This window comes from Podarcis tiliguerta (genome assembly GCF_965153285.1).
Source record: "Podarcis tiliguerta genome assembly, chromosome: 2".
Classification (NCBI taxonomy): Eukaryota; Metazoa; Chordata; class Lepidosauria; order Squamata; family Lacertidae; genus Podarcis; species Podarcis tiliguerta.
Genome location: NC_139535.1, coordinates 68,518,932 through 68,663,110, shown reverse-complemented (window position 1 = coordinate 68,663,110; position 144,179 = coordinate 68,518,932). Strand labels below are relative to the sequence as shown.

General features: G+C 42.6%; 5 protein-coding genes and 2 long non-coding RNA genes across 12 annotated transcripts in view; 4 read left to right on the top strand and 3 right to left on the bottom strand.

The window, feature by feature from the left end:
- SPRY4 (sprouty RTK signaling antagonist 4) overlaps window positions 1-3,363 on the top strand; it is a 19,695-nt gene extending 16,332 nt beyond the window's left edge. Inside the window, exon 2 of the mRNA XM_083427101.1 lies at window positions 1-3,363. This exon is cut by the window's left edge and continues 1,542 nt beyond it. The gene's annotated coding sequence lies outside the window, so the exon portion shown is untranslated.
- The window catches only part of LOC310671339, a 316,331-nt gene extending 311,454 nt beyond the window's left edge, over window positions 1-4,877 (top strand). Inside the window, exon 5 of the long non-coding RNA XR_014507961.1 lies at window positions 4,865-4,877. This is a non-coding gene — a long non-coding RNA (uncharacterized lncRNA). The remainder of the gene's footprint in view (window positions 1-4,864) is intronic.
- A 55,993-nt stretch (window positions 4,878-60,870) lies between these two features.
- On the bottom strand, window positions 60,871-83,418 carry NDFIP1 (Nedd4 family interacting protein 1). 2 transcript variants are annotated; one of them, XR_014507959.1, is made up of 8 exons: window positions 82,909-83,327; window positions 71,665-71,752; window positions 70,494-70,624; window positions 70,232-70,319; window positions 69,629-69,753; window positions 66,415-67,963; window positions 65,767-66,364; window positions 60,871-61,829 (listed from the first exon to the last, which is right to left on the bottom strand). XR_014507959.1 is itself a non-coding variant. In XM_083427108.1 (8 exons), the coding sequence occupies exons 1-7, from the start codon at window positions 82,972-82,974 to the stop codon at window positions 65,769-65,771; spliced, it is 669 nt and encodes a 222-aa protein (XP_083283234.1). In that variant the 5' UTR covers window positions 82,975-83,418; the 3' UTR covers window positions 60,871-61,829; window positions 65,767-65,768. The 2 variants fall into 2 exon arrangements, 1 of the variants encoding a protein (XP_083283234.1); XM_083427108.1 differs by having other exon boundaries at window positions 65,767-65,872; window positions 67,897-67,963; window positions 82,909-83,418.
- Window positions 83,419-89,552: 6,134 nt separating this feature from the next.
- Window positions 89,553-96,993, top strand: GNPDA1 (glucosamine-6-phosphate deaminase 1). 2 transcript variants are annotated; one of them, XM_083427100.1, is made up of 7 exons: window positions 89,553-89,704; window positions 91,830-91,959; window positions 92,774-92,875; window positions 94,460-94,642; window positions 95,179-95,363; window positions 95,787-95,961; window positions 96,483-96,993. In XM_083427100.1, exons 2-7 carry the CDS (start codon window positions 91,836-91,838, stop codon window positions 96,578-96,580), a joined length of 867 nt encoding a protein of 288 aa, XP_083283226.1. In that variant the 5' UTR covers window positions 89,553-89,704; window positions 91,830-91,835; the 3' UTR covers window positions 96,581-96,993. The 2 variants fall into 2 exon arrangements, with proteins under 2 accessions (XP_083283226.1, XP_083283225.1); XM_083427099.1 differs by lacking the exon at window positions 89,553-89,704 and adding an exon at window positions 90,339-90,482.
- On the bottom strand, window positions 96,980-111,326 carry RNF14 (ring finger protein 14). Of its 4 annotated transcripts, none has more exons than XM_083427096.1 (9): window positions 111,190-111,326; window positions 109,208-109,359; window positions 107,338-107,500; window positions 104,323-104,474; window positions 102,490-102,996; window positions 101,564-101,792; window positions 100,526-100,698; window positions 99,500-99,630; window positions 96,980-98,757 (listed from the first exon to the last, which is right to left on the bottom strand). In XM_083427096.1, exons 3-9 carry the CDS (start codon window positions 107,489-107,491, stop codon window positions 98,706-98,708), a joined length of 1,398 nt encoding a protein of 465 aa, XP_083283222.1. In that variant the 5' UTR covers window positions 107,492-107,500; window positions 109,208-109,359; window positions 111,190-111,326; the 3' UTR covers window positions 96,980-98,705. The 4 variants fall into 4 exon arrangements, with proteins under 4 accessions (XP_083283222.1, XP_083283219.1, XP_083283221.1 ...); XM_083427093.1 differs by having other exon boundaries at window positions 111,166-111,301; XM_083427095.1 differs by having other exon boundaries at window positions 110,741-111,207.
- Window positions 111,327-111,910: 584 nt separating this feature from the next.
- Window positions 111,911-114,019, top strand: LOC310671342. Its single transcript, XR_014507967.1, has 2 exons — window positions 111,911-112,036; window positions 113,057-114,019. It is a non-coding gene; the product is annotated as an uncharacterized lncRNA (long non-coding RNA).
- On the bottom strand, window positions 113,694-138,398 carry HSPA4 (heat shock protein family A (Hsp70) member 4). Its single transcript, XM_083427073.1, has 19 exons — window positions 137,729-138,398; window positions 130,780-130,837; window positions 129,700-129,840; window positions 129,333-129,455; window positions 128,131-128,230; window positions 127,127-127,260; window positions 124,485-124,729; window positions 122,995-123,071; window positions 122,255-122,406; window positions 121,648-121,754; window positions 121,209-121,342; window positions 120,632-120,813; window positions 119,484-119,588; window positions 119,035-119,187; window positions 118,769-118,894; window positions 118,343-118,450; window positions 117,281-117,400; window positions 116,727-116,888; window positions 113,694-115,684 (listed from the first exon to the last, which is right to left on the bottom strand). The coding sequence occupies exons 1-19, from the start codon at window positions 137,833-137,835 to the stop codon at window positions 115,478-115,480; spliced, it is 2,541 nt and encodes an 846-aa protein (XP_083283199.1). The 5' UTR covers window positions 137,836-138,398; the 3' UTR covers window positions 113,694-115,477.
- Window positions 138,399-144,179: the final 5,781 nt, after the last annotated feature.

Here is a 144,179-nt window from a genome sequence, read left to right as displayed (position 1 = left end):
CCTCCATGGGCCAAAATAATAGAACTTGATAGGCAGAAATCAGCAAATGCTACTTTTTTACAGCATGGAGAGGCTGTTGCCCTTAGCTGATTGATGCATATCAAGCTACAGTTGAGGCACAGATGGAAAAGTGGGCAACCCCACCAGTTTCCTCCTCTTAAGGCCATTTTTTTCTTCGTTGCTCTCTCTCTTTTTCTTCGGCTTCATTGAGTGTATACAAAGAATGCATCTTGCCTAGGGACATGATCTGTTGGATGCTATTGGTGTGTGTGCCCCCCCCCACCTGAACGATTTTGCCAGTGACAGGAAGATCTCTGACCTGCAGTCACTGATATGGAGATAATCCACTGCCTTCAGTAAGGCTACTCTTTGAGATTTTGATTCTTAAAGTGCACTGGCAGCTAAAATGCTGTTCTCTGAGCAGAGCTTCCAGTAACTGGAGTGCTTGAGAGACGAGGCCCCTTTTCAGCCATGTGTTTCAGATGCATTTGCTTCTGAGCACACATTTAACACCAATAAATTACTTTGCCTAATCAAATGGCACATTTAGGGTATCACACAACGAGATCTTGCTAAGGCGAAGAAAAGAAGGGAAAAAAGCTTTGAAGGCACCAATATCATAAACCCTTCAATGTCCAACTGTGGCAGCCCTCCTCTCCTTGAAATAAACTATGTTCAGCTTAATTGAGCTACACATTAGTACTTACAGCATATGAGCCTAAACCAGCCTTTGGCAACCTACTGCCCTCCAGATGTTGGCTGGGATTGATGGGTGTTGTGGTCCAACAACATGTGGAGGGCACCAGGTTGGTGAAAGCTAAGCTAAGAAATCACCTTATCCCTACATTACCCTTCTTCCACCTTGCACTCACAGGGCCAATGCAAACTGAGCACAATGCATTTGCGGGATATGTGGGATGGGTTCACACGCACACACACACACACACACACACACACACACAGTGTATCAGTGCAACCCCAAGCTCACATGAAAGGTGGATTTGGTTTTGGCCAAATGACATTTGCTCAGTATTTAAATTCTCACTTTTATCTCCTGTAAAATAACATTATCTTAGTAAATGCAGAGGAATTTCTTTTTAAAAGGAAAAGAATAAGTCTATTTTAGCATTAAGTACCTTTAGAGGAGCACGTGGAAGCTTAGAGGTGAACATTTGTTACAAACTGCCCATGATTTTCAGTAGCCAGGTTTTCCGCCTCATCTATACACTCAAGGTTAGGGTTATTGCACGAGGGACTGTTAGATTCCTGTTGGGAAGAGAACAGAAGCACCTCTATTCAAGACCAATGTTCCATTCCCTTAAAGTGGATTGATCCCATTCTATCGACAACCACAAGGTGCTAAACAGAAAACAGTTCACCAATATAATAAATCAAACTGAGTGGGTATTTGTTGCATGCAAAAAGCTGAACTTATGTCTCTGCTGGTTTTGTTTTTCAACTTGGAATTCCTGTACTGGAGTGATTGTGTGAAAACTGCCTTGTTTTAATTAGGCAAGCAGTAAGCAAAAGCACACTGTCATTCTCCAAGCAAATCAGATTTCTCATTTGAAATGAAACACACACTATACTGACAGTAGCAAACCATCGTTCCCCACCCCCATTTTGCTTTTACTCATTGGGGGTTGACTTCATTTTTTGAGAACTGTATATATTTATTGATTGGGAAATATTTTTAATCTTCCTTTTTATATTTATAATATGCTGGCTATGTATATAGTGTTTCACAGAAAAAGGGATGCTACACATACGTTGTCAAGATACTGATTTGTATAGTTTAGCCTTGCCAAGAACACACTGGGCACATCCACTGGGAGCATCTGCCCATAGAAGTGAATGGGAGAGGCATCAAGAATGGCTTTGCTGCCACTCCCATCCATTTCAATGCAGAGTGTTTCATAAGTTCCTGTTGGGTTGCGCACAGTATGTTGTACATATATATTCTTGCACAAACTTGAGGGAACCATGCAATGGGGGAGTGGGGGAAAAGAAAGAGAAACTTAGCCAAAATACTGTTGAATGTATAAATCGCCGTAGCTTTTCAAGGGATGGTAAACCAGGCTCACAGAGTATAAGCAAGCTGGGCATCCAGCCTCATACACAACACTCTCGGTTAATTATATGCTTTATTGTATCTTATGCTCCTGTTAATGTGGGACAGCCCTGACCAGGCAACTACAGCTTCTAGCTGGCTTGGCTGTCCATAGCAAGTAAGCAAACTGGTGGATCAGCACTTTGCCAATTTATATATGTACATACCCACCCGGAACATTTCTATATTTCTTATACGATGTTGTTGTGTTGTTGTTGTTTTTTAAAAAATGAAACCAGGCCTTTAATTTTTACTGTACATAGCTCTAAACCACTGAAATTTCTACATGGGCTAACTCCCCCCCCCCCCATTTTAAACCTGTCAAGGCCAATCTGATGTAAGTGGATCAATGTGCTCTAAAAGGCTGTGAAAGGAAAGCCTACACAAATGTAGCAGAATGAAGCTCCTTGTATAGTCCAGGCCCCCCTCTGGTGTAGCAGTCAGTCAGCATGTTTCTCCGGCTCTTTCCTCGAGGCCTAGCAACAAAGTTGACAAGTTTCATACTGAGCATTGAAAGGTTTCCGGATTAGACCAGCCCAAAAGCCTGGACAACATTACACTGTTCCTTTTAGATGGACTTGGCTGCTGTGGTAGCAAAGGATCCCTCCCGCTTAAGCCAACACACTTTTCCTTTTACGTTTTTTGAAGGCCATCTTCCACTTTTAAGGTACACACACACCCCTTTTGACATTGCCTCCAGATTCAAAACACTAAGTATTCAAAAGGTTGGATAATATGGCTGCATACATTTGAAACTGAGTGAATGCTGCACCGGCTGCAACCCCCCCCCCCCCAAGGGTCAAAACGTATCAGAAAATGAACCATCTTTATTTTTAATTGTCCCAGCAGGTCAGGCTGGATCCTGGGGATGACCCCATCACTCAAGCGTTGTTGATCTTGTTGTTGTTTTGCCTTCCTGAAAACTCTTTCTCATTGCTTTAGCAAAGTAAAATATCTATTTCCTCTTCTGACCCTAGTAAATGTCTGTCTTGCAGCACTGTGCATGTTTAGGTTTATTTTTGTTCAGTTTTGCAGAAAACAGTCAAGGTTCTTCTTTACTTCTTCCATCAACTGAAAAAAAATATTGCCACAAACGTTTTCCTTTGTATAGAATATTTATTTTGAAGCTCTATTTTAATAGTATTTATTTTAGAAGTCTACTATTGTAAGAGTTCTTCTGTTTGTGAAGAAAAAACAAGTTAAACTGAATGTACTGATCTAGAAATTATATATAAAATATATATTGTTAAATATACAAAGGTCCTGTGACTTCTTTCTTGAAATACAGTTTTTGACTCTCGGTGGTGAAATGGCACATACTGGGCCATGGGTGGCAAGAGATATTCCCTGGAGACTTAGGACCAGAATTCCTAATGTCATAGAACACTTCTTTGTTTATAAACTAACTTGGTTTTGAAGCTAAGAAGCAGCATCTCTGCAGAAGGATACTCGATGATTTGAATTCCCAACAAGGCATAGCCCAAAGGGTGCGCTCTGACATCACCCACCTATTTGCACAATCTCAGCTGGAGTACAACCGCTGTCTAGCTGGTTATCTGAGGCTAACAATAAAATAGCATAAGAAATGAGCAAGAAGAGAAATCTTACAGGAGAACAGGCTGAGTTAAATGGCTGAGGTTTGGGGTGAGGAGAGCACAACACTCAATAAAGACTCATAGTGGCTCGTCTTGAGCCAGGTGTATGGCATAGGTCAGGAGTAGGCAACCTAAGGCCCGGGGGCCAGATGCGGCCCAATTGCCTTCTCAATCCGGCCCATGGATGGTCTGGGAATCAGCGTGTTTTTACATGAGTAGAGTGTGTGCTTTTATTTAAAATGCATCTCTGGGTTATTTGTGAGGCATAGGAATTCATTTATTTATTTTATTCAAAATATAGTCCAGCCCACCACATGGTCTGAGGGACAGTGGACTGGCCCATGGCTGAAAAAGGTTGCTGACCCCTGGCATAGGTCAAGAAAGGCCCCTATTAATGTCCCATTAAACTACATGGTAGTCTTGAACATTTCAGTTCAGTATTCCCTACCAGACAAGCCATACTATCTTTGTATATGTTCACATATATAAATGATGATGCAGTTTTAGTACTACTGTTGCAATTTTAGTACTGTGGCCAGTGCTCTTCAACAAAATCAGCCACCTCACAAGTTTATTAGCAATGGTAATAAACACTATGGTGTCTGTATTATTCCCCTGTAAGAGGTAGGACTTGGCCTGCCATCACGTCTGTGCTTTTTTACCCAAAGTACATGTGCCCATATATGTAATCTAAATAATGTTTCCAAAACTCTTTTGTTATGCCCTCTAATACATGTCAAAAAAAAATTTAAGGTAATAATTGAGAATGTGGGGAGAGAGGAAAGGAAACCCTTCTGAAATATCTCTCATTTTCTGAATCAATTAAATGAATGGCCGTGTTCTCTGTTATGGTTGTGTTGAGACACCAGTTTACAAACTGCACCTTTTTTATTTTAAAAATGGCCACCACCATTTCCACCTGGTAAACAAAAGTGGTAAATAGTCCCATGAGGCCTTGTTTTAATAGACAAGACACATTACTCTTGCATGCTGCCCCTACTACACCCCCCCAAAAAAATACTAAAGAATATGGAAGATTTAAACTGAATCTAGTGCAACCTTCCCATTTGAGAGCATTAAATATTTGTGAACAGCTTCCTCAGAGACTGATGTAACTGCTCAGCTGCCACATCCACTGATCCCTGAAGATAGTGGTCAGGATGTTTTGTGAGTAAAACATTTCCAATCGGGTTTTTTAATGGGTCTCAGCATCTCTCCAATCAACTGAGTAGCAGGACATCTTCTTCCATTTAAAGCTGCCCAAGTTTCTTCTCCTTACTGGATGTTGAGAGAAACTTCTGGGAAATCACTTTGGGAGCCATTTGCATCCCTCTAAAGTGAACAAAAGAGTTCCAACATCTTTAAAAAGGAACGTTTCAAGCAAGCACAACAGGGTTACATCAAATTGGGTGGAGGAGAAAATAACTAGTATGCACATGGGGCAGGTACCCTTTGACCCGAATCTAATTCTCATCATCCTTTCTGGATAAAATAGTAAGACAGAAAATGCCAGAAGCTAAAGAACAGGAGGAAAGGAGTCATAAGGACAAATCATTAGAAACATTACAGAAGCCAGCAGGAAAAATACCTTTTGGAAAATACTCTTATGAGTTTATCTTTGCTGTTTGAAAACAAAAATACCTCAAACTCTGGAAGAACAAGATGCTTTACTTTTTAATTCTTTTTTATTATTACATTTATAGTCCACTATTCATCCAAGAGGCTCATGGTGGTATACATGTTTCTCCCTCTTCCCATTTTAGCCTCACAATGACACTGTGAGGTAGGTTTGGCTGAGAGATGGTGACTGGACCGAGGTCACCCAGTGAGCTTCATAGCCAAGTGGGGATTTCAACCCTGGTCTCCCAGGTCCTAGTCCAACAATCTATCCATTACACTTATGATACAGTATTTTAAAAATCACTTCTTTTAAAATAAGCCCCTAAATGGCTGTTCCTCTACATCTGTATGTAATGTTCCAGAGAGCAAAATAACAAACAAGAATCACAGAAGAATTCCATTTCTTGTCAACAAGAGAGAGCAAGTCCACACATTTCGTCCTCCACAAATGGACTGTACTGTTATTTATATGTTGCAAAGGTGTCCTTCTGTTTCTCAGGGAGCTCTGAACTGCATTTTAGCCTCACACAGCAAGCAAACCAGTCAGGCCAGTTAAGCAGAAAGGCGAACCACCAAGCCTCGCAGCTGAATGCTGCGTGGAACCAAAGCATTCCACACCACTGCATCCAGCACTACGCTATAACTGACCATCTTAAACGAGAAATGTTAATAACGCTAGAGGCATCCATTAAATTCAGTCTTATTTGCAGGAACAACTGATGCTCTCTTGTAGTGAAGGAACCAAGCAGGGCACCCAAAAATCTCAAACATCTGGACTGTCTGGGTATATTCTGAGGTGATTCCCACCCACCTCTGCAGCCTTCCCAGCTTCCCAACTTTCTCCCTAACACCCCCACATTACCATATCGAAACCGTAGGCCGTGCCCTCACACCAAACTCATCTAGAAAGAAGAAGTTTGAAATGTACAGTCATGACAAATGGGATTAATATAAGCCAACAACTTTGTGACAGGGGCCAGAGGAGAAGCCCTAGGCCACTTTGCCCCCTCTTTCCCACTTTCTCCCCCCCCCCAGCAGTTTCTTATTCTCCCACTTTAATAAAACAATATCTACGTGGCCCGAGGCAGGTGCGATTTTCATAATTTATGGGTTTCGGAGACAGGAAGAGAGCTCCAGAGTTTTATTGTGCTTTGCTCACTAAATGGCATTCCGATTGTCTACATATCATTCTTTTAGGCTCTGGTATCTGGCAGGCGTACAAGCCCTTTTGGAACCCACCTGTGCCTGCTGCCCTCAGGCAAGGGATAATTATGAATACATCTGTATGTGCTAAGCAGGAGATGAATAAAAATTCTCCTCATTTCCCCATGTCATTAGAAAAAAAAACTTCCTGCATTGACACCTCTATTAGCATTCAGCAACTACAGGCTTGAAATAAACCTCCCTCCGATTCTTCCATTTATAAAAATAAGGAAATCTGCCTTCCCATCTCTAGCTTCTCTCCTCGCGTTGCTCCATGTGGACATGTGCAAATCCATCCCAGCAATTCCCAGCCTATCCATTGAAAGTCTTGAGATGCCATTTATATATTAGGAGAGTGACTCAGTTCTGTTACAAAACCTGGGGTGAGGCTGCAATCCTTTGCACACTAAATTGGAAGATGGCATGTAGTGAACAGCACAATCGTGTGTGTATGTAAGTCCCATCGCATCCAGCGGGGATTACTCCTAAGTATGTGTGTATAGGATTTCAGCCTTACATTGCAATCCAACCTATGTCTACCAGTGTGTGTCACTGGATCTTAATCCCAGTTAAGTGCAGGACAGCAGCCTCAACCACACATTCACTTCAAACAAACAGAAGTTACATTGTGAATGAACAATTTAGGAAATAAAAAATATATTTTTTGAAATTCATCAACAGCTGAACAGAGCTCCTGCTTGCACAGTATGAAAATAACATTGCCAGCTAAAATATGTAAACCTGAATCCCACTGAAGGTTTCTCATGTTAAAGTTTCAGAAACCTTTGAAATATGTGAACTTTCTTCTTTCTACTGTTGGACTACTGCCAATTGAATCTTGTTGCTGCTTTCCTGAGATAGCTATTAAGCTAAGAATGTCTCAACCAAGTTTAAACAATTTGTTTGTTTGTTTGTTTGTTTGTTTGTTTGTTTGAGTGAAGAAATAAATACACATGCTAATACTCTCTCCCCTCAGCCTCAATCATATTTTTAAAAGCTGATGGTGGAGAGGTTTGTTCCCTGAAAAACAGAGGGAAACATATCGCCTTACAAAAATGAACCAGAATGTTTTTTAAAATGTAAGATTCATTCATGACAAAATGCCAGCCACATGCACCAGTGGCCCATATTCACAACAGAAGATAGATTTTATGGGGCCAGGTAGGTGTAGGTCATAATCTCATTTTAGAAATACTCCTGCAAAATGCCAAGAACTGTGGCATAAGTTGTGACTGGTATCAATAGGAGCAGAAAATCTCTTTCAAGGTTAGCCTCATAAAGTTTTATTCAGTAAAGCTTTATTAGCTCTCAGCTTTAGAAAGTTACCACATCTGGTCACATCTGCATCTAATTTAAGTTAGTTTTAATCAAAGCGGCCCTTTCATTTAGCAACTTTCAGGATGAACAATCAATATATGCCAATGCCGTAACTGAATCTGCAAGAGTTGTCATTGCCTTGTAACAAAAATATAAAGCAGGCATAGCAGCACAGTTTTTTTGGACCCATTCAAAGATTGTTAAGTACTAGGATGAGATCTTGACAGAAATTAAAACAAACAAACATTATTGGATGCCAATGACCAAAAGACCCTTGGCTTGTATTATTTGCATACTGTAAAGAACTGATACCTCAAGAAGAACTAGAAATAATTATTCCTCCATTAACTGACTAGCCATCTGTCAAGAATGGGAGAGGCCAGACCCCGCGCCCAATACAGAAGAATGGTTAATAATAAGAATCTGTATGGTTAAGTTGATGAATTTTTTTAGGGTTGGAGAAGGAAAACAGCAGGAGAAAAACTATGTTGAGAAATGCAACCTGCTTATATTATATTGGAATAACAAGGCACAGGGTACAATTAATCCATACCCATTATTAGGGGAAATATAGACAAAATGAATGCAAAGAAGCATAATGTCATTGTACAGTATAGGACAATTATGAAAGGTAAAGGATCAATGGATGATTTATCAGTGGTGAGCAATGATGCATTTTCAATCAACAGCCTGCTTACTACTACTACTTCTACTACTTCTTGCATTATCTATTAAAGGTAGGCAAATGTTGAAATAAGCTAAGCTACAGGCTATGTAGTATGGTTATTTTTAATATATCAAATGTTAAATGCAAATATGTTAATAATGACAACAGCAGCAAAATAAAATCAGTTTCCCTTTGCAGCTGGGAGCATTTCGTACTCCAGTGTTTTATACTAGGTGAGGCATTCAACTCCTGCCTTGCCCTGGAACAAGCTTCCCCGGATAAGGTCGCTGTGAGTGATGACTTTTGCTCACTTTCGTACCCCCATCCCAAGTGTGTCAGGTTCTGAATGACAAGCCAAACCCATGAATGAAAAGAGTGGGCAAAACTGCAGCACAGGAAGCTTTCAATTAGCTTGGATTGAGTTTCATAGCTCGACTAACGTTTTTCTACAACATCAGCTTCCTGACTCAGCATTTCCTCTGTAAATAATTTATAGCCGAAAGAGCAAATGCCAGAATCCTGGCAGGGAGTGGAAGGAGGGGGACACAGTTAATGCTAGAAGGTAAGGAAGAGAGTCATTCTTCATGCTGGGCGCTTATGATGGCCTCCCCTCAGACAATGCAAGAGGGCCAATATATGTCACACAGAAAAAGAACCCAACCTTCTAGGAGCATCACCCAAATGGCTTGCCTAGAGATAAATTGCCCTTGCATTTTGCTTTACTTCCTAATGACAATAACCTCCTGCATGACACAGGGAACTGCCAAGCCTCTCCTGCCCCAAAGGGACCATAAAACTTTACAGATTTCAGTCAAATAATCTGGAGTAACAGCTACTGCTGAAGGCAAGCACCAATTGCTGCATTAAAAAGCAAATGTTTCTTCTTGTAAAACAAGTAAATCGTAAGTGGTGTGTGTGTGTGTGCGTTTTAAAGGTCAAGGCAGAATGTTCTAAAAAGGAATGCCAGTTGAAAAGTTTAGTTTACAGTTGCTTCTTTTACAAATTCAGATTAATGTAAGCAGAATCACTGGCTTCCGTTGATCAAGTCATCCTATACTATTTTTACACATCACTTGGGAAGACAGGCAAACTAATATCAGTGTACTGGAAGAAGCAATGATCACCAGTGTCGAAGCAATGATTCTTCAACATCAACTTCGTTGGACTGGTCATGTTGTGTGGATGCCTGATGATCGTCTTCCAAAGCAACTACTCTATTCCGAACTGAAAAATGGAAAGCGTAATGCTGGTGGTCAACAAAAGAGGTTTAAAGACTCTCTCAAGGCAAATCTTTAAAAGTATAGCATAAACACCGACAATTGGGAAACACTGGCCTGCGAGCTCTCCAATTGGAGAACAGCCTTTACCAAAGGTGTCATGGACTTTGAAGATACTCAAACTCAGGATGAAAGGGAGAAATGTGCTAAGAGGAAGGCACGCCTGACAAACCCTCACCGTGATCAACTCCTGCCCTGAAACCTATGTCCCCACTGTGGAAGGATGTGTGGATCCAGAATTGGCCTCCACAGTCACTTACAGACTCACTGTTTAGACCGTGTTCATGGAAGACAATCTTACTTGGCTACAAGTGGTTGCCAAAGAATACTATTTCCTTGATAGACTGCAGTAGATACTATAAACTTCCCAATAGTATTAGAAGAAAAGGACACTACCAATGTACACTCCTGCTAACACTCCTGTTTCTGAACACATTTCTAAACACATCCAGTGTACATCTTTAAGACAGGCCAGTTCTTTGAGGTGCTTTCCTTTTGTTGTTGTTGAACTTCTGACCCTTGCCATACCCACCCATTCAGCTCCTCAGTGTTTTGATATCTCAGGATAATGCATCGTTAGCATATAAAGCCTGGTACTCAGAAACAGATATGCTCAGAATTAGTAGAATATTGGAAAGGTTTTGTCACTGTGCAGTACCAGTCTGACAGTTCACTAGCCTCCTTTTTAAAAAAATACATAAATTAGTACATGTTTTCGATTATATTTTCAATGGTGGCAAGTGTTAGAGCCCTTGCACTGATTTTTTTTTTTTTGCATCGTTGGTGTCGGGCTACTGCCAGGAAAGAGGTCCACCTCCTACCATACTTTGTCCCTCCTCTGTTGTGACATGCTGCACATCATTAGCACATGAAAGTTGGGTTCCCCCAAAGCAGCAGGTATACTTTGACAAAGCCTGGGCCACTTCCACTTCAGATCAGATTTTGGCTGTGAGTCATAAACTGCCAACGGAAACCCACGGACAGAAACAATTGCAGGAACCTGACAGCACCAAGATCCTGTGCATTCCATGGGAAGTGCAACTTTTAACTCTTCCAAACCGTCTGGCTGAGAGGAAGTGGGCAATAAATAACAGCGTAGCTGCGATGGAAAGGAAATAAGCTATTTATGTATATGTATTTTTTTTAAAAAAAATGGATAAAATTGCTTCTTAATGATGTAAAATTCCCTGGTAAGTGAGCAGTGAGATGTTTGAACACATACAAACCTCTTCAGTAAGTACCTCAGGGAAGTTGTGTACCACACACCCTGTTGTGGCAGGAAGCTGAAGGGGGAGTCTTGTGAACTAGGGGACCGTACTTAACACTCCTCTTGCAGACATGTAGGCCTGGGGATGCAACCAAATCCAGCTGTTGTTCAGATCTTCTGACCCAGAACCGCAGCAATAGTACTGATTCCAAGGAACTACTGTGCATCAACATGAGGCCAGCACATGACAACAAAAGCATCAGCATGGGGGGGCCTATAAATAACAAAGGGAGCAGACTTTATTTGCACAGCAAATTAGCATCATATAAATGGCAGCAGGAGTTCTTCCTAATGCCACATGATACTTCCTTCCTTCCTTCCTTCCTTCCTTCCTTCCTTCCTTCCTTCCTTCCTTCCTTTCCAGTGAACAAAATACAAAGTTTTTGACAATATGGAGAGCATTCCTGAGCATGAAAGTGAGAGGGTCAAACAGCCAGAGGATAAGACCCGACAGGAGTGCCAACTTGAATAAAATATTGGGGGCACAGGAAAGCTCCGCCCTGCATAATAGATCACATTATGTGGCACACACACACACCATTTGAATAGCAATGCCCATCAACTTTTGGGGGGCAGCCCCCTCAATTATTATTTTTTGGGGGGAAAGGCGCCTCAGCCCCCAAGGGGTCGGGTCCTACTGGGAACAGAATTTCAAAGCAACCGCCTTTTAAAGCTTGTGGTCTTTGGGCAATGCATTAACATCATCACATGGTCAGAGAAAAATCACAGGTATAGTCATCTTCGTAGACAATCATCATGAGATTCTTCTTAGCTACAAGAATTAGCAGTTGCTTTCTTAATAGTGGTTGTCTCCACTTAGCTCTCTGTGAAGCTGCTCAATGCTCAACAGGTTTGAGGTTGGGGTTTTTTTGTTTGTTTTTACAATCAAGCAGTGTATAAATGTTAGGAAATTAATTAATTAATTTCCATTGGGTGAGATATGTCTGAAGCAGTAGTGTAAGGGTAGATTTTTGAAATGCATAAGCTGTGGGGAGATAGTTGTTGTTTAATTTGACCTAAAAATGTTGGCACCTTGTTTTAAACATTTTAACTGTTAGTGGTATTTTATCTGATCCTACTGCAAACTGCCCTGAGTTCCTATGGGAAGAAGGGTGGTTTTTGAAATATAATAAGCAAACAATGCCGTACTTCTGTCCTTCTGTCCCTGAGTCAAGATACTTGGCTCCTTTTATTACATACCCCAGTGCGATCCTAGTGTTATGATACAGCTTTTACATTCTGAGATGGGGGAGGAGGATAGCACTCCCACTGGTTTTCTTTTGACATGCCTTGTTTTAAAGGGGAGGTGTGCATTCCATCTTCCATGCTGGAGAAGGGCTTCCTTGTGTAAGAGTCCAAATCCACATTCACTGCACAGCCTGAATTTACCAGTGCATGAATGGATCCCAACCTCCAAAATAGCAACCGTCTAGAAGAAACCTGGCAACACAGGGAGGGCAACAGGGAGGGCCACCCCGATATAGACTATGCAAGGGCACTGGCCAATAAGAAAACTGTATACTGTATATATTTAGTATCTATTTCAGGTTTGCTGTGATCACAAATACATATGGGAGGGTTAACATTTGCAAAAGGTCACAAATGAATAATGTAGGCATGTGGGTGAGGGGTGGAGATGGAGTTATGCTGCTCATCACTAGCCATGTATAGGACACTTTCCACTAGGACAAGGTGACCTTGACACTCACCCAGCCAAAATCACTATAACAAGCAGGGAGGGCAGGCCAACTGCAGGCAAGGGTGCAGAAGCTGCATTTTCTCATGATGAAATGCTGCTTTTTGTTTTGTTTTTTAATATTTTAATTGATTTTTACAAATAATTTCCAAAAATCATATAACATACTTTCTTATCTTATACAATGTTTTGAACTTCCATCAACCACATTTATCACTTAATCTACATTTCTTAATTTCTCTATTACTTTTAATTGTCCTTAACTAATAACTCTCTTCATAATCTTCTCTGCAATGTTTCGCATAATCCTCCTTACAAAACTTCTTGCAGCCCTACTAGCGTTATCTGTTTATTACAACTGCTTTTCAAATAGTTCAGATATTGACTCCAGTCCTCTGAGAATCTCTGGTCCCACAGGTTTCAGATCCTGTGAAATGCGGCTTTTTGAGGTTTGAGAAAATGCAGTGTCCCCTCACAAGAAGAACTGGCGGGGGGGGGCGGAGATCAAGCGAGCAACAGATGAGTGTTTATTGTCAGAGGTGCCATTTAGGAAGCACAGGGGGAGTCTGTCATATGATATAATGCTCCCGTAGCAAGTAAATCTCTCGCCAGTTCATAGGTTTAAAACACAGGGTAACTGTTTTTGTAAATCACATGAACAGCTGCATATGATGGCAGCAGACCCATGTCTGAATTTGGGTCACACCTAAATACCAACAAAGTGGTGGCATGAGAGAAGGTTAAGCAGTGGATGAGAGGGGGTTCTGAATTCTTTGCCTGCTCAGTGTTTTTACCTTCACAATAATTCTCCACAGGCTGCCTTTCCTCCAGCAGAACTGAATCCTGGTATTGAAACCCACTCTTAAACCACTTTAACAGCCTTTACTCCCCCCAAAGAAACCTGGCCACAGACTTAGAGCCTTCAAAAAAGCATGTTAGCAAAGCCAGACTCCGTTACACCAGCCATGGGCCCAGCTCTGGAGGAGCAGGGTAATTTAGATGCTGTCATGCATGTGATGGAAAAGTGACCCACAGTCAGTGTGTCAGGATGTGGTGTAGTTAGAAACCTCCCTCGTTTCCACCCAGAGCTTTATTTTATTTTATTTTCATTGCGAGTGAATAGAGAACAGCCTTGACGCAGTCAACAACATTTCCCATGTGTGGGAACCACACACAACGTTGTCCTGACAAAATGAAGACATGGTCTAAAGTACACAAACATGCTCAAAAGAAGGAAAACCATGGCATTAAGGATAATAAACAACAAAGAGAGACCAGTGCTTATGAGTCATCAAGATCTTCCTGCCTCATCTTATAAACTGTGGGAATCCACAGTGGTACATCCTCTCCTTAAACCACCGAGGTGCTATTTTCCGCACATACCAAGTAATAGAAACCTGAAGGATGGGACTTGAGTGCTTTTGCAGAGGAGGAGAAGGGAAAAATAACCGTATCTTGGTTCTTTCCTCCCTCCCCTTTCCTTAAATGGGAAACCAAGTCAGGAGGCCAAAAGACTGCATGGCACATAAATAGCATCAACTTCCCCAGCCAGATGGGTAAGATCACAGTGTTCTTCCATCCCAGCGCAGTTTTCCAGCAGCAAAGGGCTGAACAATAGGAAGGACATGAAATGCGAGGAAAGATTAAAGAGCTTGGGACATGTAGCCTTTGTCATAGCTTAGCATTCAACCATTGTTTATTGCGGAAAAACAGTTTCATCATCCATTACATCACTGAAGATAAGCACAAATGCTTAACCCTTTACAGTGAGGTCCCACCACCCAACTCTTGTGCTTTATTTCGTTTCAAGATAGTGAGGAAATGAATTCAAGTGGACTCTTGACACTTCCAACAATGCCACTGCTTGGCAGTGCTGCCACTGCCAAGATTTCGTGGCATTTTTGATGGAAAAGCAAACCTAGATGAGAGCTGTATGCAGCTATTGGATCAGGGATGGGGAATCTGTGGCCCTCAAAATGCCATTGGGCTATACATTGCTCTTCCGCTGTCTTTATTTCTGCTGGCTGCTTTTATACTGCTCTTTGATATTGTGGTGTTTTCAAATTTCTGCTTTAATGTTTTTGTTTAAGTTCATTTGATCGTACAATCAACTTTGTGCAAGCTGCTCCAAGGAAGCTGTTGAAGGATTGGGTATAAATCCCTTACGTAAACACAATATAAATAAATATTTCCCTCTGTCCATTCAGAAAGAATTTTGCACATTGTTAAGTCCTGGTAGTCAAAATAATACGATGGCAACAATGTCCCCTCAAACAACTTCTGAATATTACATATTTTGAAGGAAATAAAAGAGTTGAAACCCCTGAAATGTCAACCGTAAGTGATATAATTTCATGTTTTCACTAACCATGCTTGAGCAGCTCCTTTCAACACCAATAACACCTCCCTTGTTCTTTAGGCCTGAAGCAGCCATGAAGCCAAGAGGCAATGCCTAGAACTTCTAAACGCACAGTTAAATGAGAGATGACAGGCTGTGATAATGGCAGAGACCTTGTTAGTGACTGGGATTCAACCATCAGTTAAACATTCCAACGTCTAATGCAGGTTGTCCCCTCACCACACACACACACACACACACACACACACCCTCCAACTATGCAGTATCAGATCCTTAGAAAGGTGTGGAAGTCTGTGTATGAGGGAGAGGACAAAGAGGTTCTTTTGCTGTCCTACTGTTATTTCACTAATTGCTTCAACAAATATTTTTCTACACATTCCAAACCAACTCAAATTTAGCCCTACATACATGCTCTAAGAACAAAAGCTCTGGCCCACTCCCCTTATTATTTTTCAAAGATATTGACATGCCTGTCCACGTTTTAGATTTGTACAAGTGTTAATGTTGGAATGATGTAATTGGATTTCCTGACCTACTTAAGCAGTGCAAAGCACTATATGTATGGCTAACAATGTGATTTTATGAGCATTTCATAGCACATGGAAATCTTAGGGTTAATTTTAAAGCAATCTTTCAAAGCTATCCAAAAATATTTCAGGATTGATATCATATTAGGATCAATTGTTCAATAATGTCTCTAGAACCAGCAGTTCTGGTCAGCTGGATCCAGCTGCCCGTTTAATTTCACACAGTGGTTAAGTCCAGCAAACATGCTTCTTAGAACTGGCTCTACGGAGTAATCAATGTCAATGGAAGAGTCAATGCCAATTATTGCAATCATTTCTGCTCTACCCAAGACCTTTTTGGACAATCGTGCCATAAACTCTAAATACACTTTGGCAACTGCCTAGGTATTGGAAAGCATGCAGTAACTAGAATTTGGCCTAGATATTGCTCCATTATCCCATCACCCAGTGATGTGATGGGCACCCCCAATATGTGCCCTTGTGATCCTCCTGTTTGTATCACTGTCTTGTTGTTCAATAAAGACACAGGGATGGAAGACAAGAGAAGGGAAATGGCATTTTCCCAGCATTTGTAAATTTATTTGCAATATTTATAGGATGAAGCCCAATACCTTAATTCTCTGTGCAAGTCACCACATAAAATAAAAATTAAATACAGGTCACCAAAGCTGTTTTATGACTGTATTTGTAACATTGTTCCAGTGTTAATAGCAATTGCCACATAAAAGAGTTTGGCAGAAAGAGAGAGAAAACCAGTCGATGGAATAAGTAAAAATAAGCACAATAAAAACAGTGGATAAACACTCAAGATTTTAAGATTGCAAATTTGAAAGGTCAAGGAGAATAAAAATGTCTTCACCTGGTGCCAAATGACCATAAAGAAGGTGCCAGGTGAGCTTCCCTGAGGAAGGCAGTCCACAGCTGGGGTGCCACCACTGAGAAGTCTCTGTCCCTGGTAGTCACCCACTTCATTTCACTTGGAAGGGACATCTGGAGCAGAACCTCTGAAGAGAACCCTTAAGGTTTGGGCAGGTATATCCAGAAGGTGGAGATCTTCCAGGTCTTTAAGAGTTTTCAAGGTCAAAACCAGCATTTTTAACTGGGTCTGGAACAGGCTAGGACCATTATGTACTTTGCTGCAGCAGTACTGGAAAAGTGCACTTTTTCTGCAACTGATGTGGCAGATAGATAGCGGGAAGACTTCCTGCAGTAAGTGCTTATTTCTTGCATAATAAAACCAGGAAGGGTTCAAAGGCACCAAGATCCACTCAGTTGTGGGAACGCTCAGGAGAGCCCATAGCTCAGTGGTAGAACATCTGCTTTAAATGCAGAAAATCCAGGTTCAATGCCCAGAATCTCCAGGTAGGGCTGGGAAAGATCCCCTCCCTGAAACCCTGGATTTAGACAACATGGTCCAGCAGTCTAACCCCATATAAGGCAGCTCCCCTTGTTCCACTTAATAGCTATGCATTTTGTATTTATGTCTTCTTCTTTCCATTTGTAGGGGAAGTAGGTGGTTTGGGTATATCAAGAGGATGTTTTCCAAATGTCTGCCAACATAATTTACTGCTAAGTAGAAGGCCAGCTGGAATGTGCAGGAGAGAACAGAAAGGAGGTGGTTGACAAACACAAGAAAGAATGTTAACTAAGCCCAACCTGACCACTGAGTACACAGACAGCATTGCCCGAGGCAGGAAGCTATTGTCAGCCAATGAAGAACCACACCCACCCAAGTTACATGGACAGCCTGTGTCTGAGCACAGGAAACTCTCCTTAAGATCTGAAATGAAGAGGATGTCATTATCTCACAACGGAATGTCTGCTTCATTCTTCAGTGGTTAGTACATGAGTCGAAAGCCAATGTGCCTGTAAATCTTATTGTTGGATAGACTAGGGGCCGCCTGCTATTTGTCCTTAAGTATTTTGGTTGGCTGAATGGTATCAGTTTCTGGCTTCCCCATTGCTCTTCAGATCCGATCTCATCCTGATATTTTTGGGTATCTCAGGCAGGGGTGGCAAACCCCTGACATGCTCTTCCGAAAGCATTTTTTTCCTTGCCTCCCCCGCAAGACCCCACCACTTTAGGAACCAGTGGCAAAAAGAAGAAAGATAAAACAGCAGAATCACGGCACAAGGTTTCATGGGCTCAAACCCCCTTTCTCACTGCAAGACGTGGCACCTATGTCTCTGATTAAGTGGGTTTGACAAAAATGTATGCATAACGAATTTGTTAAGTCTTTATGGTGCCACACAGGACTCTTTGTTAGCTTTGCTGCAAACCTCTCTGCCCAACCCTGATGGGGATGCAAATTGCCTCCTCCCTGTTTATCAGATCGGTCAATGGATGAGTGGAAAGGGGGCAATATATGGGAATATATATGAAGTAGATATGGGAAACCTTTTTGGCCTGGTGGGCCAGATCTTTATCTCACCCAGCCACAGGACAAGCATCTGGCAGCATAAGGATTCTTTAGATTCTAAAGAACTGGCTTTATGAGGAATTGAAACAACAAAGAGTTGTTGTTAAATATGATTATTTGAGTGGACCCAAGAGCAGGAAAGATTGTGCTACTAGATACCCCAAGCGCAGGGGAAGCAGAAGGAACTGGTCACAAGAAACAACACCTTGAAGATGCACATGAATACTAGGCCTGGTCTGCTTATTCTTTTGTCCTCCTGCAGCCTGAGTGACATGCTTGCCCAGATGCAAAGTAGATGTAAAACACCCCTGTTGTGATATGGCTGGTTTTTACTAGGGTTGGGCTGTGGGGGTTTCCGCAGTATGAGTGCCTGAACAAGGTGGAGCAGAATGAGTCACAGGAAGCCGCTCACCTAACCGGCAGAAGCTGTAGCTGTTAAGTGACATAGTTGCCATATATCATCCTACCTGCATTACCAGAAAACAAATCTGTCCCAGTCTAGGAGATCTGATGAACATAAACAAATTATCACTGAGTGATTTAAGTAGCTCATTCAGTTGAGAAACACAGAGTGATGACTAAGCAGTCAGTTTGGTCACTACTCCCCATTTCCAACCTGGTGTCCTCCAAACATTTTGTACTACAGCTTCCAGCCACACCAGTCAGGGATGATGGGAGCTGTGATAGAATGATGTCTGGAAAGCATCAGTCAGAGAATGAGATACTAGGCTATAGTACCACATCAGTTAAACATACCCACCAAAATCAATGTTCTAGATTATGGATTATTTCAGAAGATGTGCACTACATTTTGCAAGCTGTGTACTTGGCGACTGGTGCAGTTCCCCCCACTGTTGTGTTTGTTGAAAGTCTTCCTGCCTGAACAAAACCCATTTCAATAACGTGGAAGATTTAAATGGGAATTGTCAGAGGGATCCAGGACCAGAAACTCAGTTTGAAGAGCATCTAATAAGATTGGGCCCTGCAATTGCCAGTAGGTGATAATAAGTAAACATAAGAAACAGGCAACTTCCATCACTGATGTCTCCTGTGGAAACCCTGTAAAAATAAAAGGGAGCTCCACAAATCCATAATTGTACACTGGCACAGCTTCCTATAGTTTGAATTGAGCTAGCTAGGGAAGAAGGAATTCCCAGTGGGCTGTGTGCCAAATAGGGATAACCAACACAATCCTCAGGTGAAAAGGAACCAGAATAACAATAAATTCTGCTCTCCACCTTGAGGCAGGAGAGCTATATGCACATCATGTCTTCACAAATTGTGCAGTGGCTACTCAGAAGAAAGGCCCATTGAGTTTCTCATTTTGCTCATGTAAGCATTTTATAGGATTGCAACCTGACATATTCTGTGGGCCAATCTTTTCCACACAGTGTGCGCAAGAGAAGCTGTGTGTGTGTGTGTGTGTGTGTGTGTGTGCGTGTGTGTGATGCAAGACATTTGCGGATGTTTCCACCACTACCCCAAAATCACCCCCATTACAGTGACAGCTGGAAATGCATTGCCACAAAAATCGCCACTGAGAAGCTGCAGCTGGAAACTCAACTCACATGCTCTATTGTCCATGCAAATGCATTCCCAGGGACAACTGGGGTTATGAATATCTGAATGCCCTAAATATTCCAAATCACTAGAAACACTGCTAAGTCTATTCTAAATTATGCAAGTTCCCTGGTTATGTGAGTTTTATTAAGTGTAATCTGCTTTTAAGTAGCAGACAGTGCAGTAGTTAGCTGAGTCCAATGTTTCAAAGTCTTCCTATGTATTCATATTGCCCTAAAGGCAAGTGCATGGCACCGTCAAATCCAGCCTCTGCTTATTCAGTTAGACTGCTACTTTCCTAAAGCATCTGAGGCTTAACTGGAAGGTCTTTCATCTTGGCCTATACTGACAAGTGCAATCCCACTTAAGTATATGAAATAGATAAGATTCCAGCCTCAGGTGTAATGGCTACACCGTGACCACATCCACAACTATGTGTTGCACGTGCAATGAACTCCAATAAGCTATTTTTGAACAAACGCCCTGGGTGCCATAGAAAGGGGTCGAAAAATCACAAGTAACAATTTGGCTGTATTGGCGCATAGCGCTAAGTCATAGTTTGTTCAGCAAACCATGAGTCATTTCACAGATGAGCAAACAAGTCCTAGGTTTCTCCTCCAAAACTTCATCTGTTTTCCAGCTGCTCTTGTCTTGCACATTTGTAGCTTGATAAGTGTCTGGTTAAGCAAGACTGTTGCGTCACATATAACTCTAAACCATAGTTAAAACAAGCTGTGGTTTATAATCCAAACCAACTATGGCCTCACATCATGGGTTTTGTTTTTTGCAGAAAACAAACCAAGGTTCAAATAAACCATAGTTAATAATAATAATAATAAATTTTATTTATATCCCGCTCTCCCCAGCCGAAGCCGGGCTCAGAACGGCTAACAACAGTAAAATGATAAAACATTCTAAAATCATTTCATTCTAAAATTAATTCCAGTCAGATTAATGGCAACCATTGGGCTAGAGTTCTGTGAGGATTGCCAAAGGAGGGAGTCAGGCTGTGCCTTGGCCAAAGGCCTGGTGGAACAGCTCTGTCTTGCAGGCTCTGCGGAAAGATGTCAAGTCCCGCAGGGCCCTAGTCTCTTGTGACAGAGCGTTCCACCAGATCAGAGCCACAGCCGAAAAAGCCCTGGCTCTAGTTGAGGCCAGCCTAACCTCTCTGTGGCCTGGGACCTTCAGGATGTTTTTGTTTGAAGACCATAAGTTCCTCTGTGGGACATACTAGGAGAGATGGTCCCGTAGTTAAACTATTGGATCAGCATTAAGTGCAAACAAGGTCGTTAAACCACTTATGCATACTTGAAGGTTCATTGATGAATGTTAACATTTCTCACTAATTTTATTTATAAGGGCCAAAGCTCATCTGCACAGTACATGCTTTGCTTGCATTAAGCCCCGGTTCAAACCCCAGCATCCCTAGGTGGGGCAAGGAAAAACTCGTCTCTGAAATGCTGGAGAGCCATTGCCAGTCCGTGTTGGCAATACTGAGCTAGCCAAACCAGTCGTCTGGGCTCAGTGCAAGGTAGCTTCCTATGTCCTCGTATTGGGAATGCCAATTGCCCACTGAAGAACAGGATGCACATCTTAGGGAACAAATCAATAATCACAGAGAACAGTTCCTTACGACTGTTCTCCACATAAGCGCTCCATTCTCAGCCCTTTGTAAACCTTCTGAAAGGAAAACTGACTGAACACTCAGAGCAGTCAGAACAGCACAGACTATGGGCCCAACCAGCATAGAGCTCTATAGCAACGGATTCAAGGAAAAGCAGAACCGCCTACTCTCGCCGTCACCACAATGGCAAAGGAGAAACCACTTTAAACATGCATTAGACCATTTTACCAATGTAATCAAACTTGAACTTGTGACCCTCAAGGCATGTCATAGTGTTTTCAAGTAGGCGGGCACTGTGTGCATATGAGGATTTTGTTTTGTTTTTGAAAACAGAGAAATGGGGAGCGACAGTGTGGTGTGGTGGTTAGAGTGTTGGACCGGGACCTGGGAAACCAGGGTTCAAATCTCCACTCAGCCATGAAGCTCACTGGGTGACCTTGGGCCAGTCACCAGCTCTCAGCCTAACCTACCTCAAAGTGCTGCTGTGGGAATTACTAAAAAAAAACCCAGAAAAACAGGCTAAAACCTAATGTCCTGCTGAAGTCCGTGGGGGGTACTATTGAACAAACATATCTATGATTACACTGAAAAAGTGCAAAAGAGATAATCAAGGAGAAGGCGGCAAAAAAAATCAAAATGTTTGGACCAGTCAAGAGTAGCTCATCACTAGCCCTTTCCAAAGGGCTACCCAGGAACAATTACTAAATTGGGCCACTGACTCCCAGAGCATGAGACTGGTCCTGACTCATCTGTCCATATGTTTCACTTGTGGTACAACTCGGGTACCTCCAGGATCCTAGCCTAAGATCTGACAGTAGAAGGGAGCATGGGTAGAAGAAACAGTTCAGAGCAAAAGAAGAATTTATTATGGCTGTGTACATACCATGCATACTTCTCCCAAAAGATTTTGGGGACTGTAGTATACCCCTCACAGAGTTACAATTCCTAGCATGCTTTACAAACTACAAAATATATGTGTTGTCCACAGCCATAGGATCATAGGTACCGTATTTTTTGCTCTATAAGACTCACTTTTTCCCTCCTAAAAAATAAGGGGAAATGTGTGTGCGTCTTATGGAGCAAATGCAGGCTGCGCAGCTATCCCAGAAGCCAGAACAGCAAGAGGGATTGCTGCTTTCACTGCGCAGCGATCCCTCTTGCTGTTCTGGCTTCTGAGATTCAGAATATTTTTTTTTCTTGTTTTCCTCCTCCAAAAACTAGGTGCGTCTTGTGGTCTGGTGCGTCTTATAGAGCGAAAAATATGGTAAGTATCTCAGTTCAGGCATGGGCATTAAAAAAAATACAAATATGCATTTCTTTTAATGGTGCTTTTAAGGGGCAGAGTGCAAGCTCTCGTTACCAGGTTCTAAAAAAACCAAGCAGACACATTCTAAAACAGGACTAGTTAATCCAAAACGAGAGCGGAGCAATCCTCTGACCTTTGTGGTTAGATGCACTGCATGGCTTCTCCAGCCCACAGAGAATCTCCAGTCGTCTATGCAGGAAATAAAAGCCAGGAGCGAGAGGAAGTCTCCAAAGAGCCATAGAAGTTGAGGCGAAGGCTTTTTGAATAGCAAAAAGCAACCACATGCCTGGACAAGGATTCTCTCATATTTGGTGCAGTAGCATTATGTAAGTAGGTCAGGTGGGCAACTCACATGATTACCTGTTTACAGAGGTTGAACAAAAGGTGAAAGGAAATATATAGACCCACCCTGCTGGTTCTGTCTTCCTATCTCCCTTTAGTTTCATCCACATTCATTCCCCCATGTAGACAACGTTCCCTTTTGCAGTGACATTGGATGGGGTTCTCTTTAAAGTCAAGTCAAGAAGCATATGAAACTTAAGAGTGGATTTTCCAGCAGAGAATATTGGTTGATGAGATCAATATTGTTACCCATACCCGAACTTCTGAGAGATTTCGGGGGTGGTTCCCTTCCGCCAATTCCATGGGTTGGTTTCCTTGACATGAAGGTCACATAAAACTGATGTCATTTTTGTTCTACATGGTTCTATTAACTCAAACACAGAGTAAGGTGGAAGGCTCACACCAATTCAGTCCATCTGGTTTTACTGTTCCACCTTCCAAAGAGGTCTAGACTCCCCATACCATGTAAAAACAGCAACAACAAACAGTAAAACAACAGGTCCTGTAAGACAGACAGACAGACAGACACACACACACACACACACACACACGGAGTACAGTAATACAAGATGGAAACATACATGACCGAAAGCACAGTTAAGTTTCGGGAAGTGTGCATCCTCTTTCGTTCCTTGCCCCAGGTGTAAGAAGGAGCCTGCAATGTGTGCTCAGAGACACATGATTAGAAGTAGCGATCATGAAAAAAAAAGCAATGACAGGGATGTTCCCTGGTGTTGCTCATTACCATCGTTCCAAGCAGAGGCTCAGAGGTACTTGGTTCTAACGGAGCTTTAAAATAAGAGTTGAAAAAGCAAGCAGCACCGTCCATCTCATGTCACTGTATCTGCATAAGCCTTCATGTAAAGAGGTGATGGTTGATGGCAGCCTAGCAGTGCTCCTTATAAAAATTCCAACTGTGCAGAGCAGCAGCCAAAACCAAACGCTATTTAGAATGAGAAAAATGTTTGCTTTGTTTTACTAGGATTCAGGCTACTTTCCCCAAACCTTCAGCTGGAAAGGAAAGGAGAGGGTCGTGTTTTTCATGCATACAGAATCTCCCTATCTATCCAGAATCATAGACTTGGAGAGTTGGAAGGGACCCAGAGGGTCATCTAGTCCAACCCGCTGCAATGCAGGAAAATAACCAGAGACACATTTGAAAACTTGTTTTATTGTTAGGTTGTTTTTTTTTAAAAAAAAAAATAGTATTGTTATTCCTTATGAAAGTGTCTATAGAGCATCCCCACCAAACTAACTCCAGGCAGCACAAAGAAGTGAGAGCTAGTTACAGGAAGTAAAAATTGGCTTCTGTTCTGTAACACAGAAGAAGCCAGTAGCTCAGCTTTAAACCACTTCCTTTACCTAGTCACAATGCTCCAAAGAATTTCCACACTCTGGCAAGACTTCCATTTCTAATCTTGGGGGGAAAGAAATATTATCAGAACATTCTGCTGTCGTCTCAGCCTCACGGACTGTTTGGTCTGGCGTTCTTCAACTAAGCTAAAGGATCTTGATTTCCCCAGGGCAGGGATGGGGGAAACCCTCAACCTACCCACCACCAAAAAAAACTAAACAAAACAGAAGAACAGAGGAAAGGTTAATGGCATTTTACAAGTGGCCTGAGCTGCAGTTGTAAATTTATACCAACTCCTTAGGGCTGCCACTTTTATCCTCTCTCTGTGCCATTAATCTCAGCGTTTTGGCCCCACACGTATCTGCATTTTGTAGAGCTGCTGGAAAGGGCATCCAAAGTGATCCGAGGGCTGGAGCCACTCTCCAATGAGAAAAGGTTGCAGTGTTTGGGGATACCAAAAGAAGAAAAAATGTGAGTAAGGGGGGACATGGTAGAGGTTTATAGAAATATGTGTTACGTGAATAAAGTTGGATAGAGATCTATTTGTCTCCCTCTCTCAAGAATCCAGTGAAGCTGACTGGCAGCCGATTCAAGACAGACAAACGTTAATATTTATTTTACGGAAGGCAGTTTATCAATACTACAGGATAGTGCAATGGCCACTAGCTGTGATGTTTTTGTCTCATGGAGGACAAGACTACCAGTATGACAGCTATATGCAAGCTCCAAGATTAGAGGCTTTTTGACTCTGAATACCAGATGTTGGGGGAACAATGGTGGGAGAGGGCTATTGTCCTCACGTCTAGCTTGTGGATTTCCCAGGTGTATCTGGCTGAGAGCTGTGTGAGCAGGAAGGTGGACTGAATAGGCATTCTTATGTACTTATCCCTGACAATCACCATCTCCTAAATTTCTTTGTGTCAAGAGCAGAGACTTATATAATGTGGCAAGCCTATGGCCAGAAGATTGTCTCCTGTTTGCTCTCTAGCATCTCCAGGGAGTAAAGACACCAATCTGTCACTCTGGAGAGCCACTGCTGCCAGTCAAAGGAGACAGGACTGAGCAGGATGGACCAACGGTTTCATTTGGCCCAATGTATCCTATGCTTCCCTCTGGTTTCAGGTGCACATATACTAGCATTCCACCTTGGCCACTAGTACCCTTCTCTCATCAAGGGCACCAACTGCTGCTTGCCTGCACAGGCTACTGACACACCTTTAGGAGGTTGTCAACACCTTGTCTCATAGTCTGTTTCTCTGGTGCCTTGTTCATTTTTTCCATGGTAAGGAAATATTTTGCAGGTGGGACTTCTCCTAACAATGATGGGATCACTGGGATGAGCAAAGGCACACCTGCCCAAACCTTCTTTGGTAAGAAGTTGGCAACCACTGCCCTACGCCCCTGTTTTCCAGGTGTAAGGCTAAGAAAGAGGACGTGTTTTCAAGCAACAGTCATCTCCTGCTGCGCACAGATGCTAAAACATTCCTCATTCACCGAAATGATCCTTATGCATGGCCAACTACCTCAGTGAGATCATGGGTGAAATCGGAGGATGCTGCTTCTAAGGACATGACTGATACATAAATGGAAAACAGGTAAAGGGGGTAAAATCTAATGCAAATATTTACATCCTTCTGTATTAATAATCAGCCAAATGAAGCAAATGGCATATGAATTGATTGCCCAGCATGCCTGCTGAACTATTCAGCATGCACATTCCTGTTTAAGTCTGAGTTCAGTCTTGAGTGATATATAGGATCACAGAATCATAGAATTGGAAGGGACCGTGAGTGTCATCTAGTCCAATCACCTGCAATGCAGGTATCTTTTGCCCTACATGGGACTCAAACCCATGACCCTGAAATTAAGAGTTTCATGGTTTATCTCATGCTTCTAGAGGGGATACTGATTTTGTAGTCCGTCTGCCCCTTGCATTAGGTAAGATTGCACAACATAATTTGCTTTCCTGGCTATGACCTCCTTTGGCCAGGAACACACACACATTTCTCCTCGAGCACATTATTGAAACTGGGCCTACATTCGAGTAGTGTCACTCAGATGGGGAAACTGGGACATCCATCCTGGGCAAAGAATGAGGGATCATGTAATCCACTGACAATTATTAAAGAAGCATTAAATCATGCAATGTTTGCTTTCAGCTTCTAATCATTTGGCATGTTGTCCAGGGGACTGGTGGAAAGCCATCTATGATGAGCAGATCAGACACATTGCTGCCCAACTGCACATTATGCACAGAACCTATAATGCATAGGTTGGAAATGGGACACGTCATGGGCATAGCCAGGGGGGCAGGAAGGGGCAACTGCCCCCCTAAATCAATAAAAATACATAGCAAACTGAGGTTTTGCCCCCCCCAACCAAAGGCTACGCCCATGGGACACGTGATTCTGACTTGCTAGTGCTGATTCAACATTGCATATGAATGGATTGGAGATTATTCCACTTTGTCTGGGTTCACTGATATTTTTCTCCACCAACAGAGTGTTGTGACAGTGACCTGTTCCCCACTGCCAGTAATTATGCTGCCATGACTGGATACCATGATTATATTGAGATCATAATGCACTCTTTCCACTAACTTTGTCCACTATGGTAAATGGCATAGGTCTCCTCCAGAATGGTGCTTTTTTGCAGGTGCATTCTGCAATGTGAATGTATACTAGACTGCACATCATTTTGCTTTACTAGTTGTTCTGCTATGTTCTCCAGCACCATCTCCTTATTGCCATCCAGAGGAGCCCTCTTGCGCTCTAGTGCAACTAAAGCAGGCTAAAAACAAACAAACCAGGACATTTGTGGTATAAAAAGTTATAGGATTTCAGCAGTAAGTTGTGGGACACACACTGATGAGAAATGAAGCAGCATACTTGCCCTGAAACCTTTGTAGATGCAAATGGTATTGAATCGGAGAGTGTAGAACCACCCCAATACCACCAGGAGCACAAATCATCATGAATGTAACATGTGTCTGGAGAAGCCCACAGACAAGGTTTCCTGGATTCTCACTTCCTGCCACTAGCTTGATGACCTGCTTATTCCTTCCCTTTCCCCACTCCATCTCCTACCTGTTTTATTTTTTATATTTTTACAAGTCATAACATACATTCCAAGACCCTCCCTGTGATGGGCCACTATCATGGAGAATGAACATACTCTTCCTTTTGACAATTCCTTTTGAGTTGAGAAAAGGCGGGGAAACACAGCTCCGTGGCAACTTTCCCAGTCCCGCTGATGGCTCCCCAGTGTATTGGATCTCCTGGTTTTTTGGTAACAATACGCAGTTCTATTAGCCAGGGATTCTTTGGGCTGTTTATTTTCCATCTGCCCTTATGTTCCCCCACAAAATCCAGGCCGGCCTCTGTTTTAAGTTTAGGCTTCGAAGATGTAAGCGCAGCAGATGAGCAAGCGCATGAAGCCAAGCGGAAACAACACAAGTGAAAACAAACACCATATGTTTGGGGGGGGGTTGCCTTCTTTCCTCCCAAGAAGTGGAAGGCTAGGACTGGTTCAGACAAACGCCTGGGGACGCCACGGGATGATTGCACGAAGTAACAAAAGCAGCATGTCTGAATGGACCGCTGGGTGATGGGAGAGTTCCAGCTGCAAAGGCGCAAGATGGCACATGATGCTGCCTTTACTGAGCAATGAGCAACCCTCACATGAACCAGCCATGTGAAACAGTCTGATGTTTTGATTGTGTTGACAAGGCTTCACAGAAATCTCGCAGAAGCTGGCAAGAAAGATGCCTGTTTCTAACAGTTCAGAAATAATGGATTGGCTCTGCTGTTGGGCAGAGTGAGGCTCAGATGCTTGGGTAGGGGTAGGGGTGGCATCCATTAGTCATTCCACCTGAGCCCTCTCCCCATATCATTGTATGGCCTGTCCTAAGCCGCCCACCCACCTCATAACTAGTCTGATGCCCTCAGATGCAACAGGAGACATCTCCCCATTGCTAGTATTGAAGTAAGAGTCTGCAGATGAAGGGGTGAGAGAGCCTTCACCTCAGGCAATATAATGTCTTGGACCAGCCCTGATGTCTCTTAGTCACATATTGTCAGAAGCAGGTGCCAGGAGTAGGTCTGCAATAACTCACACGGCTTCAGTGAAGTTAACTCTTTGGTCAAAGAAACAAGATAGCTCAGGAAGCCAGGCCTAGAGAACACGGCAACTTTTCCTGGTAGAACCTGCCCCTATGAGACAGTTGCAAGGACTGAAGGTCCCCACATTCCCACAGCTCCCTATGTCTCCCCCTCCCCTGGTCCTTTCCCCAGCAATCTGAGGCTCCTTGTCTGTCTTAGCTCCTCCCTCTTCATACCTCTTTGGGTTCTGGGAGACCAGGGGGAAGGGTAGCTGGTAGGAGCAGAAGCAGGAGACAGCCTGGCTTTCTCTCTAGTCTGATGTATCTCTGCCTCTTGCCCACCTCACTTCTCTCCATCCTCCTCTTTTGCCTCTGCTTCTGTCACAGACTCTTCCTGCTCACCAAACTTTGTTACCGTTTCAGCTCCAACCCCTCCTCCTCCTCCCGGTCTGCTCCCTCTTCTCCCTCTGACTACTACCAATCCCCTGGCATGAGCCTTCTTCCCTTGAGGGTTCCCCAGCTGATGCCTCCTACCAGCCAGTCCATGGCAGCTATGGTGCTAACACATAGCAATCCCAGGCTGCTCCTAGGACCCCATCATATGCATTTCCCACAATCCCCTAAAGTGAGATTCCATCAGAGACATGGTAGGATATTAGAACAGTGCCTGGTTCTAATCAGAGCACTGCAGCCGGGTGAACCACAGTGGACCCACCAGTGCAGGAAGGGCCTCACTGGAGGGCAATTGGCCAGTGGCTCATTCAGACCTGAAGCCAGGTGGCTGGTTGGTTGCTCAAAGGCAGCCAGAGAGGTTGTGGCCAATGTGGGGTTTCAGAATCAGGCCTTTGCTATCTGTGATGGGTGACATTTCATTCACCAGACCCAACTGCAACTGTGTGCAGAAATGCAGACAATCACTTTTGGGGGGAGGACAGTGATGCACAAGAAACACAAAACAGCCCCGAGGTTGAGAGAATTTCTGTGTCAAACTAGTGTAGGAAAAATATTGCTATAAAATTAGTGAACACTTCTGGACGCATGCTGTTCTTCCCATCTGGTGGTTATTCACGCCAAAATGGAAAGAAAGACGGAAATAATGCTTTCCCCCCCATTTAAAAATCCTAATTTAATTCCAGCGATAGCTTGCATAAATGCACCATAACAGCTGCATGTGGTCTATGTTGCTAAATAATGCTTAATGGCTTCCATATTTGCTTACAGTTTCCATGTTCCCCACGGTCAGCAGTTTGTATCCATTATTCACATGCGGAGAGGAAAGGGGGAAATAGAGAACTCTAATGCTTCCGCAAACGCTTTTGTCTCTCAGGGTATATTGCAGTTACAATGTACAGGTAGAGCTTCTTGTAGCCAAGTGCTGGTCTGGGTAATAGCTCTAGGCAAGAGAACAGAAAGGAAATGCAATTTTTCTTTTGCTTGGAGCAGTACTGTAACCTGGAAATGCAGACAACCTTCCAATTTTAGGACTGTGTGCCATAAAGCCAACTCGGTCCTGTGCTGCCTGCTCACGGGGGAAAACATAACACATGGCCCATCATGTTGGATGAGATCATCCGCAGAAGCTCTGCTTCAGGTCCCCAAGTACCAGGGAAGTCTGCTGAAGGGGGATTGGAGTCAAACTTTTCTTGGAAGTTGTGCTGCAGCTGTGGAATGCCCTCCCTGGAGGAGCCCAGTTTATGACATCATAAACCACTGTAGAGAAATGGGAAATGGCGCATTATTTCTATATTTACAAGTTGAGCCTAGGGCATTGTGGTAGGTATCAATCCAAACTGATATGCCTCTCAGTTCAAGGTTCCTCAAAGGTTATCCACAGCCACTGAAAGCCTATCAGCACTTCCTGGTCATAGCCAGCTTGGACTCTGGTGAGTTTCCAAGAAGGAAGGGAAAAATAAGGCCACTCTTGGAGCAGTGTGAACTCTGGCATACAGGTGAGATACCTGAGAAAGTCAATCTGGGAGACTGTTCAGAGAATACTCATAGTACCAGTTTGGGACAACCAGCCAGTCTCTGCCACTCTAAGGTGCTACAGATCTTCACATAGTTTTAATTTGCACAGAATTGGGACTGAATGGATCAGCACTAAAATATGTTGAACACTGTGAGTGCCATACTGTATGTTAGACTTCTGGGAGCAAGACAGGAGCAGTGGCATACAGATATTAAATCAAGCCAACACCGCTGAAAAGGTATTGGGCATGAAAATTCTGTCTGTGATAGAAGGTGTCTTTCCAACATGCAAATCACCATCACTTGATTTTACGGTCATCAGGTGATAGCAACAGAGACAAAATGGCTTGTGTGCAATGAAGTCTTCTCATTAGCACAAGGACTTCTGCCTGCACAATGGGAATTCCTTTCCCTCGCCTTGCACCCCTCTCCCAATTTGTTCTGGAGGAGATTTGGAGGGATGCAGGAGGCACACAAGGACAGGAGAGGGAGAGGGAGACCCATTGAGCAGGCGGAAGTCCTTGTGCTAACAGGGCAGCTTCACTGGCTCCGACCCAATGTAAATACATGGATGCTTTTTATCTATCCACTTTCACACACAGGCAAAAGGTAAGAAATGTTGCAGACTCAGTGACCTGATTCTGTTTTCACTGCTTGCTCGTTTCACACAGAGATTTGTACCTCTCAGTTTCCAGCACATGCATAACAATATTTTAATGAGATTGTTCTGTTGCAAGGGTTCCCAAACTCTGATCCGTAGATCACCAGTGGTCTGCAAGCTCCATTCAGGGATCCACAGTGTGTTTGTGGATTTGTAGCTGAAGATGGGAGATGGCACATCCACCCCATTAAATGTTGATATTGATTTTTACTTGCATTTTTATTACCTCTTTTATTTCTTATATTGCATTTAACTATATTACAATTTGAATTTCATTGAATTCAAGTTACTGTACAATAAAATAAAATATAGAAGAAATACAAGAAGAAATAAAAATACAAGTAAAAGTCATATGGCATCTAACATAGCACATTACTATCGCTATAACAGGCAGAAAAATCACCATGATCCACCAAGGCCCTCATTTTCAGGGGGTTGGGAGGGGGAAAGTTTGAGAACCACTGTTCTAGTGTGCAGTTTATTTGTGGGTGTTCATATTTTAAGGCATATAAATTGGTTTTTATACTTGTACACCACTTAGAAACCTAGTTTGGCATTAAGTGATATAGAGAGAGAGAAATGGCTGAGGAACATTCTGTTGGTTAGGAGGAGAATATGCATTTGTTTTATGGTTTTATTCTTTTGTTCAGTTTGCTGTAAAAGAGATAATGCCTAGATGAATGAGGAGTGAATCTGGCCACCACAAGAATGACTCATGCTGGACTGTTTTTAAATTTAAACCTGGAACAGCAATTTTCTGTTGGGACAGATTTCAACTGTCATATTGTTGAGACGCTTTCTAAATGCTACATTTGCTAAGTTATTATTCTGAAGAATAATGGTTGGCATGTTGCCATGTGTAAATGTAGTCGGTCACATGCCATATGATGTGTAATATGGTAGCTATTTTTTTCCAGGACGTTTTAAAGAAAGAACAGCCTATGGCGATCTTGCAATGTCCTTTCTTTCACCAAGAACTCAGGTTTTAACATTCTAGATGAAATCTCTGAAGCTGTTTCATCCTTAACCGAAGGTTACCAGATTTTTTCCAATGGATCCGGAGACACTTTTCAAATTCAATGGATTTTGTATGGGGACTGATGTGTAAATCCGGAGACTATCCCTTGGAAACAGGGATGCCTGGTAACCTTACCTTAACCAATATGCCACCATTACAAGTTTAAAATCCAATCTTCGGTTCCTTATTATGTGACACATGGTTTGCTGTTTGGGGATTTGTTTTGCTTCAAATGCATTAAGGTGATCAGTGTTCTCCTATGGTTACAATGCAATATTTTAAATATATCCTTACATTGGTGGCTTTCAACCAGGGTGCTGTGGCCTTGAATGATGGTCAGGGGTGTGACACTGCCTCTGTCCCTCTTTCCTTCCCTCCCTCCTCTGACGCCCTCTTGTCTCTCTGCCTCCCAAAGGCTTGCACAGCTGTTTATTGCAGCAGCCCTGGCTACAAGCTCCCCAGGAAAATGGTCCTCTTGGGCTGTGTTTCCCAGGTCCTGTGGGGCAGTGTGAGGAGGCACCTCTCTTTGGGGCAGAGGGGCAGCTCAGAGACCAGGGGCGGCAGCTGTGGCTGCCCAGAGGACTCCCAAGGAGAGGGGAGAGGAGGCTGAGAGAACACTCCACAAGGGAAAGTGTTTGAAAAAGGATGAGAGGCTGCCAGCTTCAGGCAAGGGGTGACATAACTGGGCTCCTAAGCTCCACAAGAGTGCCGCAGAAAGAATGTAATTGGTCAAGGGAGCCATGGACTCAAAAAGGCTGAAAATCTCTGCCTTACATTATTTCATGGGGGGGGGGGGGAATAAGACAACAAATCAGGCCCAGGCAAAAAAATTCAAATGCCCAGATCAGCTGTGAAATTCCATGTTAGGGATAATTAGGAAAGGGGTTGAAAACAGAACTTGCAATGGCATAATTTATGGTGCGACTCTGTATTGTTCTGACTCCCTCACCTAAAGAAAGGCTATTGCGCTTTTGGAAAAGGTTTCACAGAGAGCAACCAAAATGAACAAGGTTCACGGGATGCAGCAACTCCCATAATAACATATTCCAACATGTTGATATTTTTTGTTTAGGAAAATAAAGCATGGGACATGAGAAAGGGGGCATGACAGTAATGTATATGTTTTTTGCATGGTATGGAAGGAGTGGATTGCTCTCCCATAATCCTAGAACCTGGAACCATCCAATGAAACAGAATATTGGAAGATTCAGAACAGACAAATGAAAGTACTTCTTCACAGTTCATAGTTAAGCTCTGGAACCCACTCCCGGAATATGTAATGATGGGCACCAACTTGGAGGGTTTTGAAAGAGGAACCTCGGCAATCTGCCTTGCAAGAATCTATGATGATTTTATATGGTATTTGGAAATATTTGGTATTTGGAAAATGCTTGAAAGGTGTTTGTGTGGGATGCGGCTTCAAGTCACGTTAGGTGTGCACCTGAGCAGTTGCTATGGGTGCCAGAGTGGTGTTCAGTTTCAGAATTTGTGGCTGACAGTACTGACAAGAAGTATTATCATGCTTTTCATGAAGAGGAGGCTCCAACTATATTGCAAATGGCTGTTTAAAGTCCCTTCAGCTTAACATACAAACATAAGAAGAGACTGGCTGACTCAGGCCAAAAGCCCACCTAGACCAGCATCCTGTTCTCACAGTGATGCCTTTGGGAAGCTGGCAAACAGGATGTGAGTGCAACAGCTGTCTCTTCAGCTGTGATCCCCAGGAAATGGTATTAAGAGGCATACTGCTAATAATGAAGGCAGAACATAGCCATTATGACTGTTAGCCAGTGATAGATTGGTCCTCCATGAACTTGTCCAATTCTCTTTTAAAGCCACCCAACTTGGTTTCTCTCACTGCCTCGTGTGGGAGTTTATTCCATAGTTTAACTAAGCAGTATGTGGCATATATCTGTATTCTGATTTTCCAACCAGGAGCTCAAGCTCGTATACATTTTCTCCCCTTTATATTTGAAACAGACCTGTGAGGTAGGCTGTGTTAAGTTAATATATGTACATAAGAGCAGCGGTTTCTGTCAATAAATTGCCTGAGGAGAGGAGACAGGGGGCCCAAGCCACACAAAGTGTGCCATGCCCAGGAAACCCTCTTGACATCCCTGCCACAGGCAGCCTCTCACAGGTGTTTTCATTTGGCCCTGCTTCGGTTCTCCTTCTGCATAAAACCAACTACTGAAGATACCTTATTCTGGCATTAGAATTGCCAAGCGCTCCTTTGGGTAGTGGCACAAATTGCTTCAAACACAAAGGAACACAAATCTTAAAAAGAGGGAAGGAGGCATCTTGCAGGAAGTTCATTTTCCTCTCCTGGAACATCCTAATGCACCCAGCCAAATATTCTTGGCTGTACATGCTTATTGTTTCAAATCTGCATGAGGTAATTCATAGTAAATTCAGGAAGTTTGTGGCCATAAAGCACTCCTTCCTCTAGATCTCCGGCAGCTGGATAGGGATTGGGTAATGAATTGTTCTTGTCTGATAAATATCTCTGCTACACAACAAGCAAGGACAATGCGGGCTGCCAAAACAAGAAGACGAGCAAAACCCAGTTGTGAATGACATGTCCGTGTGGGCTTCGTGTCACCTTACTTTGCCAGAATCTCAGCTATGAGTCAACAGCAAGCGAGTTTTGAAAACCAAATAAATCCAAAATGGGCACTACTTGCTCATTCCTGCTCCGTGGGAGCAATTATTTAGATACTTCTTCCTCAGCAGACCGTACTCAGGAAAAAGGAGGCACATGGAAATGAACGCAGATGGATCCAGGCATGTGTGCACTGGAGGAAAACGACGACAACAGAATGAGAACAAAAACAATGAAGGGGGGGACATCCGTAACTCTAAGTGGAATTTCTTTTTCCAGTTCTGAAGAGAAATTCTTTAGCAGTGACATCACATTCACACCAATGGTCCCTAGTTACCACCCCCATTTTTTAAGTAGATGCCCCTGTTGAACTGAGTTTCTTTTCTTTGTTGTTTTTTCCCCTTTTGGGAAGAGTTTGGGGCTGCCTTTCCACTATTTTGTTCGTTGCTAAAGTTGTCTTTCTTCAGGTTTCAGCTCATTCCCTTCAGGTTTCTAAAAAACCCAAAACCAAATGCCATGAGATGCCTTTCACACAACAAGCGATTTATTTTTTAATTTAATTGAAACAAATTAAATTATGTAATTTTGCTGGCTCAGTTCTGTGTTATTTTTGTGCTGCTGGAATTTGTTAAACAGATTGGATATTGTTAACTTATGTTACAGGCTCTGCTTTTATTACTGTCAGCTGCCTTGGGTCTCCTCAGAGAAATAGATGACGCAGAAATGTTCAGAGTGAAATAAATAATAAATAGAATTAAAGCAAATAGAATTAAAAGGCTTTAAAAATGTTAATAGCAGGTGTATGTGTGTGATCAAAATCTGGATCCTGGAGGAAGGGAGGTGGGCTTTAACCGTCCATCCCCTGCTGTGGGGTGGTACTATTGAAAGAAAAACTGTCAGTGGCACAAATGGACACTTAACTTCTGCAAATAGCAGCTGGTGTGGGTCCCCAGTCTGGATCAAATCCACTGCGAGAGGCAAAGAAGGATCACAAAATCCTGATCAGGACTGGTGGGGCCATGTCTGTTATTTACTTTTGGAAAACCACCGATGCAATCAGTGGCGTAGCGTGGGGGGTGCAGGGGGGCCGGCCACACCGGGCGCAACATCTGGGAGGGGCGCTCGCACTCGCAGCTCTCTGCCCCTACCTGGCTCACTCACTCTCTCTCACTACAGTGCTGGCTGTGTGAATCCGATCCGAGCCGCCGGGTCGCCGCCCACTGTGGAGGGGAGGGTGCCAGGCATGCGGTGTGGTGCGGAGAGAGAGCGAGGGACTATCTGGGGGAGGGACAGTGCAGCGGGGGGGGGGGCAAATTACTTGCCTTGCCCTGGGTTAGGGGGCGCAAATTACTTGCCTTGCCCCGGGTGCTGACAACCCACGCTACGCCACTGCATGCAATTGCTAATTGTGCCAATGGCATCTCATTTAGTTTAAGCCTGCATGTCGGAGTGGGAGTGGGATACTTTCTGACTGCACTACACCAAGGGTGTAATTCTGCACATGGCTGGCCTCCATGGGATTCAAGCAGGCTACGTACAGCTTGCCATTTCACATACTACACTTAGAAAATATGTGCAGCTTGCCATTTCACATACTACACTTAGGCAACGTTCATGCTGAACTTTTATTTAGGGCAGCTGAGGACGACTCAGAAACTTCAATTGATCCAAAATATAACAGACAGGTTACTGCCTGGGGTTCCTTTTAGATCGCTTATAATCCCTGTGTTAAAACAGCTTCCCCAGTCACCAGTTCATTTCTGGGCCCAATTCAAGGTGCTCACATTAATGGTTAACTAGCTCCAGCCCCCCATGACCCACAAAACCTCCTCCTTCCCTACAGAGCCTCTTGGGTGTTAAGATTGGTAACATTGGAGGGTATGGCACAATATCCCAGGCTTTACATTCCTATGGCTGTACTTCTTGAATGATTTATTAACAGAGTTGGCCCATCTTTGAAATGAGAGGCAGTAAACTGGAGCACAGGAGCCAGTGTGAATGTACCTGTTAGATCTAAAGCCATTTTTGTTATGAATGCAGTCCTTTGAAATTTGTTTTGGTAGGACATTTGAGTTCACAAAGGCTTGCACAACATTGCACAATCTTTCTCTCCCCCCCCCCCGCCCCATTGAAAGCTGTCACGAATCCAACCTCCCACTTAAAAGCAGAACTCTTGAGCAACCACATGAGAAAAGAATGTTCTACGGGTCCCATTCACAAATTTCCTCCTTGTGTTATTTGAAAATATCGCTGCCAGTTCAAACAGCTAGATATAGAGCATGTAGTCATCTGTGTGCTGTGGCGGGTACATATCTAATGTGCAAGACCACAGGGATGATCAAGATTGCAGGACAAAACAAACAGGCCCATGAGATCATTATTCCAATCGTTAGCTTCCAATTCATAAAGTTTACAGTCTCAACTGTAACTGTCATATCAGTATTTCAGAAGGGTAAATAAATCTCCTCACAATGTGACACACACAAAAAAGAACGTGATTTTCTTTCTTTCGTCTTTGGTTTTGACAGGGATGTAATCATTCATCCCTGCTTTTACAGTAATTATATTGCTTGCACTCAGCAATGCTATAGTGCTCTGTCAGGGAAGACATTTAACCATCTCTCTATAGAAAAAAGTGTTAATGAATAACTCACAATGCAATCCTATCCTCAACTTACATCCATTGGGCAAGGATAGGATTGGTGGTGGTACCCAAAGATATGACAGCTGATCCACATCAGAGCAGCACTGGGGGTACCTAAGCCTTACACCAGTTAACCTTACACTGGTTATGGGGGTGCAGGATAGCCGATGTGATACAACCAGTTCTGTCCTCCAACAGAAGGGCACAGGGAAAGGGCTCTAAAGTAGTGGACCTCAGCATCTACCAGAAACCATTGTCCAACTTTGCCTAATGGAAGGGGACACACACATACTTCAGGCATTATGCCCTACCAGCAATGGGGAAGGTAAGGACAAGTGCACTTGTTTCATACACCCACACTGTCCCATCACAGTGTATAAAACAGAGGCCTATCAAATTATGCACAGTGTGGGGAAAGTTCACCCCCTGCCGCCTCCCATGATATTAGAGCCCAGGGTCATCCAACACAGTTGAATATTGGAGGTTTCAGGATGGATAAAAGACGCTCTTGCACACTGTGCATAGATACGGGCACCAATTTGGGTGGTTTTAAAAGAACATTAGATGAACTCATTGAGGATGAGGCCATCAATGGCTACTATATATTGTAGTATATAGTGTATATATATACTATATAATGATGGCTATATATTGATTGAGCAATGAATCTGTGCACATATCCTGCTTGTGGACTTCTCATGAGCATCCTTTGCCACTGTTGGAGTAGAATGCTGGACTAGATGGGCCTTTGGTCTGATCCTGCAGGACTTATGTTCTTATCTCTTTACAGTGGTACCTCGGGTTACAGACGCTTCAGGTTACAAACGCTTCAGGTTACACACTCCACTAACCCAGAAATAATGCTTCAGGTTAAGAACTTTGCTTCAGGATGAGAACAGAATTTGTGCAGCAGCGGCGCGGCAGCAGCAGGAGGCCCCATTAGCTAAAGTGGTGCTTCAGGTTAAGAACAGTTTCAGGTTAAGAACAGACCTCCAGAACGAATTAAGTTCTTAACCCAAGGTACCACTGTATTACACCAATTATCTCTGCCAGCAGTGAAACCTCATAGCTGGGTTGCAATGCCCTTCCATAGTAAGTGATAGGATTATCAACGTATGCAATGCCTTGGTTACAATGAAATTTAGTCATGACAAACTTTAGCTAGCTTGGCCCAAATACTAGCATAGTTTGAGCCATTTCAGATGTATTCCTTGCATACCAGTTTTGATTTTTGAGAAATGATGACACAGTGACAACTCACCTTTTACTAGGAACCCAGCCATTCCCTGCTAAGACTGTTCCTCCATTGCAGGAATACAAATATACTGGATTCCATTCAACTCAAAGGACGTAAATTAATTCTACCGCAATAGGAATTCTAGTTTCCAAGTGTCTCTCAGCATTGAAAAGTGCATCCCACTGCTATTCTCAGATGTTGGTACTTTCTTTATCTGTGGTTACCATGAAACCTTCCATGCATCTGTCTCTGAGAGGTTTTAGAAACTTCTGAAACACATTAATGATAACAACCTAGTTGGCAAATATGCCCAGTCACTTTGCATGGTCAATGTGAAAGTACATCACTCACCTTTCGAGGGATCATTTGACGTGGTTTCTGCCTTCCATGCTGTGTCCAAGCAACCACAGAATGCCTATGTCGTTGCCACAAAAATGGACTTTCTATACAAATGGATAATGCTTGAATGCTCCCTGTGGTTGTAAGGTTGTGTAGACTCATTTCTCGTCATCTGAAAGCAGAGGACCCTCAACTCAGTGATGATTTTCACACAAAGGTCTTTTTTGCATGCTATTTTGTAAGAAAATAGTGTGTGACAACCATTACAGGTTGCCTCAAGTTGACTTAACACATAAAGAAATATTACTGGATCATCACAGAACTGTGATGGTGCACAGTAATGCACCAAACAAATGAGAGCACTCTCTTTTCTCCTCCCAGCTGACATTATGAGCAATTAATTGAAGGCATGGAAGGACTTGACTTGTGGTTCTCACCCTTGAATGGTCAAAGAGAATATGGTCTCCATAGGTGCCTAATGAAGATGGCATAAAGTGTTTTGCAAGAGATTCCCTTTATGTTATGTTTGACCCAGGAAGACTGGGGAATGCAGGCTGTGTGCTAATTGTTATCGGATAAAAAGGAAGCTGTAAGAAAATATTCTCATTTTTTTAACAGCAGGATGGACTTGCCAAGCTGCAAAGAGCTAGTATGCTTTCTAGAAATGTACGATGCAGGGCCAATTTTTCTAACCTTCTAGTATTCCATGGTACCTGGAGAAAGAGAACAGGAGCATTTGGTCTAGAAGCTAAATTGCTGGGTGTAACCTAAAGCAGTTCTCAGATCATTCTGAAACAAACAGAAGATAAGATAACATTTTTATTCTGTAGCGTGCCACCTTTTTACAGTGGGTTATGAAAGCAAGTCTAGGCTATATGTCATCCCCTTTGTACGCTTTCTTTCAATGCATACAAAGCTTACCAAACAGACTCTGCAAGGCAATAATCAAAATAATGGTTTCTCAGTCTATGGGAGCTGAGCTACCTTTGTCGTCAACACCCTTCAGTAACACAGAATCTAAGGCAACTGGTATTCATATAATGATATCTGATGGATGGCTGAGCAGTTAAGAGAAATAGATTGCATATAGGGCTATCACATCTGGTGTGTTTCTGCAATAGTGTTACAGAAGTACAGGATTCAATACACAGAACAGAATTCAACATCCTGAGAATTTCAACTTCATTTTTAGAAATGCAAGTTTCTAGTGCTTCAATCCAATGAAAGGACTGTAAACATACAAGAAGAATCTGATGATATCTCAGAAACAGAGGAAAGACAAGCAGGACTTTCAGAAACCAGTAAGAGAGAGATTTCAGCACCCCACACAGCTCCTTGAGCCCTTCACCATACACACAGAAGAAACAACTATATGCACATTTGCTTAATGTGCATAATTTTTCATGCTGCTTCCAAGGAATCCATGGTACCGGTATTCTGTGCCATAATGCCTCTGAATATGGAGCCTCCGTATAGCCTTCATAAATGATATCGATTCCCATACTGTACATACTTAATTGATGGGATTTGCTGCCACAAGATGTGATGAGGATTAGTAGGTAGACCACTCCATGAAGCAGAAACTCAGGGTTGACCAACCTGTGACTTGCCCCAGCAGGACTCCTCTTATGTGAGGGTGGTGTTGCTTTAAATTGTTTTTAAATGTTAGGTTTTAATTTGGATTTTTGTATTTGTTATGTGTTAATTTAGATTTTTGCATTTGTATTTGTGGGCTGGGGGGTTGTTTAGGGACTTAGTTCATATAAATTAGTACAGTATTGTTAAATGTTTTAATTGTTTTTATTATTTGTTTTGTTTTTTAATAATGTAACTTTGTGTTGTGAGAGCTACGGTTAATATTTATTTATTTATACATACATACATACATACATACACACATACATACATACATACCTGGCCCATCTCCTTCACTAAATATGAATTACAATAAAATGTAATAGGAAAACAACAACAACAACAAAAACCAGTTAATTAAAATACGGCTTAAAATACAGCTTAAAATGCAGTCTCGTTTTAGTAGTAGCCCATAAATCAAGACCATAAAGGGAGGAAACATCAGATATTCACCCAAGCCAGCTATCCATGCTGGTCCTACATGGGCCAGCAAAAAAGCCAAGGAAATTTTTTTTTACCAAATCCCATATAAGGGGTCAGAGTGAGTCTAAGCCGAAGGCCAGGCGGAACAGCTCCATCTTGCAGGCCCTGCAGAAAGATGTCAAATCCCTCAGGGCCCTAGTCTCTTGGGACAGAGCGTTCCACCACATTGGGGCCAGTGCTGAAAAGGCCCTGGCCCTAGTTGAAACCAATCTAACCTCCTTGAGACTTGGGACCTCCCAAGTGTTGTTATTTATGGACCTTAAGGTCCTCTGTAGGGAATACCAGGAGAGGCGATCCCATAGGTACGAGGGTCCTAGGCCGCATAGGGCTTTAAAGGTCAAAACCAGCACCTTAAGCCTGACCCTGTACTCCACCAGGAGCCAGTGCAACTAGTAAAGCACTGGATGAATGTGATCCCGCGGCAAGGACCCCGTAAGGAGCCTCACCGCAGCATTCTGCACCCACTGGAGTTTCTGGGTCAGCTTCAAGGACAGCCCCACTTAGAGCAAAGTTATAGGGCAGTATGCAAATTTTAACAACAACACCAACACCTTTATATCTCAATATATATATTTTAAAATAATTTTTATTAAGTTTCGCATTTTTATCATAATAACATCATATCAACTAACAACAAATTAAATTCCCGGATTCCACACACACCCCCACGCGACTTCTTTCAACTTCCCCTTCTGGTTTTTTGCATAGTAACTTCTCCTGCTTGCTTTATTATATCTTAATATTATATTCTTTAAATTAAATATTGTTCTTATCATTTTATCATCATTTCTGTAATTTCTATATTTGTTTTTGTTAATTGTAAGTGTTTACTCAAATCCAGCTAGTGAGTCCATTTCTTTACATTGTTTCTGTAAGTACAACATAAATGGTTCCCAGTCCTTTTTAAAGTCTCTATTATCTATATCTCTAGGTCTTTAAGTTACCTTCGCCATTTCAGCGTATTCCATCAATTTTTCTTGCCATTCTTCATTGGCTGGTATTTCATCGCTTTTCCAACTTTGGATGGATTTCATCGCTTTTCCATCCTAGCCGCAGTCATAAAGGTAAAGGTAAAGGGACCCCTGACCATTAGGTCCAGTCATGTCCGAATCTGGACTTGCGGTGCTCATCTCGCTTTATTGGCTGAGGGAGCCAGCGTACCACTTCCGGGTCATGTGGCCAGCATGACTAAGCCGCTTCTGGAGAACCAGAGCAGCGCACGGAAACGCCGTTTACCTTCCCGCCGAAGTGGTACCTATTTATCTACTTGCAATTTGACGTGCTTTCGAACTGCTAGGTTGGCAGGATCAGGGACCGAGCAACGGGAGCTCACCCCGTCGCAGGGATTCGAACCGCCGACCTTCCGATCGGCAAGTCCTAGGCTCTGTGGTTTAACCCACGGCGCCACCCGCGTACCTTAGCCACAGTCATAGCATACATAAAAAGTTTCTTTTTCTGTTTTGGCAAATCTTGACCTGAAATGCCTAGTAAAAAAGCTTCTGGTCTTTTAACAAAGGTTATCTTTAACATTTTTTTCATTTCATTATAAATCATTTCCCAGTATTTTTTAATTATTTTACAATTCCACCACATATGAAAAAAACATGCCTTCTTTTTCTTTACACTTCCAACACTTATTGGAGCCTGTTTTATACATTTCTGCAGGTGTCATGTACCACCAATACATCATTTTCATATACCGGTAATTCTCTTTTAACAATATAAAACTGGTGAATTTTAAATTCACTTTCCATAGTTTTCCCCAGTCTTCCATTTGTATATTATGTCCTAGATCTTGTGCCCGCTTAATCATTACGCATTTAACCTCTTCATCTTTAGTCTCCCATTCAATATAACTATGTGAGAAAGGCATCACTAGCAGAAGCCACATTGCATTGGAGATTAAGAGAAAGGCCTGGTTTTTAAGTTTTTTCGGGTTTTTTAACCTTTTATGATGAGATGACTAAACTGTGGTCTTCCAGATGTCGTTGGACTCCAAAAGGACAACATCAGCCCCAGTCACCCTGGTCAACAGTCAGGGATGATGAGAGTTGTAGTCCATCAACATCTGGAGAGCAACACTTGTTTTATACACTCAGAAAGAACATGTGCCTCAGTCAAGCTCATCTCCAAGTGTCAATCCATGCAAGAAGAGAGGATGTGGTTTTATCCTCCTGGCACCATCTGAGGAACCCATGATCAGGCAACCCTTTTTGCAGATGCAACACAACCCCCTGCCCACCGCCTGTTCACTTTAGTGAACGCTCTCCGTGCTTGCAGAAGATGGCAAATTTTTCATTTTTAAATAAGGTTTGGTCCATTTCCACGTAATGCAAACAATACTCGCATGTAAAGGCCTGTAACATTTGGTAAACCTAAACAGCAGATCTGAGCAAAGTACAGTGTGTTTTGTAGCACAAGACTGTACATGATCCCCCCCCCCCTTTACTGCTCTTTACAATGCTAACATCAGGAAATCATTAACTTTATCACAGGCACAGCGAGTCTTTCTTTTGGCCCTTTAACAGACACAACAAGGCCTGACTGCCAGAAGACACTGTACCTGTAAATACCACCATTTGTTCAATTCTGTTAGAGAGTGTGTGTGTGTATGTGTGTGTGTGTGTGTGTGTGTGTGTAAACTTTCCATGGGACATTTCCTCTATCTGCCCCTCAGCTTCTGCAACAAACATGGCAATTTTAAAACACAATGCAATGCCAAGCTGTGGGCTTCAATAGGACCTGTTCTGCCCCATGTTACACTATTGTGAGCTGCTCAAGATCGCAGCATCCCCCACCAAAAGAGCTTCTCGGGGGGGGGGGGGGAGGAAGGAAGGAAGGAAGGAAGGAAGGAAGGAAGGAAGGAAGGAAGGAAGGAAGGAATAGGGATAAGGAAGGTAATGTTTTAAAGCTCCCTTGAGGATACTTGTGAAGGTTGACAATTGGGCAGGATTGGGCAAAAAACACCATGTCCTGCTTGTGAACATCACCAAACACTTGTGTTACTTGCTCTTGGGAATAGCCATAGCATGCCATACCATAGAACTGGAAAACCCAGTCTGAAATAATATATGATTAGCATCACCAATCTGCACCTGGAGGATGCAACACTGGCAAAAGCTGATCTACTCTGACTATCTAGGGCTCTCTAAGGCGAGAGGCAGAGTTTGCTTCCACCCCTAAAAGGCACTCTCTTCATGGCAATCAAAGACACTATGTGCCATCCAGTCCAATAAAGTCTACTCCTGAGGCAGCGGCTCTCAGGCAAAGAGAGCCCCATTTCTCTGAGATCCTTTACATTGAGATTGAAACTGTGATCTTTTTCTGGATGGAAAGCCTGCCCTTTGCTTTCTGGACCCACCAATGAGCAATTAGTATCAACTCTTTTTTTCTGGTAGAGCTCCTGAACATTTAACTGTTGCTTAGCAGGCAGAAATTCAAAAGGTGAGGCTTTTTTCAGCTGCTGACTGTCTGCTTCCCATGCAGCTGTGAAGGGCGCAGAGCTCATATTTAAAAAGGAAAACTGACATCCTTGCACCAATAATGCCTTTTGTATCTGCAGATGTTTGATATTTATCCAATAGTGCTAAAATGCAGCCGAACTGAAATCAGACACATTTTCTACAGAGGTTTACTATGTTTCCATCTTCCATTTGGTTATTTACACTTATTTATTTTATATGTTACATTTATATCCCATCTTTCCTCCACGTATATCAAGGTCATGTACTGTGCAGGCAGTAAAACTTAGTTTCAGGAGTGAAGGTTCCTAAAGTATTGGTATAGAAGCTCAAGAAAGGCTTGTTAGAGCCATGTGGTCTCTAACCATGTGGTTAGAGCTTGGAGCAACTACCTCAGACCTCTTTACATGCTGAGCTTCTCAGGTAGACTGGGGTACAACAATAGGCTTGATTACCTTCCTCCAGTGTGGTAGAGCCAGTGTGGTGTAGTGGTTAAGAGCGGTAGTCTCGTAATCTGGGGAACTGGGTTCGCGTCTCCACTCCTCCACATGCAGCTGCTGGGTGACCTTGGGCCAGTCACACTTCTCTGAAGTCTCTCAGCCCCACTCACCTCACAGAGTGTTTGTTGTGGGGGAGGAAGGGAAAGGAGAATGTTAGCCGCTTTGAGACTCCTTAAAGGGAGTGAAAGGCAGGATATCAAATCCAAACTCTTCTTCTTCTTCCTCCAGGGTGAGGGGAAGTGATCTAGCTATGGCTGGAAAGACAGCTTACTCTATGGCATTAACCCCTTTATACTTTAATTAGACTTAAGCAAGTTGGTTATGGGAAGCTGGTTATCCTACCTTGTCAGAGGGTTCTATGTAAACCTGCATAGCATCTCATGCCAAAATGATGAGACCCCCTTCTCCCCCGTTTAGTGTACACCTTCCTGATTCAGGGAGGCGTGTGCACCAGAATCTCGGGTTAAAATGGAGGTGCGATTGCCCTCATTTTACCAGGTACTCCATGCAAACCTGCATATGTATTCTATATTGCCTAAGATTTCTGACAACATATTTATGAAAGAAAGGCAGGTACACCTAGAGAGGTTTCAGCTTGCAATGGAAATGAGCTTTCCATATACAGGAACTTCCTTGTAGAAGTGAGCAACCATGGCCTCCAAGCTGAAACACAGATATGTTTCTTTTCAGAGAGATGCTCTGCAAATAGCCCAAAGGCTTTCAACATAGCTATTCCAACTGCATGTGTTTTGTTTTGTTTTTCCACAGACATCTTTCCAGCTATGAGAAGGACTGGGGTCAAATAACAGCACTCTCTGTTGCTGCCTGTTACCACTGCAAGATTAGATCCAGCTGAGGTTCCTTACTCAACATATTCTAAGCCGTAAAGCAGCCTTCACCAACTTGGCGCCCTTGAGATATTATGGGATATAATCAGTGCTATATTTCTAGAAAAAAGAGGCGCCAGAACTCACAATGAACACCTCCCTCGTTCTCTTAGAATGGCAATGACGTCCATCTGAGAGGTGCCAGGACTGAGTTCCAGCAAGTTCCGGCTGAAAGAAAGCCCTGACTATAATCCCCATGAGCCCCGGCCAACAGGGACTGGTGAGAATTGTAGTACAAAATATCTGGAAGTCACCAGGTTGGGAAAAGGCACCCTAGAGAATGTTTAGGTATAGATGATCTGGTCTCAGTGTGGCTGGTTAGAATAGATCGCTTTCATGTTCCCTGGGGGTCTGATTCCAAATGCTTTGCTGTAAAGTCTGATAACAGCACAATTATTATGTTTCTAAGCCTGCTTAGCCCAGTAGCTCCGTATGTGACCTATAGGTCTCAAAACTACAGCTTGGAAGCTTTGCTCATCTGGCTGCAGCTTCACAAATGTACAGACTTGTCCCCTTTAATTTCAATGTATGCAAGTCCAGAAACAACACAAATGAGCTGAGGAATTGTCAGAGGGCCAAACTACACATTATATTGATGTCACGTGCTTTTGTAACATGCAGGTGTTTTTGTTTTTTAATTTTAAAAATGCCAGTTGTATCCGTTGTGTAGGTGGGTGAGAAGTAACAAGTCTAGGACAGACAGAAAGAGGAGATTTGACTCTTTTCCCTCCCTTGCTACAGTAAGGGAGAGAAAAGAGTCAAATCCTGAGGGAAATGCTGCTTCTGTAGATGGTATTTGCCTTTTGGGTGGGAGCAGGGGGATAGCAGCAAACAGCAGCTTCAGAAAAGACATTTTCCTCAGGATCACAGTAATGAGGAAGCACAGGGTTATATCCCATCTCTATGCTTGTCCTGGTCCTGTTCTTTTCTCTTTTTTGTACTCATCTGCCAACTAATGCTATTGGGATTTTTTTAAAGGGCATATAGAATGTTGTGTAGTTTGGCCCTCAGTTTCCCAGACCTGTTGACTAAAGCCAGCGCTCTGCTAATCTTGTTGACTGTAGCAATGTTTGTTTGATGCCAGTGCCCAGGCCCAACCAAGCTGCCACTGCTTCTCTGCTAGCACCAGAACATTCTAGAATCGTATCTCCTCAGGGATAGGTGTTGTCTTCGCAACTATTCCAAGATCCCATACATTAATCTGGTGCAGATTTTATCAAGTGGTTAGAGAACACATAGCTGATCCTACTAGGATCAGAGGATTCTGGTCAGCCTTTCAAGACCTATCTTCCTTGAGGGGACTATTAGATCTATTACCAAACAGGTGGCAAAATATTTGAACGTTATCCTATCTCGGACCTGCTATGAATGTTAGTTCCTAACTTGCCAGAGTTAATAATTAATATTTAGCTCCCCTGAGGCTGTGGTTTTTATATTTTGTACCGTGTTAACTGGTCGATCAGCCATAATAAACACTTGACTGATTATAGTTGTCATCTTCTGATCAGCAAACAGTGGCAGATTAGCACAAAAAGATTAGTGACGTTAAATGTTATGACTGTGGAACCAATACTAAGGCGCCCTGAGTCCACTATGTGTACCAACCCTAATAAAGAGGAAGGGGGGGGATCCATTGTTCTCTTGGTTGTGTGGTCATCTCAGGTAGCAGTGATCAGGGGGAGAGCTTTCTCTGCGGCAGCCCCCTTTCTATGGAATCACCTCTGACAAGCATCAACACCAATGACATTTTGGCACTGTTTAAAACAAGGTGGAATGCGTACCACCTAATATAATCCGTCTCAAGGCTGTGTACAAGCTGAAATTATAAAACAATATTTTTAAAAAATTAAATTTCCATGCTGCCCTTCATCTCTTGATCTCAGGGCAGTTCCCAAGATAAAGGTACAACATTGATAACAAAGACAAAAGAAACCAATAGCCACCCCTCTCTCTCCTACACCAAAACAATAAAACAGCAAAGAGCTCAAATGGCAGTGTTTCTTGTCCACACTATAAGACAGAGTGAGGCTTGAAGAATCTCAGACAGTAGACTCTGGATGTCATTAAAGAGTAGCAAGCTGGAACTTGATTTTTAACCAATGGAATAGCAATTGAATTAGCCAGCAAGAGGGGGGCAGATGAGCAATGGTGAGGAAAAGCAGGTCCACAAGGCTCTACATCAGGGGTCAGCAGCCTTTTTCAGCCGTGGGCCGGTCCACCGTCCCTCAGACCATGTGGTGGGCCAGACTATATTTCGGGGGGAAATATGAACAAATTCTTATGCCCCACAAGTAACCCAGAGATGCATTTTAAATAAAAGCACACATTCTACTCATGTAAAAACACGCTGATTCCTGGACCGTCCGTGGGCCGGATTGAGAAGCCGATTGGGCCGGATCCAGCCCACGGGCCTTAGGTTGCCTACCCCTGCTCTACATGGAAGACCCCATCCTGCTGGGGTGTGAGCCCACATGGCCAGCTGTGCTGACTGACCCCCTGATCCAACTCCCTTGGTCTACAATGGCTTTCTGTTCCCCAGCCAGAGGAAGAGGATAGGCAATCCTTTTGCCACAAGGAGAGCTGGCAGGCCCAGGTGAAGGGAGAGACATCCTGAAGACGAGTCCTTTTGGCCCCTGACCATTTTGGCCTGGTTTTTAACCGTTTGGGCCAGCGCTTAACATCTTAAAATGAAAAGTGCTAAGACTCGGGCCAGGAAACTGTAGCTTCTGAACTGTAACAGCTGTCCCCAAATGGGCGAGAGGTTCAGATTTTGGCTGTCGTTAGTCAGCTGAGGGAGTGAAGATCACTGCAAATGACATTTGCCAAATGCTCAGAGGAACTCTCTTTCCTGTAATTGCTTCATGTGTTCTGAGGTTGAACCGAAATGGGTTCTGAAATGGAGCCCTGAGGAACTGCAGCTCGTTTTAACCCCCTAAAGATAGCTCAAAAGTATGATGTTCTAACCAGACATTAGAAGGGTTTTAAAGTCAGCTCCAGTGCTATACTCATTGCTGAAGGGCCAGCAATGCAGCCTGAGATAGAAAAGTGAACGGAACCCCTTCCCACCAAGGCAACAGCCATAGTATCTGTGGCAGTCAAATTATTGCCTTCTATTAGATTCTGGCAGTGGTTACGTTAGCCTGACTTCTGTCGTCTATGCTCTGCTAACCTCTGGGTTAGATTACTGCAATGTGTTATCCATGGAGCTCCCTCTGAAGACGGTTCAGAAACTTCAGCTGGTGCAGAATTCAGCAGCCAGGTTGCTCACTGGGGCAAGACAATTTGAGCATATTACACCGATCCTGGCCCAACTGCACGGATGGCCAATTAGTTTCTGGGCCCAATTCAAAGTGCTGGTTTTGACCTATAAAGCTTTAAACAGCCCAGGACCACAATGTCTCAAGGACTGCCGCTCCCCATATGAACCGACTCAGATCCCATGATCTTCATCTGAGGCTCTTCCTCATGTGCCTCGTGCGCCAGAGGTCTGGAGGGGGGCAACATGAGAACCAGCCTTTTCTGTGGTGGCTCCGTTTCTGGAATGCTAGCCTCAGGGCAGCTCACCTGGTACCTTTGTTGCATATCTTTAGGTGCCAGGCAAAAACATTGCTCTTCTCCTAGGCCTTTGGCTAATTAATCTATGGTCATTTAAACTGTGTGGGGGAGCATTGTTTCTGTTTGCTACTATGGTATTTATTTTTGTGTTTTTATTTTGTAAAGCACCCTGCGATCCTCGAATGAAAGGTGATATAGAATTATTATTATTATTATTATTATTATTATTATTACAATACTAAACTAAATAACTACCAATTTGCTTCCATTTCAAGACACCCCATTTCAACTGCCTGAGGCTGCCCTGTCACTCTGCCTAATGGTAGGGCTTTGGCCTCGTCATAGTCACAGTACTTACACAGGGCCAGCTGAGGCAAGGTTCCTAATCACTGCCCCTGGCCAATGAGCTGTTTTCCAGCTTTTGACACACATTCAACCGTGTGTGTGTGTGTGTGTGTGTGTGTAGTGATGTTGCTTGGGTTTGCTTTCCTTCCTTCCCTCTGCTGCAATCTTTTGCTAGTTATAGATTTAGCAGCTGGAGCCAATTGGATTTGTTTGATTTTTCTGTTGATGGTTATTAGGCACAGGAAGTGCCAGAAGGGATTTGCCTTGAGTTCAGAAATCCATTCCCATTACAGCCGCCGAGTCTTTAATTATAGATTGTGTGCTGCTTCTGGTTTTTTGTGCTTTGTTGTTGTTGGGTTTCAAACGGTCAGTTGTGTGCACTTTTGGTGCACAGAGCTTCAGCAACAACAGGGGGGGCTGTGCTTATGGCCCATTTTAAGAGGAGGCTCTGCAGATTCCACAGCTTGCCGAAAGGGGTTGCACCCTTGGGAAAGAGTTGTAAGGCTCAAAATTAGGTGTTTACGAAAAACCAAACTGCATGGGAGGCCAGCAGATGATACAGATGATATTTCCAGAAACAGCCTGGTCCTTGGGGTGCACTTGGCTGAGTAACAGGAGTCATCTGAACACTGTCCTTTTGGTGAAGTTTTGTTCCCCCACCAACACATGCATACCTTCTGCGCCCTCACAATGGTTTCCTGGTTTTCTCACAGCAGAAACACTGATGGGACAGCAGGGCAAGAAACTCCATAATTCTCAGTGTTTTGTGGGAGGGAATGGACAAATGATTGACAACAACACCTATCACCACTCCACCTGAGGTGAAATACAAAATGGCACTTCCCTCCCCACCATGAGTGAGTGAAGATCTGCACCAGGAAGAATGGGGGAACCAAGATATACATTGGGGTGTATGACAGCAGAGGATCCTGTCCCCTGAGGCAGCCGCCTCACCTTGTCTCCCTGCCACTGCACAAGCAGATCAGGATCGATGTCATATAACCTCTTCAGAAGGAAGGTTCAATAAAAACCAGACACAGTCTAAGCTTCCCGTGAGTTTTATGCAAGCACATCAAGATGAATGCTCAGCCCTGAAGCCACCAAGAGGAACTTTTTGTTATAGAAGGACTCAGGTAGGGCGCTAACTGTAACCCAACTGCCTGCATGTCTTGAGTGCCTGATGCAACCACCACCACCTATGCAATTGACCTTTCATGATTTGGTGCTGGGTGCAAAACAGGCAGCTCCTTTTTCTTTCCCTTATTCACATCAAATTCTTGGAAGCCCATTTCAACACTAATAGTTCAGAGGAGCTGATTCAAGTTGCCTCGCCACCTCCTTTATCTGACTCTATCCCTCTCCTAGTTTCTCCTTCCTTCTGGCCCCGTCCTACCCTAGCCAAGGTTTTCACTCTGCCTGATCCCATCCACCAGCACCCCAGTCTTCAGCCAGCCTTTCTCCCAATATTCCTGATTCTCACCAGACAGTTCCCTGTCTCTTTGCCCATTTCTTTATTTCTTTGCATCAGGATATATATCTATTGGGACATGGGTGGCGCTGTGGGTTAAACCACAGAGCCTAGGACTTGCCGATCAGAAAGTCGGCGGTTCGAATCCCCGTGACGGGGTGAGCTCCCGTTGCTCAGTCCCTGCTCCTGCCCACCTAGCAGTTCAAAAGCACGTCAAAGTGCAAGTAGATAAATAGGTACCGCTTCGGCAGGAAGGTAAACGGCGTTTCCGTGCGCTGCTCTGGTCCGCCAGAAGTGGCTTAGTCATGCTGGCCACATGACCTGGAAGCTGTACGCTGGCTCCCTTGGCCAATAAAGCGAGATGAGTGCTGCAACCCCAGAGTCAGCCACGACTGGACTTAATGGTCAGGGGTCCCTTTACCCTTATATATCTATAAATATTTCCTCCCCGCTGCATTAATTTGCTGCTTCAGTTTGCTGTTCTCTTCTTGCTCCCCTGTGCCTCTTTCAGGGGACCCTGCCCCACACGGTGAGAAGCGCAGCTCTGGATTCATGCTAGCCCTCTTGCAAAGGGGAATATACAAGGCACAGCACTCCGCTCTCCTGAGCGGAACTGCTGTTTCCAAAACACATTCTCATTAGTTCGTTTCCGAAGAGAGGGAACACATGCAGGCTTCAGGCACATACATCTGGAGAGCAGAGGCCCTTTCCCTCGCCTCAGACCCCTCCTTCCTGACCTCAGCAGTGAAACCAGAGGTTCTTCCGCTTCTCCGACCCCAGCTTGAACAATATCCACACACAGGCATAAATAACATGACAACGATATGGCCAGCTGTCTCGGCCAGCTGTCACTGATGTTGGAGGAGCCTCTCAACTTATTTTCACAGCTAAATAACGTGCAAAGTATACAGAGTTGATATACACAAGTAGAGCTCTTGTGTTGGATCAGGCTCAAGGCCTACCTGGTCCAGCATCCTGCCTCCAGGGTGACCAACCAGATGCTGGAGGGAAGCCCACAGGCAAGGCAGCTGTTGTTCCCCAGCAGCTGGCGTGTAGGGGTATGGTGAGTCCAGTCCTGGAGGTATACCAAGCTGGTATATCCAGCTGTAATTGTGGTCAAACTACTAACACAGAACAGTTGACAGCCCAGAATGAGGCTTCCTATGTGCATCAAAATGCACGTCCACCCAGTTCATTAGGCATCAAAATTCTGAAAATAAAGGACTGCTGATGTGGGTGATTCTCTTTTGCCGGATGATGATGATGATGATTTATTTATACCCTACCCATCTGATTGAGTTGCCCCAGCCACTCTGGGTGACTTCCAACAAATTATAAAACAACAGTAAAACATCAAACATTAAAAACTTCCTTGTACAGGGCTGCCTTCAGATAATAATGATATAATAATAATAATTTATTACTTATACCCCACCCATCCGGCTGGATTTCCCCAGCCACTCTGGGCGGCTTCCAACAGGAGATTAAAAATACATTAAAACATCAGTCATTTAAAAAAAACAAAACTTCGCTAAACAGGGCTACCTTCAGATGTCTTCTAAACGTCAGGTAGTTGTTTATTCCTTTGACATCTGATGGGAGAGCGTTCCACTGGGCAGGCGCCACTACCGAAAAGGCCCTCTGCCTGGTTCCCTGTAACTTGGCTTCTTTCAGTGAGGGAACTGCCAGAAGGCCCTCATTGCTGGACCCTCAGTGTCTGGGCTGAATGATGTGGGTGGAGACGCTCCTTCAGGTATACTGGACTGAAGCCATTTAGGGCTTTAAAGGTCTGCACCAACACTTTGAATTGTGCTCAGAAACGTACTGAGAGCCAATGTAGGTATTTCAAGATGTCTTCTAAAAGTCAGTTGTTTATTTCCTTGAGATCGGATGGGAGGGCATTCCACGGGGCAGATGCCACTACTGAGAAGGGCGTCTGCCTGGTTCCCTGTAACCTCACTTCTTGCAGTGAGGGAACTGCCAGAAGGCCCTTGGAGCTGGACCTCAGTGTTCTGGTTGAACGATGGGGGTAGAGACACTCCTTCAGGCATACAGGGATCAGGCTGATTTGCAGGTCTGGGTCATTGGAATCTAAAAAAATCATGTTATTTAGTCATTATCAAATTTATATCCCACACACCCCTCCAAAAGAGTCCAGGACAGCAGACATGTCAGTACCAAAAAAGCACAATTAAAAACTTCTAAAATAGTTTTTAAAAAAAATTCCTAAAAGCAATGAAAACTCCTAAAAGCAACCAGCTGTTGCCAAACTAATAATTTCAGGGTTGCCAGGGACAGAATTTCCAACCCTAAAATGCACTGGCAAACAGGAATGGTTTTTAATTTCTCCTAAGAGTTAATAGTGAGGGAGACTGGTACACCTCACCAGGGAGGGCATTTCACAAAGGGGCATGGTGTGGGGAGGAGTACCGCCAGAATAGTCATAGCAAAAAACAGGCTTTTAGTCGGTGATAGAAAAAAGAAGACAAACAAAGCTAGAAATCCCAAGGTTATCAAACACCAGCAGAAGCAGCATGGAATGGCATGTTGACAGCTCAGCAGCGTCAGAACAGGAAGTTATGTCCACAGCAAGAGATAATCTAGAGTTGGTCAATATCTATCCACAGCTGAGCCAAGTTATTTTGTCAAGCCAAGGTCAATGATATGGGAGAAAGTTAAGGTCAGAATTCATTACAAAGCAACAGTTAAGGAAAAAAAAACACAAAAAGAAACAACCCCAGGACTCTGGGATACTGAGAACCATCCAAGCATAAACATGTGGTGCAACCTTATACATGCCTACTCATAAGTAAGCTATCTGGTGCTGCAGGTATCAGGTTATGCCTAGGATTCAGACGTAAAGAAGCAGTGGCTGAAACATAAAACACAGCTGTTACCCAAATCTGTCTCTTCTGAAAATAGTGAGATTAACTGTCTTCCAACCTGATCTTGGTAAGAGGAAAAGGAAGGAAGGAAGGAAGGAAGGAAGGAAGGAAGGAAGGAAGGAAGGAAGGAAGGAAGGAAAAACAGGATTTTCCAGATGGCATAAGTTTAAAGATAGTGGTTGCTGCCTGGGCCCATTTTCAAGTAACATCCACATGCAGACACAGTTGAGACTGGTCCATTAGGCCGATGAGGCAGTTCCCCAGTAACCTCAGCCAGACAATCAGGGGTGGGGGTGGCTCTGCCTGCCATTGCTTCTGACTCCACCTGCTGTTGGTCTCCCTACCTGCCACTTTACCAGTCCTAGTGCAGAGCTTTTGGTACGGTGGAGCTAGTCAGATTTTTGGCCCCGGGTGAAGCTTCCAGAGGAGCGCCACTGAAGCTCCCAGCCTGTGTGTGTATGTACGCAAATACATGGGGGTGGGTTTGCCAATCTGAGTCTTTGACCCTGGTGAAATAAAGCCTAGTTTCATCCCTGCCTAGCTGCCACTGCACAGAAAAAAAACTTTTGTTTGCTCCCAATCGAAAGTTAGAATGCTCAGTCAGGATCTCAGGATAGTTATTAGGTTTAGGTACCTTTCCTCCTATGTCACTACTGACTACAGAAAGGAAGTGATGGGACCAGCAGTGAAGCCTAAATTGGCTGATCAACCCACTTCCACGGATTTTGAAATCGAGGGTGTTCCCACCCACCCCCACAAAAACCCAGTGATTTGACTTAGAGGGGGAGAGAAACAGAAAATGAGATGCTCAAAGGAAGGGAGATTTTTTTAAAAACTTACTGACAAATCCCAAGCTCCTCTGTACATTTAAAATAGCTCTTTGGGTTCCATTGGTAACGAGATGGAGACAGAGGCACTAGCCATGAAGACCATACATTCGTACCTTGGTTTTCAAACAGCTCTGTTCCGAAATGTTTTGGCTTCCGAACGTCACAAACCCAGAAGTGACTGTTCCGGTTTGCGAACTATTTTTGGAAGCCGAACATCCAACGGTGCTTCTGTGGCTTCCGATTGGCTGCAGGAGCTTCCTGCAGCCAATCGGAAGCCACGCTTTGGTTTTCGAATGTTTTGGAAGTCGAAAGGACTTCCGGAATGGATTCATTCAACTTCCAAGGTACAACTGTACTCTATTTCCACAGTCAGAAGTAGCAATGCTTCTGAATACCAGTTGCTGGAAACCACAGAGAGGAGAGTACTCTTCTGCTCAGGTCCCACTTGTGGGTTTCCCACAGGCATCTGGTTGCAGTGGCGTAGTGTGGGTTGCCAGAGCCCAGGGGTGCGTGGAGGGGGGGAATGGGTGGAATACGCACATGCATTCAACTGCCTAATGGTGTCTGCATCACCCAGGAGATTGCAGCCGCAGAGATAATAAAAGAAGAGTGGTTATGTTGTCTGGAAAGGTCACTTCCTGGTTCGCATGGAGAAGCCATTTTCAACAGAGCCCAGTGATGAATACAGTGGTGCCTCGCAAGACGAAAAGAATCCGTTCCGGGAGTCTTTTCGTCTTGCGGTTTTTTCGTCTTGCGAAGCAAGCCCATTGACGGAGTAGCGCTATTAGCGCTATTGGCTAAAAAAGGGCTAAAAACGGCTTTTTAAGGGGGGGGATTAGCGGTTTTGCTGCTAAAATGCTTTTAGCAGCTCAGCGATTCAGAATAAGGGGTTTTGGAGCAAAAAAAAAATTCGATTTTTTTCGTCATTTTTCGTCTTGCGAAGCAAGCCCATAGGGAAATTCATCCTGCGAAGCGCCTCTGCAGACGGAAAACCCTTTCGTCTTGCGGGTTTTCCGTCTTGCGAGGCATTCGTCTTGCGGGGCACCACTGTACATGCAGCTATATAATGCAGCACCGGGTGTTGAAATTTTGTGCCCCTAATAATTTTGCACCTGGCGCAACCACCATTATGCCTCCCACCACCACCACACTACACCACTGTCTGGTTGGCCACTATGAGAACAGGATACTGAATTAGAAGGGCCTTTGGCCTGATCCAGAAGAGCCCTTCTTATGTTCTGGTGCCAACATGGCAAAGAAGCACAGCAGGCCTTGCCCAGCAAATGCAGGTAGCTTGCATTTTGTTCTAGGTGCCGTGCATAGCACTGTCAATCGTAGTGTCTTTCTGCACTTTCCTACATAAACCATTCAAACCAAGCAGATCCAGGGAAATGGTAAACAAAAAGTTCATGAGACAGCCACGCCTCTCCAGTTACACAAAAACATCCTTCCCTCCCTCCCCCCAACCTACCCCGCCTCACCTCACGTGGAAGTCCTAGAGGACAAGCCAAGTTGCCCCACCGTGACCCAAATGAAATTCTAAACTTTGCACCATCAAGGCAAGGTAAACATGTGGCTGATTGCTAGGTGCAAATAAACACAGTGGGAGATAAGGTGCTGATACTCTGTTCCTGGTGCTTCCGGCAGGTCTATTTGAACACTTTCAGAGTAACACACAAAACGTTCCTTTGTCTGCTCTGCATCCATGGCTATTCCCTCTGCCCCGTTTCTGCTGTCAATATTGCCTGAGCGGCACATAGGTTCTTATGACAGCATGCACTTTTGTGTTCTTCATGTTGTTAAGACTTGGCGCTTCTTTTCATTTGGCACAGCCAAGCAGACTCCACGCCAGTGTTCGTTGAGGTAAACACCTGGAGTCTGAAGGAGAGGCATGTATTCTCCAAAAGCCCAAAGAGTTGCAGTTGCTTTTCATTGCCAGAAAAGCAGCAGAAAATCAGTTCTCCCAGATGCTAGATTTATTCTAGTCTCCTGTTAAAGGCAGGTAAAGGTACCCCTGACCGTTAGGTCCAGTCGCGGACAACTCTGAGGTTGCACGCTCATCTCGCTCTATAGGCCAAGGGAGCCGGCCTTTGTCTGCAGACAGCTTCCAGGTCATGTGGCCAGCATGACTAAGCAGCTTCTGGCAAAAAGCAGGTAGGGATGGACTAAATCTGTCAATTTGTGTTTATTTTCTCATTTTTCCAATCTTGAGTTCAGCTCCCCACATTCCCACACTAGTTTGCAGCTGTTGTTGGGTTGGCTTTTTTAAAAAGTTAGCATGAAAAACCTTTTCATGTGCATGTCACATAGTATACGCTGGTTCAGGAAATGCATATTAAGCAGGCTCACATTAAAATGCAAACCAAACTAATTTTTCCCTCTGTCCCTAAAAATATCATAGTACCACTCTGTTCTGCTTTGGTCAGACCCCCACCTGGAATACTGTGTCCAGTTCTGGGCACCACAATTTAAGAAGAGCTGTCACATGGAAGATGGAGTATGCTTGTTTTCTGCTGCCCCAGAAGGTAGGACTCAAACCCGCAATAAAGGAGATTCTGACTAAACATTAGGGAGAACTTTCTGATGGTAAGAGCTGTTTAACAGTGGAATGGGCTACCCTGGGAGGTTGTGGACACTCCCTCCTTGGATTTTTTAAAGAGGTTGGGTGGCCATCTGTCAGGGATTCTTTAGCTGTGATTCCTCCATTGCAAGGGGTTGAACTAGATGACCCTTTGGATCCCTTGAAACTCTACAATTCTGTGGTTCTATGACTATTCATGAATTGGCCAACCACAGCATCTGGCTGCTCGCCCACAGGAGCAAATGTAACTAAGGCTACATACCTGCCACAGGTTGAACTCAGTTCTGATTAAGTTATATAGGATTGCATTATAAGCTCCCTGCTTCCTTGGAATTGTGAATAATTGGAAGAAGAGTATCCATAGGACTCTGTTAACCCCACAGCTGGATGATACAAGCCATTGTCTCTCCATAAGGGAAATGTTTTGAAATAGCCAAGCCTGTTTATGAAACACTTTGCTAAGGCATGGGGAATATTTGGCCCTCCAGACATTGCTCAACTCCCATCATTCTGGGCCATTGACCATGTTTACTGGGACTAATGGGAGAAACACCTGGAAGGCCCAAGGGTTTACCTCTTCCGGCCTATATGAATGGAAGCCTCTGAGACTCACGCAGCACCAACCCTACTATCTAAAACCAGCAAGCTTAGATACTTTCAGTTACTGCATGACTACTATATCCTTTCTTTTTGATTGATAATCTGCTCTCGGAAGGCATTTTCCAAGTCTTCTACCTGGCTTGGAGATCTGTGGCAGACCCACAGTAAGGTCACTGCTGCTTCCCTCTCCTACAAGAAATAATGCATATTTTTAAAGATGTCAATTGAGATATTTGGGTATCACCCCATTTTGCAAACTTTTATGGAGCAAAAGCTGAATTATGTTGCTGTGTTTTGTTTCTGGACCAAAGAATGGCAGCATTTAAAAATGCATTTCACTAAAGATCACTCAGGATGAACTTAATGACATTTCCTCGTTTCTTAATATGCTCTGTGTTGTTGTAAGAGGAGTAATAAGTGTTATTCATAAAGCGCACCCTGTGAAGCCACCCCCAGCACACTCCACCTCAACATGTTTTTCACATCCAGGCAGTCTGACTGCTAAGAGTGAATATACGGAGAACAGATTTGCCAAGTCAGCAGTCTCTCTCTTCATCCACAAAAGCAGCACAATAAAAACAAGGGCACCTTCTATTAAAAGATAGTTAATGATGTAATTGCATGGCAGGTTTGTCTCTGGATAGGATTGTAACATGTAACTTTGAGCTGGTCACCATGAAAGTAGCACAACCAGGCAATTCTCAGATATGGGCTCTGGTGCCTTGTACTCATTGAGCGGGATTAGGCAGTCATGGGATAGGGCTAATCTAAGGTGAAAACTATGGGACACGGGTGGCTCTGTGGTCTAAACCACCGAGCCTAGGGCTTGCCAATCAAAAGGTTGGTGGTTCAAATCTCCACGATGGGGTGAGCTCCCGTTGCTGTCCCTGCTCCTGCCCACCTAGCAGTTCAAAAGCACATCAAAGTGCAAGTAGATAAATGGGTACCGCTCTGGCGGGAAGGTAAACGGTGTTTCCATGCACTGCTCTGGTTCACCAGAAAGAAGCAGCTTAGTCATCCTGGCCACATGACCCGGAAAAACTGTCTGTGCACAAACGTCGGCTCCCTCGGCCAGTAAAGCAAGATAAGCACCGCAACTCCATTCGTTCGCGACTGGACTTAACTGTCAGGGGTCCCTTTACTAAGGTGAAAACTGCCACGCACCGAATAAATGTGAGAGGCAGTTCTCCTTTAAGTAGTGACTACATTTAAAATTAGTCTGCTTCTCCGGAGCTAAGTAAGGATGAGTAAGTTTAACTGATACAAACTGCACACTAGCTCAGTTGCAGTAAGGTGTGCCTAAATTGTCAGGGCACTTAGTGGCACCACTGTAGGGTTTATTTTAAAAATTCCAAATGCATGCACGTTTCTCTAAGCTGAAGTTGTAAATGACTGGCTTCTCTTTGCAAATGAAAGGATTTGTGTTGCCAAAGTGCCCTGCCAGGACAGTCAAATTACCCATTACCATGTATGCTTCCTTAAACCTCTTAGGAAATGACCAGAGGAAGAGGGAATGTGACACCTCTTTAGCAAAAACAATGAATATCTATTGAAGGTGACAACAGTGAATACTCAAGATCATTTTACAATTAAGAATGCTGGAAGTTATACATTGCAAAGGATTATTTTTTAATTAAAAAATAAATAAATATAATAAATTTAAAGTTCTTACAAGGGTCAGAATATTTTAATGGTGTTTTGGTGGGAAGGAAATAATCCTGATCTAAATAGGCCACTATGAAAGGATGAAACTCATTAAGCTCCTTGTTCCAATAGTAAGCAAAAGGTTTAGAGCACTGCAGAACGAGGGATAACAATACTGAGTGAGCCATGAAGCTATGCCACCCCAGTTATAAAACTTTCATCAACAAGTCTCCTGTACATATTGCATCATCCAGAATGTACAATCTACCACTGTGCTGCAAGTTTAACACTTTGTCACAGGTCAATAGGGAGAACAGATTTTCCATGTCAGCAGATACGGAGGCAGAGTTTAGGTGACATTGCCATATCATAGACTGATATGCCTTAGAACAAAATGGAAAAAAAGCTTCCAAATTGTGGTGTTCACAAGCATTTATATGTAAAAAAGGAAGGTTGGGGAAGAAGCACAGTGGGTGTCCCATAATCCTGTTGAAATGCTCCTCTTGTGTGTGGGTGGTACAGTTTTGGCTACATAACAGCACTCTTGTGCTGAACTGTGGAAGTAAGATTGAAACAAGGGGGACCTGAACAAAAAGTTGCAGTGTGGAATGCTCCTGTTCATAATTCCAGATGCTCATATTTTATACCCCCACCCTGGTTGGATGGTGCCATTTTGGCTACATAAGGACTGACATTTTGAGGACTGAGAAAACTACCAACATGCTTTCAAGTTTCCGAATTAATGGCAATGGAAGCAACAGGTTTATGGAAAATAAACTCTATGCATCCACCAATATTGTAATATTAAGAGCTGGCACCTGGTTTTGCTCCAGATTTGATTCAGCAACACACACACAAACTTGCCTGGGGTTAGTCAGGAAAAGTTTGTGTCTTTTTTGGCAACTTCTCCCTAGAAAGGCCCAATGTTCCCAAATAGAGGGATCCACAAAGGAAGTCAAAGTGTTTAGGGCAATGAAACACAAATAACTAAGAATGGAGTGGCTTCAAAGACAGTAGAGTGGAATGCCCCACTTAGTAAGAAAATCATAGCAAAATAGTTATTATTTGGCTGCTACCATCGTGTCTATGTAACTCAGTTGCCATGAATTTACGGGGAATTTACACTGAAGGGAAAAAATAGGCACCCATGTAAACACTGATGTACAGCAAAAAGAAAGCCCTAGTAATATAAGTGACATTTATTAACATTCTGCTATATTTACAGTTTTAACATAATAAAACTCTGAATTACTGCTTTGCAGAAATCACACAAGTGCACATTAATCTATATTTGAATGCACCAGAAATTAGAAAAGCAAGGAGTACAGCTATGTTAGGAACCATTTCAAGTTCTAAAGTCAACAAAAATGGCGATGTGCTTTCTGATTTTATGCACTGCATTATCAAATTATTTTAGGTGCTTTCTGATTTTATACACCACATTATCAAATTCTTTGAATTTGATACCACCAACATATACGATGAGAGTTCCTACCCAAAAAGTGTGCAGTACAACAGTAAGAAATACTGAATACATACTACCAAGAGTTAATACTTGTACCAGCTTCTTAATGCTCTTTCACTACTATGCCTTAAAAACATCCACATGGTACATGTAGATTTTATTTCCAGGTTGTTTTCATTTTATTTTAACAACAGATACATACTATGTGCAGAAATACAGTCAAAACAAATTTCTAAAGTTCCAAGAACACCCCTTCACAATGGCCAGCATTATTACTTATCTTACACTAAGAAAACATATTCAAAGTTCAATTTTAAGGAGAACAAAAAGCAAGACTGACCCCTTCTGGCTGCAGGGCAATAGCTCATGCTATTTAAAGAACTACAAATACTATATAAGGCATTATTAGTAACATCACAGACTTGATTGCAAGAGCCGTTTCAAACATTAGCCACTAATGATTCAATGATTACAGGAGTTCTGCATTAAACTATTAAAATTTTACATCTAGAAACAAATAGAAAGAAATGCTTCTTTTTTTCCAACAGTACTTTATTCATTTTAAAGCGGGTGATTATTTTTTTTCCTTCTGTGTTGAGAGTCTTGATTTATTTCCTGCAGGTGTCCACTTAAGGGAGAACTCATCAATGCAGGAAAATGTTGCCAGAAAACATCAGTCTGAAAAGAGCAAAAGCACAGTTACTATTTTAGCTAAGAGAAGGATGTTTACAATCTTGGAATACGTTTTTCATACGCAAATGCACAACTGTTCACTAGTTTTTGAATCCTTTGTTTCTAGTTCCCACCTTGCCCATTACATTTAATTCTGACCTCATTCCTGTGCCTCTGCGACTGATGAACAAAATGTACACGGTCAAACTTTTTTTTCTGGTATGGCACAGGAACAGAGGCACAATGAATTCCACCCCTATTCCTCCCACCCACAAAAAAAAAAACCCCTAAATGGGGATGGAGGGTGGGGGAGAGAAATCTTCTTGATTACATGAGTTTACGTTTAGATTTAAAATACTTTAAACTAGCAGAATCACCCAGAATCTGGACCACATCAAAAGCATACACCTGTGTGTGTGTGTGTGTGTGTTTCTGTCAGAGTTTGTGTCTCCAAGAGCTACATAATTAGGGCTGAAGAGCAAAAAAGAGGACAGGCCAAGCTGCTGCCAGTCCGAGCTAGGGAAAGAGGTTGGTGGGTCAGGTGGGCTTGGTCACTGCCCACATGCCTCTTTCCCGGCTTGGGCTGGCAGCAGCCGCAGCCTGCAGAGCAGCCCAAGCTGCTCCCCAACTCCAAGTCCAAACACCCCCCCCCCAACATTTCCTTTGAAATGTAAAAGTCCACTTGGATGGGCATGTTGCCCCCCCTCCCAAAAAAAGAGGACATGTCCAGGTTTTCCCAGACATACGGTATCCCTAGCATAACGGGAGGGAGAATCAGTAAATTTTCATTATCAAGCAATTTTTATACTTTTTCAAAAGATTAAGATTGCTAACGATATGCTGGATTTTACCATCCAGTTTAAGCAGCTCCAAAAGGAACCGTTCGCAGGCAAACTATTGTTCATACGTGGCTGCTCACGTGGCTCCTGCACTAGGCTAGGTAACTTTTATACAAATTAAAGCTAAACACACCTCTTAGCAGTGTTCTTGCTTAGGTTGTAGGGGGATGTGGGGAGAGTAACCAACTATTACAAGAAACAACATTTTCTTGTCATCAGGGCCACAGGCCTTTTAAAGTTCTCAGGGAATTTCCGAAGATTAAAGAAGAAGAAGAAGAACCTCCAAGAGTGTAAATGGTAAAAACAAGGACACGTGCTGATCTGGTGTTTTGTTCACAAATTACAGTAGCAGTACATTTATTTCCGATAGACAGGAATCCGAAAGCCCTGCTGATCTTATGGATATGAAACAAAAAAATAAGGAAATTGGCTTTTCCCAACAGGCTTTTGGGAACGGACTGCTCCTAATGAGAGGGCTGGCACAGTGCTGTTTTTATTATAATTATTTGTATGGTTTTAATAGGTTTTATATATGTGTGTGTGTGTGTGTACAGAGAGAGAATGAAAGAGAGTTTTAATTCTATCAATGTTCAATTGTTTTTTAATTATTATTATTATTTCTACGTTTTCAGTTTTCTATTTATCTTTAAGCCACCTTGAGTCCCTTTGGTGGGGAGGGGTATAAATAATATATGGGGAGGAGTTATAAGAATACATTGCTTAGTGCTGTTAAGCAAGAGTTAAGAGAGGCAGGGTGATTTTGTTTATGAACAAGGACAGACTGGACATAGGAAGCATGCAATCCTGTGGCTGGCTCCTAAGCCCTTAACTATGGTTACATATGCACCAGCCAATGGCCTCCTACATGAGCGCAAGGTCAAGTCTCCCATTCTACTTAAGATTACTTTCAAGTAAGCTCCATGGAACTGAGTCAGGGTAAACATACCCGGAATTATACTACACTTCAAATAACTAGTCATCTTTCTAGTCCTGTGAAATTTGTTATAAAGAGCCAAGCAGCTTTAACGTATTACAGTGGTACCTCGGGTTACATACGCTTCAGGTTACGGACTCCGCTAACCCAGAAATAGTGCTTCAGCTTAAGAACTTTGCTTCAGGATGAGAACAGAAATCATGCAGCGGCGGCACAGCGGCAGCAGGAGGCCCCATTAGCTAAAGTGGTGTTTCAGGTTAAGAACAGTTTCAGGTTAAATACGGACCTCCGGAACGAATTAAGTACTTAACCCGAGGTACCACTGTATTTCTTATTACCTTTTTATTCTACCTTTCCTTGAAGGAGCTCAAAGTTCTGTACATGGCCCTCCCCATTTTATTCTGTACTTAAAACAGCCTCGTGAGGGTAGGTTAGGCTAAGAAGATAACAATTCCCCCTCTCCCCCCCCCCAAAAAAAAGTAGCTTGAAAAAGCTACATTCAGATAAAAATTGTATTTAATGGTTCCAGCAAGAGCAAAGGAACAAGAGTGGCCTACTAGTTAATGGTGTTTCTAACATTGGAACTGAGAAAAAAAACAACATAGGAGCAGGGAAGTTTGTAATTCAGTGTGAATTTCAGATCCAAAAGGACTACAGAGGACACCACAAACCTTACTAAGGAAGTAAAGAAACCCTAACCACAGAGCATTTCTCTTTTTTTAAATAGCTTTTTCCAGCTCAAATGTTCTAATGTGGTGGGTGCCAACTGCATTTCTTACACGGCCCATGTCATGATGGTGGTTGGGTTTGGTTTTTTTTAAGTGTCCCACCACTGCTAAAGAAATCTTCTTTCTGTGTGTGGTCTAGCCATGTATCTCATTAACTACTGGAAGGAAAGGCAAACCTTTTACAGCTTGTGCGGTTGCTGGCCAGCTAAAAAGAAAAGTGGAAAGGGAAAACTAGGGTTCCGTTTTATAGGATGCATGCTTAATAACATCCAGTTGAAACTTTCATTTTTCCACTACTGTCCTGGACAGAATATCTCCAGGTTTCTCTGCGGTAACAGTTTCTATGGAATAGCAAGGGCATGTCTTTCAAATATTTTGAACTAAGTACTCTTTTCTCAGCTTCTAGGCCCTTCTAACCCAGCACTTAACATCTGCTTGGCAGGTGCATATAGAGATTCCCACGTCAAATTTTGTGGTGTCTAGGGCAGGGCAATGACTGGTTTTCAATATCGCGATATATCACCAGTTAAACATTGCACTATATCACAATATCTGAAATAAGGAAGGAACTACGCAGAGGCAAATAGGACAATGTCCTGGCAACTGCTACTACTTAAGGGTCTAAAACTAATAAATGATGATATCATCAATCACCTCATGGTCACTTTCAGCAGCAGGCAAGCCATAATGCATCCAAATGAGACTTTTGGTTTTGGGCTTGGCTACCGAATGGTGGTATCCAGGACAATCCAAAGTACAGTGATGAGTCATAGTGAATACAAATAATCTGGAATCTATTGTGGCATAAGCTTTCATGGACTAGAATCCACTGTACCCCATGCCTTCCTTGGGTTCTGCTCCACCATTTAAGATCCTAGACTCTAAAAAGGCTACCTCTCTAGCAATTCTTGATCTGGGAGACCAGGGTTCGAATCCCCATGCACCCATGATGCCCACTGGGCGACTTTGGGCCAGTTCATATCTCTCAGCCTAACATACCTCACAGGTTTGTTGTGTGGTTGAAATGGGGAGGAGAACCATGTAAAGCAACTTGAGCAACTTGGAAGAAAAGGTGATATATAAATGTAATAAAATAAATAAACTGCAGGTTTCTCTGTAAGACACAACCCAGATTCCAGCAAAAAGGAAATGAAAGCAATGTTATCATATTTGTCCTTTCAAACTAGTATAATTTAGTGTAAATACCAATTTACCAATTAGTGCACATTAGAAGTTGGAGGAAGTGACTTATACTGAAATCAATGAGACTTTCAAAATGTGTCTAGGATCATAACAGCAAATGGTGCTCTACAAATAAAATAAATCAGCCACTCTTATTTGGTGTACAACACTGAAGATGGTATATAGGGTGTGGGATGTCCTGCTTTTTAAGTCAAGCAAAGAAACACAAAGAATTAAAAGCAGATTCCCCAGAGCATTACCTTTAGTAAATAAAGAGAACTCTAGTCCTGGGAAGAGTGGAAAATGTATCTGGCATCTTCCGAACCTTTGCATAATTGATAAATCCTCTGAGGAACAGGAGAAACCCTAACAAAAAATAACAGAGTTATATTTCACATACACACCTTCCATTCTTCTGAAAGGCAAGGTTCATTCCTACAATTGGTTCCCTCTCGTTTAACCAGTTATTGATCTACAGGATTACCCATTCTCTTATCCAATCACTGCTACACTTACCCAGGAACCTGCAGTGAGGGACTTTCTCAAAATGTTTTCAGATGTCCAACCATATATCTTCTGAACCACATATGTTTGTTGATACTCTCAAAAAATTGAAAAAGTTGGTGAGCTGGACTTCCCTTTATAGAAGCCATGCTGGCTGAAAAACTTGTTCTTTTATTTGCTTAATAATTCCAGCTTCAAAATGACTTTTAACCAACTTTAGAAAAAAGGTTTGCCTGACAGGGTCTGTTATTTCTTCAGTTCCCCTTCCCTCTGAGCCCCTTTTTTTGGGGGGGGGGAGGGGAAAGATCTCATATTGGTTACCTTCCAATCCTCTGATAAGGATCAGGTTTGGGTCTGGGAGTGTCATAGGATTCGTTTCTACTCCTGAAGGGGCAGGTTGTAGCCATGATCAGAAGCACATTTGTACATCTTTGGCTAATGTACCTTTCAATCCTCTCATCAGAAGGTTGAGTTTAATGATGTGGTGTACTGTCATTGAAAATTCAGCAGTTTCAATTTTGAGCAAAAGCTCTTGGGTTCACACTATCTGGACCTACTATGGCTTATGGTTATGAACCTTGCACGCTCCACACACTGTTTTGAGTGAGAGAATATATTTAAAGTTTCCATGCCCTGTTTAGAAGAAAGTGCATCCAAACCTGGCAAAGGGTGGTTTGTTCAAACTATGCTTTGTTAATGAGTTACAAGCAACTCAGGTTTTAATGCAATGACAAACAGCAGTTTCTTACAAATCGAAAAAGGAAGTTTTAAATCTCACCACTTCATGCATAGTGGGGAAGTGAAACTGAGGCTCATGTTTGTACCCATGGGAGCATCTCTGCATCCCCCTTTAATTTTCCTTTCACAACTCTCTTGTCCAAAGTTCCTATTGCTTCCCCGGCTAGTTCCTTGTTCCTGATGTAGTTGAAGAAATATTTGTTTTCATGCCTTTACCAAATTTCTCCTCATTTTTTTCCTTTCCTTGCTTGACACATTTATTTGCTGGAATTAGGAATCATTTTTGTTCTCATTTTGGCAAGACTTCTTCTTTTTAAGGGAAGCTTTCTTGCCTTTTATGGTTTTCTTCACACTATTATTTAACCACACAGCTATCATCATGAACTTGTTTCTAAATCTGTGGTGTTCATTTTTCTGAGCCTGTTATAAATACATCCTCCCAGCTTCCCGAGAGGATCTGATCCACCACTGACTGACAGATTTACTCCGTTTTGAAAAAGACTCTCTTCCTAAATAGTTAACATCACTAATGTTTTTTCCAAGTCAATGAGGGCTAAACTGTGACCCAACAGACCTGTGGAACAAATTTCCCACTTTTTCTTCTTCTTTATTTCAAAAAGTCAGGTGTGGATGCCAATTTGATCGCAGAGGGTATTTAATTCTTTCCTCCTGTGTTGTTTTAACAACTTCAGAAAAGCCCTGCTGGATCAAACAAAAGGCCCATCTGTTCTCATAGTGGCCAGATGCCTATGGGAAGTTTGCAAGCAGGACCTGAGCACTACATTATCCCTCCCTGATCACCACGACTCCCAGAGTTGCTATTATGCCTCAGGGGTGAGGAGAGACAGCTACAGAACTGTACCTGTCATGTTCCACAGTCAAACAAGGTTGTGGGTTTCTTACTGCAAAGAATGAAATGTCCACTAGATGGCAGGATTCCTTGAAAGGAACATCTCAAAAATCTGCCAAAGTTCTCTCCAGTGGCCAGCATAGGAACTAACCTAAAAGACTGGCAGAAAAGCCCCTTTCTGAAATCAACATTAAAAATACACTACAATCATTATTACAAGAAAGGAATAACAACTAGATATGAGCAGGTTCATGCACGATTCCTAAAGTAAAAACTGAAATGAACGTTTAACACTTACCTAACACAAGGAACACCCACCACAACCAGTACTGACCATCAAAGTAACCAGGGAAATAGGTGGAGAACTAAAAAAAAAAAAAAGTGGGGGGAGAATAAGGTCAATCAGTTTGTAGCTGCAGGATTTTTGCACTGGCATTTTGTTACTAGCAGCAGTTATTGCTGGATGAATTACTGCTATCGCACACATTTCTTCTGTAAACTGTTTAGTACAATAATTAAGCAGTATATAAATTTTGTAAAATTGTACACACACTCCACCAGTAACTCAGGGTTAAGTTCCTAAATCTCTGCAAAAATTAATACTTCATGGTGACAGGACATGATCCGAAAAATCTCTATGTGAAGAGGTAACTCTCCAGATACACACAAGCACTTCTTGTTGCAATGGTCTGGGGATGTATGCTAACATGGTCAGACTTAATCCAGACAAGACAGAGTCCTTTTGGCCAGTAGGAAAGCTAATCTCAGAACCTGTTCTGGATGAGGAATTCTAAGGTGGCAGGTGATGTGAAAGAGCTTCTCTGCCTGAGATCCATAAGAGCGGCTGTAAATCAAGAATCCACAATACTGTGCTTAATGGCCAAAAACAGAAAGGTCCTGCATGTGCAAAATGCAACTACTGAAATACAAAAGACTGTACGATTAAGGACCAAACGTGAGTTCTCTGGCTTCTAAAATCTAAAATCAATTCAATCACATTTTTTTCTTGCACATCCTCAAACTATCGCCACCCTGACACAAACCAGTCCATGAACTGCATACAGAATGTGTTGGGTGACTTCAATGCAACACCAATAACTTCCAGTGGGGGATATAAGCTTTGCAGGCAGTAAATCCTTTCAGCCACTCATTGCTTCTACATAGGCATTTTCTCTTCTATCTCCACTTCAGAAATTAAAAGGTACAAGGCCAGGGAAATTCTAAATAAGCACCACTTAACAAACAGCTACATTATACACATGTAGTTTTATCTATCCAATAACAGGCAAGTCTGGCTTTATTAAGCCATGCTGTGATGCAAGAAACCTATACACACACACACACACACACACACACACACTTTTAACTGGTTCTCAAACCGTGCCAGTAACTTTTATTGCAGTTTTGAATAAAATCTAATCAATTAAATGGGCAGGTCATTTTGGCATACCGTAGCCAGTACTCCGAAGGGCATCTAGTCTCTGCTTGCAGTTTTACACACATAAAAAATGGAAAGTTTACATCACAGCATTTGTTTGCTCCTCTACATCAACCTATCTAACCAATCTGTTCCCGCTATTTGTGGGAATACATTACACCAAACAAGAGTTTTTTTAGTATCCATCCCCTTCGAGACAACATTCACCTCTCATAATTACGCAGCAAAGTATTTCAGATATCTTTTTTTCCCAATTACTCTTCGATGGAGCTGCCTTTTGGTAGTCTGAAGCTATGCAAATTAGCTGAAACAAGCACACTGCGCAAATCTGCATAATTTCCATTTCAAAAATCATGTTTGGTGGTTGCAAAGATCATGGTGTTCAGAATTTCAGAATGCTTACACAGGGTTAGTTACTCAATCAAGCTGCATTTTCTTAATATAATAAAGACCTATTCATATGCTTTGTACATGTTTTGTCTTTAGGACTTTCACAAAGGGAGGACTCACTAGGGAATTATTTGTTGCAATGCCTATCATACACAGAGCACTCGCCTTTTATTCAGCCTTCTTTTTCCACTCCTCAACTTACCCTGACAATCAAGATCCACTTAATGAGAGACAGACCAAATCCAGAAATGGCCCCATATCTTCCTGCTGCTGAGGTAGTCAGGCAGAAAGAGAGAAAGAATCCAATCCAGTTGAAAAGGAATGCCACTAAGAAAAAAAAAGAGAGAGAATACAGCAATCACAATTGATTTCAATTTGTGCCAGTTGTGGGCGTCATGGAGGCATCTCACTGGAAAACAAGGTGCTGGACTAGAGGGATCTTTGATCTGAACCAGCAATGCACTTCATATTGTTTTTAAGCAGAAATGGTCACTCCACCCTTCCATTTTTCTGAAAGTTTCATTCCTAACTTTCCAATATAAAATGCATCCCAAGTAACGGCAAATCCCTTCTCTGCCCAGAAACAGCTGGCTTGTCATAAAAGTTGCCCATCTGCACTAGCAAGGACAGCAACCACACCCCAAGCAGGCATGTAGCACACACTCAATGGGGAGAATCAATATTCAGGTGAGACAGTCTACTATATGGATGAACCACCTCTTTGAAAAAAGAAAGTAAAGTGCTAGTTCAATCATGTTAACAGTTCCGTCACAAAGATTCAGGTTGGTTTTTTCAGTGTACTTACTGAAGAAAGTCAGCATGAAAATGCCGTCATTTCCTATCCTCAGCTGGTCAGTATCGTCAAAGTCATCCCGTGCCACAAAGTCCTCCTCCTAAGACAGAAATCATTCAAGGTGGCTAGCAAATGTCAGACAAACTAATTTACCGGCATTAGGCTTACAATACTTTCCCCCAAAAGAAAGCTGAAGTGCAGCTACCATTAATGCTTACTCGCATGGTTGAGATACCGTAACTAAAGGCACATGACACAAAATCATCACACTTACCCTCCCAGGAACTAAAGGTATGGTAGCTTCCGCCTTGGTTCTCTCTGCTTCATCGTAAGTAGGCAGGGTTGTGGCTACATTGTAAGACGGGGGATTAGGAAACCCAGCCTCATCTTTATAATCAAAATACACTGCGGGGGAAATAGATGGGAGAGAGATAGGTTAATTATCAGAATACCTACATACTAAAAATTACAACCTAATATTTCTTCCTGATAATAAAAAAATAAGGATAGGTGAAATGATTATAGTGAAAGTATTGTGTATATGGCAGCAACCCAGCTTTATGGCACATAATGTGGCTAATTTGTGACCTTTCAGATGCCACTGGACTACAGCTGCCATCATTCCTGACCCCTCGCTAGGTTGGCTGGGGCAGATGGGAGTTGTAGTCCAACAGCATCTGGAAAGTTACTGATCAGCCACCCCTGCTCTATGGTCTTTTGTTCAGGTATAGAAATGGATAAAGAAGGATTCCTTGTGCACAACCTCGTCAAACAAATCAGTGTTAATTTGCTTTCCAAAATGCAAGGTTGTCAAGGCTAGGCTGATGTAAATGACGAACATAATCATATAATGAGTGTCACTTAGAAGTAGATTATGGTGTTTTGATTCATCTTATTAATTCTACACTGCATGCAAATATATTCCCAGGTGCCAATTTGAAACCCAGATGGCTTGGAACTTTGCAGGATGATCATAGCCTGTCATAACAGCTGAGCACATATCTACAGAATCCTCACAGATATAATGAAGAGTTGGAGAAAGATGCACTCTGCAAGCAGCAAGGAATAATTATCCATGGTTTCAAAGTATGTTCAGAGGTGGCAACAGAATTTTTGGGTCCACAACACTACGTAGAGCAGACCAGTCACCCAACTGCAAAAAAACTCTCCCTCTCCCTTTCCTGATACACACACCATTAGCATCAGGTTTTACAGCCACAACTGAAGTATAATATAAATTGGCAACAGAATGAAATGCTACCTTCCTCTCTATGCTAAGACAGACCACTCAGGAACGTAAGATGAGCCAAGAAAGGTGGTTTATGAAATCACATTATTTCCCCATGAATTTATGTTGCCTGCACGTAACTTTGCTATCCTTCCAACCATTAGCAATGATAACCGACTAATGAAAATCAGTGAGCATTTAAAAAATAAATAAATACCTGCGTTCTCCCCAGAAATGCTGCTGTAAGGTGGTGGGAAATCATTTACAATTTGCAGGTTCTCACAAGGCTCTTCCTCATTCTGCAACTAAACAGAGACATTTTTGGTTTTAACATGGCAAGGACAAGATGAAGAGTGCACTTTTTTTATCTTAAAGGCATAGATAAAAAGAAGTCAGATTAATTTCAACTGTGGCTGCAGAAATTAGATGCCAACAGAGTATTCTTCCTATTAATAAACATACTTTAAAATGTTTTAAATGGTGTATAGATGTTTCATAAATTAAGAACATTTAATCAATGATTTAAATCATGATTTAACTCCCCAGTTCCCCTCCCAGAAAATTTAAATAACTGAGTCAAGTTTCCAATTTTAAAATTATACTTTTCCTAAACAAGAATGCATACTTTCTGGCTACTGTAGCAATTCAATGTGCTGATTTGCAACTCAACTGAGTCTTTATATAACATGGGAGCATAATCCAGAACATTTGACCAAACAGATCATGCATCTTTGTGCAACAGAATTGTGACTACTTAGAAAAAGGAGTATGGTTAGTTCTCTTTGTACATTTGCAAGGATACTGAGCAAGATCATATACTTGAAGGCTAAGTTTACAATCCTATGCATATTTATTTGAAAGTTAAGTTCCACTGAATAAACTGGGACTTCGTAACATGCATAGAATGGAGCTGGAGGTACCCAGAATTGTTAAAAAGCAATGGCAAAACAATGTTTCTCCATGAGATAGAAAGCAAATGCCTATACTGTTTGGTTGGTAACGGTCACAAATATTCTGCAACACTGCCGAACTCAGATAGCTGGAGTCAAAGGTCACCCACAGATTTGTTTAAACAAATAAATATTGCCTCTATGGACCTGGGGAGTTACAATACTGTATCTCCTGGATTATATGCCCAGAACCATAGAAGGCAACGGATAGTGTGTAATTTCTCCCCATGGTTCTCTATTTTACATTCAGGAGGGAATGTTCTCTTTTTTTACACTGAAGGGGCCCTTAGAGGCAAAGCTGTAGCTCAGTGGCTGAGCACATGCTTTGCGTGAAAAACATCCCATGTTCTATGCCTGGCGTCTCCAGGTAGGTGTGGGAAAGAAGACTCCTGGCCTGAAACACTGGATAACCACTAACAGTCAGTGCTGACAATACTGAGCTGTGCTGACTAGCTCTGACTCAGTAGAAGGCAACTTCCTGAGTGCCCAAGTGCAGGTTTTAACTGCTGATTCAGATATAATTTCTGTTATGATGAAGAGCCTGTGTGAACTTTAATCCTGGGCACTCTCTCCCCTCTTCCTCCAGAAATGGAAGGAGAACAAAAGCTTCCACTTTCATTTTAGAACTTTCCACAGCTCCCTGTTACATTCTAACTCAAGGAAGTGCTGTCTGTTCTAACTACAGCCTATATTGACTGCAGTATTTAACAAAGGATCCAACATTTAGCGAGTAAGCAATTAAGGAGAAATAGAAATATAACTGGGACTCAATTCTCCTTGTGACTTGTTTAAAAGGTTAGGAGGGGACAGTAAATTATGTATATAAGTAAAACTAGAGAATAGTAAGGGAGAGAGCTGAAGAGCTATGGTTGAAGAATTGAAGAGAAAGAGCTAAGAGACCTAGATAGCTTTAAAGGATGCCAAGAGACCTAGAAACTCAACTATAGAGTATAAATTGTTAAGTATTGGCTTGGTTAGAAAAACAGTGTCTAGAATAGTTGGATGTGTTTCTTTTTATTTGCTCTTATAGGTAACTAAGCAAAATGCAAAACCAATTTTCTTTTCTCTAAAATAGTTTTCCCAAAAAATTATTTGTCTGATGCTTTACAAAAACTCTGAGGTAAAAGAACAGTTTGTTTCGGTTGAGAACTTGTTATTCACCTCACACTTAAGTGCCATATGACTCTTCTCAATAAAGGAAGTATACTGGCCCAATTAAAGAAAAATAGGATCTGCTTGGTGACAGTGGTGAAGGAGGGATTGGTTTGGTTGCCTCCCTTCCTTCTCGAGGTGCACACCAAAGCCTGTGACACCACAGGAGCAGAGAGCAGTCTGAGTCAACTATTCCTGGCATAAAGCAATTGTTTGCAGCAAGAATTGTGGAATGACTAGGCTGAAGTGGAAGGCCATGCCTCTCAAACTGCAAGCCTAGGGATGGTGTTTCCTTCCCCCTCTCAGCTTCCAGTTAACCCAGAAGAACATGGAAGACTGCTGCTAAGCTGGAAATCATCTCTACTTCCTGCACCACCCAAAAAGAACAATGATGCCGCGGCAGAAAAGTAAGGGAGGGGTGAGAGGGAAAGGTGGTTGCAGATGGGAAATGGCAGACCAGGACTTGGCTTGCAGACCACCAGTTGCAATCATTAACTTTAGTCCATGGATCTGATAGATAGCTATGAGGGAAAGAAGTTATGGTACTGGAGCAGCTACATGTTGTATACATTTGCAAAAAAATTGGCAGCCATTAGATAAATAAGAAGTGATTACTTTGGATATATTTCTGTGAACAGAAAGAAACAGTCAGAAGAACCTGTGAAAGAAGTGAGAACGAAATCTGAGGCCGTGCACACAATGAAAGCAGAAATGCCACAGACATGGTTAAGGTAATTCCCCTAGAGAATTCCCCTAGAGAACTGCTGCTTTTGCATTCTAGATGCAAGGAGGAAAGGCATGCTGGAGGCGAGCGGGGTGAGGGTGGGGGGAGACCATTTGAGATTTAAGTGTCAACCCTGGGAAACCACTGAAAAGGTGACATAATAATATCAGATAGAATGACAGAATGAAGGAGGAGGAAAGGTGGAGATTAACAACCAAGAAAACATGCTGACAATTCTGTTACGCAGAGTAAAAGAATTTTTTTTACTTTTTTATTCAAGCAAATTCCAGTGATGCTAATAGTTATATGTGTATGTGTGCATACGCGTGCACACACACAAGGAGAAAATGAGAGTAAAATAATAGTGGTGTTGAATTACTCCGTTAATATGCTGCAATTTTGTTATTGTGCCATATTTATAATGCACCAAAGTCTAGGCAATTTAGATGCAATACATTTTTCAAAGTCCAGAAAGTTACATGGGATCTCTTTACAGGCTTCTTCCTTCCTTCCTATTCAGTTGTTCTATTAAGAGGCAAGCTATAAATTCCAAGACTCAGCATTACATCTTGCCAGCAACATGAAAATGATCCTCCTCTTAATGGACAAAGCACACAGCCTCTTTTTCAACAATGCCAGCCATCTAAAATCAGCTAAGTGCTTATTAGCACAGTAAAGATTCACATAGTAGGAAGATCGTATCGTACACTTTTACCTGAACAAATGCTGCTCTAATAGCATAAAACTGGCCAGTTATCACTTGCAATACAGTTTTATTTTTTGAGAATTAGCAACTGGGTGGTGAGGAACACAGAAAGGTAGAAAATAAGGCCTGCTCAAAGTTTGGGGTAACCAGGATAATGACTGTTTTGTGTTTTTGCAACTGGTGAAGTGGGTTTACTTTAAAATGGAAGCGGCTAACCTTTTCTGCCCAAGGGTCAAGGCAACCCTTTCCAGAATCACATGCCAGCGGAGATTGTGGCAAAATATCAACACAGCACTCTCCTCCAACAGCATAATTTGTATGTAAAATGCCCAATTACAAGAGATTCAAAAACAAAACTGGCTCTTTGTTCTTGTTATTTCTGTCAGTTAATAATGGCATGACTAGAATTCACTTCTGATCTATACTACTGCAATATATTCTACTATCAGGTCTTCCCTTTCCATCTTTCTCCTCTAACTTCTGATCAAAATCTGACCACCTGGTTAATGTAATGCCCATGTCACTATGATCACATTTCCTCATTGTAATATTTTATTCATTGGCTCCAGGCAGCATTCAGTTTGACTTGCTACTCTTAAATGCTCCTCCTTACCTTTCTTTTCTTATCTCACATTAGTCCTGCTTTTTTCATTTGTTGCACTCTCTTCTTTTTTCCAACTGCTTTATCTTTGCATGGGTTCTTTCTCAAACCCTGCTCATCCTCTCTTCTTCGCCATCACTGAGAGCAGCTCAGAGTGCTCCAGAAAAAGGAAGAACTCCAATTTGCTATAATGTTTCCCAAGTGCAGGTGATGACAAAAGGGCCAGGAAACATTGGGACAGCCGCGCAGTGTTTCTCAACCTTGGGTCCCCAGATGCTGTTGGACTACAACTCCCATCATCCCTGAGCTCTGGCCTTGCTATCTAGGGATGATGGGAGTTGTAGTTCAACAACATCTGGGGACCCAAGGCTGAGAAAGGCTGGGAGAGTTCCTTCCTGTTTCTGGAGTGCTCTTATCTGTTCCCAATGGTAGTTAAAATAACATCATAAAAGGGAAGGGTGCTTTGCTGTTGAGCACCCACAGAAAATTGTATTCAGCGCAGGAAGGCTGTCAAAAACATTATGATGGGTCAGATCAGGCACATGGGCCAGTAGTTAATTACTCTTTCTTTAAAACATGGAGATAGGGCAAAACAGACCATTCCTAACCCCCATGTCTGCTGAATCTAAGGGGTTAGGATTGGTTCAAAGTGCCCCATCGGCCAGTGGAGAGGAGCACCACCAAAGGGAGGCACCTCCATTCATAGAAGCTCTGCAGGCATAAATTTACCACTGGCAGTACTTCTGCCAGAAGCAGGCCCTGAAACAAGGCATTCCAGCAGTAGAGGACGTCAGGAGTCAAATGAATCTGAAGGCCCTCTGCTTCTCCAAGAGGCTGCAAGATCCAGGCCCATCAACTATACCAATCTGGACTTGGAATAGTACCCCCACAAGCAAACAAACAACCAATAAAAAAATCTCAATATAAAATAAACCAATGCAGGGAATTAAAAACAAGAAGAAGAAAAACTACCAGAATGAAGAGAACACCCACCCAATCTCATTCCTTGGCCAGGACAAGTCACCAGGGCCTGGGAGGCGCTGGAATATCTGCAACTTCACTTTCCACTCACCTTGTTCTTAGGACTGCTCAATAATCCTTCTAGCTCAATATGAAAATGCGTAAATTTCTGAGTACATTTTTTTGCTAGGTACTCCTTAATTCTGATACTATTCATGACATTTTAAAATGATGTGGCCTTTTCATTAGGTATTTGCGCCTCTTACTCTTATTCAAATTACTCAGATTAGAATGTGTAAACAAACCTGTGATTGGTTTATTCTATTTTAATGGAAAATGGGTACTTGGTTCACTAGCCATTAGGATGCTTCTTTATTTGAAAAGAAAAAGGTCAGGCCATTACAATTTTCAAATTCACATTCACAAAGCAATGTAGAAAGGGAAAACAAAACAAAACACAAACAACTGGCATTTAAACTCCAATTAAATTAGAAGAATGGTCAATATTTCCTAACCTATGTTTTTCTTTCATTCCTTCTAGTAAAAGCTAATCCATTATTCCTCAAGAGTTTTAACACAACAAACCTCTCATGCGCATGCAGAATCAATACAGGCATTACCTTACAACTGCTCATGTACATATCTAGAACAATGCAAGCCTTCATACCAAAACTATCAAAGAAAGCTGGAATATTAAACACAGGCTTCTATTTCTGAATTCTATTGCCTTAACTTGTGTACAAAAATTAATTATTGGTCCCAGAATGACAAATCATGAGAGCCTCTAGATTGCAGAGATACCACTCCTCAAATCTCATCCTGTTGCTATGGCAACATAGGGGAGTTCTCAAAGATCTCTACTAGGCATGTTTAAAAGACACCATTAGCACTTCACAACAAAGCATGTAAAATACAACCCATGTATCTCAATCCATATGAAGGTAATATATTATTACATCTGAGGATCACTGCCAGTCATTTCTTTGTAGGCTCTAGCTTTCTGAACCATATATCCTCATCAATGTGCCTCTTTACTTTATGTCATACCTGTATATGACTACGTTTAGAAACATACCTGCTGAAGAGCAAGGTGATTTGCTCCAGTTTATGGACGCTACCTCCTGTAGGTGAGGCCGTATACATGATGCTGCCAATTAAGGATTATTAAATGACACAACAGGAAGACACACACATCAAACAGAGGCAGAAGTCACCTAGATTGTCATTTGTTCAATGCTGAAAGAAATGGAGGGTCACACCCACACGGTAAAAGCCTCATTTCACCAGTCCTACTCGCATCTTTTGTCATTTTCTAGCCGATGCCTTTCATTTTTCAACATACATTTATTCAGCCATTTTGAAACATCTAGGTACCTCATCCCCAGATGTTGCCTCTACACTATTTTAAATCATTCCACATTATTACCTTCCGAATGATCTGTAAAGATCAGTTGCTTGTATATGTACTAAAACTGTTATGAAGTTTAAATGTGTACTATGCCAGTCACTGACAATAAGGAATTACATCCAAGCATGTGAGTGGCAGAAGAGTGATGGCTTCCAATGGGCAGCCCACAGCCATGTTCAGGATCCCAGTGCTGCCTGAGGAGACCTCAGATTCAGACACCTCATGAGTCAGTTTACCCTGTGAGGATACCTCAGCACACCCTTCTATGCTGCCTCAGCCTGAGGATGTGGGCCTCACATCAGTCCTGCACTCATTCTAGTTCTTTACACTTGCTCCAACTTGAACTTATCATTGACGAATCAAATTGGATAGAATATTTCAATTATATTATTACTGTTTCCATTGTTATTGTTGTTATTTTAATTTCTACACCACCTTTCATCGGAGGATCACAGGGCAGTTTATAAAAACACAAATATATGTAACATAGTAACAAACAAAACAATACTCTCAAACCCCCCCAGTTTAAAAGGTCATTCCTGCTAGGATATTAACATATTAAATATCTACTACATTTTGAACGACAATCCTATGCGTACTTACTTCAGAGTAAGTCACATGGGCCACAAGCATTCATAGGATTGTGGTGTAAGAACAGCATGTGTCTTCTTTGCAAGTACATCATTTTGGCAGGACGTGGTCATCTTGCAATCAAATGAGATCTAATTGCTCTACTCTGCTTGTAGTACACTATATTCTGGAATCACAAAATTCTGTAGAACTGGTTGATACTGAAATCTGAATTGTGAACATTGATGTTTAATTCCAGGGATGGGGGAAACCTGCGGCTCTCCAGGAGTTGTTGGACTACAGTTCCCATCATTCCTGACTATTGGTCAGGCTAGATGGTGCTGATGGGAGTTGGAATCCAACAACCTCTGGAGGGCCACACATTTACAAAATCGCATTTGTGTTTTGTCCTCTCTTTCCTTTTCCTTCATTTCTCGCTCTCTCTTTTCAATACAAGCTTTTATCAAGGCTCTGGTGGTTGGTAATTTTGATTGTATGATCTTTTAAAACACCATGGAAATTTGACTGTGCGACATTAAAAGGTTAAAATGGAAACTTACCATCATCACACTGCAAGTTTTTATAAAATAACTGAATTCAGTGTGGCTAACTCTATAATATGTTTAAGTTTTCAGAATAATCCTACCTGGTCTGGGGAGGGGCAATCAAGGCTGGGTGAACTGCCAAATCCCAAACCTTGCCAGGCTGATGCTGTGAAGGGCACATGACATTTTACCCCCCACACCTACTGTAAGCAGCTTTCTTTATTCAAGTTTTTTCGTCCCATTGCATGCAACAAGAGAAAAAATAAAGATCCAAAACCTCCTCTAATCCTTCCCCAACATGTCTCCTTTTTGTCCTTTCTGTCACTGGAGAGAGACAGCTGCAGTTTTCTACAGTTGCAATGAATAGGCCTTCTACTCTTCTCACAGAGGAGATTTCCAAAATCCCATTGCCCACTCCCAGGACACCCTGTGAGGGACCATAGGACTGTACCCTATACCACATTTACTTGGGCTTTTCATGTACCAGCAGCAAGTCCTTTTTACATTCACATTAATTTCTCCAGCAATTTTAGTAGGGTACATTTTAAAGTAAAGGTAAAGGTACCCCTGCCCGTACGGGCCAGTCGTGTCTAACTCTAGGGTTGTGCGCTCATCTCACTTAAGAGGCCGGGAACCAGCGCTGTCTGAAGACACTTCCGGGTCACATGGCCAGCGTGATGAAGCTGCTCTGGCGAGCCAGCACCAGCGCAGCACACGGAAACGCCGTTTACCTTCCCGCTATAAAGCGGTACCTATTTATCTACTTGCACTTAGGAGTGCTTTCGAACTGCTAGGTGGGCAGGAGCTGGAACCGATAGACAGGAGCTCACCCCGCCGCGGGGATTTGAACCGCCGACCATACGATCGGCAAGTCCTAGGCACTGAGGTTTTACCCACAGCGCCACCCAGGTACATTTTACAACTGTTTTAAAAACTGTAATAAATTTGGCAGGTAGGAATGGCAAGAAAACAACTACTGGATAAGCAGTCCTATTTTTTCAAGCTTTGCTAAGTACCATTACTGAAAGAAGATAACACCCAATCAATTTTACTGTTATTGATTGTATAAATCGTAGAGCTTTGTTAACAGCCACAGAATATGAAATGTATAACCTGTTGGATCCTTTTTAACAATAAAACTATATGTAATGATAACCTCTTGGATCTTTTTTAACAACCATACAGTATGAAATGTATACGCTGCAGATAAGTCAAACATCTTATTTCCACTTGAGAGGCCCAAATCTGAGGTACAACAGGGAAGTTGAAGAAACAGCTATACAAAATCAAAATCTGAAATATATACTATGTGGTGCTGCATGATTTGGTAGAAGATTTAGTGTAATGTAGTAGACATTGCTGGGAATTGGACCTAGGTTCAAATTCCCATACAACCATAACACTCACTTGGTTACCTTAGATCAGTAACTAGCTCTCAGCATAACCTACATCACAGAGTTATTGTAAGAAAAAATTAAGAGGAAACTCCATGTATATTGCCAAGTTCCTTGAACAGAATATGCAAGTAACTAAGAAACAAAGTAGTCCAGAGTGTTCAGGTTCACTGATACTTATTATTGTTAGTAACTAATATTGTGTCCTGAAAATTTTAATGTTTCCCTCACAAAGTGTAATGTTAGGACCATCATTTATGCTGGTAGTGGGCAATATGTAGTCTGGAGTCTGTTCTCAGAATTCTGACAAATTAAATTTATAAATTCAAACTCAAAACCTTATCTGGTGAAGCATGGATGAAAATATGGGGTGTGGGGACCTGTTTACAGAATTTGCAGAAATGAAATAAAAAGTAGCATACATTAATTAAAGCTGAAAAATTCCATACTTTTGAGCATAGGGTGCTAACACAGCTAGAGCTCATATTAGGAGGGAAGAGCGCTTATCTCTCTTTCCAACAATGTCATCTAGTGCCAACAATCATGTGCTCAAACAAAATACCACACAACTAACAGTGTTAAAAGGCCATGTGCTATCACAGAAATGTATGTCTTCTAATCATCAATCACTCATCAGACACATCTAAATTTTATGTTGCTGCAAGGAAGACAGAGTCATTTTCAGGCCTAGCATACTGTATGCTAAACCACATACACAAGCATTAATTCCAAATAAAATAAATTTTCTCCCTCTAACCTGAGAAATCTAGCTTTGCTTGCAAGACTCCCTTCAATAGGGATCTGAAACTGCTGAGTAAGCAAATTGTGAGTAATTATTTGTTCAGCCCCAAAAAAATGTCCTCAAAAAGGCACTGATAGACGACCATTTGTTGCCTTGAAATTTTCAGTCCAGGAAAAAAAAGGGACAGGGCCAACTCAAAACATAAAACCAACCGATTAAAACAAGAGTAAAGTAAAATCAAAAAGCTGCATTGTTATTTTTATATGTGGTTGTTAGTGGGAAGACACCCACTTATAGAAATCTCCCTGCTTCCATATATTTAGGTTGCAAACAAAGACTAACAACTATCATTTCTCCTTGGCTCCCACCCACTGCACTCAGGAAAGCATAAACAAAGGCATCCCAGTGACAGTTTGGGCCTTTTCAGAGCACTAAATTTACTGAAGCACTGGAAATTCTGTAATTCCCATGAAGAGGAAATATGCTGCAAACGTATAACTATCCACAGAATGCCACCCCACCACCAATTCTTTTCTGCAAATGTCAACTTTTGCTTTTGCAAATTTAATCAAAATAGGAAGCTACTGTGTACTGATTCCACTGGTCAAACTAGCTCAGTATTGTCTTCCGAGTTTTGGACAGAAGAGACCTTGGAATTACAAAACACAATCCCAAATGCTGGAATTCAAGAGTGTTTTGGGGTTTCCCAAACCTGGGCCTCCAGCTGTATTTGGACTACGACTCCCATGATCCCTTGCTAGCAAGACCAGTGGTCAGAGATGACGGGAACTGTAGTCCAAAACCAGCTGGAGGCCCAAGTTTAAAAAACCCTGTTACAAGGTGGGCTGGGAGGCTGTGTTTACATCTCAACATTGTGAACATTTAAGGATCATAGGAATGTATAACGTCCCTTAACTTAAAAACAACAACCGCACGCAAATTGGTGCTGCTGGATTTTTACTGCTTACATTGGAAAACTCGGGGTTGGCGAGTGGGGGGGGGGGGAGGTGACAAACACCAGGATCGAATTGCTTTCGGGATCTTTTCATTGTACTCGATGTCAATTAATCCGGGATAACTACCAAGCCATCTCCACATCATTGGCAATCGAGGCTGGTTAAAAATCCCCGTATAATAAGCAAGTACGCACTGAAAGGCCGGGGGGGGGGCATTTATACCCCCCCTGCAACTTTAATGACCCGACTCTCGAGGGTGGGAATGCGAAGGCAGCCGGGCAACTCGTTGATCTTAAAAGCACCGTCCCTCCGCAGCAAAGCGAAGGGAGGCTTAACTTAGGGCCTCGTATCCCCGCCGTCTTCTCATCGGGGCGGCTTCCGCTTCTTGGCCTTCAGAAGCAAGGGGAGGGGGAACTGGGGTGGGCGATCCGAAGCAAGGGGGCGGGAAAACAGATGAAACGGCCCCACAAATAAAGGGCCAAAGCAGAAGCAGCAGCAGCTGGAGAGGAGGGGGGGACCCTGTTATGGAGTAGATAGGGAAAAAAGCAATATTAGGCCCATGACGGGGGGGAGGGCAGAGAGCGATTCCCCCGCTCCTTCCGGGCTCGGCTTCCACGTCTTCAATGTGGGTCGTAGACAAGCAGCCTCCCCCCCCCCCCCCCAGATCCCCACAAGCTCCTTCTTCGTTTCGCTTCCCGCGGCCTAAGAAGCCTCGGCGCTGCCGTGCTCCGTCTTGCCCAGCGCATTCCTCACCTGCTGGTATCGGCCGCCGCCGCTGCTAGGCTCGCCTGCTGCTGCTGTTGCCGCCGCCGCCGCCATGGCGCTGGGCAAGAAGCGAGCGTGCTGAGTGAGGCGGGAGAGAATTAGCCTGGAGTGCCGGGCGCAGAGAGAGAGGGAGAGAGACCGGGCGGGGGCCCCGCTGGGGACGGTTCACGCGAACTCCCGTCCCCGAATGGGCGCTGCCGGGGCTGGTCTTGGCCGAGGAGGAGGAGGAGGAGGAGGGCGGCAGCCAGCCAGCTAGGTCACTTGCTGCTGCTGCCGCTGCCTGCTGAAGCGCCAACCCCTTCTGGTCGCCGTCCTCCTCCCCTTCCTCCGTCACACTCCTCCTCCTCCTCCTCCAGGCAGCCGCTCTCGTGCTGCTGCCCCCTCGCCATCCCCGGCGCAGCAGCGCCTCTGACGGCCCTCATGCCCGCTCTTTTCCCAGGCCGCGGCGCGAACTTTCCACACAAGAATCCCTCGCGGCTTCGTTTCTCCTCCTGGTTTCATTTGGACCGCAAGGACCGCGCAAAATCTCTCGCGGCTTTTCGCATCCCGTGAGCTGATCTGATGCCAGTGTTCCTCCCTTGAGCTCGTTTTATCATCGCCATGAGGCGTGAGGAGAGTGTTTCGCCGCTGATCTTGAAATGCGGACAGTAATAACGACGACACCCTTCCTTGGGTCCAAGCAGTGCCGGATTTACCTATAAGCTAAACAAGCTATCGCTTAGGGCCCCACTCTCTTGGGGGCCCAAAAAAAAATTAAAGGGGGAAAAACTGGATGTACATTTCCAAAATATAAGATAAAAAACAAATAAAATAAAACCTACATACAGCAACAGTACCTATTAGGTACATAAATTACCATATAGCATATATTCAACACAAAAAAGCAACAATTTGTTGTTGACAAAGGACAGCTGGACATATAAAGGGTCCCACTACCTTCAGTAGCTTAGGGCCTCATCAAACCTAAATCCGGCCCTGGGTTCAAGTGATGGTCCCAGTGATGGGGCTTGCAGGAAACAGGCCCTTTAACTGAGGTGCATGGCAGCCACATTTGCTTGCCAGCGCCCTGCCATCATCTGAACAGACACCCCCACCTCACCCAGTGATTATAATTTATAACCACATCATTCGGGCTGTGCCAGAATCCAAAAACCAGTTAACTCGCCCGAAGAGCAGATAAGAGAGTAAGACAAGCCACGCCAGCCTGCTTGTTCAAGTTCCACATTGTATGGCCAAGGCATTAAGCATCTAGAAAACGGTTGCCCATTTTACGGATGGAGAACGGGAGCTAAGGTTATCCTAAGGACAATCAGCATCAACAGTCATTAGGCAGCTCAGACTGACGATTACACAATACAGTACATTGTAAGTACGGTGCACATAGCCAGTTCAGAGCCTGGCTTGACTTCGTTTGATCCTGTGAATCCCTCCAGGTTTCCTGTTTATATAAAGTCAGGCCGTGGGAGCTCATGGCACAATTTAAAAAGTTATAGGTGGGAGTGAGGTACCATTCTGAACCTCTGATATCACATCCGCTCCTCCTTTAGATCACAGGAGCTGCTGCAATCCAGGTTGGTGTGCTCCCAGCTCACAATTTGCCATCCCTTCTGCAAGAGCATACAGTGGTACCTCGGTTTAAGTACTTAATTCGTTCTGGAGGTCCGTTCTTAACCTGAAACTTCTTAACCTGAAGCACCACTTTAGCTAATGGGGCCTTCTGCTGCCGCCGTGCCGCCGGAGCCCGATTTCTGTTCTTATCCTGAAGCAAAGTTCTTAACCTGAAGCATTATTTCTGGCTTAGTGGAGTGTGTAACCTGAAGCGTATGTAACCTGAAGCGTATGTAACCCAAGGTACCACTGTACTCAGAAGGTAACATAAAAGCGAAGCCTTCAGTGTGGGTCATTCCAGCTTTCTTCACCCATATCAACAATTTTGTTCTGGGGTTTGTACAAGTGGAAATTTGTTAAGAAATTTAAGTCATTGTTTTCTGTGAAAGTAAAACTCTCCCCCCCCCCCAAACTGAAACATCATAAAATGCCATAGGTACTGAAATACAAACCAAATTGAAAAGGTTATTAAAAGCATTTACTTTACAAATCAGATTCAAGTATTCTAGTATAAAATATTTCTGATATTTTCAGATTCCTCTTCACCTGCTAATTGTTGGCTTTTTTATAAATTGCTGTTGTTTTATTAAAAAGAACTATGAAAAGAATAAATGATATTTTCGTTGATCCTAATAAAACAGCCTTTGCCAATCCAATGCACTCTAAATATTCACCTGCTAGCTGTTGATTCTACCTTGCCAAGTGGTTAGCTAAACTAGCTGATAGATGAGGAATTATACCTTTGATTTGTCACTTTTCATACCAAGAAAACTGGAAAAAGGAGAGCTTGAGAGAGAGAACAAATGAAAACACTAATGCAGTCAAAGACATTGGAACCTGTTGTTCAAATGGCTATCTAATAAATTAGTGACACTGACATACAGCATACACCTCTGTGGTTATTTTTAGCCATGCCTTTTCCATTGTGTTCTAGGGAACTCGGGGGTTCCTCCCAAACATATCATGGGTTCTTCAATGGAAGGATGACAAGCGTTGCAGAAAGTAAGGGGTCCACTTCTGATCTTCCTCTGCAATGCACAGCTCTAGGGGAATATTGGTTATACAGCGGTGCCTTGGTTTATGAACTTAATCGTTTTAGAAGTCCGTTCTTAAACTGAAACCATTCTTAAACCGAGGCACGCTTTCCCTAATGAGACCTCACGCCGCCAGTGCACTTCCACCATTCGGTTTCCGTTTGTAGACCGAGGTAAAGTTCGCAAACCGGAACACCACTTCCGGTTTTGCAGAGTTCGTAAACCAAATCATTCGTAAACAGGACTGTTCTTAAACAGAGATACCAGTGTACTAGGATGCCCACTCAGTACCTGCTCCAATTGTTGCATCTTCTGAAGGAATTCTTCATCTTCTTTATTCACAATTCATTGTATAAAGAGATCAATGACAATAAATAGAAATCAACAGGACCTAAAAATGGTTAACTTTGGCTAGGTTCCTCTTCAGCTATTTAGTAATCAGATATGGCAGATTCAATACAGCCAAAGTCATGTGTTTTTTAGTCCTGTTGATACTAATAGAAGATTTACGGCCCCTTCCTATGCATGTTAACTGCAAAGTCTAGTGAATTCAATGATAAAAAAAGGTAAAGGTACCCCTGCCCGTACGGGCCAGTCTTGACAGACTCTAGGGTTGTGTGCCCATCTCACTCAAAGAGGCCGGGGGCCAGCACTGTCCGAAGACACTTCCGGGTCACGTGGCCAGCGTGACATCGCTGCTCTGGCGAGCCAGAGCCGCACACAGAAACGCTGTTTACCTTCCCGCTAGTAAGCGGTCCCTATTTATCTACTTGCAACCAGGGGTGCTTTCGAACTGCTAGGTTGGCAGGCGCTGGGACCGAACAACGGGAGCGCACCCCACCGCGGGGATTCGAACTGCCGACCTTTCGATCGGCAAGCCCTAGGCGCTGAGGCTTTAACCCACAGCGCCACCCGCGTCCCAATGAATTCAATGATACTTACTCCCAAATAAATGTGTACAGGATTGCAACCATATGCAACTTTTCAGCTCCCTCAGTGTAACCAATAGAATGTAGCTGCACTTAGCTTGTCTGGATCATAGGATTTAAAATTAGTTTTGAAAAATCTGACCCCATTGGAGCTCTTTTTCTTGAAGCTTTGGTAATTTGAAAGAAAGTTGGTAAAAGGCTGCCTTGTTGGAACATCAGGGATGAAAGAAACTATGAAGTTGGAAACATCTCTTGAATAAAGGCTGTCTCTAGTCATTTGCTTTCCAAATATGGTATGAATTATCCAGGAGCTGTATAACCAAACCTGATGATAAAGGCAGCAGTGATGTATGGTGAACCTATAAACATGATTTTATACCTGCTAATTTTCAGCAATTAGTAACAAATGGGTTTCTGACTTGATAAGAGCAAAATGCCTGGATGTTGTCATCTGAAACTGCTATGCAAGAGAATTATATTGTGTCTGTTATTTCCTGCAGTTAGGAACATCACATGTAAAACAGCTTCCAAAGTACCGTTAGTCTGTACCTTCCTATTTCTATGTTTTATTTAACTGAATTTTATCTTTATTGTTTGCTTAGCAAGTATATGATAGCTTGCAGAGCAAAGGAAGGCTGGCGTACAGTTATAACATTAATCATAAAATACCATAAAAGCAAAAGAGAAACCATCACAAAACCAAAACATAAACCATCATAAAATAAGGATCAAAATACAATAGCTAAAAACAAAATGTAGCCCCTTTAAAATGACTTGGCAAACAAGAAAGACTTGACCTGCTTTCAAAAATATTGTAATGTCAATGCCAGTCAAGTCTATCTAAGTAGGGTTTTCCAAAATTAGAGTGCCACCAGGAAATGGCTGTCTCCTTCATGCAAGTATAACACAATACACAAAGAGACAGCACTTGGAGAAGGGCCTTAGTTGAAGATCTTAAATGCATGAGCAGGACAGTACAGTACAGTGGTACCTCGGGTTAAATACTTAATTCATTCCGGAGGTCCGTTCTTAACCTGAAGCACCACTTTAGCTAATGAGGCTTCCCACTGCTGCTGCGCCTCTGGAGCACAATTTCTGTTCTTATCCTGAAGCACTATTTCTGGGTTAGCGGAGTCTGTAACCTGAAGCGTATGTAACCTGAGGTACCACTGTATAGGAAGAAGCACTCCTTCAGGATATTAACGGTAAGGACAAAAAAGCTCCTTGATTAATAAGCCCAAACCCAAGAAGGGCACCCTATTATTGTAATGTTGACTTGATAAGATCACAGTCCCTATGTGTATGTGACTTGCAGCTTTTTCTTCATTGAGGTAATCAGTATAACCTATCAAATGCCTTTTTCATCCTCCCTAATATTCCTGCAGAGGTGAACAAACTGAAGGTGTATTAAAGTATCATACTAGGGTTGAATGTATTTACAGTAGGGCCTTGAAGTAGCCTGCCAACACCCAGACATCTTCCTCATCATTTAAAGTCTCCTTGCATATATTCCTACATTTCAGGTGGTGCTGGTCATTCCAGAATGACATGTGACTCCTTTATAAAACATCACCAGAATAGAACTTATTTGCATATTTATCCATATAAAACTGTATAAGAAGTTTTCTTTCATAAGGAAATGTGATGGCAGCATCTTACTTTATTTTCCTCAGAAGCCTATTAAATTTCAATGAATGGCACAAGAATTACAGTAGGAAGTGCCCACCCGAGAGGTGCCAGAACTAAGTTTGAGTTCCGGATGAAAAAAATCCCTGCCTCTGGTGATGTTTTTCTGGGCGCTGTCTCCCTCCATGCCCCCTACTTCCATTTTGTTTCTATCAGCCCAAAGGAAAGGCTGCAATCTGCCTTTCCCCACAACCAACTGCTGAAGGCACATTTATGGTATTTCTATTTTTACAATTAAAACGGTTCTTTTGCACAGAAATGCGTTCGCACAAAAGAGCAGTGTTAAAAATCAAGAGTTTCCCTTGCAGGTGGTAGCTTTTATATGAGAGCGAGTCCATTATATAGTGTCAGAACATCTGCTTGGGATGTCTAAGACTCAGATTCTGTCCCTAGCATCTCCAGGTAGGGCTGGGAAAGCTTCCTGTCTAAAACTCCACACTGTCAATCAGTTTAGTACAAAGCTGAGCTTCATGGCCCAATGGTTTGACACGGATAAAGTAGCTTCCTCTGCTCCTGTGACCGATCTGCTTTCTCCAAGAGCTATTGCTGGAAGAAGCCACTGCTGTCTGCCTGGTAACCCATTCCTATGCTGAATGGTCCTGCCACTGAAGTTTCTCTACTTTGTATCAACTGCTTACCAAGGCAAAGTCCAGACTGGTTGTAGATACTGTCAAGAGCTTTGCCTGTTTGCACCCCATTAAGACTGTTTAACAATCTTGACTGTGCCAAATTACAGAAACTGCTGCACTAAGTGTGTCTGTTTCATATTGATGATGAGGATGGACAGACTCAGCAGGTTTTCAGAATTCATATACCGTAAGCTTGTAAAACTGCTTTGGGCCAAAGATTTAATTATGAACAAACAGCCTGAGCTTGAATCAGATACAGCAATAGTAATCAGTGGTTAAAGGGCTAGACTAGGGCCTTGGGAGACCAGGGTTCAAATCCCCACCCAGTCATGAAATGCACTGGGTGGCCTTGGGCAAGTTACTGCCTCTCAACCTAGCCTACTACCTCACTGGGTTCTTGAGAGGGGAAAAAAATGGGGGAGGGAATTTGTTTCATTAGTATTATCTGACAAGATTTACAAACCAGCCTCAACTGATGAAAACCTCTAAGCAGTTTCCACCACCTTCGAGGAAATAAACAACGAAAACTTAGAAAAGTGGGATGGGAGGGCAAACAGAATGGAGTATCCTGGGAAAGGTCGTGGCTGGCTGGCACCTTGGAGCAGAGCGCTCGACACACTACACCGCCAGCCTGGCCCCGCTTGCAAAGCAGAAGTGCCTTCGGGTTTTTCTCCCCAAGGAGAGCTGAGCTAAGCGGAAGGGAGGAAGAAGTGCGAAGCTCAGCAGTTCCTGTTTGCACGGCGGCCGGGCGATCGCAGCGGAGGGGGCCTGGGGCGGAGCTCCTGCTCTCGGCTCGGCTCTTCTCTCCACGTGACCAACCGCCGTTCACATGACCGCCTAGGCTCAACGAGGAGGCGGGTCGGGAGTAAACTGGAGAAGTCGGGGCTGTAGCAGAACGGTAAGTAGGAGGAAATATGCCCGGCGTTCGGTGTGGGCAGCGATCCAGGATGCGGATCCGGGGTGTTGCCTGTTCCTGCATGTGTGGACGCGCTGAATGACGTGTCGAGGCGTGTTCTGCACCGGAGGATCGGGACCTGTTGCAGGACCTGGGTCTCTTGCCGGACGCGGCTGGTACAGAGGGGTCCTTTTGCGTGTGTTTGTCTGTCTGTCTGTCTGTCTGTCTGTCTATCTCTCTCCCTCGTCGTCGTCTCTTCTCCATCTAGTGCTCTAAAATAAAGTTCCCTTTCCCGCGGTTTGGTCTCTGATCTCTGAGCCCTTGGCATGCAGGTAGGAGTTAAATGTTACTTTCCTCTTGCAGTGGCTTCCGCTATGTCTCCTAGCAACATTCCTTTTAAACAGCTCACCCGCCTCGCGATGGGGGGGGGGGGCGTTGAAGAGAGAAAGGGGAAAGAGGGCTTTCTAAGTTTTACACGCTTACACGTAACCTGGGTTGATGCCTATGAATCAGCAACTAAGACTTGGCCGTGTTTCTGATCAATCGATATAATGTGGGGGACAGATATGCACTCTTCCCTAGGTGTTGTTAGCTGATTTTGTTGCTTAGTTGATCTAAAAGTGCCCGTGCAACCTGTTGCTTACTGCCTTCTGCTCAGTGCACTGGAGGGTATATGAATGTGTGTGTGTTATATAAACACACTCACAACATCAGGTGGGAATTGTACTGGGAAAATATCCAGGTCCAGGTCCTTGCTCATGGTGCCTACTGTTCACGCTGGGTATGTTCTATCTCCACGGTTGGAGGTCTATGCCTCTGAATACCAGTTGCTGAGAATCACAAGTAGGGAGGGTGCTTTTGTGCTTGGGTTTGGCTTTCAGGCTTCCCACTGGCATCCAGTTAGCCACTGTGAAAACAGGATGGCCTGATTCAGCAGGCTCTTTTTAGGCTGATATATCAATGCTCTTGATAAAAGTTTGGAACACCTTTGTTTCACTTGCCTTTCTCATTGGGTTATTTGGAGATCCTTTCATCATCTAGCAAACCACTTTTCCTTTCAGATCACCCCTCTGGTGCTATTTATTATGTTTTTATATATGCTGGACGCTGCCCAGAGTGAGTGGGGCAACCCAGTCAAATGAGCGAGTTACAAACAAATAATAATTGCTATTGTTGTTGTTGTTTCAAAACCTACTTCTTCTGCAAAGCTTTTCTTGGACCATCACAGTCTATGCCCTATGGGATTATTTTTTTTACTAGTGAACTTTGCATGTACATTGTTTCTTTCATGCCCTCTTCTGCCTCCACTTCTCTTCTGTTGATCTAATCTACTCAACACTCGACATAGTACACAAATGAATCTGAAAAGAGCAAACCCTGTGCGCTGGCTTACAACCCACCCAACTTGTGCCAAATTGTATGTTACAGTAGCAGGGGAGAAACACAGGAGGAGAGGCAGAAATCGGAGCTAAAAGATGAGTGTAGATGTTGTATAAACACTTGGCAACAAGGAAGAAGTGCAGATGTCTGAGGCATCACAGGACTAGAGTCTAGACTTCAGAGGAAAAGGGGAGGAAGTGAGTGGAGTGAGGCATGAAATGGAATAACCCAAAGCTTTGACGAAAGAAGAGCATCAGCTGAGTAGATTAATCCACTGCTGCTCTTGCAGTATATGCTATGCTGTCATGTGCACTGGCAATGGCAGCTCTGCAGGATCTGGAGCAGAGGTTTCTCCAGCCCTGTTACTTGAGTGCCGTTACTGGAGATGCCGGGGTTGAACCAGGGATCTTTTGCATATATGTCCTCAGCCAGTGAGCTGCAGCCCCTCACAGTGTACTGTTGTTGACCTGCAGGAGAGAAACCACTTTTGTGTCTGATCCTTCAGGATCACTGCTCCAAGCTGATCTCGTTTGCCCTCCTTTGAGAGACTCTGTATAAGCTGCATTTTCTTTCCTAAAAATACCCTTATTACTCTTTTTACCAGGGAGCAGTTTTAAGCTTGCAGGCCAAATGCATCCAAGCAGAAGAAGTGCTGTTGGCTTTAGGAGGGAATGGTAGGTGGTCATGTTGCTGATCGCTTGCCACCTATTAGCAATCGGTTAATCAAACCTTTCTTTCACATTTGCAGGTTAGCATGAAACTCATCATTCTAGAAAACTATGCTCAAGCCAGTGAATGGGCAGCAAAGTACATTAGGAATCGGATCATCCAGTTTAGTCCTGGTCCAAGCAAATATTTCACCCTTGGACTTCCCACTGGTAAGTGACAAGCCTGGCTTTGTGATGGAAGGGCTCTTACCTCAGTTTTCCACCCCTAATTTACTTTGCTCTTAGTCAGCTGGAGGTCTCAGCCTATATAATAGACATTCTTCTTTATATAGGGTATTTGCCGTTCTTTATGAGAAGTGACTAACTATTCTGAGGGCATCTCTATTTTGGGAAACTACTTTTAAAACAAGATCCATGTGAAGTTCTTTTTAAAACACTTTTCTGTTGTGTGACTGCTCCACTACCCTCACATGCTACACATATTATTCCCAGTTTTACATAACCCCAAATCAGCCTCAAAATCCTATGGGCTATGTAGAACTGGAAGATGGGGTGCAATGATGGTGGGGGATAGCATCTTCCTTGGAATGTACAGACTATGGACTCTTGTTAGGTCATGTGATGAGGATTCTGTCACTTAATTGGCTTATTTGTGTTGCGTCATACACCGTCCCCAAATTACTGATTCATGTACTACCCCACTGTATACACAGATTGAAATCATTTTCTCTGCATGCCAGCACTTAAGAGACTCTTCCAGTACTATTGACAGAAAACACTTTCAAGAAAATGTGTTTTGGAGCTGGAGTGCCAATATGGTCTTGGAGACCTTGATGGAAGTACTGATTAGAATGAATGTAAACAGGTGGAGCTAGAACTGAGCAGCCCCACAGGCATCTGAGCTGTTCTTCTGTAGTGGCACACACAGTGATTTCTAGTCAAATGCATGCTGCTTACCATTTCTGTGGTCCAGATTTAGATCTCCCTGACTGTGCAAGGCTTTTTTTTTTTTTTTAATCTCCAGGAAGTACTCCGTTAGGATGCTACAAAAAACTGATAGAATATTGCAAGAATGGAGATCTTTCTTTCAAGTATGTGAAAACTTTCAATATGGATGAGTATGTGGGTGAGTCACTTTTTTGTTGAGAACTGCAGGGGGGAGAAATAATTGCTATTCTTTGCCCACAGCATTTATTTACTGTGATCAACTCAATAAGGGTTTATTTCTATACAGTATTGCAGTGATTCAGGAACCGAGCTTATGAACCAGGAAATGGCTGGTTCGCAGCTCGCTACTTAGCAGCAAGTCACTCTCTCCCAGCCCTTTTCCCCCTACCTGCAATACGAGGACAATAATAATGGCCCACCTTGCAAGGATGGTTGTGAGGATTACTGAGATAATGTATGAATGCTGAAAACCTAAGAACTGTCTTTTAGAAACAAAGAGTGGACTATCAAATAGCATACTCTAGTAGCAAGGAATGAAGCACAGCAAAACAGGGGAGGGCAGACTTTGGGCTTGCAGGATCTGTTTTGTTGTTGTTGTTGTTTTACTTTAAAACACCCTCCCATCAGATGTCAAAGCGATAAACAACTACCTGACATTCAGAAGACATCTGAAGGCAGCCCTGTTCAGGGAAGTTTTTAATATGTGACATTTTAGTGTATTTTTCATCTTTGTTGGAAGCCGCCCAGAGTGGCTGGGGAAACCCAGCCAGATGGGCAGGGTACAAATAATAAATTATTATTATTATTATTATTATTATTATTATTATTATTATTAAACCTCAAGATCCACCAATCTGAGCTACTGTAGGTGTAAAAGACATACAGTGGTACCTCTGGTTACGAACGCTTCAGGTTATGAGCTCTGCTAACCCAGAAGTAGCTGCTCCTGGTTGCAAACGTTGCCCCAGGAAGCGAACGGAAATCCCGCGCCAGAGGCACACGTGCAGTAGGAGGCCCTATTAGCGAAAGCATGCCTTAGGATAAGAACAGTTTCAGCTTAAGAACAGACCTCCGGAACAAATTGTTCGTAACCAGAGGTACCACTGTAAAGTTCCATACATACACGTCCAATTAAAGATCCAGGTGCCTCTGAGAAGCTACTGAGCAAAGGGCTTTGTTTTTAGTACCAGGGCTCATGGTCCTTTCATTCAAAAATCCATTCCTGCTTATCTCCAAACATTGTTAGTTCAGCAGTCTGTTTTTTTGTGGGCAGGGGGTCTGTTTGTTTCACATTGGTGTTGCTTTCAGTCAAGCTGACAAAGCACCCAAAATATATATAAAAGGAATATTCATTAAATTGCTTCTCCATGTTTTTAAACTTAGCCTTTGGGGGAGGAAGCAAGAATTTAGTGTGTGTAATGTAGACGAACACTTCCCCACGATCCCTGCTTGCTGTGAATTAGAAAACAAGCTCCAAAGATTTGTTCTGTTCTGTTTGGCCACTCTTATCATGGGTCCATAGAGAGTGAACTTTAGACTGCTGTGTAACAGGCGAGGAGGAGCGTGGGTCGTCAAGTAGTGACATAATATCTGTGGAGTGTGAAACTCATCTGGAGAGAAACTCATCTGCAAAACCAACAATAAAATATGCAACTTTCCCCCCTGCTGGATACTACAGGAGAACATTGGGCTGTTGCTGCTGCATTCATTTCACAGAAATGCAGGAATATATAGCCCTGAGCTAACCTTGTGTTCTTGTCAGGTCTTCCAAGGGATCACCCAGAAAGCTACCACTCCTTCATGTGGAACAACTTCTTCAAGCACATTGACATCTCCTCTGAAAACACACACATTCTGGATGGAAATGCAGCTAACCTAGAAGCAGAGTGTGAGGCTTTTGAAAGAAAAATCAAAGAGGCTGGAGGAATCGAACTCTTTGTTGGAGGTGAACATTGAGAGGGGGCAAGGTCTGAACATGCGTGGCCATCCCTCAGTGACTTGCAGGTGGTGAAAGGACCTTCGTAGATCAGCAAATTGCCACAACGGCTTTTTGTGTCTACCTCAGAGCATGTGCTTTGTAGCGAAAGCAGTTCATTTTATGCTGCAAACTAGAGTGATGAGCCATCAAGGGATAAGATACCAAGTGGTGTACACACATGTACGGAAGAGGCAGATAGTGTCAGTTTACTGAAGACTGCTGTAGCAGTCTAGTTTCATTATTTCTGCTTACCCTGTAGATAAAGCCATTCCTTTTTTTAGTGACTTTGTCAGGTCCTGGGATATTGGAGAAGATGCTTTTCCTAAATGTTTATCGGGGGCAAGTAAATTTTCACAGGATGGTTTATGAGCTAAAGCCGACTTGCAACTTCCATGTTAAGTTTTCTTGAGCCCAATAAGCACCTAATCCTGAATCACTTTCTTGTATTCTTGATGTTTCCTTTCTTTTTGCTAGATTCTAAACGTGAACTGTCTCCATTACAGGTATTGGCCCAGATGGTCATATTGCCTTCAATGAGCCAGGCTCAAGCCTGGTGTCCAGAACCAGAGTCAAGACCTTAGCTATGGACACAATATTGGCCAATGCCAGATTCTTTGATGGAGACCTCTCCAAAGTGCCCACAATGGCACTTACAGTTGGAGTGGGTACAGTCATGGATGCCAGAGAGGTTAGCACAACAGTACCTTAATTTCAGGGATAGGGAACCTGTGTCCTCCGGAAGTTGCTGGACTACCAGCTTCTATCATCCCTATTAGCAATACTGACGGGGGCTGATGGGAGTTGGAATCTTAGAGTGGAAATCAATTCCACACTGACTATGACGAACATTCCAATGTTGATAGCTCTAGTTGCTACTTTGCTCTCTCTGCCCCTTGTTGGCAGACACTCTCAAATATTGGTAGTATCCTCTAACTTTTGTCCCTTACTTTATTTGTAAAATGTTGGTTTTCTGAATCACGTCCCTCTCTCATCTCCTTCTCCACCCTAAAATCTGTACATATTAGAGAGTAGCAAGGAACATTTTTCTTATCTTGGAAGGTGACAAAAGCCCTAAGCCTAACCATGTTCCCTGTTGTGTCTTGCAATCCAGGTTATGATTCTAATCACAGGAGCCCATAAGGCATTTGCTTTGTACAAAGCTATTGAGGAAGGAGTAAATCACATGTGGACAGTGTCTGCCTTTCAGCAACATCCCCGCACTGTCTTTGTATGCGATGAAGATGCCACGCTGGAACTTAAAGTAAAAACTGTGAAGTACTTTCAAGGTAAGAAGCTTGGTAATGAGGACGAGAGATGGTCACCTTGTGTGTAAACAGCCGTTAAAACACGGAAGTGAAATATGGTAACTCAAAAGGACTTTACAAGAACTCCCCCTGGGTTGCTAAGTACTGCTCACTGCTCACCTGTTTTATCTTTTGGGAGCCTTAAATACAAGGAGAATCTTCTGAGACCATAACATGCAATGCCGGTTTGGGTCCATTCTCCAATTTGCAAAGCTATTACCTCACTGGGGAGTCACTAATTATTTTCCCTTTACTTGCTGCTACTCTTTTTTTAGAAATGTTGAGTGCAGCTTATAGTTTTTAAAGCTCTAAGTGGTGTACAGTATTCTACTCTGAACTGAAAACATTTCAACTGGTAACCACACCAAGCTATTTTAGTAGTGACTGTAAGTTTAGGCAGAATGTGAAATATTTCCTTTGAAGCTACTGCCAGTTTTATTGAGGGACTCCTCTAATATCTGCATTAGAACTAAGTGTCTGCTGTTTTGTATCAATTAATTCAGGTTTGATGCTTGTTCACAACAAACTTGTGGATCCACTGTACAGTATGAAAGAAATGGGAGGAGAAAAAAGGCAGTCCAAGAAGCCATATAGTGACTAGCCTCTTACGATTTGGAGCAACTGGTTATGCAGTCCTTAAACTCACATGGAGCTGGTTGAAAGCACCCTGCCTTTGTATCTTGGGAATGGTCGACAGCAAAACACATTATTGGAAAATGTCATTTTCTCAATGGTGAGGTAGTAGCAACAGATGCAGCTACACCAAGCATTGTTCAGCTGCAAAGCTAACTGTCATTTTGCCCCCTTTTTAAAGACCAAATGAGAAAACAGAGGCTGTCTATTCTCCTTAACAAGAGCACTGTATAACTTAAGGGCTACCGAGAAGGAAATCTGAACATGTTATCTGTTTGCATAACAAAAAGATGATCTGTAACCAAGAATGGAATGTGAAAATCTGGAGCTTTTGCTACTAATTTTTTTTTACATTAAAATCCGTACATTTTTCCAAAACAATCAAGTTGTATTTATTCTGTGGGATTTGGAAAGCTGGATTGAAACATTGTTGGGGGCTGACTGGGAACTAAGGAAACATAATCAGAGAAAGCAAGAATTGCAAGCCATCCAGAGAACACAATTTTTTAAAGTTTCCACAATTCTGTAGTGCATCATATACAATGACTATATAATCCCCCCACTTCCAAGTCCTCCATGGTGCCAAAACATTGCCCATGCTGGTGACCGGCCTGCTCTTGAACTCTCCTTACTATTACTGCCTGGAGTCGTCTTCCCCAACCTGGCCTCCAATGTTTTGAACTAAAACCCATCAGCCCCAGCCAGAACTGAGTAATAATCCAAAACAGCTGGAGGGCACCTGCATGGGGAAGACAAACTACAGCTTCTGGGGATGCAGGATAGTAAATAGTTTTTGTTTGTTTTCTGTTTTGGTTCCTTTTTTTATTACATCAAATACCATACTAGCAGCATATAGCCTGCGTGAAAATTAAGGTTGCACACCAAAATTCTTTAAATGTATAGTGCACTGGTTTAGTCTCTTCACAATGGAACCGTTTCTTCTTTAATTCCATCTTTTGGGATAATGCAGGTTTTTAGTGCATCTCCAGGGTATACATCTCTCTCTGCAGCAGAAATAAACACCTCCTTGACTAACTGCAAAGCCTTCTCCAGAGACAAGGACACTTGTTCCCCATTTTGCAAGTTCTCGAGGCCAACCTGGTTGTCCGGCAGAGGCTGCCGCCACTCTCACACAATCCTAAAACTAGCATGCTGGCAATAGTTTGAGGACTTATTGTGCCAGTGCATAATTTAGCCGTAAACTAGATTATCTAGAGGCAGGTGTGATGGTGAAGGTGAATTTATATGTAATTTTAATATATATATGAGAAGCTATTTTATAGCACCTGTTGACCTTCAGTAGGGTGAGCTAGTAGGATGGCAAATATTTATACGCTGTGTGGAAGGCCAGCTTCAGAAATGAATATGGGAAGAGTCCCAAAAGTTCAAATAACCTCAGTGTTGGAAAGTGCTTCAGGAGGTGATGAATGAAAGGTAAAAATCAAAGAAATCATGCTCTCAGGTTCATAAGCCAGAGAGGATCTCCACTCCTGCTGGAATAGATTCTAGCATGAATGAGTTGCTGTTCTAGCATAAGAACCATTAAGGAATCCCTGATTTTATAGCAATGCACATTTATAATGTCACTTTCTCCTTAGTATGGGTAAATAACAATAATCACTTTCCACTTGTTTCAGTGGCAGCAGAGACATTTGCAAGAACTGGCATTCTAGTGAGTTTGCTCTAATTTTTCAAGGTACAAGGATCTGAAAATTATGTAGGATTTCAAATCAGCTTGTGAATTTAAAGAGGAATAGATTACCTCTGGCCTACAGGCCATTTCCCCCCCCCCCCAGTCACACCCACCTGCACCACACTTGATGCCAGTTGACTGACAGGCGGGCAGCCCCGCCCACCTATCAAAGTGGCCTGTGGGGTAAGTTCCAGCCCCCTTGCTGGAAATGGTTCCCCAGCCCCAGTTTGAAGACTTTTAGTGATGACCCAAAGAAAAAAAAAAGTTCTATATTCATACTCTTTCAGTGTGTATGTATACTCTTCTCAAGTGCCAATGTTTAAGTACAATCTTGAACACAGCATGGGTGGCACAACTTCATTTTTCTTTGATTTCTTTCACTTTGGAATCTGGGTTCAGACTAGCCCTCCTCCTCCCAGAAGTTGCCATCATCTTCCCCACCTCGAAATAGCCTGAAACACACAAGAAAGCAACTCTTGAATCAGGAAACCATCCAAACAGACCTATACGTAACAAGACATGCACTCTGAGGTTCAGCTGCTGGCCCCTTCTTCCTTCCTACTGAAGGACCCATTCATACAGATGTGCTGAAAAAGCACATCTTTGGATTCCAACGCTTCAGGCAGCATGTTCTCAGCACAAACAAAACTCGTATATAAAGCCTGGTCGCCAAAAGAGAGCATGTCAGGGAGAAGGCTGACTAGATGATAATCTGCGCTGAAATTCTTCTAGGTTTCAGCTCCTGCTGATCCAAATAAACTGGCCCCAAATGCAGTTGATGTAACTTTACAGTTTCAGCATTGCAGAAGTATAGGTAAAGGTAAAGGTAAAGGTACCCCTGCCCATACGGGCTAGTCTTGCCAGACTCTAGGGTTGTGCGCTCATCTCACTCTGTAGGCCAGGAGCCAGCGCTGTCCGCAGACACTTCTGGGTCACGTGGCCAGCGTGACAAGCTGCATCTGGCGAGCCAGCGCAGCACACGGAACACCGTTTACCTTCCCGCTGGTAAGCGGTCCCTATTTATCTACTTGCACCCAGAGGTGCTTTCGAACTGCTAGGTTGGCAGGCGCTGGGACCGAACGACGGGAGCGCACCCCGTCGCGGGGATTCGAACTGCCGACCATGCGATCGGCAAGTCCTAGGCGCTGAGGTTTTACCCACAGCGCCACCCGCCACCCGCAGAAGTATACATACCGGTTAAAACAGGGAGATGCTGGATCATTAAAGTGCATATATGGATTTCCTCTTGGCAGAGAACCCATACAAAGCCAACAGAAGTACTGTGTACAAGCAGTGCATGTCATCTTGTTGCAGCCATCCAACTTCTGACAATGCAGAGAAAGAAAGACACAAAGGCAAACAACTTCAAGTATCAATTATGTCTTATGCCACAGTCATCAGTGCTGTAATCACAGCACATTCAAAAATATGAAACTTGCTGATTCCTTTCTAGGGAATCACACACAATCACACAGGATTTCAGTTTAAGATCTTTCCACGGGGGTGGCTGTGTTAGTATATTGCACAGAGAGAAAAACACATGTACAAACAGCTTGCAATTCTTCTCGCCCCAGATGTACACACACACACAACTTAGAAGAACACACCATGCATCTGACAAAGCAGGGTCTATTCTATACTTATGCTGTTTAAATTTGTCTAGGTTGAATCCAGACTTGGGCATGCTTAGAGTAAACCCATGGAAATCAGTGGGATTCAAATTAGTCATAACTAGCCTAACCCCCACTGATTCCAATGGGCCTACTCTAAACATGACTAAGTCTGAATTCAGGCCTTAGGGCAGATCTACACCACATGTTTAAAATACACCCAACACACATTTGAAGTGCATGGCTTCCCGCATAGTGGGAATTATAGTTTCCCTTCAGAGTTACACTTCCAAGCGCCCTTGTCCTAATGCCAATAGAAGGGGACATCCTTCCTCTCCTTCTGCCTTCCTGGGTACATCATGTCCCTTAAAAACTACAACAGCCAATTTTCTAAGTGTGTGTGTGTTCCAGCTTTTGAACCCCAGTACCAAAGCTTCAAGGGAAATCTGGCTTTGGTTTAGTCATTTACCCACAAAACAAACTATGCATGGGTGCTAAAGAAGGAAACACTCAAGGTTCTAACTTACTTGCCTATAATAATCTGTGTTAGTATCCTTAAAACAAATGCCCTTGATTCTCTGAAGCATTTCCCCCTCTGTCCTGTTCTCACCTCTATAGGAGTCCCACAGCAAGGACAAGATTTGGAATTCTTTTCCAGCCACTCTTTGCTGTCCATTTCCTCCAGTGTCTTTTGAATCACCCTTTTCCCGTAGCGCTGCTCTAAAAACTTCTGCGTGGCCTCGTCTGCTTCAAGGTACTCCTTGCGCAGGTCTGCTAACTTCTCTGAGGGAAACAATAGAATGAACAGAAGGCGCTGGTCAAGTCTGGCAAAACCGTACTTCACAGACTCCACTTCTCAAACAAAACAAATGCCATTACCGGTCAGCTTAATCCATATGGAACAATCAACAAGGGTTGTGAAGCAGCTGAATCACGGGCAATCAATGGGTTCTGAATCAATTCCACCACCAGAAATTGATTTCCAAAACTATTGATGTACATAATTAGTTCAGGGCTTATGAAGAGCACTGAGCTACTTGGGGAGTTGATTACAGCCCTTCAGCCCTCTCTGTCTGGCTATCAGGGCTCTCCCCAAGCTTTGCTCTCTTTCTCCAGGCAATGCCCCTCAATGGCCCTGTTTTGCACCCCGACCATTTTTACCTGGATCAAGTGTGTCTGAAAACGCTCCTGGCTTACCTGGGTAGAAGATAAAGAGGAGTGTGTGGTGTGCGTAGAAAGTTGCTCTACTGTACGAAGGTAAAATGTACATTTCTTGCTCCACCTTCTTCTGCCTCTAGCCCTGTCAGCCACTGTCATGTGGCCTTTGGAGGGTTGGAAATGGAGCCTTCAGGCCAGAAAGTGTTTCCCCACCCCACTCTGGTGCACATCTGACTGTACACAACAGAATCTCAAAACTAGAGGCAGTACTTCTTCTAATGGGGTGAATGGAGAGACAGCAGAAACAGTGGGAGGAACATGTTATGCAGAAGACAACGGAATAAATTATATCCTTCAGAGAACTCCGCTTAAATGATCCTACGGAAATAATATCATCAAAATGGTGTCTACCTCAAAAGGCGAACAGTACATACATTCAACATCCAAACATTTCACAGTTAAAATACTACTTTTGTTGAGTTCAACTCACCTGCAGTGACTTTACACCGGGAGACGCCATGGTAAGTCATCTTACACAACGTACAGAAGGCATAATTGCACCTGGAGCAGATGCCCATCGTGCCCGATGGTTCCTGCATTACAGGTGTTTGGCAACATGGTCGTGGGCAATATACCACATCGGCCATCATATCCAAGCTTGACTGGAGCAGCAGGCGGTCGTAACGTGCGAAGAGTTCCTCTTCCACCAACTCTTTTACCTAAAATGAAGGTGATCAATCAAATTTAGGGTTGGATCCAACTACATTCTAGTCAAGAGTAGATCCACTGAAATGAATGAACCCAAGTTAGTCACGTCCATTCATTTCAATGGGTCTATGCCATTGGATACAACTCATAGTGTTGGTGAGTTTCAACTATTGGAAAAAGGAGCCTGCACTGGCTTTATTTGCCTAGCAAGATTCAGTCATGGCTTTGCTAAGAGAAGCAAAAGACACACTGCTGAGGTATTCATCAACTACTTTCTAGTTAGACCTGTTGCCTTTTCATAGAAACTTCAGCTAGCAGATCACAGGAGAGAGCAATCAGTGCCCAAGACAGCATATCTACATGTGTTCCAGTTATTCCAGTACCAGATCAAGTCAAAGACAGCATCAAAAATTCGCAAAAAGCTCCAGGTAGCACACCCATTCCAAATGGCCATCTACCTAATAACTCATTGCAGAAAACTAGAAACATGGATTTAAGTTTGTGCTTAGTCTAAGTGCAAATCTGTTTCACAAAACTACCGTCCTAGTCCTTTACAGCCACAAATCTTTTGCACTGAAGTCCAGGCTTTCCTCTTTGGGTTTAACGCCTATCTATTGTGGGGCTGAGAACAGTGTTGCACTTAAAAACAAAAAAATCAAACTCTTTTTTTTTTTTTTAATGGATTGCCATAGAAATGATTGTTGTTACCTGCCCAGGGGTAGCAACGGAAGGACATTTCGGTTCTGGACAATTCAAGTAGTGGACCTCACCATCTTTGATTTTAATTTCAAAATAGTCCTTCAAGCAAGCCCTGCAGTACACATGCCTGCATTCCATAAAGTACATACATTCACTTCCCAGCTTTTCAGAAAAGCAGACATTGCACGTGTACATTTTACTGTTGAAGCACTTTTGCCTTTGGGCCTGATCAAAGTCCAGAATCTCTCTAATCAGGCTGGACAGAGACTCAACATCCTGCACGGCTCTTGCATCGAGGGCTTCTTCATGCACGGCTGCGGCTGCAGCGCCTGCCCCATCCTCTGTGCCTTTCCGGCTTTGCTCTTGTCCTTGGTCACATATCTTTGGCTCATAGGGCGAGCTGATGTTCAGATATGTAAGTGTTTCTTCCTTGAGAAACTGCATCCAGGCAAACAGGATCACACAGCCTCTGTTTTCTTCCCATAAGTTGTCCAGATGCTTACAAAGCGCAGAGAGCTAGAAGAAAAACAAACGGCAGGGATGGGAGAGCATCTTCTACACTTCCCGAGATCTGTATCGTACTTTATCTTTTAAGAAAGCATACCATTTCAAGATTAGGGGTTGGATTCAAGTAACGGGTCCCACTAGCAGAAGCCCACACAAGGAATTCCACTAGCGAAACAGGGCTTTTCTCTCTCCCCCGCCCCCGATTAGCTGGGGGTGGGAGTCAGAAGAACCCCCAGAATAGCAAACAGGGAGACAGCAGATTGTTCTATCTGGAAAGCTGAAATGCTTGCACTGACAGAATGATTACCATAGCACCACGCTGAATTCCTTCCTGGGGTTGGAACTCAATGTAGTGCAATGGAGCATTCTGTTGAACAGAAGTTCCTAGCTTAGCGCTACAGCCTTAATAATACAGTAAGAATTTAGAGGTCTCCCTGAGAGCAGCCACAGCACAGGGTGTAAAATACGTGCAATTCCAGAAGCAATTAAGTGTCCTTTGTACTTATGTTTTATTTATAAAATGCAAGATGTAATAAATACCAGGGCAGTGTACAATATCAAAACATAAAACTTCATTCCAATAGCACATTACATTGGTAAAATGTAAGCTGGAAAGCTAGAGAGAGTTTGGCAAGACTTCTAGTAAAGAAGAAAGGAGTCTCGTTTGGCAATCTACTATTGTTTCTGCAATAATTAATGGAGCTAAGTTCCACTGATTTCAATGTCTACTCTGATCATGACTCACATTGGATATCTCCCACACACTTTTCTCATGATAGAATAAACTAAACCAAAATGTACATACCTTTCTCACTCTTTCATAAACAACTATAGATCTAAAATAAAAGCTATTTCTTTAATGTAAGGCAACAGCATCTAACTCACTTTCGTGAAGCATTTTTAGTGTTATTGATGTCAAATGTTGAAACCCCTTTATTTCCTGACTTAGGTCCTAAATATAGAGTAAGAAAACCTTTGGAAAATCCAGTGTTCTGATAAACTGGATTACTATTTACTTGGAACTAAGCATGGGGAACAAAGTGAGTTTGGATAACTAGAAGGCTGGGGCTTTGCTGTACTCATTGGACATGAAGGATTTAGAGCAGCTTTAAGAACAATTAAAAACGTTTTAAACTCACACCATCTGACTTTAGGTATGACAGAGATACATCTAAGAAGTATTAATACATTATTCTTCCTAGCTAGCTCTTAAGCTTCTTCTAAGTAGTTTTTTGTTGCTGCATCCAGATTAATAACCAACCACAATATTAATCATTAACAAGAAATATTACCATTCTGGTGAACTACACGAATTGTTAAAGATCTGTATCAAACCTGAGCCTGAGAAAGCCACTTGCTACTGAGGGTGAAGACAGGTGGGGAAGTTGATGGGTAGTCTGGTGGGAATTCAAAATGCAGCACAATCGGAGGCAAAAAACAAACTCTGCATTCAAACTTGCTGTTCTGGAGATTCTCTGTCAGGTTGCCTAAAAAAATAAAAATATGATAGTGTCAGGAAGAGGCAACAAGCTGTGCTACTACCTAACAGAATTGTTTGATATGGTTTCATAAAGTTTCCCTTCATCTGAAATATTTCTGTTATAAAACTAGTTCACACAGACTCTACTGGGATGTGTTTGGATTGCATGGTCCCTCCTTCCAACATGTTTTTTAATTCTCTCTTCCACTTCCTGGTTCACAGTAACCATTGCTTGCTGTGATGTTAAGCAAGAAGCAAGGTTATCACTAATCATGTTTCATCTCCAAATAATGAGACACCCACTCGGTAAGTTCTAGCTTCCAATAGTGGTTCCGAGGCAAACTGTAGTTAGCAGTAACAGTCATTGGCCCAATGCAGACATCGCAGGAAACTATGTCTGAGGATGTGAGCCTGCAATTGTTGCAATGTCTGAACCAGGCCTTAGCTAAATAACATGTCTCTAAACCAGTGACAGGGAAACTCTTGTCTTGTGGGCCAAATTAAGCCCAGCAGGTTGTTTTGGCCAAACCATACCCACCTTTCCTGAGTCATATGGCACAGGAAAGTTCAAGGAAGAATCTTCCTTTGCAGCTACGGGTTGAATTCAACCTGCAGCTGCAAAGGAAAAATTGGAGTGGACTCTAAGTATGCTCCTGATTCTTCCTTTGTAGCCCAAAGTGGACACTTTTCAAATTTTGTGTCTTTTTATGTTGACAATAAAATCTTTGAAGCCCCAGAAAGAATTCAAGCCAGGGATGCAAAGGAATAATTTTTCTTTGCAACCTCAGCTTGAAGTTTTACTCACCTAACATTGTATGGTGTCAGGTGTTGGGCTGGCCACTCCCAGTTCTGGCTTTCTGTTCCCCATCCCTGCTCTAAGCTCTTAATTCTTCTACCACTGTGATTAGAGCAGGGGTAGCTAATGTGGTGCCCTGTGGATGTTGTGGACGTTATCATCCTGGACAACTGGCAGTGCTGGCTGAGGGGGGTGGAGGGCTCCATGTTGGCTACCCCAGGCTTAGGGGGAAAGCCTGTTCCTTTCTCTGAATTCCCCAAAGGGAGAATGGTTTAGATCAGGCTTTCTCAAACTCAGCTCTCCAGATGTTTTGAGACTACAATTCCCATCATCCCTGACCACTGGTCCTGCTAGCTAGGGATCATGGGAGTTGTAGGCCAAAAAATCTGGAGGGCAGAGTTTGAGGAAGCCTGGTTTAGATGCCCATGAACAAAACAGAAAAGCCAGACAAGCAAAGTCAGCCTAAGTAACACTGTCATCCCATACAGTTAGGTGCATTCATACTGGTGGGACAATTTAGTTGTGCACATGGTTTCAAACTAAATAAATGTATGCATGAAATATTTCAGAAGGGAACAACATGATACCAACCATATCTAGTAATCCACAAAGCTTTCAAAATAAGGTAATGGAAAACTTAAAACTAGGAGCTTAAGTTCAGTGTCTATCTTCTATATCTTATTAGGAAATTGTTCCTCCCTCTTTTGCTCTGTAAAAAAACATTGCAAATGAAGAGAACAATAGGAAAAAGTTGTTGAGCTCACAATCTTAAAAATAGCATGGTTCTGTCAGCGGCAGCTGTTTTATAAACATAAACATCATTGCCAATGCTTATACGCAATATTAGACAGGAGAGTTGCTTCAACAACTCTCTTTCTACCAATTAATATTTCAAGAACTCTTCTAAGAAGCTCTGATGAAAGATACTACACAAATGAAAAATTAATAGAAAAGCACATAGTTTTTTAAAAAGAAGTGTGAGGTTCAGTTCTTTAGGTGTAAGTAAGCTTCAATCCTCTGAGCTGCCATGCCAGCTAAGATACAGGCCGGGTGAAACACAATATTGCGTCAATGCAACATCTCATTCTGTGCTGGCATCACACCAGCACAACCATATTCAGTCAAAAACAAGGGTGGGATTCAACTAATGAGTTCTATCAACGGAAGCCTTCTGCAAGGACTTCTGCTTGTGCAATGGGGCTTCCCCTCCATTCCCCCTCCCAAAAAACCTGAAATGGGGGAGGGGATTTCAGGAGAATCCCTAGAACAGTGCAAAGGAGAATGATTGATCCGTCTGGCAAGTCAAAATGCTTGCCCTGATGGAGCGACTGCCTTAGCCCAATGTAGATTTTGTCCCCAAATGATCCCACTCTACGGAGGTCATTTTATTTTGAAGACCGAGCTCTGTGATTATGTGTGATACATGCAGACTGGGATCTCACATAAGCTGAACAGCTTTCTTGGCAAACATTCAATGCACTTACCCCTTATCAAATTTACAGTTAGCTAAATGTTTTAGGGCTGGTTCACCTTTAGGCCCAACATGTAACACTCACACAACCTATACCAGGGGTCAGCAAACTTTTTCAGCACTGTCCCTCAGACCTTGTGGGGGACTGGACTATATTTTTTTTGGGGGGGGGGGAACAAATTCCTATGCCCCACAAATAACCCAGAGGTGCATTTTAAATAAAAGGACATATTCTACTCATGTAAAAACATGTTGATTCCTGGACCATCCGCGGGCCAGATTTAGAAGGCGATTGGGCCTTAGTTTGCCTACCCATGACCTATACCAACAAAATGTGCTGCATGATCTAACCTGTATTACACATATTTGCCCCCATCTATCATATATCCACGGATGTGGCATAGCCATCTGCTCACACCATATATTTGCCAGTATAGGGGTGGAGGTAGGGAGAGCAGGTGATCCCAAGGCTTGGTCCTGTGCAATACCATGTGAAGAATGAACATATCAGGCCACTGTGCAAATCAGCCCCTACTTCTTGAATAAAGCACTTGGAACATATGATAGTATTGCAATAAACTCAAAGAAGGTAAGTAGACTCACCACTCATACATATGGTGAAGCCTGGTGGCAATTCCACAGAGATTCTAGTTTCTCCTCCCTGTACAGCCTGCGCTCTCTTGAATTCATCTTCATCATAGATACTTGCCAAAGCAAGTAGCTCATCTTCCTGAGCTTCTTTGTCCTCTGAAGACATTTACAGTTCCTGTGAATGATGAACATATCCCCAGTATAAATTATGCAGACTCCTGTAACAAGAATGGTCTATTACAGCATTAATTCAGATCATGCTTAGGGCAATCTGAGGGTGATCGGAACCGAGAAAGAATGAGCCGTCACCGATAATCCTGGCTTCTGAAGGGATTGGCCATAGGAAACAAGCACATGTAACCAACAAAGCAGGACTGAATGGGCAAGGGGGTTAAATACAGATTTCTACGCTGTACCCATCAAACCTGCTCAGCAGCAGATGTCACCCACCCATTAAGGTAATGTCATCTGATTGATAGGTGGGCATGGTTCACGAAAATTGTCTTAGGGACAAAACTGGAACCCATGCTAGGTCAAGACTGGCCTGACGGCTGAAGGCTCCCCAACCCTGTGCTAAGGCATGCTGCGTTCAGCCATGTAAAACTTCACTGCTTCCACAAAATTAGGGATGGCTCTTTAAAATTTATGGATGCTGTATGCTGACAACGATGTTTTCCTTCTGTTACACAGTTGTTTTACTGTGAGCCTTAGCCTGTTGGATTACTATAGCCAGCTTAGATGTTCTCCCTTCAGCTAATTAGCCAAGCAACCTCTTTCTCAAAATTCACTTTCTATGTGAGGAATTGAACTTCATGTCAAATGTTCCATCAGTGCAAGCATTCAGCTTGCCAAATGAACAACCCCCCTCACCTCCACCAGCACACTTTTTTTGTGGGGGGGGGGGAGGGTTCTCACCCCACCCAAGAATCAAAATCGGGTGTGTGTGTGTGTGTGTGTGTGTGCGTGCATGAAGGGGTGCACAAGTAGAAGTCCTTCTGTGGACTTCCACTGACAGGTCTCATGAGTGGAATCCTCCCTCCTGGACCACTGTGGCCAGTTACCTCTTCTGAACTTCAACTGCCTTCCTACTGTCTTTTCTCCTCTCTCCTGTATACTGAACCTAATGGAATGAAATAAGTGGTAGAACAACAATAAGGTAAAAAGGTAAAGGTAAAGGACCCCTGGATGGTTAAGTCCAGTCAAAGGTGACTATGGGGTTGCGGCACTCATCTCGCTTTCAGGCTGAGGGAGCCAGTGTTTGTCCACAGACAGTTTTCCGGGTCATGTGGCCAGCATGACTAAACCGCTTCTGGCACACGGAGGACCATGATGAGTGCCAGAGCGCATGGAAACACCGTTTACCTTCCCGCTGGAGGGGTACCTATTTATCCATTTGCAGTTTGATGTGCTTTCGAACTGCTAGGTTGACAGGACCTCACTCCGTCGCAGGGATTCAAACCGTCAACCTTCTGTTCAGCAAGTGCAAGAGGCCACAGCACCACCCTTACAACAATAGTAGGGATGAAGAAAGCAAGACTAGAAAGCAATGGTTTTCTAAGTCTAAGCGCATGTAACTTATATAGCCTCCTATTACTTCCCTGTTTATACCTGCCTCTACTTCTCTCTTCCTCTGTTGTGACTCTTGTGTCTGATTTTAAATTTGTAAGTTCCTTGGGGCTTACATATCCCCTCATACTTGATAAAGTGAAATGCGCACTGGTGACAGCACAGCAATCTTTTCTTAAGGGTACATGGAAAATGCATTTTCTTCCATAAAAATAATTGTTATTTCTTAAGCTACACACAATAATACAAAAGCAACCCCAATGTGTAACGTTGCCAATTTTCATTTTAGCAGAGGAATGTCGTAAGAAATTGGTACCTTTCTAGTTAGTCACATCAGTAAGACCTGATCATCAAACTTGTTTATCCACTGAATATCTAGGGCAACAGGAATACAACTTCTTGCTGAAGACAATGGCATTGGTGTCTTAAGTGGTCTACAGAGGGTCAATGATGCTTAGTGCTTGTTTTCTGCAGAAAAAGAAATAAAAGGTAAGAATCCTGAATTTCAGGGGGTTGGACTATTTGACACTCATGGTCCCTTCCAACTATACAATTCTATGATTCTAACATTACTTCTACTCTGCTAAAATATAAAATTCCTGGTGGATGCTTTCAGTCCCACAACAGGGTTTACTGAATTTAGAAAGGCTCCACCCTACTAAACCAGCAAACCCATTTAGTAGGAGTAATTCCTGTTGCAGTTAAAGGGACTTATTTCTGAGCAGGCACATATAAAAGTGCACTGTAAATCTGACTAGTTAGCACGTCCCAGAGCATACACTGATGTTAAAAGATGGGATTGTATCCAATGAAGTTGTTCCATTTGCACAATGACTTTGGCTTGTGCAACAAACCTTGCTGTCCCTTTCCTTCCTCTTGCCCCCTACCCAAAAAATACAATCTGGTGGTTTGAGTCGAACCCCAGAGCAGATTTGAGGAGCACATGAGGGGTGTTGCTCTGTTGTGCAAGCAGAAGTCCTTGCCCAAATGGAAAGACATCACTGGATATAACCCTTAATGTGTAGACAAAAATCAAAGTCATAGTGGTGTAACAGAAGGCAACAACAAAAATCTACTACAAACTCCTACTCCATGTCAGAAGATAATGGAGAACAAGGCATTCCTGACAAATGCCTACTAAGTGTCTAAAAACACTTAGCTTCCCTTAGCTACTGCATAGGGCTGGGCGATACCTGGTTTTCAACATTGTGCTATATCAACCTTGCGATATACTGATCTATCACAATGTCTGAAATGATGAAAATATGTAGAGGCCAATGGAGTCATGTCCTGGCAACGGCTACTACTTAGCAGTCTAAAACTGATACATTTTTAACTACCTTTACCATATTGATAAAACTGTTATTTTATGGAACAGCAACAGGGGTAGCAGGAATCAGGAGAGAAGCGATGACCAGCTTCAGTTTTTCCCACATCGTGATTTTTTACATAGCACACACAAAACATAGTGATTTGGGATATATTATGAAACGCTTATCACAATGTTGACTACTAACTGGTTTGGGACAATATATCGCCAAACCCTACTCTCGCATAATCCTGCAAAGTGTTCCCTTGACTGCAATGGCTCTCAAGAGCTAGATGCCCTGTGTCCTTAAAGAAATAAGGGAGAAGTAAACAAAAATAGCACAAATGCAGAGAAAGGGGCGGGGAAACTGCATCCTTTTGGTGTCAGTGACACTCAAAATGCCAGCATGTAGGACTTTCAGCTATAACAGCTGGGGACAAAAGAAGCAGGTGTGCAAATCATTAGATTTCACTGTTGGTGGGGCGGGGTGGAGGGGAATGCATTTCCCTACAACAGAAGCACCGTGTTGAGGAAACCTACCTAGAGAATCCCCCCAAGAGGCTGCAAATTTGTGGCTCGTTTATTTTTTTTTATTTTTTTTTGGGGGGGGGGAAGGCTCTAAACTTCCCTCCCCGCCCTTAAAGTGAAAATACACCAATAGTTCCCTGTTGTTGGGCGGGGGGGGGGGGACACTACCATCTACTCCAGATTAGTTTCCTAATACAGACTGCGCTTAGCTTCCGGCCAGACCCCGAAGAGTCACGAAACCTGGGCGTGGCAGACCCCGCCGGTGCATAAGGAAACGCCGGAGCCGCGCCAGCGTGCCTCTCCTATCGGCAAACCCCCCTGCCAGCTCCCGTGGCCGCTCCAGCCTCGCCATAAGCCCCCAGAAGGCGCCGCCAGGAGCAGAGCAGGGGCGTCGCTCGCCTCTCAGGCGCGCGCGGGGACCCCGACCCGTCACTCACCAGCCGAAGCGGCCCCTCCCTCACCTAAGTCTCCTGCCCTCGGCTTCCGGGTGCGACTCCTAGAGCGGCAAGGAGAACGAGAGAGGAGAAGGGTAGAGAAGCCGCGTGGTTGGCAGCCTACGGGTCATGCGCGCCCTTCGGCTTCCGGTTTGACTGGAGGTCTCCATCTTAACGTTCTTGGAGGGGTTGTTAATGGAGAGGCAGCCGCGTTCGTGTCCGGCGGGGCTGGGAGGGGGAAGGGAGGGATCGCTCCGCCGACCCCAGTGAGGACTTTTTGGTCGCTTTGGAACGTGGGTGGATTTGCAAACGTTTGGCAAGACGCCCTTTTTCGCCGAAATCAGTTTAACTTGTCGTAAATAACTTGTGTATCTTTTTGGGTGTGTAGTTTGGCTCTGCTGCAACTTAGCAGTGTGTGATTACGGCGCGACATGGAGATCTGGGTCTGTGACGTTGCGTTTCGTCAACAAAACAGTTGAATAGGCGAGTTTGCTGAAAGGTGCGATCGTGGCATCGTAAGCACCTTCAAGTGGTGCTTAAGTCATTCCCTTTGAATTCGGTACGGTCTACCGAAAGTGGGGTTAGAACTGCAGTCTACACTGTTATTAATCTCAGGGCGATACCACATACTCTCCCAATATTTCTCGGATGAAAATAGGGACATCCTATTCTCCATCAGGAAGCTTCTCGTGCGTTTGATCATAAGACGTCATATGCACATTGACATTGGTGGCTCTGCCTCACCTACCTCACAGGGTTGTTGTAAATAAAAAAATGTGCGAGGGAAGGGATCGTGTGCAACATTTTCCACAGATGAATGGAATGAAGTAAAGTTTTAGCAGTAAGCTGCCTTGAGTCCCTGACAGGGGAAAGGGTGAGAGATACTGTAATTATTATTAAAAATAGTAATAATAGAAACTGTGAAAGTAAATCCGATTGAACTTAGTGTGACTTAGTTCTAAGTAAAAATGCTTCAGTGTCAGGCTGCCTGGTCTTGACCCAGTTACCTGTGAATAAGCTCCATTGAAAACAGTGGCACTTATTTCTGAGTATAGACAGTGTAAGACTCCATTTACAGTAAAGGAATAAACACTCGGTGTGTTTCCAAAGAAATGGCTGGCTGCTGAAGCATTGCAATGAAGGAATTTAAAGTGGATTGGTAACGTTTTCCTTCAAAATTATAGGAAGGGCTTTGTATGCCAGCTTCACAATTTCTTTAAGTTGGTACAGGGATTTTATTTTCAGGATAAACAGGACCTAGTTTTGCACCTACACACTTTTAATTGTTTTCCCAAGATGAGGAGGAAAAAGGAAAACACATCGACATTCTGGGATCACATCATAAACAGGGACAGCTTCTGTAATTCTGAGACTGTCCCTGGAAAGATATGCTGATATTATAGATCTGTTGAAATGGTCCACTGATTTCAGTGGCTTCTGTCCATTAGCCTTACTCAGAGAATATTCAATGATATTAATGGACATGACTAACAGGTCTATGAATTTCAGTGGGAATAGTCTACTTATAATGTAACAGGTGTACTCCAAGCATTAGGCATGTATCAACCTCAACGCACACACATCTTTAGAAGGCTAGTTAGTATAAAACATGGTGCAACATTCACACAGCTGTCCTGCTTCTCTCTGTGCAAAATGGGACGTATAATATTGGTCAGGTTATCTAGTGCGGGATACAACTGCATCGTAGTTTTTGTTGTTGTTCAAGATTAACATTTTTCTCCACAGATGATTATAAGGGTATCAGAACACCAGATGCATACAGTAGTTGTAATGAAATGAATACTACTGAAAAGGTGGAAATAATGAGTTGGACTTCATTGCAAAAGGATCTGTGAAAATAGATGTAATTTCAGTTAGTACTATTTCTCCATAGGAGAAGCAGCTGACTGCAGGAAACTTTTGCCATTGGATTACTGTAAACCTCGTGCCCTCAGGATTCTCACCACCAGAATTTTACTGGATCATGGAGAAAAAAATATTAACCCTGCACCTAAAAACATTTCTGAAATAAAGAGGAACCCCCCCTTTTTTTGCTCCTTTTGCCTTCTTAAGCAACATGCTGAAAGCAGCATACTGTTCCTAAGCAAACCTTTACACCTTAAGATGCTTTATTCTATTGCTGCAACCTTGTATATCAGCTATTTCCCCATGACTTCCCATTCCTTTTACCAGCACCTTGTATGTTTATACTCCCACCTTTTTCTTCCCTTGCATATGTTGTCTTTTCCCACATTAAATATTCCCCTTCATTCCAGTTTGGTTCTACCTCTCTTACCCTTTCCAAATTTCTGAAACACTTGGGAAGAACACACCCTATTTAGCTCTAACATTACATACAAGCCCATACATAAATATGGTAAGATTAAATATTTGTATAGATGTACAGCAGTACTGATTTCATCATTTCATGCACAGTGAAAAGCAAATGGTGTGTTTTTTTCAGATTTAAGGAAACTTGCACTATTTCCCGCCCCCCCCCCAATGAAATAAAAGCTGACAAAACAATGGGGCATCATAGACCTAAAGCTTTTATTTCAGTAGAAGGGTTGCCCAGTCAATTACAGGCAGCAGTTGATGAACAGGTAGAAAAAAACAGCAATAATATTCTGAGTTGTCATTTAGACTCAAGGTGATCTCTGGAGTCTTTTCTTAGCCCATAATCAATGATTTCTGTTTTAACTAAAAGTTGGATATTTCCAGAGGTAAAAAAATGGACTTCTGCATGTTAAAGAACCACTTTGATACTAGCACACAATACTTTGCTGTAGCAGAGTACCAGTTTAGCCTAAACTAACGGAACAGATTGTTTGATCCATGTGTAATTTTAAGGTATGACGTAACTGATGAAAGAATGTTACTTTCTTAAAACAATCCACCTCAGTTGTGTGGTAGTGTTTTCTTGCTTTACAAGAAGCTATTTGCAAAAAGACTGGACTAAACTCATAGATCTCTTGAGATTAAAAAAAAAAATTGAGAGATTTGGCAATAGAGGGAGGCAAGCAGAAGCTGACATTTCTTCCCCTGCCTCCTGTTGCCAGTCCCTACAGCATCCCAAAATTATCTTCCCCTCCTAGAGGACCAAAGGACCCTGCACCTGCTCACTTTTCTGCAATACCCCCTACACCACTTATCAGGATTCTCCGAACTTCAGGGGAACAGAAAAGTGGGCTTCCGCTCACCCCCTTTTGTTGGCAGATTGCTGAATCCAACCTGTGTCTTTCACCAATAAATGGGTTTTAAAAAATCCAGTACAATCCAGTGCATTTATTTCTTGCAATGTGTATGGATGTATCCATTCCTATTTCAACACATACAAGTTTATATGACAATTATCAATACTAGAAGCAAAACAGCCAAAGTGTAGAGGAGCACATGAGAGAAACTGTCAGACTTCTTGTTTTGCCCAGAAGATAAAGCTAAGCACTTCCAAAATGAAGGAAGCAAATATCCTCTTCAGCGTTAACAATCAGAATTATCCAGAAGTGTGGACAGCAAGCAGTATCCTCTTTCCCCCCGCATAAGCAACTACTTCAACTAGAGACAGAAATTTATACAGCATTTCATATAGCTGGGGCAACTTTACCATGAGTATACATTTTTGCATATCTAATAGCAGGTTTAGGTATATATTTGCTACTCTGCATATCAGATAAACAATCTGATACAATGCCCAGGACATCAATAATGGAGTGCGGACATGAACTGGAAAAAACACTCCAGCCTTTTCAATTCTTTGAATTTAGCACAAACATGTAATCTGATCCATGGCGCCATATACCTCACATAACGTATCAATGGCACAATGTAAAATGAATTATACTTCCAGCTAGGAAACATGCCATTATTGCCTCTGTAATTGTAGACAGATCACAAACTTGTATTTTGCTATATTACTCTTGTGCAATAAAACCAGAACTGCAAACACTTCTGGAACTTGTCTATCAATACTTATAAATGCAGCTGCTGCAATTCACAATAGAAACTTAGTGGCAGATTAGAACAAAATTATCTTCCTGTTATCCTCACGCTTTTAAAATGATCACCTGTGACTGCTTTTGCAAATCTAAGTGGTTACTGGTGGGCTTTTAAAGTCATGGCAAAAGAAAGAACCTATCTGACAGTTTAATTAAGCTACCCAAGAGTCAAGATGCTTTATACTGACCAATCTGATCTAAAAAGAGTTAGTGTGAGAAGCTGCAGCTCTCACTTGGCTCCCCGTTTATACTCAGAACATAATAAAGTTGACAAACTTAAAGCTTTATTGTAGTTTCTAATATAAACAAGGAACTGCGATTCAATCAATGTCCATTTCAGGAAGTTTCTTTTCTGTAGATGTTTGGGCTGTTGAATCAGTACTCTGTTCTGTAGTCTGAGACGCTCCGAAGCCATCCCCCTGGCCTTCTACTGGACCATTCTGTTCTGCTGGCTTTTGATCCTCTTTTGGAAGTTCCACCTTGGGTTTAGGTTTGTTGATTATAGGATTACACATACTGATCAGTTCCTAAAATGAAAGAACCAGAGCACATCACACCAGGAAATTAAGTAAAGTTATGTTAAGGTTGCTCTCCAAAATGTAGCCGTAGCAGGACCATGGCTGGCAGCTAGATACCAACATTAACTTCCCTAGCCTCTTTCTGCAGTACCTGGAGAAAAACAGCCTGAAGTGGCTGGAAGGTTTTGCCAGCAAACTGCCGGTGATACCCAACAACTTTCCACAGCAAGACATCTTTTTTTTTGGGGGGGGGGGAGCAGGAAGGCAGTGGAGGTCCCAATTGGCAGCTGGTCACCACCAGCTTTGGGTGCCTCCTTTGGGGTGGGAGAAGAGTGAGGGAGCCATGTGGGTGAGTGGTGAGGGAGCCATGTGGGTGAGTGATTATTAATTGTATGTCTGCAGAGATAGTTTTATTGTTTTTAGATCATTATACTTTTTATTGCTTTTAGAGCTTGTGGTTTTGTGCTTTATTCCATTTTTATCTTCTACACTGATGACTTCATGCTCTGAAGCAGTTTATGAATTTGTTAAATAATAACATAGTTGTGTGTTGGCTTGCTCCTAGGTGAGAAGCTGGAGCAGCTGTATGTTTGCAGTGGGCAGGATATGAATTAATACATTGTTCACCGCTTTGGAGGCCTTTGGGACAAAAAGTGGTCAATAAATAAACCATAACATAAGGTTAAGAAAACAGTTGGAAAATATATGTGAATGGACCAACTGAATCAGAATGTACAATACCTTATGCAATTCTCTCAGTTGTAGAAAATTCAAGAATATTAATATACTAATTAAAGGCACAGTGCAACATTAGTTTAGCTCAATTTATGGGGAGTGACTGTAGCTCAGTGGTAAAGAACCTGCTTTGCATATCAAATGCTCCAGCTTCTCCAGGTAAAGTTGGGAAATGCTGCTGTCCAAAATGCTTGAGAGAATCTGTGTACAGACAGTTCTGAGCTAAACGGGACCAATGATCTGATTTCATATAAGACGGCAGCTCCGTAGGTTCTTAACTTCATCTTTCCCCTGCAGTTTCAAAATTATTACTTACTTTTGTTTTTGCTTCAATTTCCTTAGCTGTGATAACAGGGTCCAAAGACAGGCTTCGCTTGTTCTGAAGATTGAGTTTGTTGTTCATCCATTCCATTGCATCATTTGCACTCTTCTCCACTTTGGCCACTTCTGCAGGATCTAAGTGGTCGTACTGTTCATCCTAAAATTTTTAGTAGTGAAATGTGACTTTGTAGAGTAATGCTATTCTACACTTCCTCCTTTTGGTAAATCATAAAAAAACTTTAGCCTCAGTCTGACGAAATAATCTGAATGAATGAAGCCTGGTGGTCTACTAAACAAATAAACTTAACAGAAGAGCACTATATCATGCTCTACTGATTAAAACATATCAAGTTAAGAGGGAAGATAAGCAGTAAAATCTGCTTGTTTGCTATGGGAAGAGACTACAGTTTCCAAGCATAGCAACCATCACCTGAAAATTTATCCTGTAAGGCCCTGAAAAGGAAAAAGGATTTCTGCCTTAAAGTTTACTACTGAAAATATTTAAGACAATTTTGAAATACTAACTTGTCATATAAAAGATAAAGATACCTTTGCTTTAAAAGCAAGAACAGCTTTCATGTAGAGTTGGATTTGTTTTCCAAGTTCTTCAAAGGCTTTTGGTCTTTCTTCAGATTCTTGAAATCGTGCCTGAATAGGCTGTCCCACAGCCTGAATTGAAGAGAAGTTTACCAAGACAGTTATTGATCTGAACCACACTTGTAAGATGAGTTACACTTGGATTGAAGACAGACAAAGCATATTAATTTAAAAAGCAGCTTATGTCTTGACTGCAGAGAACTGTAGTAGCAACACAGAAAAAAAGCTCTAAATATCTTGTAAGGAAAGCTGGTGATTCAAGATGCTTGTTGTGATTGCTTTACAAGTGTATAATTTACATGTTAAAGTTAACATTTATACAGTAAGCCTGCAACTTACCCAGGGGTTATGTTCTGCAGATCGTGCTTAAAGCCAAAATCGCATATAGACAAAACACATTGGGTTCAATTGTGGGTGGGATTGCTAATGTCATTTTCCCCCAAACTCCACTCACTGAATCCAACCTTGTGTCTTTCACCATGCACACAAAGCTGAATGCACACATGTTAAATGTGTGCAAGTTGCAGGTTTACTGTATCAGACCCCTCAAGTGTCCCGATTTATTTGGCACATGACGGATTGGCAGAAGCCGCCCTGGCTTCTGTTCCCAATCCCAAGATGGGTGCTTGGATCTGCGTCGTATCAAGAGATGCAGTGCAGGCTGGGTGTGGCCTGCCGGAAGGTCGGCCAGGCCTGCACTGCTTCTGCCAACATGGCACAGGATGGGTGCTGCAGAGGATGACGACTGGAGAAAGGTAGGTGGGGTGGGAGCAGGGGAGGAAGGGGTACCCTGAACTGCCCTCCTAAAATGCTGGGAGGGATGCTGTATACAGTCTGGCCAACCTGGATGAGCCTGTATAATCCTAGCACAGCTAGTTCACTCTCCACCCCAGCTGCCAGAATGTTTTCCCACGGTAATTACAATGCACAAGCAACATTCATGTATTGCAGATAGCTGAAACCTGACATACAAGGGTCTAAGTCAAGTTTGACAGTTTTTGAAGTCCCACTTACTTTCAATTCTGTCAATTTATCAATGTAAACCTGTTTTGACTGGTCTTCACCCTCTTCATATAGCCAGTTTTCTGTGTCTTCCAACTTGAGAGTGAAACTATTACGATCCTAGGAAAAAAATGTAAATAAAGCAAATTGTGGGTACTTTTTTTTTAATGAACAATGCATTTCAGCTTAACTAAAGTGACATGAATCTTCAGCTCACATGACATCCTGTATGTAGCAGGTAGGCATAACTTGGTGGAACCACCTCATAGGCCAAATTAGGACCTATGCTGGGGAAAACTAAGCCAATATGGCAGAGGTTGCCCATCAATGATTTAGAGAAAATTATCTGATTAGTGGACTATGTAAGCCACCAATGCTGATACTGCATGAACAGGTCAGATCCTAACTTTCATAGCACTTGTTTTTAGAAGCACTTACCTCTTCACTAACAAATTTCTCATACACGCCACAGAGTTTGTCTCTCATTTCATAAACGTATTCCTCTACAGCATTCTTGGCATCATTCCGTTCCTTCTCCAATTTATCTTGCATGATCATTTTGCCCTGTCAGAAACATATTACATTTTTGTTTCAATTAAATAAGGTTACTTTGTGCTTTTGTGATTTATTACATGATCCCCTCACCTCAGCATCAACCACCAGTAAATTGTAAAAAACTTTTCTCCACTGACATTAGTGCTTACCTCATTCTCAATAAATAAGTTCAACATATCCTTTCCGATCTGCCACACCAACTGATTCTCAATAGGAAGGTCAACGGTCGTAGTCTTTACTTTAGCTTTTTTAGCCTGAGGAGGTTGATCTGTTTTCTTCTCTTTTGATCCAGTTTGAGTTGTCTGCATTAAAACAGAATTCAAAACAGAAAAAGAAACTGTGACAAATCAATTGTGGCTTCCAGACATTTGTTTCAACTTTTCTATGTTGGGAACCAGCATTCTCACGAAGAACTCAACACTAAAACAAATCACTGTTATTCAAGTCCCACTGGCTACTTGTGTCCTGTTAAGTATTTTTATCATTGAAGTAAGTAAGATACTAAAAATGCCTGTTTAGTCTAGCATATGTTCTAACTTTCTCACAAACATAGGGAGGCTATTGGTCAACACATTTTAGTTTAACACACAATTTTTACCTCCATTTCTTCAGCCTCAGTCTTGTTTTCAGCTTGTGCTTGTTGCTGGTGTTCCTCAGTCTTCTGTTGCTCCTTCTGTTGTTCTTCCTGGTCTACTTGCATCTTCTGAAATTAGTGAATAAAGCTTTGAATATAGATCAAGGAAACAGATCTTACTAAATGTGACTGACAGAAAATCAATTGAATTTCTTTCATGTCCTTGTAGTGCGTTTCTTTCTAAACTTCCACTACTAAAGGAAGGCGGAAAAGTAGGCAGCTCTCAATTTCAGAGCAAAGGAAGGAACTCACTTCTCATACTGCAAAGGCTCTCTCACTTGTCAAAGTCCTCTCTCAGCAAATTCTCTAAGCGCTTTAAAGCTCAGAGGCAGCACATACCCCTAACAGTAATGTTCAGCAAGAGCACAATACGTTTGACAATAACATACCGTACGTTTTTCTGGCTTTTAAAGACTATTGGAGCTGGAGGAAGGGAGACACGCCAAAGAGGAGGCTATGACTATAGAAATCCAGATTGCTGCTTAGCTTAAAACGTTCAAAAGCTTGTTTTCTATTTACAAGTAACTTGAGGGTTGTTGATTTGTTTTTTTTAAAAAAAAGTACATCAGGGATGGGGAGAACATGGGCCTTTACTGGACTCCAATTCCCATCAGCGCCAATGGTCAGAGATGATTAGAGCTGCAGTCCAGCAACATCTGGAGGGCCTCATCCCTGTGGGTACATTCTAGTTGCCTATATATTTACCTAAATGTATTTATGTTGTTGGGACAGCTGCATTAAAGAATTTTTTGCATAGTCTATTTCACTGAACATGTGAAGATGCAGTCAAAGTTCATTGTCAGCAACTTCAGCGTTCCTTGTTAAAGGAATGTTTCAAATCCTGTGTTTGCGAAGTTCATTATTCTGGACAACCCGTATCAGTGGTAAGATACAGTGGTACCTCCGGTTGCAGACAGGATCCGTTCTGGAGCTCTGGTTGGATCCCGAGGTTTCCGCAACCGGAGGGACTGCTTCTGCGCATGCGGCAAAAATCTGGGTTTGCCGCTTACGTATCCCAAAGTTTATGTAAGCGGAGGGATGCGTAAGCGAAGGTACGACTGTACTGCTAAAAGCTAGGCTAACAAGGGCATATGACAATTAATAGACATTACCTCTTCCTCTTTTGCATGCTGATCTGTTTCCATAGGCTCTTCACTTTCTTCAGATTTATGAACTTCTACAAGTGATGCACTTGAAACACTGAAAATGCCATGGATGTTTACTCGGACTTTAACTTTAACTTTTGAACTGGTTCCATCTTTTTGGGGAATTACCTTCTGAACTAAAAATTGAGCTAAACAGGAAAATAAGACAGAAACTTTATTAAAAGTAAATTCAGTAATTTTAAGGTGGTTCTTAACATTTGGTTCTATTTTAATAGGAGCAAAACATTTTGTGATTTGAGTGAGAAGCTTGGCATGCACTCAACACCTACCCATCCCCAACAGAGTACAAAACTGGTTCCAAAACTCATCTTTAAATAGCTTTTACCTTTCCATTTAGTAGGCATCTTTACACCAAATTAATATTTACCTTAGTTTCCCGTTTTTACACATTCAAATCTTAAGCACAATGGAAGCTGCAGTAATATTAAAAGAATCTCACCAACAAAATTAGAGGAAAACTTGCAATTAGGCTCTCACTCCAGTTATATTACAAAGTCAACATTACTTTCTTATGCATACATACCTATGGCAGGATTTGGGTAAGGCAATTCCTTAGGACAACTATAGTAAGCTTCCAGCGTGAAAGGTTCTTTTCTGTAGAATGTCAAGACCTTGGAAAATGGTGCAGCATGATTCTTTGGGAAGACTTCACAATCACTATAGGAAGGGAGGTTATTTTGAGTGTACATCTTTATATAATCTATTTAAGAACACGCTACCCTGCCATTTCAGACAGGAGCAGCTATGTTTAGTGGACCCAGAAAACGTATGTGCTATATCCTACAACAATCATAACAATTTATAATAAATTTATTGCATGTTTCATTATATGCCAAACAACTGAGATTGAAGTTTTTGTATTCAAATTTTCCATATGCACATCTACATAAAATAGTATAAAATTAGGTATGACTCAGTGGTAGCTAGTCCTTGAGAAGCACTTTAAAGTGTTACATATTTACCTTAATCCTTCTTCTGCTGGGGAATTCCATTTCAAAGAAATAGGATATGGCACTAAATCTGTGATAGAAAACTCTCTCACTTTAAAAGCTGGGGATAGAATAGCACACTGCAAAGGGGAAAAAACATTAAAATAAGTTGTGCAATACCAAAGCACAGGTCAGCTGTAATAAAAAAGCACTGGTGGTTTATTAACCCACCCCCCCATATAATTTGATATGACAATGTCTATCTGCTATTGTGGATCAGTGGACCTCTTTAAGCTAGGATTTCAAAATAATTTTCAAGTAGATTCTATTTGTATGGCATTCCCAAAAACTTAGTCTAACTATTAAGATACATTGGATTTTTAGAAAAACCAAAAAAGTTGCCTGATTTCAGCTGTAAAAAAAAGCATGTAGAGTGTCCTGAGCAGCACATCCTTTAAAAACAAACCACACACACAACACACTTGATGAGGTAGGAAATAAATGTATTGCCTTTCAATTAAATGTGTAATATTTTTCCAACATTATTATTACTATTATTTATATGCTGCCCTATACCCAGAGGTCTCAACATTCAAGAAACTAGGATAAAGGTCTACAATATTCCAACAGTGGCTCTTACCTGCAGGGCAGCGCCTCGGGTGACAGCTTCATCAGCATTCAGAGTTGTACTGACCTCTTTACCAAAAAATTTACTGACACGCTCTTTTATAGCAGGTATTCTTGTAGATCCTCCTACTATTTCTACTGCATAGATATCCTCCTTCTTTAACTCTGTAAAGAGAAAAGACACTTGAGACATTCAAAGTCTGAACTCATTTGAGCTGGAAGAATCTGACCAGATGAAATGTGAGTTACAAGTGCATTTTGGAATTGCAGCTATACTTGATACACACAAATCAAATTAACTTTACTGTCTCTCCAAAGAAAATAGGTTCCCTAGTGGAAGATGAACACCTCTGAAACATCCCAGCTGGATCACTCATTAGCACCAAGAAAGTCTCTGTTCATATACTGTAAACTGGGCAGCAGTTGCCAATGAAAGTGGACTTCATGGCTAATTAAAGCATCTTCATGGGAAGAACAATTCGTCTATATTAAGTTTAACTCTTATTCTAACCTAAAATAATCTTATAAACAAAAAAATTACTTAATATATGTATTATTAGTTTTCTAAAATGAGTTAACCACAACGTTACCTTGAGGATACAAAGCCAGCCTAGTAAAAAGCTAACAAGACACCTAAAACAAAGATTACTGCTTTTATTATAGAATACTCAATGTACCAATCCTCTATATATTATACTACTCTGTGTAATCTTTTCCTGTTTATTTTAATCTTTGAGCTAAAGTGGCACTTACTAGCTTGCTCCAAAACACTGCGAAGTGGTGGTTCAACTCTAGCCAAGAGGTCATCACACATCTCTAAGAATTTGCTCCTGTGGATGAGTTAAAATATGAAAATATACTTTAAAACAAAGCAGAAAATAAAACAGAGTTGTTTCCTGCAGCCTCATAAATCCTGCCTCTCCAAAATTTACGAAGTTGCACTTACAAGGGGTACAGACACCACGTGTATTTAGAAGTAGCAGCAATGTTAAGAATTTTACAGTTATTGGTGATTGATTACCGTACTGGCCCAAATATGAGCCGCACCTGAATATAAGCCGCACCTTTAAAATTGGAGGGGAGAAAAGAAAAAGAAAAAGAAAAAAACACCAAATATAAAAACCAAATATCCCTTCCTCGCTGCTCCTGGCTGCATGAGGGGGGAGAGTCACGCTCCTTGTTGCATACCGCAAGGTTGCAAATATAAGCTGCACTTTAACTTCTCATGGTCGGAATTTGGGGGGAAAGTGTGGCTTATATTTGGGACAGTATGGTATGTCATATTCAAGTACACCCACTTACTGAAATCAATTATCATAAGTTATTTAAATCTACTGATTACAATAACACTCTTTTCTTACTATTACCGGCATTGGATATTATCCTATATTTATTTTTATTGTACAGGATTCTACTAAATTGTAACACTACAAATATATAATTCACATTTTATATATATACACACACACACACACACACACACACCATAAATCAATTTATACTAATTAATCTATTAGCTCCAAACTAATTCTTTTACTTAAGTTTATCACCTAAATAATGGAAGAAAATTGTCAAAAGGTCCAAGTGTATATCAAGGGTCATGTGTGAGATTCATCAGTTCCTTCCCCCAAAAGTGTCTATCACTGGCCATAACCACGAAATGTGGTTCATATCTCCCTTTGGTGATCGACACCTTTAACATTTATCCTCACACCCAGCATATACTTTACAGAAATGTTTGTGGTGTTAAGCTCGTTTTACGCAGATTTTCTTTCATATTTGCACTTGTTAGTGAATTATAAATTTTGTTATTCTTGGGGAAAAAATGCTATCTAAGTCTGCATTCAGGAACCGCCTCCTCTTTTGAGATTATTACTATTATTATTATTTTGAGTTCTAGTAAAGGGTTAGAGAGCTGCATCCAACATATTTGACCATGATGAAAACAGGTTGTGGCAAACATTCCTCTTTCTATTATCTTAAATCTATAATACGGAATGAGTTTCTATTGTTTTAGGTAATCTAAGCACTGAATTAGTGATATCCCCAAGTACATTGTTGGGACGAGGGGGGGGGGGTCACATCTTGCTATATGTAAATAAATAAATACTAATACTAATAATTTATTTATACCCTGCCCATCTGGCTAGTAGCAGTTTTATTGGTTTAGCTATGAAAGACATTCAGAGACATTCAGAATTCATATGATTAAAAAATGAATACACTGAATTAAAATAAGTTACCTGTTCATAGTTCCAGAGACATCAATATCATTCATGAAGCATTCTATGTTCAGTGGCAGATCAGAAGCATTTGCACTCATCAACTTCTTCAGTTTCTCACATTCCTGAGATAATCTCAACAGTGGACGAATTTTGGACTTTATGTCTAGTTTATATTTCTTCCCAAATTCTTCACAAAAATAATTTACTAATACTTCATCAAATTTCCTGCCACCAAGTACTGTGTCAAATGCTGTTGCAAGAACCTTTACAAGAGAAGGCATAAAGTATCTCAGTTAAATAAGATTACTTTTCAATATATTTTTTATTTTTTTTAATTTTATTGTTAAAATAGTTCATCATTAATCCACATGTATTACAGATATACAAGCATACAAACATACATTTCATACAATCCTTAAAAGTGTTCAAACATACTTACACTCAATCCCACAAATAATTCCTTTTCCCATCACCACCCCTCACCCCACCTTTGTGTTAGACTTCCAATCTACTCAACTGCAATTCCTTTCCACATCTATTACTTTCTTTCACACACCTTTACCCTAATTTCATACTTCTTTTTCTATTACACATTGTTATCCATCTTATTCAGTATTTCAGTGTTTGAAATGGAACTTGTTTATTCTAATAGGAGTTCTGATTTTTCGATATGGTTTTGCAAGTATCTTTTAAACACCTTCCAGTCCCTATCTTCTCTTTTGAGATCCTTCCAATTTCTCCCATTGTTTTGGATATATTGTAGTACTCCAATAATTTGGCAAGCCACTCTATTTTTGTCAGTACAATACCACTTTTCCAGTTTTTCGCAATCAATAGCCTTGCGGCTACTGTTGCGTATGAATATAAGGTCTTGTCTTCTTCCTTTAGGCTTCCTGGTACTATTCCCAATAGAAAACCTTTTCAATATTCTAAATCACTAATGATTTGATTAGCTCAAACTGGCATTTCACTCAAATCAGTGCCTGGTTTACAAACTATCACATTGTTATTATTTATTGTAACACAGAACATTGTACAGAGTTATACAACATCCCTACTATCTACAGACCACTAACAGGACGCTCAGGTGTGAGAGAAAATTACTAGCATGTGGAAAACTTTACACCAGCCTATCCACTTCCATATCGTCTGTGTCAGCATGCAACCTGGCCAACCACAAAGTCATATTCACCCAAGTCAACCCACTCACACAAGGACTTCCAATTGCACAATGGAATTTCCCCTCCCTACCAAATCTGCTTCAGTTAGTTGGGGGAACCCCCAGAACAGATTTTGAGGGCACAGGGAAGAGAAGCGATGGAGAAGTTTCATTGTGCAAGTGGAAGTCCTTGTTCAAGAATGATGGCTTCACTGCATACAACCCAAAGTTGCCATTCATACATTTAATGTGGCTACCATTATTTCATAGAACCTCTTCAGGGAAGGCATCCAAGTTTCACCCAGACTCAGAGACATTTCAAAACCAACATTCTTTGAAATGATAGCTAAACTAAATGTGTGAGTCACTGAAAGCACAGAAGTTAGGCATCCAATCAGCTGTTATTTTTTTTATGGGTGAACCCCTGAAGGAATATATAGCCTTCTATATATGAACCGCTACTGAGTTGTTCTGACAAAGCAATGAAGCAGTTGCCTACACATTGTTGTGTGCAAAGTCTGTTACATATTTTTTGATGAAATTTTTTTTTTGACTAAGAATATGACAGGTTTGAACACCAATGGGACATTACATATTTGTTATTTATCCACCACTTCTCAGGTGCCCCTCACAAATGGTTTAGATCAGTGGTTTTCAACCAGTGTGCCGTGACACCCTGGGGTGCCTTGAATGATGGTAAGGGGTGCTGAGGGAACACGCCACAAGGGAAGGTGTTTGAAAAAAGGGTGAGAAGCTTCCAGCTCTGAAAGCAAGGGGTGACATAACTGGGCTCCTGAGCCCCACAGGGGTGCCACAGAAACAATGTAGTTGGTCAAGGGAGCTGTGGACTCAAAAAGGTTGAAAACCGCTGGATTACAATATGGTTATCGAGTAGTGCTCTGGTAACAACTGGAGGCAGGGAGAAGAAAGCTTAGCTTGAACACCAGCTGCTGAACCCTCTCTCACTGCCACTTTTAAGAGGAGTACTTTATGACTGCCTGTGCAAACAGTGCATTTCTGACACTGGAGTCAATCCAGACATCTTTACAAGAAAGATGAGATACCATAAGAGGCACAGTGAAAACAGTGGACTGACTTCATCTATGGAGAATGCATTATCTACCAAAAAAAAAACCAAAAAACCTTAACACCTTTCATTAGTTTTCTTTTAAGCAGAATACATGCCACTGCTGGAGACCATATGTTTCTGAATACCAATTGTTGGGAACTGCAGGAGGGGAAAGTGCTGTTGTGCTTCCCATAGGTATCTGCTTGACCACTATGAGAAAAAGATACTGGACTAGATGGAATAATGGCCTGATCCATCACACTTTTGTATTCTTTTGCAGAAGTGATGACAGAGCAGCAACTACTAAAACATTACATGTATTTAATGACTCAGTTTGTTATCTTGACATAGCAATGCTTCTTGACTCTAACATTTTGTATACCAGAAAATCAATATATTCTATTATTAAAGTAAGTGCATAGCTTTACTTACCTTTAATTTTCCCTTGTTGAATGCACATACTGAAACTTGATATGCTGAATGGCCTATGTCAACAAACACGACGTTTCTTGGCTTCTCTTCTAATGAAGGCAGATCTTGTTTATAGATCCCATATGCCAGAGCAACTAGAGAGAATTCAGTTCACTATGAGTGAAATACATTTTCATTCCTAGCTAGATACATTATTTTTAAACAAAACGATTTCCCCCCAATTATGTAGCTGCAACAATTATATAAAACTTTATATGGCTGCAAATTATTAGAAAGCCAAGCTATCAAAGCACAAATGCTATACTGTATAACAGAGGTGGAGAACCCGTGGCCCTCCAAATACTGTTGTACTATAACTCCCATAAACCCCAGCAAGTATGGTCAATAGTCATGGATGATGGGGAGTTGTAGTCCAGAAACATCTGGAGGGAAACAGGTTCCCCATCCTTACCCTATAAACTCATTAGATGCTTCCATAAAGATTCCCTTGGAATTCTGGATGCTTCTTTATTTTTCTCAAACAAGTCTTAATATTAATTGCTTTGCAAAGTTCCAAATAAAACTACAAAACAGAAGCATTCGTTTTCCTCAAACCTTTTAATCTAAGCATGTCTTACATGTTTCTTACATGCTTCTGGGGCATCCAGAGAACAAGTTCACATACGAATGCTCACCTTGCATTGACTGTCATCAAGTGATGACCATGTATGAATAAGCCATCAAAGCTTTATTACCAGACAGAACTTTCATTTCACCCAGTGCCAACTCAAAACCTTTCTACAGAAATAGCCATAAAAAGTTGAGCAAGCAAGTGATGTTCATTCATGTGTGAGCCAGCCCCAAGTCGAAAATTAAAGTTTTCAGCCAGTGTCTGGAAATGATTTCACCCTTCAGCACCAACAATAAAGCAGGTAAACCCTTCAAACCTAATACAAAAGAACCTGAATGATTTAAGCTGTATGGAAACAGCCATCACACTGTATTTATTACAATTAAGTAGTCACCTGCTGTAGTTTCATTAATTAATCGCAAGCAGTTGAGTCCAGCAATTTGTGTAGCATCCATCACAGATCTCCGCTCTGCATCTGTATAGAAACAAGGAACCTGAAAGAGAGACAAAAGCATATTTTTACAGCAACTAATTTTCCAAAACAAAGTCTAACAAAAAGTTTTTCAAATTCTGGGATACATATCTTTTAACTAAACTGCCGTTTACAGTAACAGCAACACATTATAATGTGTTTGTGGGAGGGGGTTATTGGTTTGTTTGTTTTCTTCTGTATTTTCTGTTCTCTATATTTTTATGTTATGAACTGTCCTGTGATCTTCATATGAAGGACAGTATACAAAATTAATAAATAATAATACTTTTTCATTAGTAAAATACTAGTCATCTCTTACCCCAAACCAACTCTCTTTTTTACTACAGGGTGAAATCACACAGGCTGGTTTCCAGAATAATATTGACGGAAGCTGCAATATTAAGCAGAGGTTCACAGAGTTTGGCAGCTCTTGGAAGCCAAACATTTGGACGAGAACCCTCCTTCCATGTAATTTTTGTACTTGACTACATATGCTGCACTTCTGAAATTCCAAACTTAAACTGGGGTATGTGAACACCATAGCATAACAGCCCCCTTCCAGCTCTAAGCTGGAAAATTAAAGGCTAGCTTTGGCTCTGCCCTTGCTGGGAGCTCCTAACACCAGAAAAGCAGAGCGCCTGCAGACCTCCACATAGCTTTGAAAGGACAAAATGCATTTTTATTCCTTTGTCTTTCCCAGAAGCTCCAGTTGAAATTCAACTGCCCCTGCCATATCTGCAGACCAATTGTAAACTTGTAAATGACACATCTCCTTCCCCTACTATTACTGTTACGTAATGAAGGTGAGTCATCTTGTCCAACACTGATGAGTCTCAGATGAACTCTTATCAATAATGTTAGACGAGATGTGATAACTTAAACAATGGTTTTCTAGATCAAATATTTGCCTAATTGTACTCTTAAGTAGAACGAAGAAATCTGGTTGCAACTTAGAGAAAACTAAAGATTCCTAAAATAACAGGAATTAAAATCTAGTTAGGAGATTTTCATGTTAACCAAATTCAGAGGGACAAAGTGCCCATTCAATATGATTGAAATTCCATTATACTCTTTCCATTTACAAAAGATCCATATAGAAACTAAGGCAAATATTATCTACTTACAGATACAACACAGTCAACTACAGGTTTCTTAAGCGCGTTCTCTGCAGTTTCTTTTAGTTTAGTGAGCAGCATTCCTGTCATCTGCTCTATGGTGAAATTTCGTTCTTCTTCCATATACATAACCTTAGTGGAAATATAAAACAAAGCAAAAACATTTTAATGTTGCAACATTGAAGAAAGCCCTAAGCATTTCTAGTGTTGATCAGAATAACATCTAAAGGAAGTAAACCACATCCATATCTGTTTTTCGATATTTTCCAAAAGGATTCTACTGTTTTTACTTCTATCAAACATCACCACGTGGAGGGGGCACTATAATGTGCATATTTGTAGGGTTCCTTGAATGCACACATACATACTAACTCACCTTGATGCCAGCTGAGTGTGAGGGAAGCTGGACAAGTTCATAAGCAAGCTTTGCTTTTTCATCTTGAACAAAGGGATCCGAAAATGCACGGCCATGAAATCTTTTAAAACCTTGTACAGTATTCTTTGCATTTGAAATTACCTTTAAAACAAAAAACAAAAAAGGTTAGTTTCATCTTGTAACATAGAAGATTTCTAATACTTCCTGATGAATCATACTTTATAGCTAATTTGTTCTTCCGTGTTATATATAAAGCAACAAGTGCTTTTCCCGGGGGGGGGGGGGATATCACAAAAACAATCAGAAGCCAGCAATAACCATTTGAAAATCTACTGGAAGTGGCATATAAAATATACTACCCTTACACATTCATAGCTGTCAACGTTTCCCTTTTTTAAAGGGAAATTCCCTTATTCCGAATAGGATTCCTCGCAAGAAAAGGGAAAAGTTGACAGCTGTGCATATTCCTGATAATTCTATTAACATGCTCCTCAGGAAATTTACATTTACAATTAGCTTTCTATCAGTAAATAATGAGATTTATTCTATTTGAATTCTCTAGTACAGTTTGATCATAGAACTGGGCACTATGCTCCAGCACTGGTGAGCACAGAGATCTCATTCTCCTGCTTTAGCTCAGAAAGCAGGCCAAATCATCTGCCAAAAGTTAGTAGTCACAACTAGTGTTTCTCAATGGGAAAAGGGCTCAATAACTCCTTAAGCTCCCAGAGCAACTCTGGCCCCTAGCACTGCCCTAACAAGAGCAGGCACATTCTTTAATTTATCTTGTATATCAGTCTTCACCAACCTGGTGTCCTCCAGGTATTTTAGGCTCCAACTTCCATCAGCCCCAGCCAGTTTATCATGACATGCAACATAGCTATACAGTACAGAGTGCATACAGCACACACACACACATTAAAAAGTCAAATCAATACAGCCAGCAGAAAATATTTAATAAAACTGCATTATGAAATTCTGCTTTCAGTATTTTTGTGTGTGGGTATTTTTTTACTACTGTCCTCATTATTATATCGGTGATTCTATTAATTATTTCCAAATACAAAAAAAAATCCTTACTTGGCTTTTAGCTGCAGCTCCAATTGAACGATTCTTGGGTCCAAAGGAGATACACGACCTACAATGAGAAGAACATGTTCAGTTATAAGACACAGGTTGAAATAAATCAATTTATCCTGATGTGAAAACATTATAATCAAAGGGATCCATTTACAAATATCTGCTTTAATACCAGATCTTTTGTAAGAGGTTTTCTTTCAGCTAGGTAAAGTTAAAATTGCCACCAATAGCTCACTTCTATGGAATACAGCCACTAATAATATTTTTATTATTTATACCCTACCCATCTGGCTGGGTTTCCTCAGCCACTCTGGGCAGCTCACAGCATATTTCGAAACATACTACAACATCAAAATAAAAACTTCCCGATACAGGGCTGCCTTCAGATGTCTTCTAAAAATCAGACAGTTGTTTATTTCCTTGACATCTACTTGTTATGAATGCCTTTATTCTGAAATAAAATATTAACACAATCCACCCACAATTTTCTTCTAAGCTGGTATTGTCTCCTTTATCTCAGAGATGAACTTTTACTGCTAAAGCAAGCATATTATAACGATTATTCATTGCATTATCAGTTTGTATCCTAAGTTCCCCTTCTGTTTGCACAAGGGTGAGTCCCCCACACCCTTCCCAAGGGTTACCCAAAAATCTATTCCTGAAGATTGGGGGAGTGCTGAAGTAACAGGGGCACAAAAGCCCCATCTGGTGAAGCCAAGTTAATATCCTGTGTAGAAAGATGTTGCTTCATTAGACTATTTCAAACACTGAAATCATAATATAATACTATGTTTGATGCTACAGAAGTAGTAAATCCACTCACCCCCCCTTAAACTAGATATAGCTTTATTACGATACAAATATTCAAAATAAAGGAAATTTATTTATATTGTTCAATTGAGCGATTCCCAGGGTGCAACACTTTTCATGGGTAAACATTTAGGCCACTATCTGCATATTCTTGAACAATCATACCATACTTATTTATATTGCTTTTTATGCTAGTTTAGTGATTGGCTCTTAAAGTCAAAATAAAGTTAGTTAGGTCCACTGAATTGGGGATTCATTTCAAAGAGAAATGAATATCAAGCCATTACAAGGACATGTACAGTAATTATACAGGTAATACGAAACAGAATATGGCTATGGCAGTGGATGTGTCAGGCAAGGATATGTTAACAGGACTGAGATTCTGTTAAGGATACCACCTATGTTGCTGCATAACAGTCTCCCTGGCCAAGCCTTGGGGGCTTTTGGCCTTGGGGGACTTCAACATATATGCCAAGGCCACTATATGTGGGGTGACTTGGGATTTCATGGGCCTGTCCCAAATTATATCTGGCCTAATGCATACAGAAGGACACACGAATCCAGTGTTCTGTACTAGATCAGGAGGAGGTGGGTAGTGGGTGGAAGAGCTGACAATAACTCAGTTGTCATGGATAAATCACTATCTGATGAGATTTGATTTTATGTCACCTTTGAACTAACCTATGCACAACTTCTTCCAAACTGGCAGGGTGTTTTGTCATCAATTTTAATGACAATCATGCAACTTACTGCTATGAATACACCTCACTTGCCAGAACTGCCCCTGTGTTCCAAGCAAACAAAGCACTTTTTATTTATAACTTGCATGACTCAATAATTGTTGAAAAAAACCTTTCGATGTAAAACAGAAGGTCTGTTCTGTATACATGCATTTTGAGCCCATGCAATTTTTTTCTGGCATTGATGACATTACTTTAGTTAATATTTACTAACATATTCAAAATATATACCATATTTTTCGCCCTATAGGACGCACTTTTCCCCCTCCAAAAATGAAGGGGAAATGTGTGTGCGTTCTATGGGGCAAATGCAGGCTTTCGCTGAAGCCTGGAGAGCGAGAGGGGTCGGTGCGCACCGAACCCTCTCGCTCTCCAGGCTTCAGGAAGCTATCCGCAAGCCTTGGGGGCCCACGGGAGTTCCCGCCGGGCTCCCACGGCTTGCTGAGAGCTGCCTGCATCCGAAGCCTGGAGCGCGCAGCAGAGCGCACCACCGGCTTCAGGCAGCTCTCCGCAAGCCACGCCGGGCTCCCTAGGTTTGCAGATAGCAGCCTGTTCTGGGGGCTGGGGCCGGGGGAAGCTCAGGTTTCCCCCACCCCAGCCCCGCGCCTAGGGGGGGAATAATTTTCTTCTTCTTTATTTCCCCCCTCCCCCAAAACTAGGTGCACCCTATGGGGTGAAAAATACGGTACTTTTCCTGTACATGGCAAGTTTTACAAACTAATGCTAGTATTTACAAAAGAGATGAGTTCCTCTACCAACCAGTTTCTCAGGGTAAACCTACAATGTCAGACTAACAGCAAAGGCCATGATGACATTAAACATGCACCAGTCTTGCATCTGCACAGGGCAAGTAAAGGTTCCTTCTAGACAAATACAGACAACTCCCCACTTAGTGGAGGTTATATTCCAGGCCCCCAAACACATAATCAAAATTGTGAGGGGAGCACCCTCTAAACACCCTTTAAAAACCCTATCTGTCTCTCTTCAATCCATACCAAAAATACTGTATCCAAAAATATCCACAACTGGAATTGAAGTTCTGGGGCCAGCGGGAGGCCATGCTGCTGCACTACCCCACACATCAGGAGGGAAGGCTGGGCAGTGTAAATAAAGCCCCACTGTGCCTCCTTTTTGGGGCTTCCTCTGTCCTCACTGATGTCCTCTTTGGGTTCCGGGAAGGGTTCTCCTCATGCACCATGAGAATTCTCCAGCTCTCTTCCACCATTTTAAGGTTTCAATCAAATCATTTAATTATTTCTTGGCACTGCGCATATAGGCGGTCATGCACAAATCAATTATGCTAAAGTGGGAGGGGGGAGCCTGTATTACATTAACCTTGTAAATAAGCCAATAAAAAACAGCATTTTTTAACTAGCCTACTAAGGGTCTAGTAACACACGACAGCCCTAATCGCAGAGACCACCATGCAAACTGTGGTTAGAGGGTATGATGGTCAGAGGGTATGATGTGGACACAATGAGACACATCCAAGCCCCTTTCAGCAGTGTACTAAGACGGATACAGTATCTCACAAAAGGAGATCCTAGAATAAAATTGTGCCTAAACACAAATTAGCTCTTGAAAATAGCGCCATAGTGCCATCATTTTGGTAACAGCAATTCCAAGGCAGACAGCAATCTCCATCTTGGTAGCATACTCAAATAAACTATGCAACATTAGAAGTGCCTCAAGTGCACTATAAAAGGCAATAAAAACAGAAACCATAAAAAGCATTGACATCACCCAGAAACTAAGGTAACACTATATTGCTCTCAACTGTTCATAAATCACAACTTATCAGATGTTAACATTTCTTCACTATTTAAGAATAGCTTGTTTCAAGCAAATTGCACGTGGATTGTCTTTCTCCTTGTTTTGCTTGAAATTTAGGCCATTCCCCACCACAATTTAAGTGTTAGGAATTCAAAAGATTACCAGATAGTGCAAATTTAATTGCAAAAGCCAGTTTTAGAAAGGCTTAATAGCAACTACTTGTATTTATTTTGTATGCCACCCTCAGAAAAAGTATCAGACACTGAATGATAGGATACAAGTCTCAGAAATAAGTAAATGAATACAAGACTTTTAAAGTTCTTAGGTTCTTTGATACATCATTTCAATTGCAATGAGACCAACAAACTGAAGCTCAATCCCATTAAGACTGAGGCACTGTTAGCAGGTGGTTCCTTAGACTGGATGGATTTGAGGTCACGTGTTCTTGATGGGGTTACGCCCCCCTCTGAAGGAGTGGGTACATAGCTTGGGGTACTCCTGGATCCTTTGCTATCAACTTGAGGCTCAGGAGCAGCGTTAAAAACTCAGACATATATATATATATAAGCTAGGGGCCAAATGGCTCCTTAAACCAAGTTACAGTTGCCAAAATGGAATGTCTAGTTGCCATTTGAATGATGTCATTTGAATGATGGACTGACTGATTGATTATCAGTTTAAACATCTGGCTGGTTGAGATGACAACCTTGAGCTAGGTTAAGAACTTTGAAAACTTGAAGAAAAGTCACTTTATCCAGGGACAGTCCACATAAATATTGGCTTATTCTTATCTCTTTTTCTTAATGATGACACTGACCATTTATAACGTATGAATGTTCTTCACAACTGTGAGCAGGGTAGTGGGTTGGGTTAAGTGAAGACAAGCTACAAAAATTACTGTAACTATAATGTTGTTCACTACTCCCTCTCAGGCTGCACAGAAAAAGCATATTGGTTCCTGAAATTTATTATGATTGTGCAGATAACTATAACTGATAGAATTCTACAGGATGTGGTATTAGTGTGTGAAAACTGTCAAGTTCCAATGATCCCTAGGCATGCACCTCCAGATGGTGGAGAGGTCAGGTCATGTGCCATCGTAGCACCCAGGCATCTTCACTTGGTAGCAAGTAGCCGAGAGCTACCTGGCTAATTTCAAACACTGGCTGACACACGTAGTGACTCAGAACATAATCCCCGCGCCAACAGGGAGTTGCCTGTATACCTGTTCCTGGCTCACTAAGTAGTGTAGTTAAGACAATCTAGTTGACATTCTGAAAGTTTAGCTCCCATGTACAACTGGCCTCCCGTGGGATAAAAAACCAATTTTTAGCAAGTTCTAAAACGTTGGAACCAAGAGCTGATGTGAGCCACGGTCACAATTTCAAAATTCACCTCAACTGCAGGCTTACTAGGTAGGCAAGTCAATTCTCACTAACTCACTCACAACTAATATCTGCAATATGATTAATACTGACCTATTTAAAAACATAAAATACATACTAAAAACAAAACAAACCAGCAACTAGTGTTAAAAACTGAGATATGAAAGCTAAATGGTACCTTAACCTAGGGGCACCACAACAGAATGTCTACGGGTACTTCTTATATAACAAGAATACAAAGCTGATAATGAATGAACTGCAGCTAAAATCTTATATTTTTTACATGGTCTAGTGCTCATCTGAAGACTGCTAAAACCAAAACCATACTTCCCCTGCCTGCCCCCCTAATATTCTTATGAGGGTCCCTCCTCCAGTCCTTAGAGAGTAGCTGGAAGTGGGGAGGCAGGAAAAGGTCCTCCTTTTGTTCCAGCAGTGGCAGTTTTAATCTGAAATCTTAAGTGCAGTACTGCTCCCAGAGCTCAGAAACTTCTCACATTAATGAAATTCCCTGTCGCAAAATGCACCTAGAACAAGCCCTGCACCTAGAACAATGGGCGTTTCGAATGCTGCCAGCAACGCCTTCCCCTTCACACCTTTAAAAGGATATAGGATGTCAGCAAAAGGCCTGGTTGAAGAAGAATGTTCTTGCCTGGCACCTAAAGTTGTATAATGAAGGCACCAGGAGAACTTCCCCCAGCAGAGCATTCCTCAAAAGGGAAGCCACTGTACTCATGTTATCACCCAATGGACTTCTCATGGGGAAGGCAAACGATGAATGCCTCAGATGATGACCCCTGGATCCAGACCCATTCATATGGGGAGAGGCAGTCTTTGAGGTATTGTTGTCCTGAGCCATTTATGGTTCTATAGGTCAAAACCAGCATTTTGAATTGGGCCCAGAAACTCACTAGCAGCCAGTAAAGTCGGGGCATGATTGGTGTAATTTGCTCAAACTGTCTTGCTCCGGTGAACAACCTGGTTGCCGAATTCTGCATCAATTTATATCTTACCCTTCCTCCTAAAGGAACACAGGCATTCTTGACCATGGTTGGTGTTCAAAGCTCACCAGACAATAAAAAGAAAAGTAGTCATGTTGATCGATTAAAATACCATAATGGGACACGCCTTTATTGGGACCACTCTGAAAATCAAACTTGCCACAACTATGTGACACTTTGGTGAGTTTTCAATAAAAAAGCAAAAAAAGCACTGTAATGTCATACTGCTATTTGATTTAGAAGTTTGTGTGTGGTGCATAAGAAAACTATCCCAAAAATACAACAAGAGAAGGCGACCAAACAAGCAAACTCAGAATTCATACCAGCCGAGAACTGCTGGCCTCAGCAACATTTGCAATTTAATTCCCAATAATGCATGTGTTTTGCTGCCTCACCTTTTTGGGAAGAGCTTTAGTTGTGGTTTTTAACACAAGCCTCTCAGCTCTTCACCCAAATACATAGGCAAAAATTTTGGCTTCTGCTGTCACAGCTGACACCAGAAGGACCCACAAGTCGGCACCATGCAGAGATATACATACCATTTGAGAAAGCCATCCTTATGGGGAGAATTTACAAATCCGAAAGCAGGTCAATTATCAACTCACAGATGGTTTCAGGCATTTAAAGCAGACACACAAGAATAGCAAAGGACAGTATGGGAGCAACACAGAACTATATTCCCGAAACAAACAACGAATGACTCTTCGACATGGGCTGCATTTTGCAACGCAGAGCACGAGATCCCGTCTCCTCCCGGTTGGCCCCCTCTGCGCAAAGCGGTAGCGCAGCTTCCCCCGGCTGGTCGCCTCCAACCATTAATGCACCATCCCCGAGCGCACGCACGTGGGGAAGGAGAGGGGTGGGGAAGAGAAAGGTACTTCCTCCTCCTCCTCCTTCTCGGCGGAGGGGCTCGTCTTACTCATAGATTAAACCTTCAGCCTCCGCTTTCTTCCCTTTTTTCCTTTGAGGGGAAAAAATGTGTCGCAAAGAGTCTCCCACCTCAACAAAGGAGGGCGGGGAGGGGAAGGCAAAGGGGAATCTGAATGAGAGCCGGCCCTTTCCTCTAGGCCCCGCATACTTGGCTCCTTGGGATGATCCGGCGTGACAAGTTAGCCGCAACTGCGCTGCTTCCCTCCCCGGAGCCCCTCCCACGCCGCCGCCCCCCTCCCCGAGGAAGTCCTTCTCCCCATTCGTCGTCGTCCGTCCCGACACTCGCCCGCCCTCCCTCCCCGCCGTTACTCACGGGGTGCAGCGGTCGCTGTACTCGTTGGCGATGGTCTCGATGCCTCCCGCTCGGGCCACGGCCACATAGCAGCTCTGGAAGCCCACGTCGATGCCCACCACCGACATGCTGAGCCTGAGGGGGGCGAAGGCGGCGGCGAAAGGGGGCGAAGGCGGAGACGCAGCGAGGCGGCCTGAGGGGCCCCCGAGGGAAGGGAGGAAGCTCGCCGCGAGGGCCGGCTAGGCAGGCCAGGGACAGGTCCCGTCTTCCTCCTCAGCCTCTCGGTTCGCTTCACAGAGCGGCCGCTGGGGCAGTTTTAAATGAGTGGCGGCGGCAGCGGCGCGCGCGGCTGTGGCTGCCTCCTCGCGAGGAGGGGGAAGGGAGGGCGGGCGCTACAAGAGGCAGCCGGGGAGAGAAAGAGAGAGAGAGATCTCGAAAGATCCTGTCCCGTCCAGAGGAAGGGGAGGCGGGAAAGCGTCTCGCGAGATTCCCATTTCTGCGGGTTCCCGCGGTGCGCGCGCAGTCCTGCTCTCACACGCAACGCACGCACGTACGTTGTCTATAAGCTCTGTGGCTCCGCCCCCCTAGCGGCTGCGGTGGGAGGGAGCCAGGCCAAGGCAGGCGGGAGGGGGTGGGACACTCCGAAAGCCCCCTCCCCCAAGCAGCTCTTGCGCACGCTCCGAGCGTCACTGGCTGCGCGGGGTGGGGCGCGCCGGGACACCGTAGCTCAGTGGTGAGGGCTTGGGGTTTGTATGCATTAGGTTCATGTGCGCCGAGTTCGATCCCTGGTGTCGCCTCTGCCTGAAACCAGAGGAGTTCAGTGTAGACAGGACTGAAGTAGATGGACCCAGTGGTCTATCTAACTCAATACAGGGCAGCTTCTTCGTCGGTATTTTATTTTATGTTAGTTGTGTTATCTTGCCCAGGGCAACCAAAGAGCTTACAACCAACCAATCAATTGACTGGTCGTTGATTGGAGCATAGTTCGCACCTTCCTTCAAACTTGCCAGCATCTAGACTCCGAATGTGCTTCTCCCAGGCGGTGCCATCCCTTCAGCCTAAAACACTCACAGTTTGTCTACTGAAGGGTGTTGGAAGGGAAGGAGGAATAGGGCCTCCAGCCTCTTTATGTGACCCAGGCCACACCCTTCACTGACCCTGCCTTGCACTCCCAGGTGTTTTGGGCCTGGCTGGAAAGTTTCTTGTTTGTCTGGAGGGAGGCTAGAAAGGGGGATGTATGGAGACTAGCCTATTGTATAACATTTCTTGTTCCACCCACTTTTGGCCCTGGCCACGCCCACCACTGGCATTCGGAGCTCAGAAGATTGAACAGAAGGGAATGTGGTCCCAAGGCTGAAAAATGTTTCCCACCACTAGCCTTTGCCTCACAAGTGTGCTGGAATTCCTTCATATCTGTCTCTGGGCTTCTCTTGCAGCAGTGCAGTTCTCCACAAGAATCTCCCCAGTACCTGCACTTTCCAAAGTGCTGATTTCAAAACTGATTTGGGGGGGAGGAGTAGAATCTGGGCCAGGACTTGGCCTCAAAACTTGCTGGAAGAAGAATCCATCTGAGTGTACAAATACTTTATTTTCCTCACCATTGAATTCTCATTCAATGCTATATGGTTGCAGGCCATATTTACATAAAGGCCCCAAACTCTTCCACTGACATCATGTCCAGTTATGCTGGCAACCTTCCAAATCTCCTGTCTCTGTTCACACCTCAGGGCAGCAGGGAAGGACAGTTTTCTTGCAGTACCAATGGCCCTCAATGACTCTCTATTGTTTCTTAATGGCCCTTGCTTTGCCAGGTTGTTTGGCATAGGCTAGAGCAGGAATTCCTCTCCAGCTTGTATTTCTCTCTTCATGTCCCAATTAGTCAGAATCCTACCATGTACAGTCGTACCTTGGATCTCAAACGGCTTGGCTCCCAAACCAACTGGTTTCCGAATGATTGAAACCCGGAAGTGAGTATTCTGATTTTTGAACAATATTTGGAAGCCAAATGTCTGGCATGGCTTCCATGGCTTCCGATAGGCTGCAGGCCAATCATAAGCCGTGCTTTGGTTTTGGAAGTCAAATGGACTTCCGGAACGGATTCCGTTCGACTTCCAAGGTATGGTTGTATTAATTTCTATGGTTTAGGGAGGTTCCCTCCCCAACCTATATAACATGTAGCAGGTGTTGGCAGTTGTTGTTGGAGGAACAATATTCATTCAAAAAGATGGAGTCTTTTGTCCGGGAGCTTAAATGAAGCAACTGTTGCAAGCTGGAAACTGCACCTTAAACATGCTAGTAACACACTAAGGAGAGCACTTGTATGGCAAATGATTCAGATCTGAACCCTACCATGGAAATTCATTTAAGAAACAACCACCCAATAAAAACAGCCAGCAGATAAAGCCGCACGATCAGCAATATTTTAAAATGCCTAAAATATCTTGAAAGCCTGGGAGGGTAAACTAGGTTTTGTGCTGTACCTAAAAGAAAGCAAAGAAAGTGCCAGACAAGTCTCTGGAAAAGGCATCCCATGGAAGGAAATGCAGCTGAAAACATCCTTCTCTGGTTGTCACCCACTTTACCACTAACAAGCAGGAAGGGCTACAGATTATGATTTCATGGTGTGAGCAGGTCCCTGGGTCTGAATAAAAGGCAGTCATCATTTAGATGTCTGCCTAGCAACATTAATGTGTCAAAGGGAGCAGAACCCACACTACACGGAGCAGTTATCCAACAATTCAGCCGCAGGAGAAGGATGTATTATGATCTAGCTGTTATGATCTAGCCCATATACACTAGGACCAAGATAATCTTAACCTGGAGAAGCATGGCAGGTGTCACATGGAGGAGGTTTCATCTTTGTATGATACCCAAAGCACCGTAAGGTAAAACGTGTGGAAGACATTTGGAGAGATAACCTATGTTTATATGCTAATGCCAGCAGTCTCCAAGCCCAGGTGGGCAAGCTGGAGTGTTGGGTGTTAGAGGAGAGCATAAATATACAGTAGGAAGCGTAGTAAAATGAAATAAAACATAGTAAAATGGAAAGAAGCAGTGGGACATAGGAAGGGCATTCTGAAGGTGGTGGTGCAAAAAGGGCATAAGAGTCCAAGAAACCAGAAATCCCAATAGGACCACACTGCTCAACAGAATTGCTGTGGGTGGTGATATAGGACTCAGAAGTCCAAATGGGAAAAAAGAACACACTTCAGCAAAAGAAATGCAAGCAGAAACTGGTGCACATCGCTAAAAACAAAAAGAGCAGCAACATTTTTTTTTAAAAAAAAAAAATACATTAGTAGTAAGACTAGGTAGGAGATTGGACCTTTAGATAAGAAGGAAGTCAAAGATATGGTCAAGGGTGAAAATGAGATTACAGAGAAGATGAATGAATTATTCGCATCTGTGGGTCAGAAGATGTAGGTCAGAGCCTTATGCCTGAACTTGCTTTCTTGAGAACAAGAGCAGAGGAGCAGAGGCAAATAGTAATGGGAAGAAATAAAGTGCTAGGCCTTGTTGATAAATAAAAAAACTGACAAATCTCTGGGTCTGGGTGGGCTAATTTACTTCCCTGTAGTTCTTCCCCTTGGCCAGGTGTGGGTAGCGGTGCGCCAGCTGAATCTTTGCCTGACATCTATTAGATCAAAACTTCAGGACCTGCTGTGGGCTTAACTTTTGACATTCACTTTGCTTTATCCATTAGGCTTTAGACAAATAGAATTTGGTCTGCTTTCCACTGAAACTGGAAGGGGGGAGAGAATAATTCCTCAACTGCAGCATGGGATTCAAAGATATTTTAGTCATGCCTTTGTTGTGAGAAAGCCACATTTTTACAGGGCTTAAAACCAAAATATTTTGTCCCTGAGTGTCATAGGCAGCTGCCAGACTGTCAGTATTTTGCATTCCACCAAATTCAGGCTGCATAAATAAAGTGGATTTGGTACATTCTCATGACCCTGCGTAGGGAGGTGGGGAGGATCAGGATTTCTGCAGTAAGTAAATATTATGATTATTATGGTATCTCGTTTATGAAGTGACTAAAATTTACTAAGTGCTGTACTGTGATTAAAAAACCAAGGCAACCCCTGTCTTCAGACTTACAGTCTAGTAAGAGTGACACAAAAGGGAAAAGGTTCGAAGAGAAAAGTTATGCAAACTGAGTCAGTATTAATTCTTAAAGTTACATAGTTATTATAATGACCAGCTTGAATGGAAATAGTTCCTGGAGGATAAGAGTTGAGTGGAAGCTGGTCTCTGAGTTGTACCAATCGAGTGAACCCCAGCCCTAACTCTTTATCAGCAGCCAGGTGGAGGGGTTGCAGTCAGAAGAGCTTGAGTGCCCCTCAACGTCTTTTTTATTGTTCATTCACAACAATTTGTTCTCATTATGCTATTGGAGTAGTCATACACAATGCTGATTTCAATACCGTTTGTGTGTGCAGAGGCTTTGCAGCAGTAATTCTGCTTCATTTCCCATCAGTGAATAGCTTGTAACTTCCTGCTGAAATCATATAACTTTTCATGCCACAAATCTTCTGGTGTTTTTGTGTGTAGAAGGGGTTGCTGCTTTTGGTGTGTTATAGTGCTTTTTCTGGTGGTTACTCAGTGGGACACAGTACTGGCACCTTCCCCCAAAAAACAATCTTGTGAGCATGTGCATGCATGGCTGGGCGGCAGTGCAGGTACAGTGTGGCTTAGCCGCTCTGAGGGGAAGGGACAGGACAGGTGTCTGACTGTCTTGCTCATCAGGTGGCGGACATTTTGAGGGGCTCCGTGATGCACTCCGTGATGCGGTGGTGGAAGGTAGATCACCATGAGCCTGGTAGATGAAGGGAACGCAGTGGATGTAGTCTACCTTGATTTCAGCAAGGCATTTGACAAGGTGCCCCATGATATTCTTGTAAAGAAGCTGGTAAAATGCGGTCTTGACTATGCTACCACTCAGTGGATTTGTAACTGGCTGACTGACCGGACCCAAAGGGTGCTCATCAATGGTTCCTCTTCATCCTGGAGAAGAGTGACTAGTGGGGTGCCACAGGGTTCTGTATTGGGCCCGGTCTTATTCAACATCTTTATCAACGACTTGGATGATGGACTCAAGGGCGTCCTGATCAAATTTGCAGATGACACCAAACTGGGAGGGGTGGCTAACACCCCAGAAGACAGGATCACACTTCAAAACGACCTTGACAGATTAGAGAACTGGGCCAAAACAAACAAGATGAATTTTAACAGGGAGAAATGTAAAGTATTGCACTTGGGCAAAAAAAATGAGAGGCACAAATACAAGATGGGTGACACCTGGCTTGAGAGCAGTACATGTGAAAAGGATCTAGGAGTCTTGGTTGACCACAAACTTAACATGAGCCAACAGTGTGACGCGGCAGCTAAAAAAGCCAATGCAATTCTGGGCTGCATCAATAGGAGTATAGCATCTAGATCAAGGGAAGTTATAGTGCCACTGTATTCTGCTCTGGTCAGACCTCACCTGGAGTACTGTGTCCAGTTCTGGGCACCACAGTTCAAGAAGGACACTGACAAACTAGAACGTGTACAGAGGAGGGCAACCAAAATGGTCAAAGGCCTGGAAACAATGCCTTATGAGGATCGGCTAAGGGAGCTGGGCATGTTTAGCCTGGAGAAGAGGAGGTTAAGGGGTGATATGATAGCCATGTTCAAATATATAAAAGGATGTCACATAGAGGAGGGAGAAAGGTTGTTTTCTGCTGCTCCAGAGAAGCGGACACGGAGCAATGGATCCAAACTACAAGAAAGAAGATTCCACCTAAACATTAGGAAGAACTTCCTGACAGTAAGAGCTGTCCGACAGTGGAATTTGCTGCCAAGGAGTGTGGTGGAGTCTCCTTCTTTGGAGGTCTTTAAGCAGAGGCTTGACAACCATATGTCAGGAGTGCTCTGATGGTGTTTCCTGCTTGGCAGGGGGTTGGACTCGATGGCCCTTGTGGTCTCTTCCAACTCTATGATTCTATGATTCTATGATTCTATTCTATGATTCTATGAGCACCGGCACTGTTTTTCCTAGGGGGAAAAAAGCACTGGTTATAACCCCTCCAGATAGCAATGATGTGGTAAGCATTGGAGAAGCATCACAGAACAAAAAAGAAAGCAAAATAAATCTATCATTAATGCTGTGCTATTGTGTTAAAGACACTTGCAATAAAGCAGTCCCTAAAGGCCCTGAGACCATTCTAATGCAATGCTTGGTAATTAGATAAAAGCACAATAGTGAGCTGAAAGCCCCTGACTTAATGTCATAGGTCGCCTTAGGGCTCATCCACACATCAGCTTCTCCTGCCACTTTCCCCCAGGGAAAACCTGCTGTTTACCGCCGAATCAGAGCAAATATAAATCAGGATTGACATTAGCTCTGATTCAGTGGTAACCAGTGGGTTTTCCAGGGAAAGCATCAAGACAAATGGAAATCTGGTCAGACTCATGCTTTCTAGGCACT

Bases quoted from the DNA above. Each gene is read 5' to 3' on its own strand.
- HSPA4 (XM_083427073.1), bottom strand. From the start codon at position 137,835: ATGTCGGTGGTGGGCATCGACGTGGGCTTCCAGAGCTGCTATGTGGCC. The intron at 127,261-128,130 runs GTGACTACTTAA...AATTCTCTCTAG, and splicing joins AATTAATGAAACTACAGCAG to TTGCTCTGGCATATGGGATC. The intron at 119,589-120,631 runs GTAATGTCTATT...CACTAATTTCAG, and splicing joins AGCATGCAAAAGAGGAAGAG to AAGATGCAAGTAGACCAGGA.
- GNPDA1 (XM_083427099.1), top strand. From the start codon at position 90,375: ATGAATGTGTGTGTGTTATATAAACACACTCACAACATCAGGTGGGAA. The intron at 94,643-95,178 runs GTGAACATTGAG...TCTCCATTACAG, and splicing joins AATCGAACTCTTTGTTGGAG to GTATTGGCCCAGATGGTCAT. The intron at 95,962-96,482 runs GTAAGAAGCTTG...CAATTAATTCAG, and splicing joins AACTGTGAAGTACTTTCAAG to GTTTGATGCTTGTTCACAAC.
- RNF14 (XM_083427096.1), bottom strand. From the start codon at position 107,491: ATGTCTTCAGAGGACAAAGAAGCTCAGGAAGATGAGCTACTTGCTTTG. The intron at 102,997-104,322 runs GTTTGATACAGA...TTTTTCTTCTAG, and splicing joins AGTGGCTTTCTCAGGCTCAG to CTCTCTGCGCTTTGTAAGCA. The intron at 100,699-101,563 runs GTGAGTTGAACT...TGTTTCCCTCAG, and splicing joins CCGGTGTAAAGTCACTGCAG to AGAAGTTAGCAGACCTGCGC.
- NDFIP1 (XM_083427108.1), bottom strand. From the start codon at position 82,974: ATGGCGGCGGCGGCGGCAACAGCAGCAGCAGGCGAGCCTAGCAGCGGC. The intron at 70,625-71,664 runs GTATTTATTTAT...TTTCCCCCGCAG, and splicing joins CATTTCTGGGGAGAACGCAG to TGTATTTTGATTATAAAGAT. The intron at 69,754-70,231 runs GTAAGTACACTG...TTTTTTTCTTAG, and splicing joins TTTCATGCTGACTTTCTTCA to TGGCATTCCTTTTCAACTGG.